The following is a 144,179-nucleotide window of genomic DNA, read 5'->3' on the forward strand; positions in this document are numbered from 1 at the left end:
TCGGCTCTGTTCCCAGATGCCATTTTGGACAGAAGCAAGGGAGAAGGGAGGAAATCCAGAAGATGGAGAATTTATTACAAAGAGACTAGATCATCTAAAAAGAGACCGAACTGGAAGGCAAATGTGATTCCATAAATTAATATATTTAAAGTTTGTTTTTCTCTTCCCTGCTACCCAGTGGGGTAGACCTTTGCAAGGGAGATTAAGGAGTTGTAGGTAATAAAGACAAGGCAGGTTCTTCACATCTCATGTGGTGTGGACAATATGTGACCCTGATGCTCCTCTCTATCTTTTCTGCAGATGTCACTATCTATGCCATCAAAAAGTAAAATAAATGAATGCTATCATCATTAATTGGGTTTGAGACTATCGGCAGGTAATGTTCTTGCAATTAGGCCATAAAATGAACGTGGGCAATAACTCTAATGTTCTAAGGGTGGAGGGATGTGTGGCTGTGCCTGGAAATTGGAGCTGGGAAAGCGGTAACTCACAAGGCAGCCTAGTGAGCAGGGTCCTGGGTAAAGCCCTGTATCTTGTTGGAGGAAAATGGTGAGAGGGAGATGGAGTCACTTCATGTTCTCCCAAGTCTGCTAAAGTGGAACTTTCAGTTTCTTTACTGAAGTAAAGTGAATTTTAAAAGGTAGGATGGCACTGACTTTCTTCAAATTTAAATTTTAATAGTCGATTACCTGTAATTTTTAAAAGTTTTTTTATTCTGAAAATGAATTTTCCACAATAATGCAATTAGTTCCAAAAAATGAGCTCATTTATCTCACTTTTCTACAAAGGACAATTGAAACATTTAAGGCAAGATTCACTTATTCATCTCCATTTTAATATGGAAAGAAAGTAGCAGACTTCAGATATTGGTTGAGGTTAACAAAATATGGGAAAGCTCCTTTTCTTTTTTTTCTTTTGGTCGCTTCCTGTATAAGAGCTTTACATTACTATGGATATTTTATAGTAAGACACTTTTGTTTCTGACTTTCTTTATAAGCCCATTTTAAAATTTAAAGGCACACAATAAAGCTTTATCCATTTATTAAAATATACACATTTTGGTAAATTTAGAATTTTTCCCTTAGTATCTTGATAAATCAATATATTGTCAACATCACAGTCATTTGAAAATAAAACACACTTCATAACATATCTGGATATTATTTCTTTCTTCATAACACTACACACCCCATTGTACAGTGCACCAATGGGAATTAGAAACCACAAAACGAACAAACTTTAACAAACACAGAAGTTCATACCAGGAAAAAAAAAAAGCAGAGAACACCACCAGAAGTTACCATCTGCAGAAAGCAAGTTGTACTTCTTAAGGATCAAACAAAAATGAAACATGTTAGTAAAATTTACAAGCTGTATTTATAACTTTGGATATGAATTAAACAGTAACATTTCTTTTCCACAGTGAGAAAAGCTAGAATGTGAGTCCTGGATAGATGGTGTGCCAACATGGAATGAGGACTGTAGCTGCTCTTTAAAAGACCTGCAGCCCCTTCTATTAGCCCAGACAGATGAGGTATTTATACACCATCATAGCATTAACCGTGCTTTTGCTTTGGAAAGTAGAGGTTTATGATTTCCAGGGTAGATTCTAGCTTTTGTGAGCATGAGTGAGTGAAGCAAAGTATCTGCAACTGCAAAGACCAATCAGTAGGAGATGTACAAGGAACAGCGTCCTCATCCCAGTACCAGAATGAACTCAGTCCTTCATAGTCTGCACTTTCTGGGGGACTCACATGACCCACAGTTCCCATTAGCCAATGTCACCAATGCCAATGTCAGAAAAATGGGGGGAAAATCACAGAGTCTATATGAAAAAATCCACAGGCTGCCCCTGTTTCCTAGTTCTAATACCAAGCCATTTTCTTTCCTTATTGTATCAAAATGCACTACATGTTCTTATAGAATATGGAATTATAGTTGCCTGGTTTCAGAAGATTTCAAGCCCAAAGCTGTTGTGCATTTTATTAACTCCATTCAGGCAGTATACTGTTTAATGACGTCTAACACTATTTTAGTTGATACTACAGAACATATGTTCACTTTCGATGGCCTTCAAAATGTCCACTAATCCTTTTTGGGCTTTAAGTTCTAAAAAAAGAAGAGAAGGTTTTCCTAGAGAAGGAGTTTTGGCAAAAGGCAAGTGCCTAGGTATTTCAAAAGGATGCGTGAGTTACTCAAACCAAGCAAAAATAGGAAAGCTTTTTAGGAACGAACTTGCTCCTGAGCGGGAAGAAAGTTACAACAGTCTCTCCTCTAAAATCTTTGAGACAATGAAAGTAGATACAGGACTATCGTACACGATAGGGGTTTCTTGCTATCCATCATCATTCCAGCTGAGAAATAAAAATGCCTTGGGAAAACAGCATCCGGATTTCCGGTCGCGGCTGAGGCCTGCTGGCTGGGACGCTGTCCTGCGCGCGCGTTGTTCATTTACACATTTCTGGCTCTTTCACTGCGGCAGCATTGCTGCGTACAGGTTGGCGCCCATCTTTCCGAGGGACTCTAGAGGCCTCTGTAGACAAAGGGGTCCTTAGAGTCTGGGAGGTGCATGCATATGGGAGAAACCGAGGCTCCGCGAAAATTTGGGATAGAAAAACGCTCCTGAACAAGTTATATTCTGAAACAGCGAGAAAATGGAGTGCAAATTCCACGTGGCGCATTTGGAGGGTGTGTTTCCTTGGCTCCGTTCTCTCCACTAGCATAAGATACTAAGGCCAGCTTCGGAGTGCTGACTAACCCGAGGGCTTTAGTCCAAGAGTGGACTGCTGATTGCCTCCTGGACTCGGTGAGTTGACCCCCAGCTGTGGCTTCAGACACGTCTTCCGATTTCTGACATCTCCACCCAACAAGGCAGTCTAATCGGAGACGCAAAATCAGTAAACCTGTGGCTGACCCTCAGTTGGCTTTCACTGACATCTCAGCCCTGCTAAAACCTGGTGAAAAAGTGGACAGCAATTTCCTCTAGTCTTTTAGGCTGATTCTCAGACTCTTGGAGTTTCTCTTTATGTTGCCGTGAAGAGTTCTAGCCCCTTGTAAAGTTGATTTCCAACAAGTGGGGTGTAAAGGAGTTCAGGTTCATCAACTCTTTTCAGAATGGGAGAAGACATTTCTTTGAAGGAGTTTGTGTTTTATTTAACCAGTATTACTAGGTTTATATCCTGAACAACCCATAGGTTTTAGAGAAAGAAAGATCATTAAATTCAGTAGTTTTCTCCCCCTGTTTATTAAACAGGCTCATCATAACCATTATGTTGATATTTGATTGCTGTTAGTTTGTTACTAAGAAGTAGAACTGGATTCTTGACCTAATTCTGTCATTCTTTTCCTTTCACTAGTTCAAAGTGGCTTTGTACTCAGGTTTGAGTAAAATCGTGAGCTGCAGTTTTAACGTTTAGGTTAGATAGATATAAAATGTTGTTAGCTTTGTTGTTTAAACGTATTACTGAAAATTTTAATGTGGCTGGAAATAACTGTGTTGTCTGTCTACATGTTAAATGAACAAACTTCTCCTCAGCTAATGATGAAATCAGACAGGATTTCAAAGGAAGTATCATATGTTGTTTTAAGAATGGATATTTTTCTCCTTTAATATGTGAAATCAACTTGGAGTGTGTATGTGATTTATTAGCTCCTTGCCTGGGCAGAGGAAGCCACTGCTCCAGTTTCTTAAAGTCCAGCCTTCACTGATTCATACTTTCATCATTTTCTCAGTGCCTCCCCACCCAAGGAGAGCTGCCGAGCTCAGTTCAACATTCATGTCTATCTGTGCATGAGCCCTGACCTGCCTTCTCAGCATTATTTCCTACAGTTCAAAATATAAATCATGTCTTCTTGTTAAACTAGCTTCTTGCTTTCCCTTGAAGGAGACACAGTACAAGTTATTAGTCAAGAGATAGTTATCAGCCACAGTCTATACCTTACTCATGCTGATCCTGCACTTGGCAGGCATCGATTTCGTTTCTACCTGGCAAAATTTTGCCCATCCCACAAGGCTCAACACAAGGGCTGTGTTCTCTTTGATCTTTCCATTGGAGGAAGGTCTTTTCCATATTTGAATCTCTACAGCACATAATATGCTCTCCACAAATATTGTTGAATAAGTATTTCATTTTCCTTTCATTCATCTACCCATCCATCAGATTATCAGGTATTTATTGAACATCCACTATAAGCCAGGCACATGTAGTTGGTAAAATCTAGCCCTGAAGCTTTTCTGTGGGTGTCAGTGGTCTCTGCTGTTACAATTCTTCGCCCTCCTGAGGAAAGATTTAGTCTTATCATGCTGAAATACTTCTTGCTGTCATTATCAACAATTTCATCATTTCTTAAGTTGCTCCCTCATTGGCAAATTTAGCAATGCATATCAAGGTTCTCCATTTGTGCACTAAATACACTTCTAGCTTTGTCTTATCCTTTCTTTTCTATTTTTATTTGCCTCACATTCCTCATTTCTTTTTTTTTTTTTTTTTTTGGTATTATATGTATTTTAATAACCACTTGAAATCCTCTTGAAGTGAAGGAGAGTACTAATAAGTAGCATACATTTAAAAAGCCAAATAATTAGCTCCAAGCCATAAATCCATATTATGAGATCTCACCGAAAGAGCTCTTGCTACAGAGGATTCAGTAACACATAGGTCTTCCTAGGATGTTGTTCAAGGGGCTAAGTGTCTGAGGTAATTATAGGGTGATCTTACTTTTAGTGTGGTCCTACAAATATAGTCTTAAGAAAATGAATTAGGAGATGCTAATATCATTCTAGTGATTAATGATATTTGAAAACTGCACTGTGAAATCTGAGTCTATTTCACAGAGGCTGGGAACCATGAGAGAAAAACATGTCTATTTATCTTGAAAAACTTTCTATTATATTGACTAATTTTTAAAAAAAACCAAGGTCACTGGTGAAATGACTAACCAATTTAGAGCAATAAAGAGAGCAAAGCTTAAAAAAAATATAGAGATACTATTTGAGAGAAATGACTCCTGGAATGAGGGTGATTTTGAGAGGGTTTTTATGAAATCAAAAAGATCTCCTAGGAGGTTCACAGCCCAGGGAAAGGGCAGCACCTTTCCGGTGCTCCTCCTAGGGCAGATGTTACATTTCTTTTTATTCCTATTGTTTAGGATTTGGTGCATTTTTGGTCATTGTTAGTTTCACATAAAAATGTGCTTTAGCTTGATCCAAATTGTGCCTTCACATACATGTGTACACGTCTCAAGGTACTGTATGAATCCCTATAGCCCAAGACTAGAATGCACAGACCATGTGTTTTTTTCTTGTTGCAAATGTCCTCTTCTAGTTTGTTTCTGAGAAAATAATCTTTAAGAGTCCCTCTTAAGTTGCTTCAGTCATGTCTGACTCTTTGTGACCCCATGGACTGTAGCCACTAGCCTTCCCTATTCATGAGGATTCTCCAGGCAAGAATACTGGAGTGGGTTGCCTTGCCCTTCTCCAGGGTTTAGACCTTATCAGGTAGATTTTTTCCTCTGGGCTTTAGTGAAACTACTTTGGGAAATAACAGGAAAAATCCATGTCTGAAAGTGAGCTACTCCAGAGGAGTAGGGTTCAGAATGAAATGTGATCTCATGGAATGTGATTACCTAAGTAGCTATGCTTCAGTATTTTTTGTTTTCAGATTAGCACCCACCAATCAAGTGGCTGCATATCACAAAAAACTTCAGAATTTATAATTTTAGAAATCTGAAATAGAGTTTGCAATGTGATCTCAGTGGCTGGGTCACTTCTCCTTGTAAAGCTTTTTTATCTGATCATAAAACAAATAGCCTACTTCTTCAAGGCATATTAGTGCCATGAAATCATGCTCCACTTTGCCTTCTTTCATCATGTCAGCAGGAGCTTAGAGTCTGGTATAAGAGAAGGCATGACATGACAGAGAGTTAATTTTTGCCAGTGCCCTTCTGGCTTTCACTGCAAGAGATGGTTATTCAGGGTTTTTTTTTTTTCCTCCTGGGCATTTAAGTAGAGTTTTGATGGTGCTTCTTACCTTATTATTGGGTCTGACTGTCTTACAGTGAGTCTGAGATCTTTGGGATCATGGTTTCAGAGTTCCTGACCTTTGCTGCATCCTAAAGTTCTAGTTTGGAGACTGTGAGAACCTTGGCGAAGGAAAAAGAAGTATGCATCACCATGAATTTGTTTTTGTGAGATTTCAGAACAAAATGTTGCTTTCTGAGAAAGTGCCAAGTGCCACGTGGCCTCGAGGAGTGGCTCTCAGCCTAGCGTTCTAACAGGGCTTTGCCCTTGAGATCTCAGGTGGTTGAAATGCTGCGTTCTGCCCAACCCCACCTGCTTTGGCACATCTCCAGGGGTTTCACTCCCTGCATCTTGGGGCCTTAGTAAGAAGCAAAAAGATTCAACCAGCAAAGCAAAGGCCTGGGAGACACTGCCATCAGCTCTGATGGTTGCACCTGATAGAATTTCTCATAGCTTTTAGTTTAGTTTTTTGTTTGTTTTTGCAAGGGGACTAGTTATGGGACCCGGGTGAAGCCCTTCCACAGAACTGTCATGAAGAGCAGAGGTGGCCAATGACAGGCTATGACTGGGGACTGACTTTGGGGAAGGCTGGAGTTTTGAAATGAGAGCCAAAGAAGTTTCCACCTTCTAGCCCACGGGTGAAGTTACTGAAAAGAAATCACCACCACGTCTGCACATTTCTGGTGTGTGTGCTCCTACTCTGGAGAGTAATCTAACTCATCGTTTGCAATCAGGGCCTCTGAGTTCTGTTTGTGTTTGCTTTTGCTCTTCGCCTTGCTACTCGTCCGGGTGTTGGGCTGCGTATCTGACATCTGCTGGTAATAGAAGCCTTTGTCCTCGGCCGGCCCGCCCCAGTTCTCCTGGCTCTCGCCCTCAGTGGCGTAGGAGAAGCCCTCCTCCACTGAGAAGGGGTCGTCCACGTCGTACCGCTGGTAGGTGCTCTGGTGCAGGGCTTCTTCTCGGGCGCTGATTTCCAGGGTGCTATTCCAGATGCCGTACCCAAAATAAATGAGCATACCTGCAGGGGGTGGGGTGAGTGGGAGGAAGCACAGGTGAATAAGCTGTTGTTTGGGGATCCACGCGTCAAGCAGGGGGCTTACTCTCAATGATGAGAGCAGACCTGGTGGTGGATGTGTTTTCTTTGGTCTGCACAGTGTTTTGAAAAGATTTGACTTAGATGCCATTTAAAAGTGGTAAATCTTTAAACAACCAATACTTAGAACCGAAGGACTGACAATGCTGTACCCACATTCCTACATGGAAACTTCTGGCTGGAGGTGAGAACTGGCCATCTCTTTGGTTAGGATATGGCGCACTTGAGGTCCCCTCAGTCCCCACTCCCCTGTTGGACATCTAGCTCACTATACTCGTGTAGGTGCCAGCCAGGAATTTGCCTTTTCTTGTTTAAATAGTTACGGATCTCCCACAGTGTACTCCCAGCCTTCTCATAGCATTTTACTATCCCAGATTTCCACTTATGGGCTCATTCTTTTATTTCACCACATGTGTGGGTACTAAGTTGGTTTGGTCGTGTCTGACTCTTTGCAACTCTATGGACTATATAGCCCACCAGGTCCCTCTGTCCATGGGATTCTCCAGGCAAGAATACTGGGATAGATTGCCATTTCCTTCTCTGGGTGATCTCCTCAGCCTGGGATCGAACCCACGTCTCTTCTGTCTCCTACGTTGGCGAACGGGTTCTTTACCGCTAGTGCCACCTGGGAAGCCCCATTTTACCACGTAGCAACATGCATGTATGAGCCTATGATTTACTTTGCCCCTTTTCACTCGCCAGAGTCATAATACTTTCCTGTCACTCAGCTGTCCACTTTCGTTTGTGGACTCAGTGCCTGTGGACTCTCATGCCACTGTTAGGACCTTAGGATATCTGTTGTGTGATTATCTGTACAGGGTGGCTCTAGTTTATAGACTGTAGAAAACTGCCACTTAATGTTTGTTGAAGGGATGAATGAGAACTCCCAATGAGCATGAAATGTTCGGTGCAACCTCCTTGTTTTGATGTCATTCCAAGCAAAGGAAAGAAGCCTGCCTTCCTAGTTAACCTGTAGCATTATATGGGCTAATGTCTCATTTCTGTAAGAATTTTTAGGAAAAAAATATATGAAAATAGTTTGAGAAAAGCCCATGGAAGCTCAGGGCCTGGAATGCTGAGAAGCATAGCATTGGAGGCCAAGGAGCATGATGGTTAAGAAGGTGAGGTCTGAGTACAAATCCTGCCTGCATTACTGTGTAACCCTGGACCAGTTACTGGGCCTCATTGTGCCTCAGCTTTCTCTTGTATGAAATCTCGAGAGTACTGTACCAATACAGGGAGCTGCTATGAGGAGGAAACGACATAAGCAGTGATTCTCAACCCTGGCTGCACCTGGCAGGTCACCTGGGGAGTTCCTGCACAATCCTGATACCTCATCCCTTGGCGATTCTGATTTAATTGGTCTTCATCGTGACTCAGGTATAGGTGTTTTTAGAGCTTCACAGGTGATTCCAGTGGTCAGCCAAAGCTGAGAACCCCTGAGATAAGGAACCTTAAAGCTCCTGAGGCAGGAATTCCCTTGCAGTCCAATAGTCAGGATTTACCATTTCATCGCCCTGGGCCCAGTTCAATCCCTGGTTGGGGAACTAAGATCCCGCCAGCTGCACAGCTTGGCGGAAAAAAACAATGTTGGGGGTTGGGGCTTCAGCATGAATTTGGGAGGGACACAATTCAGTCCGTAATATTAATATAGACTAACAAAGGAGATAAAATGGACTCACAAAACACCACTGCAAGCCTTGTGATGTCGCCAAAAAAAACCCCAAAAAACAAAAACCTCCTGATGCGTGTGCTCCACTGCCAACTTCGGCCGTTTGGTGGCCTGGCCACTGCCGTCCCCTCGGTTTTGCAACTCCTTCCAGGTACCAACACACTCTTCTGGGTGGCACTAGTCTCTCTGACTTTGCTAACCCTGCGGGCATCTGCTGGGCTGTTTGCTTAGAACCACAAGGTGAAGCCTGCTTTCCGCTCTGGTCCCCGAGGTATTCTGCTTCCTTTTGAATTTGAAGTGTGTCTTTTTAAGCTTGGATTTCTCCCTCCTTGTCTCAAATGACTCTCCCTGCCACCACCACTCCTCCCTGCCATTTTCCTGTGAAATCAACTTTCCAGGAGCCAAAGTAAGCAGAGATTTATCGTCCTAATTGGTAATAAATCCTGGAGTTAATCATTGGCAGATGTGGCTGTTCTCAAATAGCAATTTCATTTTTTCTGAGCGTGGATCTTACTCTTTCTTGGCTGGGGCTGGGGGTGGGGTGGGCATGGGGGATAGTTCTTATCGTTGTGGAGAACAAGGCACCAAATCGAGGCCTCTTTTAAAAGGGCTAGCAGTTTGCTGCTTGGAGAATACCTCTGTTGGAAACACATTTGAAATGAGAGAGTAAATTTCAGGAGACTGAGTTTATTGTCAGGCACACACCTCCTTTTGCCCAGTTTTTCTTTCTTGCTATCTTTTCTCCTAGGCATCCAAGTAGGTGGCAAAGCTTGCCTCCTCTGTCTGCTTGGTATCTGTTATGTCAGTTCTTTCCTTTTTATCCCGTTCTCAGATCCTGTTTGTAAGTGTGTTGTTTCCCTACTAAACTTAATAAAATTTTTTCTTTTCCCCTTGCCCCTGGCTTCTCTTCTCTGTACTGCAGAGGTCATCAAGCACTGGTTTGACATCTATTCTGACAGACCTTCCCCTAACCCCACCAAGTATTGAGATGTTTTGTCTGATAGACTATGAAATGAGTGTGAAAGTGTTAGTCGTTCAGTTGTGTCCGACTCTTTGTGACTCCATAGACTGTAGCCCGCCAGGCTTCTCTGTCCACGGAATTCTCCAGGCAAGAATACTGGAGTAGGTAGCCAGTCCCTTCTCCAGGGGATCTTCCTGACCCAGGGATTGAACTTCCATCTCCTGCATTGGAGGTGGATTCTTTACTGTCTGAACCCCCAGGGAAGCCCATCAGCTAGATTGGTTTATGGTAATTCTCTAAGAACTTTGGTGTGATTCCTTATAGAATCATAGAGATTTAGAGCTGGAAAAGAGTCTGTGTCATTTATCTGTTTGAACACCTTCATTTTACAGATGGAGAAATGGAGACTGGGAAAGACTGAGTCACTTGCCTGGGCGTTTGATAGGCAGCACCAGCAGTCCATGAGAGAGAGAAGGCTCTAGCTTATCCAGCCCTTCACATCCCCTCCCTTGCTGGGTTAGAGACTGCCTAGTGCAGAAATAGTCAGTACGAGCTTAGGTTTTGTTTTGGGAGTGGTTGGCTTGGAAGGAACATGAGTATGTATACGTGTGTGTGTGTATGTGTGTGTATGTATGTGTCAGTACGCAAATGTGTCAACTATGATTACTTTGGGAAAGCAATCCATGGAAACTTGCCACATAAATATTTATGGGCCTTTTAATGTTTGCTCTGAGCCCCCTACAGTTTCTAAGGCGTGTCACTCTATCTTCAAAAGTACATTTCTTTTTTTTTTTTTAGTTTAGGAAATAATCTTTTTCCCAGGATGTAACTAAGGTCTGCAGTGATGTGAAAAGCACATTTCAAATATGAGGACTGTGAACCCAGAAGCGACTGGGTGCATTGGCCTGACAGCATGAATAGACAGTTTGGGCAAATGTGTTCTCCTAGGGCTTGGTGTTCTGTCTGCCCTTATCTTACTTGCTGGCCCTAGAGTCAGTTCAGGAAAAGTGGTGTGAGGCAGAGAAGGACTGGAGAAAAGGAAGAATGGAGAGGGACAAAGAAACAGAGGGGAGCAAATGAAAGGGGAGCAGAGAGAGAGAGAGAGGGCGGGAGGAGAGAAACATGTATTACCATCTGTCACACATAAACAAGGGCTTTGTGTTGGAGGAGTAAACAGAGCTGCTAAAAGCCTCCTGTGTAGAAGCAGGGTGTTTTGTTTCTGCTCCTTTTTTCAGTTGGCTTTGAGAATGAAGCATGAGGTAGTTTCTGAAAAATCTGTGGGGATTCTGGGAATCCTGAACCATCTGAACAACACTTCACCCAGTGCCCCTGGGTGCTGAGGTCCTCCAGTGATGTGGCCTTTCTCCCAAGGAACTAAAAATACTCTACAAGTGTTATCTTGTTTAGATTCCTCCTGAGAATTGTGTGTGTGTGTGTGTGTGTGTGTGTGTAGGTTATGATTATGGCATTTCACAGAAGACTGTGGCACAAGACCAAATACAGGATTTTCTACAGCTGCACAGTCAGTGTTTAGACTGTGCAGATGGCAGTTCCTGCCAGGTCCTTCCATGTCCTGATCCTGGCTGCTTGCAATTGTTATTTCTCCCACCTACCAGGGGGTGGTTGGGAGGTATACGCTAAATTGGAAATGATTTTGCTGAACTTGACTTTTTATAACATTTATTATTTTATTATTTGTTTATTTGGCTGTGCCGGCTCTTAGTTGTGGCATGCAGGATCTTATAGATGCAGCAAGTGCACTCCAGTTCCCTGACCAGGGATTGAACTGGTCCCTTTGCATGGAGAATGCAGAGTCTTAGCCACTGGACTGCGAGGGGAGTCCCTGAACTTTACTTTTGAAGAATATGAAACATACAGAAGTGGAGAGAACAACATAAAAAGGCCCATATAGTCATCACTAGCTCTGTCTCTCCTGACACCCACTCACCTACCCCTTTCTCTTTAGATTACTTTGAAACAAATTCCTTTCATCCTGTTTCCTCTGTACATGCTCTAGTAGGTATCTATAAAATAGACTCCTCTAAAAAACTTAGTCCCATTATCACGTCTAAAAACTAATAATTCCTTAAATCATCTGATATCCAGAAGCATAAAAATTTCCCTGAATTATTTGTTTGGATAGACTCTTCACTTTTTAAAGCTATACACTTATTCCAATAATGCTGTCTTTGCTTGAAATAGGTTTTGGGTCCTATTATTCAGGTTGTCAGTGAGATTGGGTTTATTCTTTTGTAAATCCTTGTAGATGGCAAAGTTTTATCTTTTAACAGTGGATTAGCTTTTAGCATAAGCCAGAAGTCATTTGGAATAAAGTCTCAAAAATAAGGTGGCTAACTGATAAGTAATATTATTTATTCTATTTGTGGATTTAATTCTCCAGTTCCATAAAAACGTAGATCCACTGCTTTGTAGTTACCTATCTGATATCTGAATAAATGAAAGGCAGGTAAAAAATCAGAAGGCAGCCAGCTTTTGTGCTGCAGAGGGTCTTGGAGGCCTCCCTGGTAGGCTGGAATTATTTTTTTATGTGATGGATTGTAGATGGGGTATTCAAGGCAGCAACTAGTTAGCAGAAGGCACAGAAGTGTTCCAATATTTTCACAGCAAACATGGCTGTACTGGGCACCCAGTAATGGCAGTGAGTCCCCTGGGAAGCTGTTTATATGGAAGGTAAGTATTGAAATGGAGGCTCTGGCTTCTTTTCCAGACAGTTCTGTGCCTGTGAGAGGTTTGGGCTGGACAAGGTGAAGGATCATGCCTTCAGCCATTGAATGGGCTTTATTTATGTAACAGGACACCTTGTGATTGGAAAGCCCTTTATACAAATCTACTTTCTCGCACATCACCCCAGAGGAGTTAAGACCTGTGCAACATGCAGGGATTGAAATGGCATCAGAACTCACATCTCTTGATTCTGCATGGAGGGCTGCCTACTGGGGGCCTACAGGGAGGTTTGGGATGCCACGTTGCTTTTACAAGCCTGGGGCACCTCAGTATCAGCTAGCAAAACACCTATTTATTCCACTTGTTTTGGCCCTGTGCAAAGCCCTGTGTCATTCTGTGCAAACTAAACAAATGACCTCAAATGTACAAATGAGAAGGGTAGGGGGTCCTCTGGATCATGTGGGAGAAATCCTAGGACAAAAACTCAAAAAAATGGGCCAAAGAACTAAATAGACATTTCTCCAAAGAAGACATACAGATGGCTAACAAACACATGAAAAGATGCTCAACATCACTCATTATCAGAGAAATGCAAATCAAAACCACTATGAGGTACCATTTCACGCCAGTCAGAATGGCTGCGATCCAAAAGTCTACAAGCAATAAATGCTGGAGAGGGTGTGGAGAAAAGGGAACCCTCTTACACTGTTGGTGGGAATGCAAACTAGTACAGCCACTATGGTGAACAGTGTGGAGATTCCTTAAAAAACTGGAAATAGAACTGCCTTATGATCCAGCAATCCCACTGCTGGGCACACACACTGAGGAAACCAGAAGGGAAAGAGACACGTGTACCCCAATGTTCATCGCAGCACTGTTTATAATAGCCAGGACATGCAAGCAACCTAGATTCCATCAGCAGATGAATGGATAAGAAAGCAGTGGTACATATACACAATGGAGTATTACTCAGCCATTAAAAAGAATACATTTGAATCAGTTCTAATGAGGTGGATGAAACTGGAGCCTATTATACAGAGTGAAGTAAGCCAGAAAGAAAAACACCAATACAATATACTAACGCATATATATGGAATTTAGAAAGAGAGACAGCAAAAGAGACACTGATGTATAGAACAGTCTTATGGACTCTGTGGGAGAGGGAGAGGGTGGGATGATTTGGGAGAATGGCATTGAAACATGTATAATATCATGTATGAAATGAGTCGCCAGTCCAAGTTCGATGCACGATACTGGATGCTTGGGGCTGGTGCGCTGGGACGACCCAGAGGGATGGTATGGGGAGGGAGGAGGGAGGAGAGTTCAGGATGGGGAACACATGTATACCTGTTTGGTATTTGGCAAAACTAATACATTATTGTAAAGTTTAAAAATAAAATAAAAAAAAAAAGAAGGAAGACTGGCAATTTAAATAAAAAGTGATATTTAAATAAATAAAGAAAAAAAACCCTCAGCTCTGAAAAGAGGCTAGGTGACCCAGAGCTAGACAGATTCCCAGCCTCGCAGGTTCTAGCTCAGGTCACGAAGCAGGTTCCTGCTCTCTAGAGCCCCCAGGAGCTTCCTGTGCCCTGCACATGGCTCCACACTCAGTGCCAGGGGGGTGGGCCACCTGACCGCAGGCTGGGTGGAGCTGTCTCTTTCTGGGGCGCCCGTTCAGGCAGGAAGCCCTGCCCGCTGCAGATAACTGAGGCACTTTGTTATGCCCAGAGTCTTTTTTATTTTTTCTAGTCTGGGATCAACTTTCCAAAACAGACACTTGCTGGTGCAGAAATGAAGATAGTAATGAGAAGGTGCCCTCCCATCCAGCACAGTCCCCACCAGCTCCCACTTTGCTGGTTATTTTTTAAATACCCACAAGCCCTGTTGATTGTAACAACAGTTAGGTTTGTTTAATATGGTGTGGCCAGGAAGAGCAAGGCTCAGGATGAAGTGGGGACCAGAGGAGCTTCTCTTCTGGGCCTGCAGTTGATCTAACATAATGTCAGGTTCTTTATGCTTCAGTTTCCCAGCTGCAGAATGGAGCTGGGGGCCCTTATTTTATTCGAGGAATATAATGGCTATGAGACCAAAGGCAGCCTTCTTAAAGAACATGAAAAACTCCAGCAGTTCCACCTCTAACTCAGCAGAAACCCAACCAAAACACAAACCCTGTGTATCCATCGAAATCATGTATAAGAATGTTCGTAGCAGCTGCCATGCTGAATGCCCATGGATACAAGAATGGATAAATACATTGTCGTATATCAACACTGTGGGATGCTAGACAGCAAGGAGAATGAACAAACTAAAACTGCAAGCACAAGGTTGGGATGACCTCGCACCTGTACTGCTGAGGGAAAGAGCCCATCACTCACAGCACTGCCTGTTCCAGGGCCTTCCACTGCGTGGTCTCCTGGCCCTTCAGTCTCAGCTGCCCCCTCCTCCCGAGGCATCTCCCTGGCCAGCCCAGCGCCTCCACCAGCAGGCAGCCTCAGGGTTTACCTGCCCCCTCCTTCCCTCTTGGAATCAGCTTGGCTTTGTTGCCATCCTCATCCTGGCCTCTGTGATTTTTCTTGCTCTTCTGAGCATAATTTTGATGTTGAAGCTGCCAATTGTTTTCTCACTTCCTACAAGGAGAATTTCGAACTGATTGATGGGACATATCATCAGGAATTTGTTTATCTTGGTGCCCTCTCAGGTCGAATTCATGGCCCCCTTCTCTCCCTTCTCTTCCCTTCATCACAGTGGCTGCTTTGAGTCAGTTTCCAGTAGGGTTTCAGATGAGAGCTCAGGCGAAAACCGTGAAGTGTGTCTTCTCTTTGGGATGTTGATGGTTTAGTCCAGGATTTATGAGGTCCGTTGCCCAAATCACACGTCCTGTTTGTTCTCTACAGCTGTGTGTGTGCTAAGTTGCTTCAGTTGTGGCCAACTCTCTGCAACCTGACGGACTGTAGCCTGCCAGGATCCTCTGTGGGATTCTCTAGGCAAGAATACTGGAGGGTTGCTGGGCCCTCCTCCAGGGGAGCTTCCCAACCCAGGGATGCAACCTGCATTTCTTTAGTCTCCTGTATTGGCCAGCAGGTTCTTTACTACTAGAGCCACCTGGTTTTCCTCAGAGGGACTGAAAAAATTCCAAATGAAATCTTGACAACACCTAGAGTAAGGCTTATGGTCCATGGGGTCACAAAGAGTCAGACACGACTGGAGCAACTTGGCATGCAGGGTAAGGGTACCCGTGAGCTGGTCTAACGATGATTAATTTACAATAAAGGCCCACAGGGACAAGTTGACTGACACATGCCTGGAGAATACCATCATACAGTGTTCTTACTGGTCTCTGCTGGTTTCTGGGACTCTGCCCAACTCCTTGAGGTATTCTTTTACAAAACTGCATCATTTAAGAGAAAGGGTAAATGAAGGCTGGCTTTGTGTTCATTTTGTTGGGAATTATGAAACTTTTGCTATGTGTGTTATTTCTCTTGTCAGAAGGAAAAGAAACAAGTGCTGGGTATCTATTAAGAACTGCTTTGTTTCTCGCTATGAGTTGGGCTCTTCCGAAGGACAAAAGCTTAGCTAAATATTGTTACAAAAATGCTGTAATTAAGATTCATTTAGAGAAATTTGGGTAAAAAATGTGTTTGAGAAGATTATCAAGTTATGACTCAGCCCAACCATGTAAATCTTTTTAAAGAGTAGAGGATGTTTCATAATAAGCTCCATTTAGAAATCTCTCTACTGTTCTCCTTGGGAAACTTATATTATGAATAGAGAGATGAAGAAGAAAAATCTGACATTTTGGAGACTCAGATGTTTAGAGATGGGAAATTTATTCTATAAGATCGTTAAAGATTTTATAAGCCAATTTGTGGTTGTGGGATGGATATATTTTATATAGCAAAAAACAGGGAGTTTTGTAATTAAATTATCTGCCTACCTGCTAATTATTGTCTTATTCTTCTCTCTAGATCAGTGGATCTCATATTTGAGCACACATCAGAATTACCTGGTGGACTTGTTAAAATCTATATTGCCCTCAGAGATTCTGATTCTATCTGTAGGTCTGGGCTGGGGTGTGAAATTGCATTTTTCACTAGTTTCCACGTAATACTGATGTGGCAGGTCTGGGATCTTACTTTGAGAACCACTGTTCTAGATCATTGTAAACCTGGTTATACAACAGAATCACCCAGGGAAGCTTTAAGAATACCGTGGTTGGTTGTACCAGATCAATTGAATCAGAACATCTCTGTGGGGGGATTCTGGGCGTAGAGTGTTTCAGAAGCAACTCACATGATTCTGTTGTGTAGTCTGAGTTGAGAATCTTTGTTCTGGGCGAAACTTACTTATCTATGAGCCTTCAGAGATAATGATACCAAAGCAGTTAGTAGCCAGCAGCTGGGTGCTTCTTAAACTACAGCCTCCAGTGCCCTCTGTCTGGCCCACTCAGGCTGCAGGGTGGCACCCTCCCATGCCAGGGAGTATCAGTTTCTGGAGCCAGCTTGAAGTTTGTGTTATCAGCAAGATTACAAAAGGTTCTCTGGGAACTTTCTTCTGCCTGATAATTGGGAAGGCAGCCTGAGTCAGAACAGGTTCACGTTGTACTCTTGCATGTGACAGCTAGTCTGGGAGACAATGAATCATTTCAGCTTTTTACAAGAAAGGCAGGAAAGAAATAGTTCTTACTGCTTTCCCTGCTGTTTTCTTGTTTAAGCCCCAAACTGCAACTAGATCAAGTCTAGTAGAATCATCTGCATTTTTACAGATGAGTAAACTGAGGCCCAAAGGAATTAAATGAATTTCCCGAGGTCACAAGGAAATGGCAGAGTTTTGATTTGGACTTGGGGCTGTCTGACTCCAAAGGCAATAGGCCATTGCATCATTTTTGCAAAATTCCTCTGGTGTTCCAGAAACATAGATATTAGGTAGGACTGACTACATAATTTATAGGTCCCAGTGCAAAATGAAACCATGGAGCCTCTTGTTAAAACATTGTTAAGAATTCAAGAAGACAGCACCAGAGCATTAAGCCAAGCACGAGGCCCTGTGTGACTGTACAGATCATCCACCCATGAAGCCAGCCCTCTGTTAATCTGCACAGACTACATCTCAAACATTCTGGGCAGATACGAAGGTCTGCTCAGAAGCACTGTGGTGGGGAGGTAGGAGGCCCCCATTGAACATGGAGATTCTGGATTGTGGTAATAGCTCTGTGAATAATTTCCTGTTATTTTTGCTGACCTTGAGCATGTTATTGAACCTTTTGGAGGTTCAGTTTACTTAACTGTATAGTTGAGATAGGGAGAAATGGGGAGTGTTTCAATGTTTCTCAAAATTTATTTACATTTTATTTATATACTACATTTTTAATGTAGTGACTATGATTGTGGACTCTGGAATTATACCACCTGAGTTCTAATTTGGCTTTGGTATATCCCTAGTGGCTCAGAGGTTAAAGCGTCTGCCTGCAATGCGGGAGACCTAGGTTTGATCCCTGGGTCGGGATCCAGGGAAGATCCTGGAAGACCTGGGGAAGATCCCCTGGAGAAGGAAATGGCAACCCACTCCAGTATTCTTGCCTGGAGAATCCCATGGACGGAGGAGCCTGGTGGGCTACAGTCCACGGGGTCGCAAAGAGTCGGACACAACTGAGCAACTTCACTTTGTCACTTTATATTCTATGTGACCTCAGTCAAGTGCCTTAGTTTCCTCATCTGTAAAATGGATCTGGTTGTGTGGATTAAATAAGTTAATAGAAGTGAAGCCTTTGGAATGATGGCTGATATGTGGTAAGTGCCATATAAGTGTTATTTATCGCTTTGAATCATATGGCACATGTACTAATGTTTTTTCTTCTGTTTAACTCACTTTTGAAATTTAAAAATAATTGGGCTTTCCTGGTGGTACCATGGATGAGAATCTGCCTGCCAGTGCAGGGGACACGGGTTTGATCCCTGGTCTGGGAAGATCCTACATGCCTTGGAGCAACCAGGCCTGTGTGCCACATCTACTGAGTCCTCGTGCTGCAAGTATTGAACCCTCGTGCCACAACTGCTGAAGCCTGTGCGCCTGGAGGCTGTGCTCCGCAACAAAAGACACCACGGCAATGAGAAGCCCAAGCACTGAAATGAGAGCGTAGCTTCCGCTCGCAGCAACTAGAGAAAGCCTGGGAAATCTTGAGTGCAGCAATGAAGACCCAGTACAGTCAAAATTAAAATAAATAAATTATTAAAAAAGCAATGATTTGAATATGTCTGTTTTTGTAGTGTTTGTGAAAGTAACAACCATACGATATTTTGAAAAGTTCATATACTCTCTAAAATCAGTCCAAATATCTATAGTGGAATGGTTACTACACTGTGGGTAACATTGCACTAGATATTGAAGGCTATATCTAGCTTGGATAGTCCAGGAAAAGATGAATACATTCTTGGGTATTTGTGTCTGTGCCTTTATAAATTTGACAAATACAGATTCTAATATTTCTACACACTTCAGTCATTTCTACCCATAGTATCATCTTTCCATTGGTTTGCTTCTTATTCCAGTGGCAAAATGTTTAAACAGAAGCAAGAGATTGTGAATAAATCATGTGAGTGCTTAGAACTTTGACAAGTCAGTGGGATCCTTTCAAGAGATCCCTTAAAGTCTAACAAGGGATGAGGCTTAGGTAGTGGAAAATTGGTACGAAATCCTTACAGGAAGGTGCAGGATGACCTTCAGAGGTGAGGAATCTTCTGGAATATATATACTCTTGCCTTTGATTACTGTGTTCCCCCCTGCCAACTTCCCTCTCTCTAAAACCTATCTTGTTGTCCAGTTCAAATTCTGCCTCCTTAAAGTCCTTCCCAACTATTCTGACTGAAAGTTTCCTTTTTCTTATTTGAAGAGTGCTTTATAATCACAGATAAGTATTTATTAAGCATGAACAACAATATGGTTTGGGAACAGAGGTCACCACGTTGAACATGCATATTCCTCATCTCAAGGAGTGGTTGGGCTACAACTCCACGAGTCTTTTTGTTGCCTTGCCCAGGCTGATTGATTCACACGTATTTATTTTGCCTCCCTTATTCTTTACTTTCCTATTCCTCAAAGCACCTAAGGACCCTCCTTAGCTAAGTATTTGTTGCCAGAGACCCCAGGGGTACCAAATTATATAGGAAATATAAAAATAATAAATAAGGAACCTTAAAATAAGCGTTCACTTAAACATCTCTCTTAAGTTATCATGAGCACCTATCCCAAGCCATTTCATCAGGAATGGTCAAATATGTTAAACAGGTAAACTGATTCCAAAGGAAAATTAGAAATCTTGGGGAAGATACAGGATTGTCTGGGGCAGTTGCTTACCCACAAAGCACCAGACTGCAAACCGGATCCACGTGATGGTGGAGAGCTTTAGCATGAGATAGATGTTCACCAGCATGGCGAAGGCAGGCACAAAGGGGAGGCAGGGAGCCATGTAGGGCAGCTTCTTGGGGTTCTCTGGTTGCTGCAGGATCACAAACACCAGGGCGCTGATCAGCAGCACCATCAGAACGACTAGAAGGAGGGCCCACCAGCTCTGCTCTGAGATGTAGTCAGAACCAAAGATGATGAAGGAGCAGAAGACGAACATGAGAATGAAGAGCAGGAGCACGCAGATGGTCACCGTGTGCCCTGTAGCGGCTGTGGGCCGGTCCATTTTGCCCGGAAGGCCCAGCTGGATCCTCATGGTGTAGTAACGGGGCCCAATCAGCTTCTTCAACTTGATGAGATAGATGTTTTCAGATTCATCGGCTTCTATGCCTGTGGTCATGTCCACGGTGCCGTAGTTTGGGTGGTTGACGTTGTAGGTTGACTTGTCTGATTTCCCTATGAGCATCTCATTGTCTCCCAAGGATGGCAGGTTCTTGGCCCCACATGTGTTGGTGGCTGGGCCGGAGAACTCTTCCCCTTCACTCACAGGAGAGCAGACTTCCTTCTCGCAGTCAGCCAGAATGCCCTCCTTCTTCTTCGTGTGCTCCTCAGACAGGAATTTGACAAAGCCGTCAATGTCACTCTCGGGCTGGTATCGAAGGAGCAAGACACAGACGGAGACCAAGGTGTAGGCGAGGAGGGTGCCGATGGACATCATCTCAATCAGGTCTCTCAAGCTGACTAATAGGGAGAGGAGAGCTGCCAGGAACCCCGAAACAATGCAGGCCACCACGGGGGTCTCTGTGTAGGAGCTCACGTGAGCCAGGAATCTGGAGGAGGGGCAAGCAGAGGGTTAACGGTGATTGACTCAACATGGTTTAACACCTCCTGGTCACTGCTTTAAATACTGTTGCTGTTCCTACTCCAGGATTTAGTTTCTGAAATATAATTTAAACAGAATCTATTTTAATTCCTTGGGTATGAGGCAAACTGCTCTATTAAAGTGCCTACTTCATTATGTGATGTGGTGGGTTGATTGAATCTAGGAGGTCCTCAGGAATCTAAATGGAAGCCCAGACTTTGCTATGAAGAGGGGATAGTTAAAGTCACATACCTGCCTGGTGGTCCTCTCCACCTGTGTTACCCAAAGTATGGTCCATGGATCAGCAGCGTTAGCAACACCTTGGAACTTGTTCGAAATATGTATTTTCAGGTTTCACCTACTATGTCAGATTCTCTGGGAGTGGGGCCCAACAAACTATACACTTTAAAAAACCTCTAGAGGATTCTGATTTATGCCAAAGCCTGAGAAGCTTGCTCCACAATGAAAGTACAGGGATTTGGTTGCAAAATAGCACAGTCATTAAGAACATGTGCTCGTGGATGAAAGCTAAATCTGGCCAGTTACTCACTGGAGAAGATAGAGAAGACCATCAAGGGTGACTGAATGACAGGGGCTTGTTTAGCAGTTCCTTAGACTTAGGTAGGCTCCCACCTTCCGCCTTCCTCTCCTCCTGGCCCTCATTCTCGCTGCTCTTCCAGTCCTCTCTTATTTCCGTGATTCACACAAGACTATAAACTGCTCAGAGGCCTAGCATCTCTTGGTTTTCTTTGACAGCAGAAAGACCTTTTGGATGTGTGAAGTTGTCACATCTCCACCGCAATCAGCCTCCAGCTCCCCCACGGTCTCAGCTCTGACCCAGTGGTGACCTCAGAGGGTATGCACAGGAACTGCTGCAGAAGGTGACAGCTAATGGCGGAGGTAAGGTTTCTGAGCTGGGCCCCTCTGAATGCCTGAGACCTCCTTGGAAGTTTGCTCCTTGTTCGGTGCACTTGAAGAATGCTTTACCTGCAAGTTCCTCACACAGGAGGCATGAGGCATCAAGAGATGGGGCCACATGCCCTGTGTACCGTGGGCAGATAGGCTACTTCCTGGCCAGATTAGGGGGCTGGAAGTGTCAGTGTCTTGATGTAGTTAAAAATCTGGTCATTGTGGTCAAACAGTCCTGGGTTCAAATCCTGACCGCCCCCCCGCCCCCCAGCAACTGGGGGATTCGGGGCAAGTTTTTGTTTTTACCTCTCTGAGTTTTCATCTAGTACACTGTTCTGTTAAATAGAGTTATTGTGATGACTAATGGGATACCATATACCTGGGATACACAGATGGTCAATAAAAGTGGTAGTCATTGCTACTATTACTAGGTTCTGCTCAGAGGGTCTTATCCTCTCTTTGATTGTAACTTTGAACTTTTTTCAACTTCAGAGGGGCAGTTGTCAGGGCTCAATGTGAGGGCAAGCCTAAGATGCCCCTGGGATGGGTCCTTCCTTCCAGAGGCCACCCATGTAGCATTTTGGCACCCACCATCTTTATGAAGGAGCCGACAGTGTCAAATAAAAGGGGAGGGGCAGTTGGGGGAACAAACCAGTTTGTGGCTAGATTGAGGGACCCAGAGTCAAACTGAGGGGCTGTTTTAGGACCTAAATTATTTTCACTCAAACTCTTTGCCAAGATATATGACAAATTCCATGGTCCATGTGACAGGGAAGATGGGTGACAGTCTCCCTGGACAGGCATGGAAGAGTGAAATAAATGCCACGAGCATAGCCCTTACCTGAAGAGGAGCCCATCGCCGGCCATGGCATAGATGACCCTCGGCATTGGGAAGAGGGAGCCCAGCAAGCTGACCGTCAGTCCTGCAACCGACCCAATGGCCACGACGAACTTTGCCGCATAGAACCCACGAGCCACAAACATCTCCATGAGTGGGGACTCTGTGTCAATGGTGTCATATGGCACCATCAGAGTTAGGATCATGCTCACCTGTTAAAACAAGATGAAACGTGGTTGGAGGTAGAGGGATCAGTCTGATGCATGGGTGGGTGTCCCATAGCAGAGGAAAGAGACCTGGTCCTGCATGGGAGCCTGCATCTGCCACTTCCTGGTGTGTGCCTTTACTTTAGACCAGTTATCTGGCCTCTGGAGCTCTTGGTCTCAGGATTTCCTCTGAAAATCTCTCTGTGGTCCTTTCGTATCTGAGGAATAAGTCTGCTGGTATTTCAGCTCCTGAAAGTGGAGCTACCTGGATAGTTCAATGAAGAGCAGGTATTATCTGATGGCAGGAGCTGTAGCCAGAGGCCCTGGAGCCAGGGCACTGTGCCCTCATGGACAAGACTCATTTCTTTTGTACTTAAGACCACTATGGCTTTGCTTAACCAGGACCTGTTTCTCCTCACATGTCATAGATCTACCAAGACATCCCTCCCCTATAATTGGCCCCAGGCAATGGAGACGCCAGTCATAAGGCCAGGAGACCCCTGGGCTGTGAAGGCCAATCCTGGCATCATTGAGGGAGTTCAGAGCCTGAAAAGGAGAGAGTGGTTCATTTCTAGATCACTTTTTCGCCTTATGTCTCAGGAGCCAAGATCCCCCAGTGAAACAAAGTGGCCACCGGGGAGGCTGGCAAGATGTGTGACCACAGCTCAGCAGTGTGGCTCTTCTCCTGGCGGTAGAGTGCGCCTGGTGACCAACACAAGACCAAACAACTCTTGAGGCGTGGTTAGGGCCCACACATTCTAAAAGGGAATCTGTCCCAGTAACATCATCACTTGCAACATTCTCTTTGGGGATGTGGTGGGGTAGACTGGAGGAGAGTGGGGTGGATTCTTACAGCAATTCTCGGTGGGTCTCCTGCCCATGTTCGATTAGGGCAATATGTGGTAGACTTACTCTGTAGCCTATAAAGCACTATCCTAAGGAAGGAACTGTGATTAACTTTATTGTGTGTGCTGCAAGGGTTGACTCCTGGAGGAGGGGAAGGTATGAGGTGGTACAGGAGGGGGAATACACAGCAGAGTGTCTCTGTTGCTCCCCCTGCTGCCCCTCCCCCCACACTGTTCCTGAACATTCTGTCTACAGGGATAATCAGGGCTGGGTAAGGTAAGTTGCATGCATGTTGCATAAGCTCTGTGCTCAGTTGTGTCTGACTCTTTGTGACCCCATGGACTGTAGCCCTTCAGGCTCCTCTGTCTGTGGGATTTTCCCTGCAAGAATACTGGAGTGGGTTGACATGCCCTTTTCCAGGGAATCTTCTGCATCCAGGGATCCAACCCATGTCTCCTGTATTGGCAGGTGGGTTCTTTACCACTAACACCGCCTGAGAAGCCATGTGCATAGGGGAAATGATAATTGACTATCCATGAAGAGAAACGTTTTGGTGGGCAAACCATATCCAGTGCTGCTCCCATGTTTTCCTTTGGCTTCCAGGATGATCCTGTTTTCTCCTTCCCCACTCTAGGGGAGCCTTGCCTCTTTGCTGCTGGGAAGCTCCCAGAAGACAGAAGAGCATTGAGGAGGGTGCACAGAGGCCTACAATGCCTCTGCTTGCTCGCACACCCACCCGTTACTGCCAGCCTATGATCTGAACTCCTTGGACGGCAGCCCACTCCCTGCATGCTCCCCCCACCACCCCCACTCCCGGCACCGGATGCCGGGATGCCGAGAGCCTGTGCATGGGGCGGAGCAGGGATGTGAGCCACGGCCCAAGTGAGGGCCTGGGGCTTCTCCTGTGTCCAGCTTGGAACCCTGATTTTCTCCCTGTCATCAGTGGGTGGGGTGAGCTTGAGCCCGTGTTAAAAGAGGGAGCAACATGAACATATGCGTACAAACACCACGAATGCACAAGTGAAGGATTACTTCCTGACAGAAGGAAACCCAGTCTCAGAGCCACGTTTAAGGTCAAATATGAAAAGTCCATGTGGAAGGTGCCATAATAAGCCTTTGTTACTTACGGATACATATGCTGTCAGGCAGATGACTAGGGAGGCGGTGATAGCATAAGGGATGGATGTGTTGGGATTCTTGGCTTCCTCTCCAGTGGTGGCGATGATGTCAAAGCCAATGAAAGCATAGAAACATGTGGCTGCTCCTTGCAGCACCTATAGAGATGAAAACATTTGAAATATTTAGAGTGTCAGTGGATCACCAGTGCCTGACACGTGGGCCCCTTAATTGCCCGATGGTCAGCAGATTACTGACTATGGGGTCGCTTAGAGTCGGACACGATTGAAGTGACTTAGCAGCAGCAGAGAGGGTAACATGGTGGAACTTGTGCTAAAGGCTTGAGTTCTGACTTCTACTAGCTGTGTGACACTGGGAAATTTCTTCATGTATAAGATGAAGATAAGAAGAATTATGCCCAAATAAAAATTAGGTTCATTCAACACATTGAAATCATTTTTGGAAGTAAGTGGGCTTATAAGTAAATCAGTAAGTTGGCTGCCCCTATATCTTGGGGGAACTCATTAATTTCTTTGTTCTTTATTTTCATTTAGTGGTTCTCAACCATAACCAGGGGCTGTGTGATAACCACTAGGAAATGTTTGGAAATGTGGGGAGGTACTTGTGACTGACACAGAGACATGGAGTGTGCGCTTCTGGCATTTAGTAGGGGTCTCAGATGCAGTTGCACAAATTCTCCTGCTCAAATCACTGCTAGTGATCCTGGTAGATCATTTTCAGGGTATCTTCCAGATGTTAAATGATATAAAGGATTTATAGATTTTTCAGGTAGACTCTTGTCTTCCATGGAAAGAAAGGGAGAGCTGATTTTGGGGGTTTGAGCAGCCTAGTTGGGCTACATGGCTGGGGAAGGGATGAAGAGTGAGGCAGAGTGAAGCTGGGGAGGTGGTATCCAGTGACATCTGCTGGATGTCTGTCTGATAGGAGCCTATGTGATTCCAAAGATGGTTGTAATTTGATGGGTCAAGATGTCAGTGAAAATCCTCCATTGAGGAGCATGTAACTTTCTTCCAAAGAATTTTTCAAAGTTTAAATTCTGTTTTCCCAGCTTAGCATTCTCATTACCAGCTGAAAGTAAGAAATGTTTGGGGATATCCTTTCAGGGGAAGATGAAAGAGATTTTTCTGGATTTTCTGTGTATGGGGTGAAGGCATTTGACACCATGCAAAATGGCAACCCACTCGAGTGTTCTTGCCTGGAGAATCCCAGGGACGGGGGAGCCTGGTGGGCTGCTGTCTATGGGATTGCACAGAGTCGGACACGACTGAAGCGACTTAGCAGCAGCAGCAGCAGCAAACTCTAGCTAGGAGTCCAGGAGTGTGGCTCATTGTAGACTGGGCCAGTTTTTCCTTTTTGTCCATATTTGGTTTATAAAGGATGAAATTCTAAAAATGTGCCAAGCAGATACCTGTCCCTAAATTTTCACTCTTACCTTTCTGACTGACTTCTCAATAAGTAAAAGGCATAATACAAAGAACTAGAACCTACAAAGTACATCACAAAATGGAAGATCGTCTCAAACTTTCAAAAGCAACATTTGCTCATCTGTAAAATGAGTTAGTCTCTTCTCTAGTCTCTCCCATTCGGGCTCTAATGCTTCAGTTCTCTAATTGGGGGCTCTTATTCTGGGGTCCATGCAATTCAGGAGAGTCTGAGAATTTTGATGAGAAAAATAAATCTTTATTTTCCTTACCCTTCTATTGAATGTTATCATTTCTTTTGATTATGAGCATAGATGACTAACAGTATTGTGATATTTGTCACCAATCAGATATTTTCCCAATCATATTAGTTGTTGCAGAGATCTTGAAATACCATTTGTGCTCATTGCTACTTCCAATTTATGTTAGTTATTAGACAGATATTAATATTTAAAACACTAGTAAAGAAGCCCATGGTTATATCACAATTTAAAAATATTTTTGTAACTGTATTTCAATTTACAGTTGACTCTTGAACAATGTGGGGGTTAGGGATGCTGACCCCAGCACAGTTGAAAATTCGAGTATAACTTATCCTGGCCCTCTGTGTCCGTGGTTCCTTGTGTACTTGATTCCTCCATATCTGTGGTTCCATGTCCACAGATTCAGCCAACCACTCACTGATGTAGTACCATAGTATTTACTTTTGAAAAAAAAATGTAACAGCCTGATTCAAACTGCTGCTGTTCGTAGGTTAACTGTAATTGGTTTCTTTCGAACTTCTATGTAATTAGGTTATTCATTTATAAACACAGTTTATATACAATATAAATACAATCCCAAAGGTGTTCATCTGCTTCACCAGACTGCCAAGGAGTCTACTACACACACAAAAGTCTAAGAACTCCTGATCTATTCTAGTAGAAAGAACTTCCATACAAGCAGTTGTCACCAGGGGGCTACTATCTGGGAGAGGAGATAACTCCCACTTTCACTCCAGCAGAGTCCTGCATTTCAGGGTGTGGAAAGTGTCTTGCCTCCAGACAAGGAGATCAAAGAGATCTCACCTCATGGTACATGGAGGTTCACAGGTTTGGAAAGGTACTTGTTTTCACTTGTCTAAAAAATGTTTCTGGTGTTCAAGGATGGATGGATGCTGCAATTTCAGGCTCACCAAGCTGCCCCAATCCAGGAAGGCCTTGCTTTAAGACAGCTTCCAGAAAAACAGATCCTGCTTTCTCTTCCTTTAACATCTTTCTTTCCATACATACACACACACACACACACACACCTCTTATAAATCATACAGTGACATTTTATGACAATCAGTCTGATGATGCCATCAATTCCAATTAGGATGTCCCAGGGCTACAGTGCCATACCACTTGGAGTGATCAGTGCTGGATGGTCTTAGATACTGGAAGAGCTCCCTGCTGAGGATGGGAGGGTGGGAAGGTCCTAAGTAAGAATTCAGGGCCAAGCTACCCTGGAAAAAGTTAAAAGAGACATGTGTACCCCAGTGTTCATTGCAGCAATGTTTACAATAGCTAGGACATGGAAGCAACCTAGATGTCCATTGGCAGATGAATGGATAAGAAAGCTATTGTGTTCATATACACAATAGAATATTACTCAGCTATTAAAAAGAATGCATTTGAATCAGTCCTAACGAGGTGGATGAAACTGGAACCTATTATACAGAGTGAAGTAAGTCAGAAAGAAAAACACCAATACAGTATAATAACGCATACATGTGGAATTTAGAAAGATGGTAACGATGACCCTATATGCGAGACAGCAAAAGAGACACAGATGTAAAGAACAGACTTTTGGACTCTGTGGGAGAAGACGAGGGTGGGATGATTTGAGAGATTAGCATTGAAACATGTATATTACCATATGTGAAATAGATCACCAGCCAGGTTTGATGCATGAGACAGGGTGCTCAGGGCTGGTGCACTGGGACAACCCTGAGGGATGGGATGGGGAGGGAGGTGGGAGAGGGGTTCAGGATGGGGGACACACGTACACCCATGGTCGATTCATGTGATATATGGCAAAAACCGCTACAATATTGTAAAGTAATTAGCCTCCAATTAAAATAAATAAATTTACCAAAAAAAAAATAAAATAAAATAAAATAAGGTGAGAGGTCTAAACCATGCCGTAAGAAGATTAACTGAGGACACAGGGAGGCCCAACTGAAAGAGAAGGCTCAGTGGGAGATGCCTCCAAGACACAGGTATCTTGGAGCAACACCTTCCAATTTTGAAGTATGACTCATAGTTGTTGGAGGAGAGGTGCACTGTAGGCTCCAGGGGGAATCTCAGAGCTGTGTGTATGGGTGGATAGGACTTTGTTAGGAGTGCAGATTCTATAGCCTGTCAGACCTTGATTGGTTCTGCCAAGAACTAGCTTGGTGACATAGAACAAGTTCCTAACCCCATGGGGCTTCATTTTCTTTATCACTTAAATGGAAATAAAAATAGTATTTAGCTCATTGGATTGTTACAAGGATTAAATGAGATAGTCCACCACGGTTGTAGAATATATGCTCAGTTACTCAGTCATGTCTGACTCTCTGTGTGGCCTCATGGAGTGTAGCCTGCCAGGCTCCTCTGTCCATGAGATTCTACAGGCAAGAATGCTGGAGTGGGTTGCCATTTCCTTCTCCAGGGTATCTTCCCAACCCAGGGATCAAACCCGAGTCTTATGTATTTCCTGCTTTGGCAGGAGGATTCTTTACCACTAGCACCACCTGGGTAGGTGCTTAATAAATACTGCTTTTATCAGTAATATTTTTATTACTATTGTAAGTTTTTCTAGAACAGATGAAACCAAGGACACAAACAAATTCCTCCTCTTCTTCCTCCTTATTTTTCTTTTAGAACTTGATGCCTATTTTATTAACTGCTCCCATGAACCAGGAACTGTGCTTAGTGATATGGATACAGTCATGTGCAAAAAGTACTCTGAGCATGACCTCCTGGGGTTAGGACCCTAGAGGACACTGCAAGACCAGAAATGCTACCTTGATTGTGATGACAAATTGATCAAGATTAGCAAATACCTACATTATTACAAAGCAGAGACATCATTTTACCAACAAGGGTCCATATAGTCAAAGCTATGGTTTTTCCAGTAGTCATGTATGTATGTGAGAGTTGGACTATAAAGAAAGCTGAGTGCTGAAGAATTGATGCTTTTCAACTGTGGTGTTGGAGATGACTCTTGAGAGTCCCTTGGACAGCAAGGAGATACAACCAGTCCATCCTAAAGAAAAGCAGTCCTGAATATTCACTGGAAGGACGGATGCTAAAGCTGAAGCTCCAATAATTTGTTCACCTGATGTGAAGAACTGACTCATTGGAAAAGACCCTAATGCTGGGAAAGATTGAAGGCAGGAGAAGAAGGGGATGAACAGAGGATGAAATGGTTGGATGGCATCACCAACTTGATGGACATGAGTTTGAGCAAGCTCCGGGAGTTGGTATGAACAGGGAAGCCTGGTGTGCTGCAGTCCATGGGGTCACTGAGTTGGACACAACTGAGCAACTGAACTGAACATTATTTGTAAAACACAGATGCTATTTCCCAAATGAGTGAAAGCACGAATGGCAATTACTGATAATGATTAGATACCAGAAAATTAACTATGGGAACTAGGTTAGTTGGGAAGAGAGAGAATAAGTTTGCAAAGAGAATGTCTGTTAGCCCCAATTTGCACGTAGATGCAAATTGCAAATGCATGTTAGCCCCAATTTGTAGAACTAGAAAGCAGTTATGATTGAAGAAAGACTAAACAGATCAAAAGTAGACCATCTGGAGGTTCTACTGTGATGGGAAGGCCATGAAATTTAACTCAAATGGTTCAAATGGAATGATTTCAATGAAGGGACTCTAGGGGTCAAGGCTGAGAGGAAGTGAGGAAGAAGTACCCTGGCCTGTTCTCTTCTCCCCTTCTGATCTCCTGATTGATATCTCCCATTGGCTAACCCTAACAGGAAGCCACCAGCAGGGGGTCTTCTGGAGCACAGACCAGAGCAGGAGGAGTAGAGAGGTGATCTGAGGGAGTGTGGGCAAATGGAAGAAAAGCAGCACACCTGCCAGGATGGAACAGACTCTGGCCTAGAAGATAGAGATTAAATAAACAGATTATTTAAGAAAAGATAATACCTTAACAAATTGGGTCACCTTTTTACATGAGTTAATTTCATTGAGTTTTGTGTGTGTGTGTGTGTGTGTGTCCTTCAAGCAAATAATCCGTGGTTGGTAAATACGATAAAGCCATGAAATGAAACCGCATGGGTGTGTCTCTACCCCCAAACCGCTAAATCTGCTCTCTACTTCACTCTACCCAGATTTCAGATCGAGCCTCTGGTATTTATAATTAGGATACACTTCCATGCTTGAAAGAATGTGTTTAGTACCAGGGGTGAGCATCTGTGAATTAAATTAGTGGGTGAAGCGTGTGTGTGTGTGTGTGTGTGTGTGTGTGTGTGTGTATACATGTTTCTGCCTTCATCAGTACTTATCCTAACTTTGCTTTAATGTCTTACATAAATAAAAACCAGTATTGACTTTTCACTTTGATGACATCACTGGAAATTATTTTCCAAGGTCAACCTGGTAAAGCTGCTCAGCCAGACGATGCAGGTCAGTCTTTCCCTCTATAGAGCTTTGTGGGGCAGCAGTACCTGCCTCAGTTGCTGGAGGACTGTTGCTTAATTCGTTGACAAAAGAATGTCATTGCCGGCCTGCCACTCAACTTCAGGGATCCCTAAAAGCTGGGATCCCTGTGCCTTGCTGATATTTGAGAGGCATTAGGATGAGGCGGCTCTCCACATTCTACCTTAGATATGCCCACGAGATAATTAGGCACCTTTGTGTAATTTACTCTCAAGGTAACAAGACAAAACTCCAACTTCAGCAGCATTTCCTACCACCCTCTTGCTCCAGACCTGTTAGCGGCCTGTCCACAGCAACAGTGGAATGTGCTAATAGGTTCCAGCAAGTGGATTCAAATGTGGAGACATGGAAAACAGCTTTTCCTCTTTTTGGAGACTGTCAGCATTCCCCACAAATACTTGCTCTGAACCATTTTCCTGGGAGCTATTTGTGCTGATAGAATGTTTTATTTGGTCAAAGAGAAACCATAAGATAGCATCAAGAACAAATAACATACAGTGAATACGCATCCAACAATGTTCAGGGGCTGAGGAATTGCAGATGGAAGTGGGGTTCAGCTGAGGGCCAGCAGTTACTTGATATAGGGAAAAAATGTTTGTTGTTCTTAAGCTCTTCAAGACCAAAGAAGCATTTGACCCAGAACCCGTAAGTGAGTAAACCATTCGTTATGCTATTTTCTTTGGAAGGAAGTGTTTGGAACAGGAAAGACTAGGCTTCTGACGGGTCTGTGGCCAGAGGATGGATTGCTCATTAACCCTTTAGAAGTCCTTGAGAGTTGTGTTTTAAGTCACGTAACAGTATCCGTATAAACCATTCCCTCCACAATGGTGTCCTCCATCCCGTCTTACCTATTGGGATTGAAGAAGAAAGTGGGTTGGTACTCTGAACTTGTCAGTCCCCTTGTCAGAGGTGGGCTTCCCTTGTGGCTCAGATGGTAAAGAATCTGCCTGCTGTGCAGGAGACTCAGGTTCAATCCCTGGGTTGGGAAGATCCCCTGGAGAAGGAAATAGCAACCCATTCCAGTAAACTTGCCTGGAAAATTCTATGGACAGAGGAGCCTGGCCAGGCTACAGTCCATGGAGTTGCAAAGAGTTGGATATGCCTGAGTGACTAACAAATTTCATCAGATTTTTTTTTTTTTTTTGGTCCGAGTTGGGGGTCAGATTTTCCCTAAGGAGTGAGGAAGTTCATGCAGTTGGCAAGTAGGCAACTTGATTTTGCTGACAGTTGTTAGAGAACAGAGTAGGGAGTGTGTTTATTCACTTGGTGGATGATATGCTCATGAGAAAGTGTGAGATCTCAAAAAATACCATGTATATTCAGAGTGGCCTTGCTGGACTGGAAAAGTGACCTAAAACCAAAGTCAAGAAAGAACAGGTCCAGGCAGAGGGCTGGGGAGGAGATGTGCGATGGAGAAATCTGAGGCCAGGCAGAGAGGATGAGTCAGCACCATCTTCATGCTGGGCTGTCCTTTGTGCTCAGATGATGTTTTTAGGGACAGCCACTAGGACACAGATTTGAATTTCCTGCAGGGAAAGAGGACTCACAAGGAAAAATCCAAAATCCCAGCCAGGTTTATATGGTACCAACGACCAGCCTACTCCAGGTAGTAGGTTTGGGTTGGAGTGAGGTCAGTGGCCAAAGGTGCAAAAAAAAGACAGTTGGTCCCATGCGTGAGGTCCTGGGACCCGTGGAGTAAATAAGGACTTTGACTCCTCCAGGACCGGAGTTGAATTTCATTCTATTATGGTCTAAACCTGTGATCTTAACTTTTCTTGTGCTCAGTTGCTCAGTCAGGTCTGACTCTTTGTGACCCCACAGACTGTAGCCTGCCAGGTTCCTCTGTCCATTGGATTCTCCAGACAAGAATACTGGAGTGGGTTACATGCCCCTCTCCAGGGGATCTTCCTGACCCAGGGATCGAACTCGTGTCTCCTATGTCTCCTGCCTTGGCAGGAGGGTTCTTTACCACTAGCACCACCTGGGAAACCCAGACTTAACTATCCTCCCATCTTAATGCTCCTCCCAGCTCCAAGACTCCAAGTCTTTGTGAAGCTTAAAGGCAGTGTTGCTGCTAAGTCGCTTCAGTCGTGTCCGACTCTGTGCGACCCCATAGACAGCAGCCTACCAGGCTCTCCGCCCATGGGATTTTCCAGGCAAGAGTACTGGAGTGGGGTGCCATTGTCTTCCCCGAAAGGAAGTGTTAAGAAGACTCAGAAGGCAGGGGTCATCATACACAAGGTACTCGAGATAGTGGAGGGGGCTTTGGAGCCATACACCTGAGCGGGGATTTCAGTCCTGGCACTGACTAGCTAAGTGACTTCTGGCAAGTTACCAGCTTCTCCGAGCCTTGAGTTCTCTATCTGTAAGTTGCGGATAGCAGCACCTACTTCAAAGTTTTGTTGTAAGAGTGAGATAATATCCATAGAGCATGTGCCCACCCAGAAGGTAGTGGGTAAATTCTAGCTCCTTCCTCCATCATGATCATTGTTGCTAATTATACAATGTGGACTTAAAAATGTCTAAGGTTTTATTATCTTTTTGGAAACATTTGGTGCAATTAGTTTAACCACCTGATAGATGAGAAAACTGGAAAGCAGAGAAGTTAATTGTTGGCCAAAGCCTTACAGTAAGTCCCTGACCCAGTAATTTCTTACATTGTTAAGAAAAGGGTGAGAACATTTTCATGTGCTCTGATGAAAATGCAGTGGAGTTCTGGGAAAACATTCTTTCTTTGTCACGATTATCATTTGTTGTTTTCTTATATGATAGGAAGGGAACAATTTGTATCATAAGAAAACATAGACTTGGGGATCCAGAATGGGGTCAACAGTGTTTCTTTGTCTCTTCTTCTGGTTTTAACCAGTTTGAGGATTTACTCACCTCAAGGAGGAGGGATGGACTCTGTGATTCTGCAGAATTCTTACTGATAAGCAGAAGACTAGAAACGTTTGCTTTTAAACTGTTTCTTGCTTATTTCTCTTCACTGAACAGCATGGCATGGTTTAGAATACACAGAAGTTATTTTGAGTGTTCTCCAAGAGCAATTTCTGGTCCCTGGAAAGCCAGTGTAAGCAAAGACTGCAAAAGCAAATGTGGTGGAATCCTGGCTGTCTGTCACTGATGCTGGGTGGGCTTGTCTTCTGGCCTCGGTTTCTTTATCTGTTAAGTGAGGGGGTGGGACCAGGGGGCCTCTAAGATCCCTTCTAGCTCGAACTTCTCTGATTTCTGTTCTACAGTTTGAGAAAAAGAAGAATGGGCGAGCGAATTTTACCAGTAAATCCGCAAACGTGGCATTTTTAGTCATATAGAGGAAGAATTCAGGTGTGACTTAGAACTAGCACTTGTCAGTATAAAGAATTTGCTGCTTGGACCTTTCCACCTTTCTTTAGCATAAACCACACCATCAGATCACCGGGATGAGATCTGAAGATTTTGGTCCAGCCCACTCTTTTGTCAATCCCCAGACCACACCAGTGGGCTTCTCTGCTCTCAGACCCCAACAGGACTCTCCACCTTGGATCAAACATTGAGTTTAGATTTGAGAACTGTTCCTTTCTTAGTTCCATACTGAAGCAATGCTCACCCCTTCCTTGCCTGCTCACTGTTTGGGCCTCTTTTACTGCTTGTCTATTACCAGCTGTCTGAACTGAGCAGTCCTATAGAGAGATTCTATAGGGCTGAGCTGTTCATGTGCAGGCTTTGGAATCAGACAGTCCTGTCTTTGGCTCCTAACTTGGGCACTTATGCTATGTGCTTAGTAGCAAGTCATTTGACCCCTCTGAGTATTGAGTTTTTTCATCTGTAAGACTAGAATGTAAATATCCTCCTTGCAAGGTTATTGAATGAATGTTAGTCTCTTAGTCATGTGACTCTTTGTGACCCCATGGACTGTTGCCAGGCTCCTCTGTCCCTGGAATTCTCCAGGAAAGAATACTGGAGTGGGTAACCATTTCCTTCTCCAGGGAATCTTCCCGACCCAGAGATAGAATCCCAGTCTCCTGAATTGCAGGAAGATTAAATGAGATATTATATGCAGAATTAGGCATAATTGCAAGTGATCAAAACTTCAAATCTATTATCATTTTCCATATAACATAGGAGCTCAAGAAATGTTTGTGAAACAGCTAAATAAAGAAGAACCATTTCTTCAGAACATTCTGATGAAATTTGGATAAAAGGTGATGAAGAGAGTGCCATGAAGGTTATGGGACAAGCAGCATTTCCTTTAACTCATGTCTCAAACAGGTCATAGGGTAGTAGGCAGAGCGTGCAGCAGGTACACCCACAGGGATTTAGGAATGAACTTACCCCTGACCAGCCATAGGGCAAGAATTGGCCCTCAGCCCAGTATTTCCCATTGATGAAGAAGAAGCCTGCAATCATGATGAACACCCACACGGCCAGGTTCAGCACATTGAGTACATTGTTGAAGCCCACAGAATTCTTCACCCCCAGCGCGACGATGATGGTGACGATGATTGCGATCACCAAAGCCAGAAGGTCTGGGTATGATTGTTCTCCTTTCCCTAGAGGGATAAGATGTGAATTAATAATATTGTCCAGGCCCACCCAGTGCATCTGCACTCAGCTTGGAGAAGGGTGGTCAGTGTGTCGTGGAAGGAGAAGGGACTGTGTGTGTGTGGTCCACAGGTGTCTAGTTGCAAATGGGAAGGTTTTGGTATATAGGTGAGATGACCTGATATCCCGGACCAAAAATTGGGATTCATAATATGACAACTACAGCAGTTCCTCTGGAGCCATAGCATGGGACATCCGAAGTCAGGGCTATCCAAGGACATTCAAATGTATACACGGATCTACCATGTTATTTGAACGATTTTATCTTCATTGTCGTTTACTTTATAGCCCATAAATATTCCATTTCATTCCAGCAATCTCTTTATTAGGAAAATTTAAAATGTGTGTCTTTGACGATTACTGGAAGAAGGGTGTACTTTCCACTTGTGTGATTGCAAAGAAGATGGCTGGGGAACTCTCTCGCCTGTTTGGTCTTGTCTGTTGGCCAGTGGACTCCTGCCCTCTATAGAGGGAAAGTGGCACTGCTTCAGCAGGCAGGCTCCTGGATTTCAGCTCAACTCTGACCTGTAACCAGCTGTGTGGTCGTGGGCAAATGTCTCCTTTCTCTGAACCTCATCTGTAAAGTGAAAAACTGGGGCTACCTGATTTTGGAGGACCCTTTCGGGCCTAAACTTTATGAAATCAGTATCCTGAGAAGATGTTTTCTTCATATTTTTAAATTTTCTCATGGTATCTAGGTGCTCAGCATTTTGGTCAGCTCTTCTGAGACAGGGGCACCAATGACTTGTATGCAGCCACTGAGTTAGTCCCTGGATGTTTTGGGGCAAGACTTCCAAAGTCTCCTCCACTACAGTTTAGCTTCCCTTGATTGTGAAGGGATAGTCAGATGACAGAATGGAAGGTGGGGCTCAGAAGCTGAAATCTCAAGGTATTTGTTACATGAGCTTCTGGTTATTTAGTATTCACTCATTTTGTTATACCCATTCATTTTGTTTCTTTTAAATATATTCCCTTATTTAAAAATTAATGCATGCTGATTTAGGAAAAATTTTTAAAAATCTTCTTAAGAATCCATCAGAGAAGTTCCTCATAGTTTTCTATTTCTTTTTCCAAATTACTCATATTTTTATATAGTTATTAACGTGATACATATACAGTTTGTGTCCTTTGTCATACAGAATTACATTAAAAACATTCCATGCTCTTACAACAGACTTCCTGGTCATCCTTTTAATTGCTAGCTATGTTATACACTGCCATAGTTTACTTAATCAGTTGCTCCAATGTAGAATCCTTAAACAGTTTCTAATTGTTTTGTTATTATAAACAAGGCTGTGATGAACATTTTTTCATATAAAACTTTTATGGAAATTAGAATAGTTTCCTTAGGACAGATTCATTCATCCATTACTTGGCAAAAAAAAAGACATATTAAGGCCCTTAGTACTTTTTGCCAAATTGCATCCTGAAAGAGGAGCCCCTTTATTTGGCTTAGTGAGTTTGCATGTTGGAGTTAGAGGCTGTGGCAGTCTCACCCAGGCCGTTGAGGGTTCCCACGCTGTCCACCATCCAGCGGCTGATGGTGTGGTTGGCCAGCGAGTCAAACATGCTGCTCAGAGCGCTGGCGCCGGCCGCGGTGCCAATCAAGTACTCCAGGATCAGGTTCCAGCCAATGAAAAATGCCACAAACTCCCCGACAGTGACGTAGCTATAGGTGTAGGCTGACCCTGTGGTCTTGGGGACGCGAACTCCAAACTCTGCATAGCAGACACCTGCATGGGACACACACATGAAAGGTGGATTTCAGGAGATGAGCTAACCTTTTGGTGGCTAACCATCTGGGATAGATAATCCTGGACATCTCTGGGGTCTTAGAACAAGTACGCAACGTTTTATGTAAATGAATCAATTCAAAGCCAGTTCTGATGTCTTCCAACTTTACTTCTGTAAAAAGTCTAAACCCGAATGCCAGACCAAATTCTAAGGAACGATTAGAAACTGATCTTATTAGAAAAACTCCCATTTATTGTATGTGTCTCTGTTGTTGTTCCTTAAGTGTCAGATATCCTGAGTGAACTTGGGTCTAATTCATTATGACTATACAATTGATGTCACCAAGGTTAGATTATGTTAGCATTCTTCTCTTTTCATTTTTATTTGTTACAAAATGTGTTCCTCATTTAAGGGTGATACCTGGAGCAATCTTTGAAAATCCTGTACTATATGGGATGGGGGGTTAATTAACAATGCAAATATAAATAAATGACTAGTTATTAACTAGGAAATTTGCACATGCAAAAGATAATCTAATGAACACCTTTAGAGTATCTCCTATGTGCTTGGCAAGATACCAAATGCTGGGAATAGAAAAAAGACAAATGAGGCAGGGCCTTGCCTTCAAGTGGAACTATGCCAGGAAATCCCCACACTTTATAGGCTGTAGGAGCTCAGTAATGCAGAAACGTATAGGAACACAGAGAGCAGAGATGAGACGTGTGCATCAGCTGGTTTTGAGGTATATGGAGGAATTAATTGGACTCAGAAGGTGGACTATGAGGCAAAGGCATGGTGGGGAGAGACTGTATGAAGTTTTGGGTGGAAGGGGATGTGCATTGGGGGACTGGGAGGAGACGAGGCTGGAGAGGCAGGCAGAAGTCACATGTTTTCCAAAGTGGGTCTGCTGGGACACTTCTACCAGAGTCATCTATTACACTTGATCTTAGCCAGAAGGCCAAGAAGTGATCAGAGTCATCTATTGAGTTGTGATTTCAGGAGATGGGGACCAGGAATATGCATTTTAATAAGCTTGCCACTTATATTTGAGAAACACTGGTGTATAGCTCATTTTTTGTTTTATAGCATTAGAAATTAAATTAGAAAGGGGCTGGGAGTATATAAAACTTCTGGAAGTTGGGAGAATATTCTACATTGTACTAAAAACTCTAGATTTTGGGCCAGTGGGTGGGGTACTGAGTGGGAGGACAGAGCAACAGCTTGGAGGAGACACACCAGGATGGGAGATAGAGGTAGAGGGGAACGCGAAGTAAACATTACTGTCTGTGCCAATTTTGTTCAGGGCCAGCCCTGCGGTTCTCATCACAAATCAGGGAAATATCGTTCATTCTTTTGTGACTGAAGAGAGCAAGTTTCTTCTCCTTTGGAAGAGAGTAAAAATCAATGCACGGATGCAAAAGCAGAGATGTCAGAAGCTGTGACACAATGCGTGACTACAAGTGAGGCGGCCTCTCTTCCTTCCCCTCGGGCGTCAGTGTCGGCGCCTCCATATGGAAGGAGCCCTGGACAGCTGGGTTGCCGTCTTGTCTCAACTCTGCCTCGAACCTGTGCACCGCGTTATGTGTTTCTTTCCTTGTAAGGTTGGAGAAGGAAATGGCAACCCACTCCAGTATTCTTGCCTGGAAAATCCCATGGACGGCGGAGCCTGGTGGGCTGCAGTCCATGGGGTCGCTGAGAGTTGGACACGACTGAGCGACTTCACTTTCACTTTCCTTGTAAGGTAAAGGAATTAGGCCGGGATGCTCTCTTTAGGATCTTCCTACTCTTTCAACCTGGGATTCTATTGTTATATGGAATTCTGCTACAAAATATATTAAGCATCGTTTCCTTTCACATTAGTTACTCAAGGCCAGCAAAGCTGTTCGTCCCTACCTTGAATGGCCTAAGCTGTTATTATTTTGAGTTTCGGTGTCAGCCCCCTTCCCTCCACTTTGTAAAATAGTTTTCCATCTCCTTGGAGGTCAGACTGTCAGTCATTTCTTCTTGTTACTGTTGTGGGGCTTACCTGGAGTGGTCTGACCTCCTCCTGTTCTAAATTGCTGCTTCTAACACCTGATGTTTAAATTGTTGGAGTGAGTCTAAAATTAAGAGGAAGTGGTCTCAGAAGGAAAGCCTGAGGAACTCTAGGAGGAAAGTATACAGTGTGAGGGCCTGATGATATTTCCTTGGTTGCTGGGGGAACTGGTATAAATTACGTATTCTCATCTCCTGAATGGAATTGAGTTTGCATGTTGAGTAGGTGTCTCTTTAAGTGCAGTGTAAGGATTTGGGAGGTAAATGATTTATTCCTATACTCTGTGAGCTTCTTTTCTTCATCCTTCTTCACCACCTAATAATGTACAAGGCTTATAAGTAGGATTTTTTCCAAGTGGCACTTTTGAAATGGACGTCAGTTTGATTGCAGATTTAACTTGGAGAGCCAATATTGTGCAGTTTGACCAATCAAACATTTTCTCCTTAATATTTGATCTGCCAAATTAAGTTAGAAAACACTCAAGTCACTGGCCAAGGGTGATTAGCAAAGAGTCAAGTCAAGTCTTCCTTAGGTCTTGTGAAGGGACCTGCCAGTCCCTTGCTCTCTTGGGTCAGAGGAATGGGCCCTGTGCTGTGCGCGGTGTAGGAGCATATAGAATCTTACTTATTTCCCCCAAACATGCTTGGATCTTGATGACTGGGGTTTGGGGAGAACAGTGGGAAAATCAATTAGCCACTAATCATGTGGGATAGTTTCTGCTCGCGGAAATCATTCTTTGGGACACACTCTCATTTTGAACATGTTGTAAAGGATTTTATTTTTGAAACCTTCTGATTTATTTGCATGCAGGAATCCAAGCTTTTAGTGGGTGCTAGAGGGTTTCACTGGTGGCTCAGTGGTAAAGAACCCACCTACCAATGCAAGAGATGTGGATTCTATCCCTGGGTCAGGAAGATTCCCCTGGAGGAGGGCATGGAAACCCACTCTAGTATTCTTGCCTGGAGAATTCCATGGACAGAGGAGCCTGGTGGGCTATAGTCCATAGGGTCGCAGAGTCAGACATAACTGAGCACACATTGTATATAGAGTGTATCTAGGGCAACTCAGTGATGAGGAGTGAATGATTTCAACTCCAGTATCCTGGGGAAAAAACTGGAAAATGTTGTCAATCATTCTACTACCTCCACACTCCCGCCCCAACTATCTCATGTGTAAGAGACACATTCAAGGATGTCTTTCTAATTTCAATAAGAAATAAAAACCATGAAAAAGGATGCCATTTCTTAAAAAAATTTTTTATCCTAGATTAGGTGGTCACTGAGTATTCAAAGGCAAGTTACTTATCTCATGTGGGTAAAACTAGAGGGCCAGTTAGAGGAGCTTCATGCTCCCTTCTAGTACTTTCGTTCTTTGGTTTTAGACCTAGAATCAACTCTTAATCATTTGTGTTAATGGGGGAAGCCCTGTAGGAAATACTGCAAGCCAGTACTCTTGCAAGTTTGTACTGCCTCCTAGGGGGAGTTTTGGTATGCTATGAGGGTGTCTATGGTGCACACGATTATTGTGGGCCCTTGTGGCATTAAATGGGCAAAAGCCTGGGCTGTTAGACATTTTGTAGTGTGTGGGACCATCCCACAGGATGATGCATTGTTCTCTTACTTGATTCCAAAGGTCTCAGTGGACATTCATGTAAGACACAACGTGTTTGTAATTTCTGAGCTTAAATCTATCTTCATTGCACAAAGCATTTTTTTTTGCATGGTCTTACATACTCTGAATTATTCAGGGATGTAACAATTGGGTAAATTAAGGGCCAGTTGTAATTTGTTTGGTTTGAAATTTACCAGGAGCTGGTTGTCATTTGGAAAAGCCACATCAGCAGCAGCTCGAGACTCATGGTCTTTGAGCGCCAGACGGCACATGTATGTGAGCGTGCGTTTGTAGCAGCTGCATTCACGGTGGTTATGCCCCAGCATCCGTATGCTGAAATATTATTTTTATGAGAAATTGCTTTTCTTTCCTTTGTCTTCCATACAGAGGTGATTTTTTTTTTAAGTTAGTGCATAGGAAGGTAACATTATCTCTAGTTTGCATTGCAGAATAGTAGAAAAAGAATTGCAGAATATTTATCACCTAAAATTGATTTGGTGAACCAAGATGCAGACTCACTATTCTAAATGAGAGATAAGTTTATAAATAATCTCTACTCAATTTAGCAACTCATTTCAAAAATTTATTGCCCCAGAGTTACCCTCCTAATCATATTTGCCTTATGCTGTTATCAAAGTGACTTTGCATTCCTTGGCTATTCATCAAGTGGCTGGAGAGGGAGAGGCATATTGATTCCGAAAGTATAACCGTGTAGCTGGAGAAAATCAACACGGAGTACAATGTCAGGGTGCAGATGGCCATCGAGTGAGTGTGTGCTGCAGACATGCTGGAAGTGTTCCCTTTAGAGCTGTTCAGAGAGGCAAGTCCTTGAGCAATACAGTGGCTTCATTTCAGTGGGACTAAAGAGAAGAGGAGTGATTTATTCCTCACACCCTGCAACTCTGATACCCTTTTTGGTTATCTGCCTTTTAAGTATATTGTAAACATTCGTTGTTGTCATTTAGTTTCTTAGTTGTATCTGACTCTTGGCGACCGCATGGACTGTAGCCCTCTAGGCTCCTCTGTCTATGGGATTTCCAGGCAAGAATACTGGAGTGGGTTGCCATTTCCTTCTCCAGGAGAACTTCCTGACCCAGGGATAGAACCTGTGTCTCCTGCATTGCAGGCAGATTCTTTACCACTACGCCTCCTGGGAAGCCCCTCCTCCTGTTCTTATTTTGGAGTATCCCTAGTGTTCTGATTTATTTCTATATCTAGAACTATATTTGGTTAAATTGACTAACTACCAGCCTGAAACCCAGGGAAAATTAGGACTTACACATTGAAAAGAGGCTTGGGACAAGATACCAGAAGCTTTCATTTTTGAAACATTCACTGTCAATCCTTTTGTGTATACCTCAAGTCATATGTGATTTGAGATTCAGAAAAATTTGGTTCCTTTCAATGTGAATTTCTTTTGAGCTCTTGCCTGGAAAATCCCATGGACGGAGGAGCCTGGTAGCTGCAGTCCATGGGGTCATGAAGAGTCAGACATGACTGAGTGACTTCACTTTCACTTTTTACTTTCATGCATTGGAGAAGGAAATGGCAACCCACTCCAGTGTTCTTGCCTGGAGAATCCCAGGGACGGGGGAACCTAATGGGCTGCCATCTATGGGGTTGCACAGAGTCGGACACGACTGAAGCGACTTAGCAGCAGACTTAGCAGCATGACATATATAGGTGTAACAGACCAACCTTCAATTAGATGCTCCCAGAGAGTCTACAAACAATATTGAACTTTTAAACTTGTGCCGAAGACAGCACTACCCAAGACAATCACTACATGTTCCTCCCCATATAGTGTCATCCTGTCACTTAAAACCTGTACTGGTTCTCTAGTTCCAGGAGGCATAGAGCCAGGAGGCAAAGATTCTCCACCCTAGGAGGGTGTAAAGGAGAGAGATCCAACTGACAGTAGGTAAAAGTTAGAGAACACGTTCTCCACTCAAGAAATATGTTTCCCTCTTCCTTTCACCAAAGAGAGCCATCAGACAAATAAGTCCTTTTTAAAAGTGTACTTGCTCCTAGAAAGATTAAATCTAGTGATTATTTACACTTAAATGCCAATTACTCTACTCAGATAAACAGAGGTTTTCCCATTACTGTGTAGTTAAACTTATTGACTAATTCACTAACCTACTTATCAGTGAACTTACTAATTTCCTGAATAACTTCAGACTTCCTAATTTCCTTCCTTTAGTGCCTACTAAATCAGGCACTGTGGTGATATCATATCAGAGACTTAAATGGTAAGGCAGCTCTCCTGACCTTGAAGTGTCTATATTCTAGTCAGGAAAGGGTTTAATAAACAGATGATTCCACACAGCTGGTGTTTAATGCTGTAGAGTATATATGAGGTGCTCTGGGAGCTCAGTGGGGGGAGTGTGGTTCTTGGGGAGCATGGTCCTTTGGTGGCTGGGGAAGTGGAGACAAAGTGAGGAGGCTTTTGAACTGCATCTTGAAGGGTGAACTGGGCTTTCTCAGGCAGAAGAAAATGGGAAAGGATGGTCTCAGGCGGATGAAAGGGCACAGCTGGAATGATCTATGGGCAACTCTGGGGACTGAGGGTGATGAGTCTGCAGAGGGGGACTGGGACCAAGTGTTGAGGGAAAGAACCTGGTTATTAGGTTGGGGGAATCTAGCAGAAAAGGGCTGTACCGTTATCTACTATAGTTGTAAAGTTTTGTCTTGGTTGTAAAACCCACTCTGCACACAAAGTCTTATTTGAGAGCCTAATTCATAAGTAAGTGAAAGCAGGGTGGCTCTGTCTGAGGAGGGAGTGGGAGGCCTGCTCAGGACCTCCCTCATCCCATGCCTCCCCAAAGCCTGTGAGTATACTCTGTGGACCCACAGGCTGTAATGAACATGGCATGGGGAGGGGTATTGGCTTCTCATCGGGGTGGTTTTCTTACTTGACAGACGATGCAGCTGAACCCCAGACATGAAGCTGAGTATTCAGTTAATGACAGAGCTGGGATCCAAACGGAAGTTCCCAGATACCCAGTTCTAGGCACTTTCCAATTCATTCTTTCATCATCTGAAATATTTATACGGCACCATCTTGATGCATCTATGTGAGATTTTAGGAACTTAAAGGTGAATAGGAAGAATATAGTTCTTCTTTTTGTGGGTCTGACAGTCTAGTGGAGAATACAGACCAGAAAAACAACAAGTTTAAGAAAACAAGAAAGGAGATATTAGTTGCAGGGGCTGGGGGAACACATGGGCTGATTTAAAGAGATGCAACATTGAGTTCTGAAGTGAGGTCTTCAGAGAGCCGGAAGATCTACCCATAGGGAAAGAGGGTGTCAGGAGATATGAGAAGGAGTGGAGAGAAGTGTTCATGGAAACAGTTAACCAGCCCTGCAGTTTCACTCAGGTCTCTGGGATTGGTCCCGGCCTGCGTGTTGATCAGAGCTTCTGTCTGGGGTAACTGGCCATAGGTTGCAGATACCCAGCCTGGTTGGTTGTTTTGAACATGTTTTATCTGTCACCAGTCCTCCTGAGTGCCACTTATCCTCTGTCTTCCAGACTCAGGGAGGAATCAGTTGTTGGGCGACACCATAGCAACTCACCACTTAAACCCAAACATGTCTTTAAGGACATCCTCACCAAAGATGGCATTTTGCTGAGATAATTGTTATCCATTTCCTTCCCATTTTCTTAGTCTTCTTAAAACGTCTCTGTTCCATTTATAAATTCACAGCAAGGCTACAGATGTTGTATATACAGTGAGTCCCCTACATATGAACCTTCAGGTTGCAAACTTTCAAAGATGTAAACATGCATTCACATGTCCAATCACATAAGTTAGTGCCTGTGTCCAGCGTACATTGTCACATAGAGGTGTAAACCCTCTATGAGTGGTTGTGCTTTTGTGTACTTTACTGTACATTACTGTGTAGAGTACAGTATCTATATTTCAAGCCCAGGATGTCTAGAAGCAGCATAAAAGCAGCAGTGATGTAGCTGGTTCTACTGTACTTTTCGAGGTACTGAACTGTAAGATTAAAAATGTTTTCTTTATTTTTTGTGTTTGTTTTTTATGTATTATTTATGTGAAAAGTATTATAAACTTATTACAGTACAGGACTGTATAGCCAAATGTGTTAGGTACCTAGGCTAACTCTGTTGGATTTTTGAATGAACTGGACTTGCAGGCTCTTGGAATGGAACTTACTCGTATGTAGGGGACTTCCTGTTTTACTGTGGATGGTAGTACTGCTTACATGTGGCTTTCGAGTGGGGTGTAAGGAGAAATCACAGGACCCTAGAGAGAAATAATGTGTGAATTCTCTGGGAAACATTTGTTTTCTCAGCAGCACTGAATTCCAGGAGGTGGTACTGAAGTATCCCCATCATTTGGTCCCTTGAGAAGCATATTGTTGGGATCTAAGAAACATCTATTCAGCCCCCTGTCAAGTGTGGTGAACCCCTACGACCCTGCCCCAACGTCCTGTTCCTATGCTCTTCGTCAGCCAAGAAACTGTGGGGTTTCTTTTTCAGGGGGTAATCCATCAGGCACTCTCTCCTTCTCACCTCAGCTGTCTCTTCTACCTGAGTAACCTTGGTTACTTCATCACTTGTCAGTGAAGCTTGGGCCAATTTTTACAAATGTGTCTGGAAGAAAAATAATTTGTCTTGGAACTCCTGTTTCTTTGTGTCTGAGAAGAGACTTATAACTTTTCTGCCAAAGTGGGCCTCAGGTGGACAATAAGAGCTTGTGTTTAGGGGATGGGTAGCACCTTCAATCAGGGGGGTGCGACACTATTACTTACGGAATCTGACAGGACTCCAATTACAGTTGGGAGGAAACAGAACTGAAAAGTTCCCAGCCCACAGCACCAGCATATCAACATACAGACAGGAAGGAAAGAAGCTGACCTCAAGGTCAGAGAAGTGACCCCCAGAATAGGTCAAGGAAGTTTAATAATTTACTGATTAAGTGTGATCAGACTGTTTACTCTCTTGCCTTGATCTCCCCTTTGAAAATATTTTAAAGTTTATTAGAGGTATAGTTTTCATAATATGATGAATTCCAGTAATATTATTCCATAATATGATGAATTATACAATCTAGTCATGCTGTTGTTAATATCATCATTAGTGTACATTGGTTAGTTTTTAGTACATTATCAAGGTATGAGGATGGTAATAATAATAATGATCATGTGGCTGCTTTCAACTAAAGAATCCACAGGGTTAGTTGTTTCTGAGTCTGTCTTCTGGCCCAGATTGATCCCTCTTCATTGCTAAGGTGGCAGGTGGTCTCAAACTGCCTTTTTCTGCTCCTAACAATTTCATGTTGGTGACCTTGGGTAAACCTCAAAGGCAGCCTCAGAGGGCAAAAGATGTTACAAAAGGGAAAGATATGTTTGGGGGCATCTACGTCTGTTAGGCCCATTGTATGCAGTTACCCATCAGGTATGCAGTACCCATACAGGTGAGCTGTGAGGTAATGCTAGAGTCTCCATCAACGGCCCCTCTTTGCTTTAGGAGAAGCTGTGTGGTATCATAGGAGTCACACAGCCTCTGGAGGGAGACAGAGAGTACTTATGACAGTTAAATAAGATAACGCACACAGATCACGTTGCCTAGTGTCTAGCACACTATAAGTGCTTGATAAATGGCAACTAGAAGTTTTGCTAACTGTGGCCTTGAATAAGTCACCCAATTCACTGAGCCTTAGTTTCTCCATCTGGAAATTGGCAATGGTGATGCCTACCAGGCAAGCTGTCATGGGTCTTGGCATTTAGCAGGCACCCCTCCAGTGGCATCTATGGCTGTAATTATAGTTGAGGAAAAGGAATCTGAGAACTTTACTTAGAAGTAGCTTCTGGAGTGTTTATGTGGGAGCCTTGGCCTCGTAGGTGGAATAAAAGAGATTAGAAGCGAGTATTGTTGGCTGATAGTGTTAGAGAGTCAGCATTGGCAGAGGTATCAGAAGTAATGTAGCATTCAGATCAAGCCCTGTGTGTGCTTGGTTCACTTCTAAATCTGAACCTGGAAAAATTTCTTTCTGGTTCCTAATCTTTAGTATAGTAATAACTGTTCTGTTCCACAAATTCAGTTAGAAATTGTGAGGATGAAAAGAGAGTTCCCATTTTCTTGTTCAGCCTTTCTTTATGTGGAGAAGGCAATGGCAACCCACTCCAGTACTCTTGCCTGGAAAATCCCATGGATGGAGGAGCCTGGTAGGCTGCAGTCCATGGGGTCGCGCTGCCCCTCATCCAGATGACTCTGATGACTGGACCAAAATGGCTTTGTGCAGAAAGGCAAGGAGAGCAGGCATGGAAGTAACAGCTTGTTGAAGATTTTCCAGCTCATTTCTCTCCAAAATTGGGCAATCCCCCTATTCCTGAAGCATAGGAATGTGGCACCGACAGAGAAGACTTCTAAGAAGTGAGGGGACCAGACCACCACCCCCTTGTCCTGAGAATTTAATGGGCAGGATTAAAAGTGACTGCTAAGAGAACACACTTGAGCACTTGTGTGGCCTCCTCAGCCCACCTGATGAGCAGGTAGGACCAGGTTCTGCTGGGACAGGCTGTGTTCTCGGCAGATGCCTGGGTGGGTGAGTCTTTCGCGGGCCTGGGTCTGCTGTCAGTGGAGGATATTCCTGGAGAAACCCCCTGAAGAGACAGACACCATCTTGACTTTTTTCCAAAGTGGCCACATGCAGGGAGGGCAGAGCAGAGCCAGAGAGAGGCTCAAGATTTGGGAGGCGGTTAGAGAGAACTTTCTGGGTGTGGGGACCTGGTGGCAGCTCCTGCTTCTCTAATTGTCCCCCCTCCCAGGATATGAACGCCTAACACTTTCAACCTCCCTTCCTTTCCAGCCCTGTTTCTGCTCTCTAGCCCACAAACTCTAGAAGAGTTTGGTCTTCCATAGGGCATAAGTCTGAAGTTTGTATTTTAGGAGTGAGTGTTGCTGCCTACTGGTCCATGAGGTAGGAAGGATAGTGTGTGTATCAAACAGTACTGGGCACAGCTGACCAGGATCCAGGGGTTACTGCTCTTGCCAGATTCTCATCTAAGTGGTCCTGATGGGTTTTTTTCCAACTAGACATCCCCTACTGAATGCAGTAACAGTGGTGGGATTTTAGCTGACTCTTGTGTAAGACCACTCCAGTGAATGGAGCAGTGAATCCCTTGGATATGTCGGTGGCTTCTTGACAGAGGCATTCCCTCCAAGGGGAACGTAGAGTGCTTTTGGCCTGATGTATCATGTCAAGTGCTCTCATAATTAAAACACGCTTAGATGTGTTTGCAAAGGAGCAGGCATTTGTATCCATGTTTTATACGTAAGAGAAACTTACTGCATTGTTTATTTTCCTTAAAATGGGTAGGAAATTATAAACTGGGGTATTTATAAATAAAATCTCAAGATAAATAGCAAGGAGTGGGAGGCAGGTTCAAGAGGGAGGCAATATATGCTTACTTATGGCTGATTCACGTTGTTGTATGGCAGAAACCAACACAACATTGTAAGGCGATTATTCTCTGATTTAAAAAAAAGATGAATAGCAAAGGACTATTATTTTTTTTAAGCTTTTTATTTTGTATTGGGGTAGAGCCAATTAACAATGTTGTGGTAGTTTCAAGTGAACAGTGAAGGGATTCAGCCATACATATACAAGTATCCTTTCTCCTCCAAACCCCCTCCCATCCAGCCAGGCTGGCATAGAACACTGAGCAGTGTTCCCTGTACTACACAGCAGGTTGCGAAGGGCTATTATTGAATTCATTCCAGAATAGGAAATTCCTGAAGCACTGATAGGATATAAAGATATATTTGTGTGTGTATGTGTATACATACATAATTATGTAAATGTATATTTCTATATACATTTTTCTATATACAAAATATTTCTATATTTTCAACTACTTTGCATGGAATTTTGGGACCCAAGTCTATGTCTAGTAGTTGCGTATGGATGTGAGAGTTGGACTATAAAGAAAGCTGAGCACTGAAGAATTGATGCTTTTGAACTGTGGTGTTGGAGACGACTCTTGAGAGTCCCTTGGACTGCAAGGAGATCCAACCAGTCCATCCTAAAGGAGATCAGTCCTGGGTGTTCACTGGAAGGACTGATGTTGAAGCTGAAACTCCAATACTTTGGCCACCTGATGTGAAGAACTGACTCATTTGAAAAGACTCTGATGCTGAGAGGGATTGGGGGCAGGAGGAGAAGGGGATGACAGAGGATGAGATGGCTGGATGGCATCACTGACTCGATGGACATGAGTTTGAGTGAACTCTGGGAGTTGGTGATGGACAGGGAGGCCTGGCATGCTGTGGTCCATGGAGTCGCAAAGAGTCGGACACGACTGAGCGACTGAACTGAACTGAAGTCTATGTCAACGGCCATGGTGAAGTAGAGCATGAAACATGTGTGATGCTTGCTTTTCACACACATACAGGCACCCACGGACATGCAGTAAAGCCCAGGCTGTGTCCAGGATGAATGCATTCCCTGGGTTGTTAAATCAAAGGTTCACTTTATTGCTTGCTGTTCTCTTTTTCATGCCACCTCTACCCTTTGTCTTACAGCGTTTGTCTATGCTGTACCCCAGAAGCGGCCCGCTCCAGTGTGTAGGCAGTCCACTGGAAAGGCCGTTCATCAGTGTCCCTGTGGCTCGGGATGTCAGCACTTATGCATTCTTCACTTCCTTGTGTAAGAATCTATTCTTCCTTCAGTTTCATTCCTACTCCTCTGCCTACATTTTTCTTTCTCCACTGTTGCTTCCTATTTCTCCATCTCCATCTGACTGTGGCCATTTAACAAAGTCCTGCCCTTAGTTCTTTTCTCTTCATACCCCCTCTGCTTTGGTGACCTCACCTCTTTGCCAGGGCTTGGGGAGTTTGCAGGGCCCTCCCTGATTCACTTGGGTGGCCCTGGCCCCTTAATCCAGCCTTTGTGACCAGGCAGCATGAGGAGGGACACTTGAGTGGGACAGGGTGTTTAGAGCAGGTGCCTGGCACGAGCAATCCCTGAGCTGCTGTGGTCGGCCACAGTGTCTGCCTTTACCAGGCCTCCAAGGGTGAGAGCTGGTGCCTGGCACAACTGCTCTTCATGGTTTCCGTCTGCACTCCTGCATCAGGTGGTTATCCTTGGCTGTTTTGCCTGACTCATCTCTAGCCCCTATTTCAGTGCACAGAATGGAGGCTGCTTAAATACCATTTGTTCCGAGAGAGAGAGTACTTTGCCATGGTACCCTGTTTAATTTCCACGGAGCATTTACTACAGTTTGGAATTTTTCTATATATTTATTTACTTGTCTTCTGAGGAACAGTCTTCTTGTATGTTTTGAAGCACAGCTTGTTTGAAGGGACTGTCCCTGTAGAGACAGAGTTCCTCTTTGGCAAATACCTTCAGAAGCAAAAGCAAGCTCTTCGCCCAAGGTTTATCTGGAGAAAGGGTGGGTAGGAGGTGGGTCTGAGTCTTCTGCTAGGTGTGTGTGGAGGGACTTCCGAATCTGAACCACAGATGGCTCATTTGCACCAGGAACGAGCCTGGCCTTGGTAGGTTGGAGACCTGGCAAGCAGTAGTGATAGTCATAAAAATAATAGCGAACATTACTAAACATTGACTACACGCACAGCTCTGGTTAGTGCTTTCCATACATGATCTGAACCTCACAAGGTCATAATGGTGCTGAGGCTATCATTATCCCATTTATAGAAATTGAGGTCAAGATCTAGGTAGGTTCTCCAGACTCCCTGATCTTTTCCGCTTGACAGAATACACCTAGACAATGACGCTTGTATGAATGTGGTCAGGAGGTCCTGTGTAAAGGGACGAGGCTGTTCACAGGTACAAGTGACAAGCCTGGTCACCTCCTGTGGCCCTGAGGGCTAAGGGAGCAATACCTTGGCACATCTGTCATTTCTGGCAACCTGCTTGGGGAGCCCTAGGTTAAGTGCATTCTTTAAGTCTCACAAGTAGTAAATGGCTGATCAGGGCTTGAAGTGAGGTATGTCAGCTCTGGGACTGATCCCTCCCATGCTATGTGGTGCTGGGGTGTGTGTAGGGGGTGGAATTGAGGCACTGGACCTTTCTTTACAAATCTTTCCCCTCCCTGGGTTCTCTTTTTCACCCTAACTCATATGGGCAAGCCTCTCTGGTAGCTCAGATGGTAAAGAATCCACCTGTAATGCAGGAGACCCAGGTTTGATCCCTGGGTCCAGAAGATCCCCTGGAGAAAGGAAAGGCAACCCACTCTAGTATTCTTGCCTGGCAAATTCCATGGACAGAGGAGCCTGGTGGGATACAGTCCATGGGGTCACAAAGAGTTGGACGTGACTGAAGCGACTAACACTTTCGCTTTCAATCTAAACTCTTCATTTTGCAGAGGAGGAAACTGAGGGCACAAGATGTAAATGACTTGTTCCAGGGTCCCAAGCTGCTGGGGGACAGGGTTGGACCAGATCCCGGGTGTCCCAGGCCCTTTGTCTCCTGCAGTGCCCACGACTATTTCATGTGTGCCTGTCTTGTTTCTTTGCGTCCATGCCAAGCCCCTTGTCTCGGAGTTCTTTCCTGTCTTCTGCAACATCTCTGCGGTGCCAAGCTGGTGGCCAGTCCCTCCCACAGCCACGCTGGGTGCTCTCAGTATGCCCTGTCCACCCCAGCCAGTGCTGGAAAGATGTAAAAGAAGCCCAGCCTCTCCTGGATTTCCTGGAGGAAGCTCATTTTCACATTAAGTGATCTGAGAAACTTGCATATTTCTATTAGATTGTGCTCACCTTTCCTGAACTGGTAACTGACAGCCTTCCTACAGGGCTGTCAATCCAGCCCCCTGTGGAAGAGCTGTCTGCACTTCAGAACACCCTTCTCACTGCCGACAGGTGACGGAAAGACACTGAACTTTGAAGTCACTTTCATGACCCAGGTTACAGAAGTTTTGATCTAGAAAAGTACTCATTTAATCAATAGAACAGAGTGAGCTACAGTCTCTTCTAAAACCCCAATAAGAATGAAGCTTTAGTTCAAAAAAAAAGAATGAGGGTTTCCTTGATTCACTCAGTTTTCTCTGGTGAGTTTTTAAATTTTGGGGGTGTGTGTCTGCATGAAGCAATATGGGGGTAACAGCCTCTGGAGAAGGCAGAATCAAATGTAGACTTGCCTTTTTTGCCTCTGACTACTTTGTTGTCCTGGACAAGTCACCCAACCTCCCTGAGCCTCAGTTTTGTCATCTGCAAGGTGAATCTGACAGTGGTACTTATTTTGTAGGATTTGTTGGGAGGATTGTGCAGCTGGTGTTCAGCTGGTGCCAGGCATGTTATCAGTGCCCAGTGGTTTAGCTATTATGGTGAGCTATACAACAGGAAAGTATTCTCGCCCAGCAGGGAGGCCGAGAGGATTAAATGAAGTAGTATATGTGTGGTGCCTAAAGCACAGTATTCACTTAAGAATAATAATAACAACAGTAATAATAGTAGTGGCTAACATTTATCAAGTGTTTACTAACTGATGTCTTACACACTTTACAAACATCAGGGGCAGCCGCTATCATTATTAAGATTTCCAATTTACAGCTGTGTATTTGGACAGTATGTTGGAGAGCTAGTCTTCAAGAAGCTTGAAGGCTGCCCCGAATCTGTTCATCTTTGCATTTCTTCTCTATCCTCTCAATGTTTCTGCCTCTCCCACTCCCCCTAGTGATTAAGAGCAGTTCTCAAGTATGTTTGGAGGAACTAGTAAATGCAAGTTTGTGGAATGAATGAACGATCTACGTCACTGAAAACAGGTTGCAGAAGGGGCAACCCTTCTGGTGGTCACCTCTCACCTGTGCTTCAGTTTGAGGAGGAGAAGCTCACCAGACTATCTAAATAGACCCTAAGTCTTTAGAGATCTCTTTGGCCATGAAAATCAACCGGAGATGAACACCGGAACGAGGAGGCCCAGCTTAAACTTTGTGAAGATCTGCAGAACCGGCGCAGGGAGGAGATTGGGAGCCTCGTCTGTGGGAAAGAGTTCTGCTCCCCTTACCGCCTCCCCGGGGATTCAGTTACCAGGGCTCACCTGATGATGGATGAGAAGATGCGAAAGAGTGAGTGAGAGTCTTTCACATGATCAACACAAAATAATCAACCCTAGTGCTGAACCGTAAACTGAGTGCCAAGTGGTCACTGGAGTCAGACTGTTCATGCTGTTCCTTGTTCTGTCACCTCTTAAGCAAGAACCTTAAACCAATTGCCAAACTGTTCAGAAGCCTCCTTTTTTTCTCATCTGTAATATGAGGACAGTACCACATAGGGTTGTTTTGAAGACTGAGTACAATAGTGTGTAAATCACTTAGAACTCTTTTGGTTCACAGGAAGTGCTCAAATCAGCTGCTTCTGCTGCCAATAATATTATTATTGCTGTAATTACTTATCAGGTTTAGTGTTTATCTCCAACAGTGGAGATGAACCCAATAAGTGATTGGCCCTTTAGGGTAGAGACAATTTCTTATTTATTTCTGCTATTGCCCTAAGACTGGCATATAGTGGGTACCCAATACAGCTTTCCCAAACTGTATCTTATTAGATTTTTGCTACTGTTTTTCATGAGCAGATAAAAATTATCAGTATTGTGTACCAGCCAGGGGACTGAGGTTGTGAATGCTTACTGTCATTTAATCCTTACAATGCCCCCCGACCCCGAGATGTGGGCTCAAAGAGTTATTATAGACAGTGCATGATCTTAGGAGTCATTCAGACCTATATTCTGTTTGAGGTTCAGTTTTATTAATATTAAAAGGACTGAAAATAAACAAGTTTGATTTCCCAACTCACGTCCACAGGAGCCTCTTGGGGCAGGTTGCATTGAATGGCCAGGTGTCGCTGGCATGGAGACCTTGCTTTGTGTTTCATCCCAAGCCAGCTGAACTAGAGAAACTCTGAAAACTATCCTGCTTTCATCCCTCATCTCTTCATAAAGCTGTCAGTGGCAACCAGAGAGAAAACTACTTCCCCTATCTGGTTTATACAATCTGGTATACACAAAGGGTTTCTAAGGTTTGGCACAGGCATGGGGTCTGGATGTGCACTGCTGAGCTATTCGAGAGTAGATAAGACCTTTTGGATGAAGGGTAAAGGTTACAGCACAAGCTGCTTCCTCTGATAAATTTTCTCCTACCTGTGATAGGCTGTGGGCAGCTCTGGTGTTGGGGCAGGAACGGTAGGAGGAGCCTGGGAAGTTATTGTAGCTTTGAATCTTGTCCAGTTATAGAGAAAGTGGCTCCCTCTCTTAGTTGAATTTGTTCCGTATCATAAACTGGTTTGCATGGCATGGAGGATGATGCCACAGGGGCAAAATTCTCTTAAGAATCTGCTGGCCAAAGAGTTTCTATCTTAGTATATGTTTCCTTTTCTTGTAGGTCATGGCTATTCCATAGGTAAGTCCCGGTTCCTATAATGGAGTAATTCTTAACCTGGACTGCACATTAGAATTCCCCAGGGAATTAAAAAAAAAAGCCATTGATCCTTGGGCTGTACCCTGATCCAACTGAATTGGATTAGAATCTCTAGGGGGTAGAGCCTGGGCAGCAGTATCTTAAAAAAGAAAACAAAATGAAAAGAAAATTTAAAAATGAGCCACAAGCTGAGAGAAAATGTTTGTAAAACCACACATCTAATAAAAGCCTTGTATACAAACTATATAAAGGAGTTTAAAAAGTTGATTTAAAAAAACCCTGAAGACTCCAATTAAATAATGGGAAAAAGATTTGAACAAATACTTTACCAGAGTATATATGCATGGCAAATAAATGCAAAAAGATGTTCAAATATTCATAATTAGGGAAATGCGAATTGAAACCATTCTGCTTAAGGCCAGAGTAGAAAGGGACCATGTATTAAAAAGCCTGAGGGTAGACAGGAGCTTGATTACTGTGATACGGAGAAGTGGTGGGGAACTGGGTCCAGCGGGAGGTACTACTGAGGTCACGATGCGGGAGTGGAAGGAACGCGGTGGAGGGGGGCTTTCCTTAGTTTAGTGACCGAGGATCATAGAGTGAGAGGCCTGCATGAAGAAACCTAATGTAAAACTGCCAACTTTGGCACAGTTATTTTGGTCCTGGCCCTGGCTGGGAGCTCAGGGAAGGTTCTGGTTGGCCTCAGTGAGGAGGTGTCTGTTACGAAGGGTAGAGCAGGATTATGGCTGAGACCAGGTGCAGAGAGGAGTGTCCCTAATGGGGGAGAAGCAGGACTTTCTCTTGGTGCCTGGTGGAGTTACTGGATAGTACTGGGGCCTTCTGAGAAGCTAGGCCAGTGATGTGCTGGTTAATGGATAACAACTCACTCTCTGAAAACAACAAACAAATGCTGATTTGTAGTGTTTGCCAATATCTGTGGTGTCAATACTCCCTCCAGAGCCCTGGGCTAGGTTACACATGAGCATGGTGAGAGGGGGAGAGGCTCCCAGAATGTGACTGGGCCTGGTTCTAATTTCTAAATGCAAGCTAGCACCATGAAGGATAAGCTGTGGGGATTCACTTGTGGGAACTATTGTGGGTTTGGGGGACTGGGGCACAATAGCATGGGACATAGAGGAGACTGTGGGGCTTCCACGATGGCTCAGCAGGTAAAGAATCTACCTGCCAATGCAGGGGATGTGGGTTGGATCCCTAGGTTGGGAAGATCCATTGGAGAAGGAAATGGTAACTCACTCCAGCATTCTTGCCTGAAAAATTCCATGGACAGAGTGGCTGGAGGGTTACAGTCCATAGGGCCACAAAGAGTTGGACACAAATGAGCGACTGAGCAGAGAGCAAGTGGTCTGCATTGACCAGGCAGGACCTTAGCCATCTCCCCTATGCCCTCTGTAGGACCTGTGGTTACATGCCTGCCTTTTGTCTTACCATTGCTATTCTGTTCTGTATGCTGACATTTTCAGATTTATAAATTTATGGTGAGTAAGAATCTGGCATCTCCCCCAGATAATTTCTTTGCCAAACAAGTTTGAAAATGATTGCAATCAGGTTAATAGAATTTCAAGCATCCACAGGATTCATTCATGTGAATAAAATTTATTTTCATCTATAAGGAAAAAAATCCTCTTTTCTGCAGGAATCTCAGTTATTAGGATATTCATGCATATTAGAGAATGACTTAAGGAAAAGATAGTGGTAAAACCAACAAGGATATAAGCCATGGCAGGAGGTAAATTTTCAGATCAGTCTGGAATTACTTTTCTCATCACAATAAAAAGATGACAAATGTAAACCAGTGTACTTTGTGGTTGCATGTCCCTGGTCTGTGCATCCCATATGTGTGCATGCGTGGATGTATGCTCAGTTGTGTCTGTTTGTGACCCCATGGACTGTGTAGCCCATCAGGCTCTTCTGTCCATGGAATTTTCCAGGCAAGATTACTGGAGTGGGTTGCCATTTCCTACTCCAAGGGAACCTTCCCAACCTAGTGGGAAGATGTCTCTTGCTTCTTCTGCATTGGCAGGTGGGTTCTTTACCACTAATGCCACCCGGGAAGCCCGTGCATCCCATAAAGATGAAGACTATTTAGCCTGGATGTGTGATACTAGTGTGGAACTCTCCTTGTGGTCGTATTCATTAGTACACAGAACTCCCAGTATAAGTAAGCACCTTTACTGCTCCAGAAACAGTTGAAGAGGCCACAGCATTCATTGCCAAGACATGAGTTGACCCACGTGATTTGCCACCCTCAAGTCCACCTTGAGCTTTTGGAGTATAAGCATCAAGAGCAAGACGTTTCCCTTCTTTTTCAGAGTTTCCACTGACCCATCCCTGGCATTCTGGGAAAATACTGTGGACCCCAACTCAAGAGGAAGAAAGAGGAAAAAGAAATAGCGCTGTTTCATAAACTATCAGTATGTAAGCCCTGGTGCCTTATTTAAAAAAACAAACAAATGAGCTTTATGATTTTTTCTCAAGGAGAGAGAAGGTGCTTGCTGGGCTACCACTGCAGAATATCAAGCTGTTGAAACGCTTGCAGCAGGTGGTGCTTTGTGGTTCTCACAATGGCCTTATATTTCCTAGCTTGGTTTCCTCCTCCTTGGTGATCACAATGCCAGTTTGAGGCTCATCAAGTCCCAATCACATCAGGTTTACTGACGTGTCATTTTGCTATCTGCCTATCCATTATTTATTATTTATATCTTGGCTATATCCCGCCCCCACCCCCACCACACACACAAAGGGAACTGACCTACCTTCCCATGAAAGGAGACTTAGAATAAAAATAGAGCCACTGGGACGTGACAGGGAATGAGACATTGCGCAGTAGATAGGCACCAGGTAATTATTTGGATGGAGAAACCAAAGGAAAAGGAAGCTACTCCAATGAGCCAAACCTAGTGAACTCCCTGTTAGTCAAAGCAAAAAGGTCTACCATTTCACTCCTCTCACTACTGAATACTCCAGAAGAGTGGGAGGAACGGTAACAGGCTGGTGAGTGCGGCCTTCGCCTTCACCGAGATGCTTACCTGACAATATGGACGCAACGGCTGCAATGATGAAGGACACAATGACACCGGGTCCTGCCATCTCCTTGGCCACCAGCCCAGACACCACGTACATCCCTGTGCCCACGCAGCTGCCGACGCCGAGCGAGATGAGGTCCATGGTGGTGAGCACTTGGGCTAGCTTGGTGCCATGTGCCGTGGTGGCCCCAGTTCCCTCTAGCATGGACTCCACCGGTTTGGTGCGCAGGATCCGAGAGTGCATGGCATACCAGGCGGCCCCCCACTGCACCCGCCGGGGGTCGAGGGAGGTGAGGAAGCCACTCATCCTGAGAGACAGGCAGTGGTGAAGGTCAGCTGACAGAGGTGGGCTGCAGAAACCTCAGTGGATGCTTCTGGAACTCATCTAGTGAATGGGGATCTCCCTTTCAGGAAAGGTCCAGAGGGACCTGCAGCAGCCTTCTCCTGGGCATGAATGTCTGCAGGAAACACACAAGAAGGAGGAAGGTGAGACCAAGGGGGAACAAACCATGACTTGGAGACATAGCTAGAGGTCAGTGCACTGAACTGGTGGAACTGATCTGTTGGGTGTATTCATAATGCAGAGGGTTGATTTTCTCACTTTGTGTCCCTTCCAGTCCTAAATGAGTAGTTTGCCCTATGTTGCATGGTCATTTTGAAGAGGGTGGTCTGAGTTAGGGCTCTGCCACTGGACCTGCAGTAAGTTATGTCATCTCTTTGTATTTCAGTTTCAACTGTACCATGGGGATGGTCAAGCCTCCTGCCTTGTGTTGATGTAAGAATTAAATAAGTGTTTGTCTAAAAAGATCTTAGGGGTTTCCCTGGTAGCTCAGATGGTAAAGAATCTGCCTGTAATACGGGAGACCCAGGTTTTATCACTAGGTCAGGAAGATCCCCTGGAGAAGGAAATGGCAACCCACTTAAGTATTCTTGCCTGGAGAATTCCGTGGACAGAGATGCCTGGCAGGCTACAGTCCATGGGTTCACAAAGAGTTGGATACACATATACAGAAAGATCTTAAGACAATGCCTGGCAGGTGGAAGGTGCTCTTCTGTCAACCCGCAAGTGCTTCTTACCTGGCTCTGCTAAGACTTGGTCTGTGATTCTTGAGCATATTCTTTGGGGACACAAATCCTCATTTTTTAATATAAAGATGTAAAGTCAGATCTCAAGAGGGGCAGAGCCACCCCATGGGATTATCTTGGAATTTTGTTCTCTAATGAAATGGAAAGTTTTGAGAATTTTTTGCTCTCAGAGATTGGGGTAGGGGCAGTGCCCATGGCATTTGGTGGGGCCCAAAGATGCTAAATGTGTTGGGTGGTGTCATACTACCTTCAGATGTCTCATTGGATATTCTTGTAGGTGAAGAATCTGGTTATGATTCTTCACCTACAAGAACTGAAACCTATCCCTGTTTAACATATAAGCACATGAGACTATTTTGGATGTTTTTAGTAGACCAGTCTCTTGGCTTTTCCAGGAAGGCAATTATAGAATGTATTGAAGGAAGATTGTAAATTCTTTAATTTGGAACTTGAAAGGAGTTCATCACCATTTTGGAAAACCAAGACCCCCTTTCAGTGCAACCCATGGTACTGCATCGCCCATTCAGTACACCTATAACAGTCTGCAAAGGTGCCATTTGAAACTGGCATGTTGACAGTGATTTTTCATACAGTGCCATCATCTTATGACAATATTTGTACTTGCCTGAGTGTTTATATACTGAAATATGTTATATACAGGCAGGTTACTCATGAATTTTGCTTTAGGACATTAAAGAAGGGTGTGTCAAAACATTTATTATAAAAAAGAGATGCTTGGTCTGATAGATTTGAGAATTGTTGTAATAGATGATTTATAAAATTTTGTCAAGTAGTTACAGAAAATGCAAAGATTTTATGAAGCTACTTTCTTTGGAAGTCAGTGTTAAAGTGTCAGTCACTAAGTCATGTCTGACTCTTTGTGACTCCATGGACTGTAGCCCACCTGGCTCCTCTGTCCATGGAATTCTCCAGGCAAGAATACTGGAGTGGGTTGCCATTCCCTTCTCCAGGGGCTCTTCCTGACCCAGGGATTCAACCCGGGTCTCCTGCCTTGCAGGCTGATTCTTTACCATCTGAGTTACCAGGGAAGACTTGGAAGTCAGAGGCTTTATAAAACTCTATGAAGAATTTTTAAAGTACAGCTAGAACATTGATCCCAGGTACTATACTGATAGGCTTAGAACCTTTACATTTACAGCAAGTACCAACTGGTGTAATCTACCAATATTATTAATTAATACTACTTAGCACTTGATGTAACACTTGTCTGCTTCTAAAGACATTGCAAACACAACCTAATTAGAAGAATTAGGTGAAATGTCGCAGTTTAGTTCACAGGGATTGGGTGATGGACCTACTGGTTTAATTTCCTCCTAGATTTGACAGCATTGCTTCATGCTGTGTGTTAATTCTTGACAACATCTAAGATATCAGAATAGTTGAATTGTGCCACTGTATATGGCAGCGTCATTCAAAAGCTTGGAGTGCTAACATTATTAAGATTTCCAGATTTTTGAGAAAAGGTATATCTGGAAGGCTGCAAGAACAGTGCTCTACTTGAGCTCTTGAGCTCCTGTGGGGAAATCAGTGTACATATCTGTTTAATCCAACCCAGCCAGTATGTACTGAGCATCTGTTATGAGCAGGCATGGTGTTAAGCTCAGGGATGCAAAGACACTGTCCCTGTTCTCATGGAGTTTCCAGTCTAGAACTGGAGATGATAGTCACCCAAATCACAGTGCAAGGGAGAAGGTTCATTTTTGTTTTTTTTCTGAAAGGCTTATATTTTATTGTTTTTTTGTGTGTGACAAAGGCATAGCATGGCCATTGCAGAACAATCAGGCAATATAAGCAATGACATTCAGTGAGGAGAGACAAGATAATTCAATACACAGATAGAAAAATAAAACCAGATCATTCTAGAGAGGGATGAAGGTATGTTATGGCTTGAACAGCATCCCCTCCCCCCAAATTTACATGTTGAAGTCTTAACCCTCAGTGCCTGAGAAAGTGACCTCAACTGGAAACAGTTTCTGCAGCAGTAACTAAGATGAAGCCATACTGGAGTAGGATGGGACCCTAATCCAACATGACTGGTGTTCTTATAAAAAGAGGCAATTTAGACACAGAGCCACACACACAGGGAGCATGGGATGTGAAGATGTAGGCAGACGTCATGGTGATGCATCTACCACCCAGAGGACACCAGGGGCTGCCAGCCAGCCACCAGAACCTAGGAGAGAGCCCTGCAACAGAGTTTTACTCAAAGCCCTCAGAAGAAACCCACACTTCTGAACCTTGATCTCAGACTTGCAGCCTCCAGAACTGTGAGACAATGCATTTCTGTTGTTTAAGTCATGCAGTTTGTGATACTTTGTTATAGCAGCCCTGGTGAATGAATACAGGCTATAAAGAAAATAAAACAGGGCAGTGAAGGGGTGAGAGGGTCTCTGTAGTCATAGCATTGGCTCCCGAGTGGTGGAAAGTTATGCCAGGTGTCAGGGAGAGTGTCCTGCAGAGCTGGGTCAGAGGGGGGACAGGATGACTGCTTTGGGGACTGAGTGACACTGGGTCAGAGTGACGAGGAGGAATCAGGTGCCATGTTAGAGTGTTATGCGTGTCAACTAATCAAATCCTAGGCAAACCTGCATTGACACATGAGGCAGAGAAGGCTGGGGGTCCAGTAACTCCTCTGAAGTCATGAAGCACATTAGGGCAGAGCTGGCCCTTGGCCCTGCTTTCAGAGTGTTAGTCTCAGCTCTCCTGCCTGAGGGTTTTCCTGGTGGCTCAGTCGGTAAAGAATCCACTTGCAATGAGGGAGAACCGGGTCCCATCCCTGGGTCGGAAAGATCGCCTGCAGAAGGAAATGGCAACCACTCCAGTATTCTTGCCTGGGAAATTCCTGGACATTCCTTGAAATTCCTTGCCTGGACAGAGGAGCTGGGTGGGCTGCAGTCCAGTTCAGCTCAGTTGCTCAGTCGTGACCCCACGGACTGCAGCATGTCAGGCTTCCCTGTCCATCATCAACTCCCGGAGCTTGCTCAAACTTAGGTCCATTGAATCAGTGATGCCATCCAACCATCTCATCCTCTGTTGTCCCCTTCTCCTCCTACCTTCAATCTTTCCAAGCAACAGGATCTTTTCCAGTGAGTCAGTTCTTCACATCAGGAGGCCAAAGTATTGGAGTTTCAGCTTCAGCATCGGTCCTTCCAATGAATATTCAGGACTGATTTCCTTTAGGATGGACTGGTTTGATCTCTTTGCAGTCCAAGGGACTCTCAAGAGTCTTCTCCAACACCACAATTCAAAAACATCATTTCTTTGGCACTCAGGTTTCTTTATGGTCCAACTCTCACATCCATACATGACTACTGGAAAAACCATAGCTTAGACTAGGACTTTTGTTGGCAAAGTAATGTCTCTGCTTTTCAATATGCTATCTAAGTTGGTCATAGCTTTTCTTCCAAGGAGCAAGTGTCTTTTAATTTCATGGCTGCAGCCACCATTTGCAGTAATTTTTCAGCCCCCAAAAATAAAGTCTCTTACTGTTTCCATTGTTTCCCCCATCTATTTGCCATGAAGTGATGGGACCGGATGCCATAATCTTCTTTTTTTGAATGTTGAATTTTAAGCCAACTTTTTCACTCTCCTCTTTCACTTTCATCATGAGGCTCTTTCGTTCTTCTTCACTTTCTGCCATAAAGGTGGTGTCATTTGCATATCTGAGGTTATTGATATTTCTCCCTGCAATCTTGATTCCAGCTTGTGTTTTATACTCTGGAGAAGGGAATGGCAAGCCACTTCAGTATTCTTGCCTTGAAAACCCCATAAACGGTATGAAAAGGGCTACAGCCCATGGGTGGCAAAGAGTCAGACATGAGTGAGCAACTAACACTTTTCCCTTCGGGAGGATTTTATTAAGGTGAGCAACACAATGTGATTTACATTATTAAAAAGATCATTGTTGGTGCAGCGAGGTTCAATGAAGGCTCATGCTGTCTGATGTGTCAATCCCAGGACCAGCGTACAAAGGGGAGTGAGGTGTGGGCCTGCTGCCGATGGCCGCCCTGGTTCTCCAACTTGGCTACACTGGGGAATTACCTGGGGATCTTTCAGGAACACTGGTGCTTGGCCTCAACCCCAGGGACCCCAGTTTAATTGGTCTGAGCTGTGGCATCAACATAGAGATTCCTTAGAGTTCCCTTGCTCATTCTTGCATTGCAGGGTGGGGGTCCACTGCCCTGTTAATAATGACTGCAGTGCTGGTGTAGAAAACCAGATACTGCCTGGGATGGTTAATTTTATGTGTCAAGCTGACTGGTAACTATTAATACTTCTGGATATGTCTGTAAGGGTGCTTCTGGAAGAGATTAGGACGAAACAGCATAGGTGGACATCGTCTGATCCACTGAGGGCCTGATAGAACAAAAAGGCAGAAGAGGGGTGAATTCACTGATTCCGCTTGAGCCAAGACATTCATCTTCTCCTTTTCTTGTACATTGGTGATCTTGGTTCTTTTAAAAAGTCATTTATTTATTGGCTGCTCCATGTAACATGTGGGATCTTAGTTTCCTGACCAGGGACCAATCCTGTGCCCCTGGCATTGGAAACAGAGTCTTAATCATTGGACCACTAGGGAAGTCTTGTGGTTCCTGAGCTTTCAGACGTAGACCAAGACTCACACCACCGGCCCCTCCCAAATTTTCAGGCCTTTGGTATCAGACTGACTGACACCACCAGCTTTCTTGGTTCTCCAGCCTGCAGATAGCTGATCATGGGACTTCTTAGCCTCTATAATATGTGAGCCAATTCCTGTAAGGAACCCTCCTCATACACATCAGATCAGATCAGATCAGATCAGTCGCTCAGTTGTGTCCGACTCTTTGCAACCCCATGAATCGCAGCACGCCAGGCCTCCCTGTCCATCACCAACTCTCGGAGTTCACCCAGACTCACGTCCATCGAGTCAGTGATGCCATCCAGCCGTCTCATCCTCTGTCGTCCCCTTCTCCTCTTGCCCCCAATCCCTCCCAGCATCAGAGTCTTTTCCAATGAGTCAACTCTTGGCATGAGGTGGCCAAAGTACTGGAGTTTCAGCTTTAGCATCATTCCTTCCAAAGAAATCCCAGGGCTGATCTCCTTCAGGATGGACTGGTTGGATCTCCTTGCAGTCCAAGGCATTCTCAAGAGTCTTCTCCAACACCACAGTTCAAAAGCATCAATTCTTCGGCGCTCAGCCTTCTTCATAGTCCAACTCTCACATCCATACCTGACCACAGGAAAAACCATAGCCTTGACTAGACGGACCTTTGTTGGCAAAGTAATGTCTCTGCTTTTGAATATGTTATCTAGGTTGGTCATAACTTTCCTTCCAAGGCACAAGCGTCTTTTAATTTCATGGCTGCAGTCACCATCTGCAGTGATTTTGGAGCCCAGAAAAATAAAGTCTGACACTGTTTCCACTGTTTCCCCATCTATTTCTCATGAAGTGATGTCCTCATATACATAGTCTCTCTATAAGTACTCTTGGTTCTCTTTCTCTGGAGAAACCCTGACTGACCCATTGCCATTTTCCACATGAGGTCCCAAGGCCCACAGGTACTTCCTCTTTCTCTTCCTAGGCAGGTACCTGTGCCTCTCAGCAGCTGTCTTTTTCAGGTGGTGACTATGGATGCTGTGCTATCTGGAGATACCATTCGGGATATTTGTTCTGATCAGCCCTTCATCAGAAACTGTCATAAGGACACTGAAAAAAGAACCAGATGGGTTAGGGAACTGAGAGTTTCTATTTGATAATCAGAAATCATGGTGAAAACACTGAAAATCAACTAGAAGAAAGGTTGAAGGTGGTGAGAGTTCCTTCCTGGCTCTATTCTCCCCATGTAATTCCTCTGAGTGCTAGCTTTATTGATGCAGGCAGGGACTTGGGGCATTTCCTTCCTTGGTTGGAAATTTACTGGAGAGAACAAAATGTGCAAAAGAAAACATGCTTCTAAGTGACTATTGACAATATCCATATTCATTACCCCCAGATTATGCTAATCAAAAGGAGTTCTGGAAGCTTATTGCTGTTGTCTTTCCAAGATGAGCAATAAATGTGTGTTGTGCTTTCTCTAGCACTTTAATTCAGGTTTCTCAAAATACTTCACAGCTATAACTAAGGAAGGCTTGCGGGGCCCTTGGGAGGAGGGAGGCATCCTTGTGGTGCTGGCCTGCATGCTTGAGGGTTCAGTGGGTTCCAAGGATAATGATGGTAAGAGCAGGTTTGTGTGAGGATGAGAATATTATGGCTTGGAAGTTTACCGGCTAGGTAGGATTATCGAATTAGGTTGGAGCCTGCCTTTGGAGGTGAGGAGAGGGAGTAAATGAAGGCAAACAAAACAGTAACCAGCTTCAAATCTTTCCTGACTGATTTTGCAAATACACGAAGGGATTACAGAAATCCCTTCCTGACTCTCCCCGGGAGCAGGCCTTTGTTGGAACATCTGGAGCAGCAGGAAGCGGTGGCTGATGGGAGCTGCCCCTCATGTGGCTGGACAGTTAGGATTGCAGCAAAATCCTTCTCATCTTTTTTTTTTTTCATTCTGTACCTTGCTTGCATGCAGGCCTGCTCAGTTGCGTCCTACTCTTTATGACCCCACGGACTGTAGCCCTCCAGGCTTCTCTGTCCAAGGGATTTTTCAGGCAAGAATACTGGAGTGAGTTGCCATTTCCTTCTCCAGGGGATCTCCCTGACCCAGAGATTGAACCTGCGTCTCCTGTGTCTCCTGTATTGCAGGCGGATTCTTTACCCAGACAAATGGAAGTTGCAGTTGAAGGTGCCAGGTTTGAAGAGCCCCTCCTTGGAACCGCAGGATGTGAGGAAGCCGTCGGAGACCCCTCCCTACTCCTGTACCCAGGTCATGTGCTAGCCCCTCCACCCTTGCCCCCAGCTTCACTGCTTATCCTCTGCCCTGAGCTCCTGGCTTCTGGTTCAGGACCTAATTCAGAAGCCATATTTCCTGGGTTCAAAGTCTGACTCTGCCTTTCCTAGCTATGAGCCTCTCTCTGCCTGGCTGGTGCCGTCTATAAAATGGGATAAGAAGGGCACTAACTAGCTCATGAAAAAGCAAGAGAGTTCCAGAAAAACATCTATTTCTGCTTTATTGACTATGCCAAAACCTTTGACCATGTGGATCACAACAAACTGTGGGAAATTCTGAAAGAGATGGGAATACCAGACCACCTGACCTGCCTCTTGAGAAACCTGTATGCAGGTCAGGAAGCAAAAGTTAGAACTGGACATGGAACAACAGACCAGTTCCAAATAGGAAAAGGAGTACATCAAGGCTGTATTTTGTCACCTTGCTTATTTAACTTCTATGCAGAGTACATCATGAGAAGTGCTGGGCTGGAGGAAGCACAAGCTGGAATCAAGATTGCTGGGAGAAATATCAATAACCTCAGATATGCAGATGACACCACCCTTATGGCAGAATGTGAAGAGGAACTAAAAAGCCCCTTGATGAAAGTGAAAGTGGAGAGTGAAAAAGTTGGCTTAAAGTTCAACATTCAGAAAACTAAGATCGTGGCATCTGTTCCCATCAATTCATGGGAAATAGATGGGGAAACAATGGAAACAGTGTCAGACTTTATTTTTTGGGGCTCCAAAATCACTGCAGATGGTGATTGTGCAGCCATGAAATTAAAAGACGCTTACTCTTTGGAAGGAAAGTTATGACCAACCTAGACAGCATATTAAAAAGCAGAGACATCACTTTGCCAACAAAGGTCCATCTAGTCAAGGCTATGGTTTTTCCAGTGGTCATGTATGGATCTGAGAGTTGGACTATAAGGAAAGCTGAGTGCTGAAGAATTGATGCTTTTGAACTGTGGTGTTGGAGAAGACTCTTGAGAGTCCCTTGGACTGCAAGGAGATCCAACCAGTCCATTCTGAAGGAGATCAGTCCTGGGTGTTCATTGGAAGGACCGATGCTGAAGCTGAAACTCCAATACTTTGGCCACCTCATGTGAAGAGTTGACTCATTGGAAAAGACTCTGATGCTGGGAGGGATTGGGGGCAGGAGGAGAAGGGGGCAACAGAGGATGAGATGGCTGGATGGCATCACCAACAGAATGGACCTGAGTTTGGGTAAACTCTGGGAGTTGGTGATGGATAGGAAGGCCTGGCGTGCTGCGATTCATGGGCTCGCAAAGAGTTGGCCACGACTGAGCAACTGAACTGAACTGAACTAGCTCACAGGGCTGTGGGGAGGATCAGAGTTAACGTGTATGGAGCTTTTAGCACAGGGCCTGGCGTGCATGGAAGCCAGGGAACAGCCGCCTGCTAGCATCACCCAGCTCTGGTGGATGACCAGGTCTTTCTGTCCCCTACTGCTGACATGCCCTCCCACCCCCACTAGGCAGCTCTCAGAGGGCCCTTGGCCTGCTGCCCAGCCCTCACCCACAACTCTTCTCTACTGAAACCTCCTGGATCCTCTGGCTGCAGATTGTACACCTTGGTATTGCAATCCTAGGTGCTCATGTTTGCCTTTCTCAAGCTTTTAGAGAAAGGCTTTCTCCTTTCCTGTCTTTTATTATCTAAAGACAGTCCTTGGCAGATTTGCCTGGAGCTTTGAATGTTACATCTGCTCTCATACTCTTACACCCTTGACTTTTCTGCCCCAGACGCATACACATGCTGGTGGTTAGGGCATGGTGGGTTCATCTATAGTCACCACCCTATCTCTGAAAGCCTGACCTCCTTGCCTGCATGCGTGCTAAGTCATTTCAGTCTTGTCCAACTCTTTGTGACCCTATGGACTGCAGTCCTCCAGGCTCCTCTGTCCATGGGATTTTTCAGGCAAGAATACTGGAGTGGGTTGCCATGCCCTCCTTCAGGGGATCTTCCAGACCCAGGGATTGAACCCATGTCTCTTATGTCTCCTGATTGTCAGGAGAATTCTTTACCATTAGCGTCATCTGGGAAGCCCTGGACCATCATATGTGTGGCTTACTGTGGCTTACTTGGCCAGAGTCTTTGGTGGCAGGTTCTCTGCTGAGGTCCTGGCTTCTGTTGCTCTTCTGTTTCTTCCAAGCTTGTCAATTACAGCTCTGTGTTTGTATCTCAACTGTGGAGTCACTTGTCTGTCAGTCACTGTGGTTTTACAGGGGTGGCCAGATACAGGTCAGATATATGTGAATCCCAGGGTCTGTGCCATCTGAACAGAACACCTAGTAAATTGAATTGAGATGGATGTCCTGGTAGATTTCTCTTGTTGTCCCCTGTTTTGCTGTCTCTATCTGTTCAGATTAGGGCTAATCTGTTTATGGGAACATCTTCAAGTCTTTGAAGGCAGCTAACATGTCTCTTGGAGTCTTATCTTCCCTAGACTAAACATCTTCAGTTTCTTCAGTGATCAGCAATGTCTCATGTGGTACAGCTTCCAGATCTTTCACTTTCTGATTTGTACTTCCTGGGCAGGCTGCAGTTTATCATGGTGACAGTTTTGGACCAGAGTGTTAGGGGAGATGTTTTTGATCTGTCTGGCTGTGCTTGTGTATACATGTATCTCCTAAATCATGCAATACTAGTGCCTGATAGACTCACTCAGATGTACAATTGGCTTTAAAACCAGGGTTCCTGATTTTCAGATTGTTAATCTTCCCAACAATGTCTTTGCTAAGTGTTTGATTGATCAAGCCTACCTCTGTTATTTCTTGATCACCTACCATGTTACTTACCAAATGCTAGCCCATTTATGTTGTATATGAGATCTCAGACACAGCTGACTTTGTTTTGCTTGGAAGATTTTTAAAGGAGAGTTTGAATCTATGACATCTGAATAGCTATGCAAAAGAGGTGGTATCATTTCAGCTTCCTTTACAAAGTGTGCTATTTCTTTTTCTGTTTCTAAAAAGTTATTGACTCCATTAATAAGCTTTTGCTGCAGTAACAAGCAATATGTTAAATTTCAATATGTTAAAACAATCACATCTATCTTTTTTCTTTTTTCTGATAAATTTTTAAAAAAATACTAATTTTTATTGACTTATAATATGTTAGTTTTGGTGTACAGCAAAGTGATTCAGTTACACACACACATATTTGTTGTTGCTTTAGTTGCTCAGTCGTGTCTGACTCTTTGGAGACCCCATGGACTGTAATCCACCAGGCTCCTCTGTCCATGAGGTTCTTCAGGTAAGGATACTGGAACGGGTTGCCATTTCCTGGGATTTCTGACCCAGGGGTTGAACCCGTACCTCCTGCAGGGAAGCCCTTTCTCCTCCAGTACCAGGTCAGGGAGGATATCCCCACCTGACATCATCTTCCTCTCCTTCTTCCCCCTCCCCTCTTCCTACCGCTCCATATTTAAGACAGTGGACAGAGCTGCCTGTATTTTTTCTGTATGAAATTATTGTCGTGCCAGGCTTGGAATGATCCCTGCCTAGGTGGTAATGTTCCTTTAGAGGAGCTGAGGGTGTTTAATGTTCCTCAGGAGTTTTCCTAGTGACTCAGCCTCAGTGGGAATTTCTTCATCTAATTTGGAGAAGCACGAGTCTTTCAGGGATTTAATAAATGCTTTTCCTTATTAACCAGCTGGTTTCCTCAGCACTGCTCAGGAGAATCCTTCAGTGGATACATCTGTGCAGCTTCTCTCCCTGGAAATGCTGAACAGAACTGCCGATGTGAGAAGCTCCCTCACGCACTCATGACTGCAGTTAGTATGATGTTGTGCCTTGGGTTTGGAGCTTATGTCTGAAACTTGTTTTGTGTTCCCTTGTCACTGTGTCAACACATACCCAGACCCCTTTGTACTTTGATCCAGTTATTCTGGATATTCCTGGCTCTGTGTTTCCTTCCAAGGCCCCCAAAGGAAATTTCTACTCTTCAAAGAGTCTATATTTTAAGTCAGATAATTTCAAGCAGGTCCTTCACATTTTGAAAATGGCCATTTCTATGTGATACAATAATCAACAGACAAGTGGATGGAATATAAATTTGACGGATGTAGGTTATTATACATGCTTCATGAACTTTCAGTTCTCAACAAAGCCTGATGCCACATTCCCCTCCCCTCTCTCCTCTGGGTGTGTACTGTTTTCAGTACACACCATCTGCTTTAATGGGTTCAGAGCATCGTGTGTGCAAGATGCAGAAACAGAAAGAAGAAGATGGCTTCCTTGCTCTTGGAGCCCCCACACTGGCCGGGAAGACAGGCATGATGATGACGTAACCATCCGGTGTGACACAGCAGGTCTCCCTGATGGTTACAGTGATTTTACTTTTTAGCTGTTCTTCTTGCTATTTTCCCCCACCTTCGCCTCCCCAAAGCTATCCACATTTTCATGTTCTTTTGGCACATAGCTCATAGCCCACCTGTCATTAAGTGTGTGCTAATGACTTGGGCCACTTCTTCTCTGATTCCCCCCAACTCAGCATATATTAATTTGTGCCTTGACACAGATTGATATACACCTGAAGGCTTGTATCTCCTTAAAACCCTGCAAATGGTTGTATCTTGGAAAGAGTAAAATCCCAAGTTCCTTATAATGGTCTGGGTGTGTGCTCAGTCGCGTTAGTCACGTCTGACTCTTTGCAATGCTATGGACTGTAGCCCACCAGGCTCCTCTGTCCATGGGGTTCTTCAGGCAAGAATACTGGAGTGGGTTGCCATGGCCTTCTCCAGGGGATCTTCCTGACCTAGGGATTGAACCCGCATCTCTTATGTCTCCTGCACAGATGGACTCTTGACCACAAGCACCACCTGAGAAGCCCTTTACAATGGCCTGAAGAGCACTAAGTGGCCTGGTATCTGCTTCATCTCAGAGGTCATTGCCTGCCACCCTCCCTTTTGGCCCAGCCACACTGATCTCTCTGTTCTTGGAACACACACTCTTTAGACTATAAACTCCCTGAAGGTATGGATTTGTCTGTCTCATTTTTTGCTGAATCTTCAGGGACCACATTAGGGACTGGCAAGCCATAGGTAATCAACAAATGTTTGTAGAATGAAGGTTTTTCCACAGTGCTAAAAAGAATATTCTGCATAAATATTTCTTTATGAAAGATGTCTTTGACAATAGCAGTTTGTAATAATCCCTGTTCTCTGTTACAACGGAGGAGGAGTTCCTTTGTTGAGTACCCTGTGTGCATAAAATCAAAGAGCACAAAACCTCAGAAATCATTTAATCCAAGTCTCAGATTTTACAAATGATTAAACTCTATTTTCCTTGGCTGCCTTCACAAATCCCTTTGAGAAACCAAATTATCTATATTACATAGTTATAAATAAATGATCTTTCTATGTTTTTGATCCTTTAATATTCAGTCAAGGGAAGACAGTTAAAAATTCACACTATTATAATATTAAAAATATTTAACATTAAAATATTAACATCCAGTTAGGGTTAGAGTTGTATTTTTTGATGTTGATGATTCATGTAGCTCCTTGGAGACCTCAAAAAGTATTTCACCTCATCAGAGCAGTAAACGTCTCATAAATCATAGAGTATCCACCATAGCAGAGAGGGTTTAAGTTTTAGTTTGCGTCATTTTTTTTTTCAATCTGTGTAGAATATAGTTGAGGACTTTGACAACCTGGAATTCAATATTTTTTTTGAAAAATGGAGATCACTTTGCCTTGTGGGTACATGTTCATTTCAGCTTCTGGGCTTCCTTGGAAGATAGCACCCACTCAGGATTCATGGGTCTGAGGCCCTTGGGGTGCACTCTGGATACATAGCCAGAGAACTCCCTGGAGGTAGGTTCCTTTCCTGACAATCAGCATGTCTTTTCATTAGGAAATCTGAAAATTCAGAGAGCATATTTCAATGTCAATGGTGAGAAATGCCAGATTTCATTTGGGGACTTTTAAATGAACTTCCAGACTACAAGCTATTTGACTGAAAAGAGCTTGCTTCCATGCTGTTGAGTTAATATTTTTGCAAACTGCAAGTTCTTGAGTTTGAATGTATTCCTCATAGAGCCCTTTAAGGAGCAATTGTTAATGCAAACAAATATTAAATAATATGGATCAAAGAAATGATACTTCCATACTTTGATGGTGGGAGAGTGGGCTGACATAAGTGTGTTTGGAATATAAATCTATCACGTGAAAATAATCAGGTACAAAAAAAGGTTTTTTTCCCCCAATGGTTGTTGCAATATCATTTATAGTGGTGAAAATTGGGGACGATCTGAATGTCCAAAAATAAGGGCAGAGTTAAATGGATTTAAGGGATTCAAAATATAAAAATTTAAGCAACCAACAAAATATTGTTCAGAAATAATATTTAATAACATAGTAACAAATTATTCAGAATATATTAAATTTAAAAACTAACAATAAAAGATATAAACTGTATAGCATATGATCCGATTGCATTCTCTTCTGGAAGCAGAGGGCTAAAATGTTAAAGGGGCTTCCCTGGTGCCTCAGATGGTTAAGAATCTGCCTGAAATGCTGGAGACCTGGGCTCAGTCCCTAGGTCGGGAAGATCCCCTGGAGAAGAGAATGGCAACCCACTCCAGGAATCTTGGCTGGAGAATTTCATAGACAGAGGAGACTGGTGGGCTACAGTCCAAGGAGTTGCAAAGAGCAGACACGACAAGCAACTAACACAAAAAATGTTAAAAGGAGGGATCAATGGGTGATTGACTTAGAAATTATTTCTGTTTTCTTCTTTTCTGTGGTCGGCATGTATTTTTTAAAAATCAGGGGAAAATATTTAGTTGAAAATCAGAAAAAAACATAGAAGATCCCAGAATAATGAGCCTGTTCCTGTTCCTGGTCATGAAGACTTATCCTTGGGTTTTGTTAGCATCTGTTTCCCCCATGGAATTAGATTACCAATGTTATCACTGTCACTCTCTTCACTTTGGAGATAGAATTTTCAGGGAATTTCCAGGGAATGCTCTGACTTGGTTAACGAATCAGCCTTACACAGCAGATATGAGTTACCTGGAACCCGGAGGCAGGATTCTCCCAGATGCTACACAAAGCTCAGGCCAATATAGGAAGATAGAATCTGCCCCTGAAGCAAGTATCTAGTCCTGTGACCTTGGCTTCTCTTAATATTTAATTTATTTATTTGGCTGCACCTGGTCTTAGCTGTGGCATGTGGGATCTAGCCTTCTAACCAGGGATCGAACTCAGGCCCCCAGAATTTGGAGTGCAGAGTCCCAGCCACTGGACCACCAGGGAAGTCCCCTTGGCTTCTCTTAGATTGGCTTTCTTTCATTCCATATTGATTATCCTCCATCCCCCAAAGGCAACTAATTCTGATGATTTCTTGGACTTTTCTAAGAATTTGAATTATTCTTAACAGGTTTATTTTACAAGGCTTTCCCTGGTGGCTCAGACGGTAAAGCGTCTGTTTGTAATGCAGGAGACCTGGGTTCAACCCCTGGGTTGGGAAGATCCCCTGGAGAAGGAAATGGCAGCCCATTCCAGTATTCTTTCCTGGAAAATCCCATGGACTGCAGAGCCTGGTAGGTTACCGTCCATGGGGTCGCAAAGAGTCGGACACGACTGAGTGACTTCACTTTCACTTTATTTTACAAAACAAACAATTAAAAACAGCCCCCCTCCCCCAAACTGCCATTCCCTCTTTAGGTATTGCCACATTTTAGCTATTGTCATCCTGGCTGTCTCCACTTCTTCGTATATTGTCAGTCATTGGCCTTCTTTATTCTGCCTTCTGTATTTTCCTTGCCACCAAAACTGCATTGCTGAAGTTATCAGTGACTTCTGTGTTGCTAAATCCAATGGACATATCTTAGTTCTCATCTCCCTCCCTTCACCCATCAGAGGCATTCAACTTAGCTGTTCACACCCTCCTTCTCAGACACTCTTAATTTCATCTGACAGCAGTGAGAGCTAGAAGTTGTGTGTATGTAATGCACAAGCTTGATGGTGACCTCCTATTAGGAATAAGCTATTGTGATTTTCTTCCTCAGTGTAATGCAATTTTGAAAGGAAGGATGCATCCTCTAGAAGATCCTCACTCCTGGTACATTTTTAGTCCTTGATATGGTGTCTACTATTAAATGGAATCATAGGATGATATTTACAAGTAACCAGTATTAGTCAGTGTGAGTCAACATCAAGAAACCGTCATGCCGTGATACTGGAATGTCTGCCAAATGATCTGGAAAGGGAAAGGACACCCTTTCATTCAACATGAAAAAGAAATGGAAGAACTTACTTACACAATTAAAGCTAGAATAAAAGTATTCCTTGAGGTGAAGAATTAGATGGTTTACAAACTTTCAAGTCCATCTGGACTGTGGGTCACCTGTGCACACTGACGCATACTTGGAGCTGACCTTTCTGAGGCTGTTGCCGTCTCTGAGATCTGAAGCTTGGTAGAAAGTGTAAAGCCCCTTTGCCAGGCTAGGCTGGTGGACCTGCTGCCCTGGAGCCTTTGACCTCCTCTTTCTCCCCAGAAGACACCAGCCCAGATGTGACCTAGTCTTCTCTGTCTCCCTTAGAAGAGAAGGCTGGCGTGTCTGGTACTTAGAACCAGCGCCAGAAGACTCATTTCACTATGTTCTGCATCAGTGGGATACATAAGAAGTGTAATCTCTAGTACCAAGCGGGCTGGGCTGGGAAAAGTGAAGTGAAGTCGCTCAGTCATGTCCAACTCTGTGACCCCATGGATGGACGCTCCTCCATCCATGGGATTTTCCAGGCAAGAGTACTGGAGTGGGTTGCCATGAAAAGGGTGGGTCAAACTGTGTCATATTTTTGACAACTGATGAGTATCCCAACAAGTGAGCATCTGTGTTCAGAACCTGGCATTGAGAACACTTAATTGGCTCCACCTGCCATAGGCAGATGCTGAGAGTGTAATTCTTTCCTGTCTGTGGTTTAGATGTGACTAGGACCCCAATTCGGAGAAGGCAATGGCAACCCACTCCAGTACTCTTGCCTGGAAAATCCCATGGGTAGAGGAGCCTGGTAGGCTGCAGTCCACGAGATTGCTAGGAGTCGGACATGACTGAGCGACTTCACTTTCTCTTTTCACTTTCATGCATTGGAGAAGGAAATGGCAACCCACTCCAGTGTTCTTGCCTGGAGAATCCCAGGGACGGGAAGCCTGGTGGGCTGCCGTCTTTGGGGTCAGACACGACTGAAGCGACTTAGCAGCAGCAGCAGCAGGACCCCAATTCCACTTAGTGAACATCCCTAAGTGTATAAAGGGGTGTGCACCCCTTGGACAAATAAGAGGATTAAAACTGCCCCCTTCTTATTTTGAACTCTGAGTCTCATTCTGTTGGAAGTGGATGAGGATAAAATAGACAAAAAAGAGAGTCCCTTATTGTGAGGCTAAAAAAATGGGGAGCTTACATGGTTATATATCTAAAATGTAAGTCATAGTGCTTTAAAAAAGGTCCTCCCTCTCTGTGTTTTTTGTCTATGCACCTTGGGTAGAAATATTCGCTCATCTCATTCTATGTGCCAGACGCGGCCTTGTCCTCTCCTGGGTAACCTTCACTTCTAGAATAGCTTATAACCACTTATATGAGGCTTACTATGTATCAGGCACAACTTTAACTGATTTATATATATATATATATATAATAAATATAATATATAAATATATATATATATATATTATTCTTTTGGAGAAGGAAATGGCAACCCACTCCAGTATTCTTGTCTAGGAAATCCCATGGACAAAGTCTGAGCTTGGTGGGCGACAGTCCATGGGGTCGCAAGGAGTCAGACATGACTTAGCAACTGAGCATATATTGTTCTTACAACAGCCCTATGAGGGAGATTTATTTTTAACCATCTCCAAACTGAGGTACAGAAGAGTTAAGGCATTTTTTCAAAGTGACATAGCTATGAAGTGGCAGAGCTGGGATTTGAACCTACGAAGTGAATCTCCAGGGCAGTGGCCCATCTAGAGCAGCAGTGTCCAGCTGAGTCCTGTGATGATGAAGTGTTCTTTGTGAAGTCTGTTATGGTAGCCATAACCATAGGTGGCTATTGGGCACTTGGCTAGTGTAGCTGAAAAACTGGATTTAAAATTTTATTTAATTTTAAATGGCCACATGTGGTTAGTCGCTATGATACTGGGCCACATAGCTGTAGAGTCTAATAACTTTCAAAATAGCATCAGAAAGGTGGTGATATCCTTTAGAAAAGAGGACAGTGAGTGTCAGTGAAACTGGGGGGACTTATTCAAGGTTCTGAAGCTGGAATGTGGAAGAGCCAGGATGCCACATGCTGAAATCACAAGCTCTGGTCACCAGAGATGCAACCCCCAGCCCCCATCCACTCTCCTGGCTCTTCATCTCTTTCCAAACAGGATCGGAAAGCATCTTTCTTCCTTCACCCTTATCAAAGAGTCTCTTTTTCCCCTCCTCCATTATTAACGCCGTAACAGTAGAACAGTGCTTTGTGACAGGACATCACGCTCTATGTTCGGGGGACGTGGCATGGTCCTGTATCGTTTAATGGAGTAGACTGGAACAGCTTAACTTGGTAGTGAGTAGTGTGCTCACTCTTACCATTCTTAAGGGCTTATCTCAAACATTATTCTGTTGTCTCTTTCTTCTTGGTTATCCTTCCTTCCAATCCACTCCAATTCTTTTACCATTGGTAACAAAATGTATGGGCTTCCCAAGTGGCTCAGTGGTAAAGAATCCACCTGCCAATGCAGGAGACATGGGTTTGATCCTTGGGTCAGAAAGATCCAGTGGAGAAGGAAATGGCAACCCACTCCAGTATTCTTGCCTGGAGAATCCCATGGACAGAGGAGCCCGGTGGGCTGCAGTCCACGGGGTAGTGGAAGAGTTGGACACACGCTGGAGACTAAACAACAACAAAACAATAACAAAATATATGCTCCCAAATCAAAACAGCCTTTAGTTAAAAGCACTGAATTTATGTCTACCTCAAGCTTTGTTCTTTAATTTGAACCCACCTCCCACCAAAACACCCAGAAACTAACAAAACAAAACCTTTTATTCAATTAGGTTCCCCTTAGCTAGTAGTATTATTAAAGAAAAGATACACAATCATGTATGGTTTGGGAGACCGTCAGTTTTCTTAAGCATAGTTTTGAATAAGCCAACCTCATGTTACCCACTGTGAACCACGCTCAGTATCTTGTACCCAGTAACCTCTCAACAACTATTAATATTAACATTTCATTGATTTGCCTGCCTCTACATCCCTTTAGAGACTTAGGACTTATGTGAATAGGAAACCCTACTTTAACTCTTGGGCATGGACAGAGAAAACAGAACTCTATTAAGCAAAGAAAGCCCTGATTCTTACTGGTGTACCCAGGCTTTGGGTACTGGGTACTGCTGCCTGGGAGGCCAGTCCTTTCTGGCATCACAAGAAAAGAAATGCTGTGACTTCTTCAGGTAGCGGTTCTGCCCATCTGATCACCAAACGCGATTGCTGTCTTGTCTGGAGACAAGACTCATCCAACTCACAGTCAGGAGGGAGAATCTAATGTTTCCTATTGAGGAGGAGCACACAAGTATTTCCAGTGACCTGGAAAGTAGTTCATTGGAAAGCAGCTTGAGAGACTGACGAGGACTCTTCTAGGCCATTGAATGGTGGGGAGGAAAGGCATCTGTGTTTGAATCTCCTTGATGCTTCCAATTCCCCTGTGACAAACCCTGGACTTAGCGGCTCTCAAATGATGACTGAGTTATGCAACTACAGCCAACCTGATGGTACTTAAAAATTCAGAGCACTGACGTAGATTAGTGTTCTCATTTCCACTGACTCATTTAGAGGGAACAAATTCACGTGGTAGTACAAATAGAGAAGGAGAAAGGGGTAAGAAGGCACTTTATAATTTCTCAAGGGATGAAGTCTAGCATTGTACTTTCAAACAGAAGCTCTTTCTATTCCCAGTCAGGCCTCCAAGCCACCTCCTGGAGCAATTCTACTGTTTCCTGATGTGCCCACCAATAAAGCAGTTGGGTGGACCCTCACACTGATGCTCAGCTGATCTAGAAGCTGATTTGGTTCAGCCTTTCACTTGTCATATCCTTTTTCTCTCCCTGAAAACTGGACTTGAACTAGTGTCATTGGTGAAAGTTGTAGCACCATGAATATTGGATGAGACATAGATGTCCTTGGTCTTTCATATTAGATCCCCAGGGATTCTCAGCCTTTGAACTTTTTAGAACAATTTGAGTCATTTGGGGAGCTTCTAAAAGTAACAGGGACCAGTCCCACTCCCAAAAGACTTATATTTAATTGGTCTGAGTTGGGAACCTAGCATCAGTGATGTGTGGGAACCCCAGGTGATTCCAATGCAGTGAGACCCTGGATGGAGCAACTAGCAACCTCAGGACATCAGAACCTCGTCCTGCTCCTCCTCCTCCCCTTCCTCCTCCCTGTCTCCTGCAGCGACTCAAAAAGCCAAATAGAGTCTGTTCTACTTTCTGAAGTACGGGGTTTTCTTTTCTTTTATGAGCATGACAATGTTTTCCATTGCCTGTAAACAAAACAATATATGAGCTGTCTGTGTGTGCTGTGCTAAGTTGCTTCAATCGTGTCTGATTCTTTGCGACCCTATAGAGGATAGTCTCCCAGGCTCCTCTGTCCATGGCATTCTCCAAGCAAGAATACTGGAATGCGTTGCTATACTCTTCTCCAGGGGATCTTCCTGACCCAAGGATTGAACCCGTGTCTCTCAATTCTCCTGCACTGGCAGATAGTTCTTTACCACTAGCGCCACCTAGGAAGCCTAAAACAATATATACCTCTTGCAAATAATTTCAGACGATTTAGAGGTATCTAAAAAAAAATGTTAAACTACTACTATTTCTTTTTAACCACACACACATATGCACACACACACTATACATATATTTACAGAATTGAAACACTATTTTATGATCTTCTTTCACTTACTGTATCAGAGATATTGAGACCATACACATGGATGTACATCATTTTAAAGAGTTACCATATTTGGTCTTTTTATGTATATAGACCTTCCCCAACGTACAGTGGCTTGACTTACGATGGTGTGAAAGCAATCCATGTTCAGTAGAAACTGTATTTCAAATTTTGATCTTTTTTCAGGTTAGCGATATATGGTATGATATTGTCTTGTGATGCTGGGCAATCAGCTGCTGTGTAAATGACTGATACAATTACAACCATTCTGAACCCACACAACTATTTTATTTTTCACTTTTGAAGAAGGGAGTGACAGAGGATGAGATGGTTGATTGTATCACTGATTCAATGGACATGAGTTTAAGCAAACTCTGGGAGATAGTGAAGGACAGGGAAGCCTGGCATGCTGCAGTCCATGGGGTCACAAAGAGTTTGACATGACTGAACAATAACAATGAGATTCAATACATTACATGATATATTCAACACTTTATTACAAAAGAGGCTTTGTGTTAGATGATTTTTGCCCAACTGTAGGCTAATGTAAATGTTCTGAGCACATTTAAGGTACCCTAGGCTGAGCTGTTGTTTCTTTTGACTTCTGATGGGTTTCTTGGGATGTAATTCCATCACAAGTAGAGGAAGATCAGTATACAACAATTAATCTTCTTTTAATGAAAATTGAAGCTCTTCTCATTATTTTCCTCTCACAAACAATGCCATGGTGGAGGTATTTTTTGCAGACATTTCCATATCTTACCCCAGGTTCCTAGAAGTGGAGCTCCCAAGTGAACAGGTAGACACCTTTCATGTTTAGGTGTCTTTTCCAGATTGGCCTTTCAAAAGATTGTGCCACTTTACACACTCCTCAGTATAATGTGCCTGTATCCATTTCCTGTCAGTCTCACAGCTTCTGAAATGGACAGTTCCCATAAAATAAAAATTTTCACCTGTAAAACTTGATTCAGGCTGCATTTACAGAGTGCCTGATATGTGTTGGGTGCTAAGAATATCAAGACATATAAGCCAGAGTTCTTGCCTTTTTCTACCCAATACTCCTGGGTGCTTTCATATACATACATATATCCTGGGCATTTTATTAAAATGTAGTTTCTGCTATAAAACTCCTAGAGGAGAACATAGGCAAAACACTCTCTGACATACATCACAGCAGGATCCTCTATGACCCACCTCCCAGAATATTGGAAATAAAAGCAAAAATAAACAAATGGGACCTAACTAAACTTAAAAGCTTCTGCACAACAAAGGAAACTATAAGCAAGGTGAAAAGACAGCCTTCAGAATGGGAGAAAATAATAGCAAATGAAGCAACTGACAAACAACTAATCTCAAAAATATACAAGCAACTCCTACAGCTCAATTCCAGAAAAATAAATGACCCAATCAAAAAATGGGCCAAAGAACTAAATAGACATTTCTCCAAAGAAGACATACAGATGGCTAACAAACACATGAAAAGATGCTCAACATCACTCATTATCAGAGAAATGCAAATCAAAACCACTATGAGGTACCATTTCACGCCAGTCAGAATGGCTGCGATCCAAAAGTCTGCAAGCAATAAGTGCTGGAGAGGGTGTGGAGAAAAGGGAACCCTCTTACACTGTTGGTGGGAATGCAAAATAGTACAGCCACTATGGAGAACAGTGTGGAGATTCCTTAAAAAACTGGGAATAGAACTGCCTTATGATTCAGCAATCCCACTGCTGGGCATACACACTGAGGAAACCAGAATTGAAAGAGACACGTGTACCCCAATGTTCATCGCAGCACTGTTTATAATAGCCAGGACATGGAAGCAACCTAGATGTCCATCAGCAGATGAATGGATAAGAAAGCAGTGGTACATATACACAATGGAGTATTACTCAGCCATTAAAAAGAATACATTTGAATCAGTTCTAATGAGGTGGACGAAACTGGAGCCTATTATACAGAGTGAAGTAAGCCAGAAAGAAAAACACCAATACAGTATACTAACGCATATATATGGAATTTAGAAAGATGGTAACAATAACCCTGTATACGAGACAGCAAAAGAGACACTGATGTATAGAACAGTCTTTTGGACTCTGTGGGAGAGGGCGAGGGTGGGATGATTTGGGAGAATGGCACTGCAACATGTATAATATCATATATGAAACGAGTCACCAGTCCAGGTTTGATGCATGATACTGGATGCTTGGGGCTGGTGCACTGGGACGACCCAGAGGGATGGTATGGGGAAGGAGGTGGGAGAAGGGTTCAGGATGGGGAACACATGTATACCTGTGGCGGATTCATTTTGATATATGGCAAAACCAATACAATATTGTAAAGTTAAAAAATAAATTAATATTGACAAAAAAAATAAAAGCAAACTAGAAAATGTAAAAAAAAATAAAAAATAAAATGTAGTTTCTGCCTCGGTGAGTCTGAGATGGGATCTCAGATTCTGCATTCCTAAGAACCTTCAAGAAGATGCAGTGCCTGTGCAGTTGTTCTGCATCTGGCAGCAAGACTCAGTCCCACCTCTGGGCCTTCACAGTGGCTTGCTCTCTTTAACCTGCTTAATCTTCCCTACTCTTAGCTCAGGTCAGTTGTTCCCACTTCTGGCTGCACATGAGATATCACCCAGGAAACTCAAAAAACCAAAAGCACAAACTCAGCTCTTCAGGCTTTTCCACATCTCTGGGAGTGAGGTATAAGAATCTGTGTTTTAAACAAAATCACAGATCAGACTCTTGGAATTGCTGGTTAGGTTGCTCTTAGCAACCCCAGGCTTCACCCGAGCATCATTTCTGATATATGAACGAGTTTGGCCCTATCCCGCCTCTGTAAGCTGTTAAAGCACCCCATACTTCTCCTTTGGAGCCCTCCATGGAATCAGTGAACTAATTTTGTCATTATTGATTAGAGTCTGTGTCCCTTTTAGTCCCTGAATTCCCATGAAGGCAGAGCTGTGTCTGTCTTGGGCATTGTAGTGTCCCCAGCACCAAGCAAGGGCCTTCTGGCAGGAAGGTGATACTCAGAACATAGGAATGAATAAATGAGTCTATACTTTATAAAACACTTTGTAAATATTTTCACATTAAATTGTCATAAGTCTGTAAGGCAGGAAGCATAGGCATTAATATCCATAACCTACAAATGAAGAAGAGAAGTTTGGAGACAGAAAGTGACTCATTAATGATGACACAGCTTAGGTCTAGACTTGGACATTGGATTTCTGTCCCTTCTCTGCCTCTCCTGGCAGTTCCTCTATATCTTTTTATACTCAGCCAGAGATGAGGAAATTTGTTTAAATGTCCTCAATGTGACACTTTGTTATGATCTCAGATATTAAGAATGCTAACAGTTATCCCCACCTGACATCCTACAGAGAGGCACTTGGCTTGAACACTGACATGAAGATTGCATCCTTTGAGAATAAATAATGGTTCCTGTAGTCCCTTCCACATTATACTTTAAAACATAGCAGGGGAGAAAACATACATAGATCAATCAGCAAAATCGCCTTGCCCCCAAACCATGGAGATGTGGGGAGTCTGAACATTCCCAAAGACAGAAAAGCAATTTAAGCTTTTTACAGGAAATTTTTGTAATTGCAGAGGAAGAGACCTAATTTGTGCAGGCTTCCATGTAAGGAAATACTGAAGCTGGGCTGCTATGGTTTCACCTGTCTGGGGTTTTACGTACAGAGAAGAAATGAGGAAGATCTTGGGCTATAATTAAATGATGTGATTCGGCACGTGTGTAATGAGGGGTTGATCTGAAAATAGATCAAGAGCCCTCAATTCTATTAGCCTCAGTGCCAGCTTTTTTATAGCACATAATACATTATTAATGTGATGGGGAATCACACTCATTCCTAAACTGACATGAAATTTATAGATAATATACTTGACCCACAGACATTATTTAAGAAAAATCAATACAGTGCACTCATAATATGAAGAACTAGAAGGCAATTAATTTATAATAAAAATGCTTTCAAACTGTAAATGCTCAAGCACAATATAATGAAGTATTCAAACTTGCATCTTTGCCCAGAGTGATCTCAACAGCCACAAGTAATAAAGTTGTGGGGTGTTGGTAATGCAAATACTGCTGATGAGGGCTTGTGGGTGAAGTGATTTTCCAGAAACTTTCAAATTAAACCTAATATCACTTTTCCTTGATTTATATGTTAGTTGCCTTCCTGAAAATTAAGTACATGTAAATTTTAAAAATTGAAGTGTAACTCATCTGCCATAAAATTCGTTTCTTAAATGCATGATTCAATTGTTTTTAATTGCATATCCATCACAGTTACCCAATTTCAGAACATTTTATGACCCCCAAAGAAACCCATACCCATGAGCAGCCCTTCCCCTAAACTTCTGGAAACCACTAATCTACCTTCTGTCTCCATGGATTTGCCTTTTTCAAGTATTTCATATAAATGTAATAGTATTTGTGGCCTTTTGTGTCTGGCTTCTTGCATTTATAATGTTTTCAAAGTTGACCCCTGTTGTTTCACATATCAGAGCTTCATTTCTTTTTATAGTTGAATAATATTCTGTGGTGTGGATACAGCACGTTTTGTTTATCCTTTCATTGGTTGATGTCATTTTGGGTGTTTACACTATTTGGCTATTATGAATAATGTTGCTGTGAACATTTATGCACAAATTTTTGTCTGGACGTATGCTTTCAAGTCCATTGTGCATATATGAGGGGTGAAATTGCTGTATATGTCAACTCTATGTTTAACATTTTAAGGAAATGCTAGGCTGTGTTCCAAGGCAGCAGCAGTATTTTACTTTCCCACCAGCACATGTAAAGTCACCGATTTCTCCACATCTTCATCAACACTTGTTACTGTCCATTTTTTTTTTTTTACTATCACTGTCCTAGTGAGTATCATTTAGTATCTCATTGTGGTTTTGATTTGAATTTCTTTAATAACTAGTGAACATCTTTTCATGTGCTCATTATCCATTTGTATATCTCCTTGAGAGAAATGTCTATTGAAATCCCTTGTGTGTGTGTTAGTTGCTCAGTCGTGTCCGACTCTTTGTGACCCTGGGACTGTAGCTCACCAGGCTCCTCTGTCCATGGGATTTCCCAGGCAAGAATACTGGAGTGGGTTGCCGTTCCCTTCTCCAGAGGATCTTCCCTACCCAGGGATTGAACCTGGGTCTCCTGCATTGCAGGCAGATTCTTTACCATCTGAGCCACCAGGGAAGCCCTTGAAATCCTTTGCCATCTTTAAATTGAATATTCATCTTTTTATAATTGACCCCTAAGAGTTCTTTATATATTCTGGATACTAGATCTTTATCAGATACATAATTTGCTAACACTTTCTCCCATCCTGTGGACTGTCTTTTTACTTTCTTGATGGAGTCATTTGCATGCAAAAGTTTTTGGTTTTGATTTAGTCTAATTTATGTTTTCTTTTATTGCTTGCTTTTGGTGTCATATCTAAGAAACTTGCTTACTCCAAGGTCATGAAGACTTATGCTTATGTTTTCTTTTAAGACTTTCATGGTTTTAACTCTTACACTTAGGTCTTTGATCACTATGAGTTAATTTTTGTGTATGGTTTGAGATAAGAGTCTTTCGTGTATGGATATCCAGCTACCCCGGCACCATTTGTTGAAAAGACTGTACTTTCCTCATTGAATTATCTTGATACCCTTGTCAAAATCAATTGCCCGTAAGTGTAAGGATTTTATTTGGAGCTCTCAATTCTATTTCATTGATCTATATGCCTGTCTTTATGGCATATATAAAATGTATGCACACTATTTACATATAAAATGGAATTATGTTCTGGGCTCAGACAATTGTCAACAGGTTTTTCACCTGTTAACTGTCTAGTGGGACATTTGAACATCATGTGAGCGGCAAGGCCATTCTTCCTCCTGTGAGACTATGCTACCCATTGCAGTATAACTAGCATCATTAGTCCCTGCCAATTAAATGCCAGTGTGCCCTCCAGTCACTGTGACAGTTAAGATGTCTCATAAATCTTTAGAATATCCCTCAAGAAGCAGTATTCCCTTTAAGAACCACTTCTGTAAAGGTACCTTCTGCACCCTTCAACTTACTTCCTTCTCTGCCTTTCCAGTACATCTCTCATGGCTAAACTATGAGTATTTCCAGGTTATTCCTTTTGCTGAAAGGCTTGTAATAGTTCCCTATGCTCCGTGAAATGAAGGACAAGCTTTCCTACATCGCCCATCAGCTTAATTACCCTTCAAATCAGGGTACCCTGCACACCACCTGGCCTAGGAACTGGCCTTGTTGCCCCTCCATTGGGTACACTGACAGCTCTTTGGAAATCACATTCGTTTTTCAGAACCAGGTCCATCAGCCCCTCTGGAAGCCTTGGGGTTCTCCTCTCCAACCGGTGATGCCCTTCCTTTAGTTCCCTGTGTGCTGGGACTTTGTTCATCTTGTCATCTGTAGTTTCACCTCAGTCCCAAACACACTGTCTGGCACTGTTAGGATCAATGAATTTTGTTGAAAGGATGAATCCTCAGGGCTCCTTTAAGTTCTTATTCCTTCAGGAAACTAACTACTCTCTTTCTCCTGATGCATTGATTTACCTTGCAACACATAAAGATTTATTATCACTTATTTATATAACACATACACATTTATTTGAGAAGATAGACAAGGGACTATATGTTTAATTCCAGAGAGTAAGGAAAGGAAGCTTCCAGGTCAAAACATCAACTTTGATATTTGGCAGAAAAACAACAAAATCCTGTAAAGCGATTATCCTTCAACTAAAAAATAAATTAATTAAACCCCTCAACTTCATCATCATCAACGTCATTGAGAACAATGATAGAAAGTCTTCCAAATGTTAGAAGTTCTCTGATGGGACAAAGCCTTTTTGTTCCATGAGGAAAGAGGTGATTTAAAACCCAAATGCCCCAAGTGAGATATTCAAGGAAAGTGGAAATGTCTGGTGGAAAATAAGCAGAGGTTATGGAGAGATTCGGAGAAGGCAATGGCACCCCACTCCAGTACTCTTGCTTGGAAAATCCCATGGACAGAGGAGCCTGGTAGGCTGCAGTCCATGGGGTCGATAAGAGTCGGACACGACTGAGCGATTTCACTTTCACTTTTCACTTTCATGCATTGTAGAAGGCAATGGCAACTCACTCCAGTGTTCTTGCCTGGAGAATCCCAGGGACAGGGGAGCCTGGTGGGCTGCCATCTATGGGGTCGCACAGAGTCGGACATGACTGAAGCGACTTAGCAGCAGTAGCAGCAGCATGGAGAGATTAGGAAGCCTGAGGGACCTAAAAGCAGCAAGAATATAGGGAACAGTTGGAAGAATACATTTGTCTGAGGTGGCAGGTGCTGTGTTTAAATTACTTGTTTGCAAACATTGACACTGGAGTTGACCTTGGACACCAATCCTTCTGCTAGGACTCTGATGTCCAAGCCATTGTTAAAATTTTTTATTTTCATGATTTGACATTTTAATATGACTTTTTTCATTCCAAAATTACTACATGTTAGTTAGACAAATATGAAGAAATATGATTAAATAAAAAGAGACAACATCCATCGCCATGAATTCCACTGCCTACAGATGGCACTGTGAATATTCTGGTGCACATGTTTCCAGTCACTTTCTCTCCATATTTTTAACCCCTCCTCGGTTTGTTTTTGATAGTTAGTCATTGGGTAAAACTGCCAGTTTCAGGGTTACAAAAGAAAAAATGGGACAAGAGCAAAAAGAGGGTAAACAAGAAGTGGTGAGGAGTTTGCCGGCTCTTCTCCTCTGTCCAAGGACTGTGCTGGGCATGGCTCTGAGTGATTAGGGTATTGATTCTATTATATCTTGCACTGCACAGCTGTGACGTCAGTAACACAATTCAGAATGACCAGAATGAAATTAACCATGAGTCAGATGGCAGCTCCTGGCTTTTTAAGCCAAGGAAGAATGATTTTGGTCAGGGTTTTTTGATTCAATATTTTCTCTCCTATGGCTTTTGTTTCATTTTTTGTGTTTCCTTTTGGACTTCACGTCAAGTCCAAAGGGTGAGGTTGAAACTGCATTCTAACTGATGTTCAGCATTTTCTTCTCCCCAAATGGCCAACACTAAGCCTATGCAGTGTCTCTGGCAAGGCTCCCCTCCTTCTTCCCACAGTCCGCATGCACTTCATCCTTCATGAACTAGGACTGCCCTGACTGCTTCTGACAGCCCTTAAGATTCTGCTTTCAATTCCTTCCTCCTCATCCTCTGCCCCACAGCAGACGCAGCTTCTAAAGCCCAGCCCTAGTTAGTACCTTTTTGCTCAGAAACCTTTAACAGGTCCCTGATGTAAAAGGAATTAAGTTCAGCCCTTAGTAGGTTGTTTACCCCAGTCTGCCTCTCCTGTCTACTATTCTGTTATTCTCAAATGGCTCCAGTGGAAAGGAATCTTGGAAGAGACTGCCAAGCACTTTGAAAAATATTTGCTTGTTTAGCTAATTATGAAAGTTACACACGTCCATCGTAGACAACTTTGAAAACACAGAGAATGTAAAGAAGAAATTAATAATCGCTCATATCCCACTGCCTAGAGTTAGCCACTGTTAATATTTTGGGTCCAAATGTTTCAAATTACACTCAAACTATACATAAAATATTGTATTCTGATGTTTTCAGTTCTTATTATGTTATGGACGTTTGCTCAGATCATTAAATATTCTCATAAAATGTGATTTGGGTGGTTGTTCAATGTTTCATGACATAGTTGGGCCATAATTAGTGTAATCATTCAACTATTGTTGGGACTGTTAGACATTTAGGTTTCTTTTTCCCTTTTTTGGCCATGTCATGCTGCATGCAGAATCTCAGTTCCTCGACCGGGGATGGAAGCAGTGTCCCTTGAAGTGGAAGTGTGTCCTTAACGACTGGACCTCCAGGGAATGCCCCAGACATTTAGGGTTCTATCAAGGTTTTACTATTATAAATAATGCAAAATGAACTTGCTTGCATATACTTTTTTACAACATTTTTTATATTTGGTTAGAAGAGATTTCTAGAGGATGGCACTTTATAATACTTCTGCCTACTATATTTTAATAAATGGTGTATTTGTTTTATTTCCATTACTAAGCAAGTAACATACACTGTGTACACTGAACTGGCAGAAGGTTTTGCCCGAAGTAGGTGTACTCTAAATGTTGGTTGAGTTAGAAGACAATTCACCTCCCCAGATCTCAGATTCTTTCTTTGCAAAACGGAAGCATTGAATTATAATACCTTTTAAGCCATGACATTTCAAATTTTTTGTACCTTCAGACTTTAGCTAACACTGTATATTTAAGATACGATATTCATAAATAGTTGGAACCACAGCCCATTTCTCATATAGATAGCTAATGTCCGTGAGGCTCAGGATGGCCTGCAGCCTGTGTAAGGACTGGTGGTAGATGCTGGGAGGTGGGATGGCAACTTGGGCAGTCCACAGGATTGCATTCCCTTAGCCCTGGCTTCCATTTCCCCTCTTTGTGACCTTCGATAAAGCACCTTTGCCTCTCTGGATTTCAGATCTTTTGTAAACACTATCAATCATGCCTACTTTAATGGGAGGACTACAAGAAATAATCTATGTAGGGCTCCTTGTAAGGGTGGGTTTTAATTGTCATGCTATTTTTGTAATGCACATTTTAGTCAATCACTTAGGCATCCTGTGCCCTGAATGATGACACACAAGTTTGATTTAACAGGGTTGCTCTTCAAGGAAGGCATTAATTCTCTTTTTCAACATCAGCACATTAAATGGTGAGTCACCACATAAGCCTATTTTCTGTATAGGCCTTTAATATTTTTAATATTGTGTTTTTAATAGCAGAATCTAGACACAGGGGCTGTTTAAACATTCCTCATGAAATCTAGAGAAACTAGGTATTGATTTTGTCCTACCATAGGCGTACACAGACCCAGAAAATGAAATCAATTCATTGATTTTTCAGGTAAATTATTAAATATTTCGAGATCAGCATTTCACGTGTGCGTGCTAAGTCACTTCAGTTGTGTCCGACTCTTTGCGACCCTACGGACTGTAGCCTGCCAGGCTCCTGTGTCCATGGGATTCTCGACGCAAGAATACTGGAGTGGGTTGCCATGCCCTCCTCTGGGGAGTCTTCCCTACCCAGGGGTCGAACCCATGTCTCTTACATTTCCTACACTGGCAGGCAGTTTCTTTACCACTAGCGCCAAGGTCTACATTATCCTTGCTAAAATATAGCCTACCAGGCTCTCCCCCACTCCCATCACAACCTTGTAACAAAAGTAATTTTAAGGCCACTAAGGTACTAAGGCCGGAAAACAAGAGGAGGGTCCTAGAAGAGGCCAGAGGAATAAATAAATTTTTTAAAACAGTGATAAAAGCAAAATTAAAAAAATAGTGTTTATGAGGCCTCTCTGGTGCCTCAAGGAATTCGTCTTTTTTCACCTGTCTCTCAGTCCTGATGAGAGAGTAGATCAGGCTTCAAGTGCATTCTCACCCCCTGCTTTTCCAGTGGTTTCCAGGTGGGTTATGGAACACAGTTCTCCTGTTTAGTGTATTTCTGTGCTAGCTTCTGCCTTTAGGGAATGAACTGGCTGGTCTTCTTACTGGGTGAAGGCTGTCTAGGACTTTATCATGAGATGTGCTGTGGGGTTCACTGGAAGCTCATCCTTTGGAATTTGGAGCCCACTTTCGCAGAAGCCACATAATGATGGGTGGTTCTATTGCCCAGTTGAGCCTGAATCCACAGAATGGGGAGATGTAGACACCTCATCAGAGACAGACTAGTTGAACTGGGTCCTGTAAAGGAAAGAGGTGTGGCTAAGGAGGGATGGGCAGGTAATAAACAAGATAAGTGCTTGCTGCCTGGGCACTGCCCAGATCCTTGCTGTCTGTGTCTCAGAGAAAGGGGCAGAACTCTGTTCTCTAGAGGGTGATTGGCCTGGCCTCCCTGCTGAGTTGGCACTACCCTCCTGCCTTTCTCCTTCTAGCTGCTGGGGCCCAAGAATATTCTGTACAGCTGAAGTGGGTGGTGGGGGTGGGGAGTCTTCAACATGAATATTTATGTTAACAAGCTGATGAAAAGATTTTGGGAAAAATAGTATAAATGGCTGGGTTAACACTCATTTCATATTTATAGTAGAAAAGTGCAGAGTTTGGAATGAAACATTTCTGTATGAAAAGTCTGTCTCCACCCTGTACTGGTGCATGGCCTTGGGCAAGCTACTCCACCAGGGTAAACTGGGGATAATCACAGACATATGTTACAGGATTTCTGCGAGCAGTTCTATACAGTGATGTATGTGAAGTGCTTAGTACAGTCTAGGCACATTGAAAGTGCTAAGGAAACAAACCCAACAAACCCTCAAGCCAAACTTTTTATGATTTAAAATGTCTTGGCTTCAGGCCAGGAAGTTTTCAATCAGCCTTAGTTTGTCACTATCCTTGAGTTATGTAATTCAATATTGATTTTAAGAACAGTGCATCTGGAGTTGCCTATATGTGTTACATGGAGAAGTTCAACCCCTTTTATCAAACTAAGTGACGAGTCTGTGTCAGACACTGCTGGGTGCTAAGGCCAGAGATGAAGGAATGCGACCCCTTGAGCCTGTGTAGTGGAAATGGCACTGGAGTGGGAGACAGATGGGAAGGAAGAAGGAAGACATAGTGGATGAGAGTGGAGGTCTGGCATCCGACTACCTCTTTCAAATCCCAGCTCTATCAGTGATGGCCTTGTGACCTTGTAACTTGAGCTCTCCACATCTCAGTTTTTCCTTTTGTGAAGTGAAAGTGTTAGTTGCTCAGTCGTGTCCAACTCTTTGAGACCCCATGGACTGTAGCCCGCCAGGCTCCTCTGTCCTTGGGATTCTCCAGGCAAGAATACTGGAGTCGGGTGCCATTCCCTTCTCCTGGGGATCTTCCTGACCCAGGGATTTGAACCCATGTCTCATGCATTGCAGGCAAGCTCTTTACCATCTGAGCCACCAGTGAAGCCCTTCCTTTTGTAAAATGGGGGTAATAATAGCATATTTCCTAAAAGTGCTATTGCAGGGATTTTTTTTCTAATTTTAACCACATTAAAAACATTTTTTAAATTGGAGTATACTTGCTTTACAATGTTGTGTTAGTTTCTGCTGTACAGCAAAGTGAATCAGCTATGCATATACATATATCTCCTCTTTTTTAGATTCCCTTACCATTTAGGTCACCACGGATCCCTGAATAGAGTTCTCTGTTCTATACAGTAGGTTCTCATTAGTTATCTGTTTTAAACATAGTAGTATATACGTCAATGCCAATCTCCCAATTCACCACTCCCCCACCCCCACCTTCTCCCCTTGGTAACCATAAGTTTGTTCTTTACCTCTGTGACTCTATTTCTGCTCTGCTAATAAGTTCACCTGTACCAGTTTTCTAGGTTCCACATATAAGCAATATTATGCAGTATTTGTTTTTCTTATTGTAGGGATTAAATGAGATGCTCCATGCATCTTGCTTAAGAACATGCAGGGCTGAAGGTAAGCACCAGTAAATGTTGTTTAATTACTGTCTTGTGAGAACAAGAGTGAATTCTAAATTCTAGTCTTCTCTTTCCCACTGAATAGTTTTGTAATCTTGGGCAAGGCTCATGTCTCTGAATCAAAAAGGAAGGAAGGAAGGAAGGGGGTTACTGTGTGGGCCAGTTGGTTCTGACTGTCAAGGAAGGCTCAGACGGTAAAGCGTCTGTCTACAATGCGGGAGACCTGGGTTCGATCCCTGGGTCGGGAAGATCCCCTGGAGAAGGAAATGGCAATCCACTCCAGAACTGTTGCCTGGAAAATCCCAAGGACAGAGGAGCCTGGTAGGCTACAGTCCATGAGGTCGCAAAGAGTGGGACATGACTGAGTGACTTCACTTTCCTTTCCTTACACAGTGGGGGCAGGCTTCCCAGGTGGCTCAGTGGATAAAGAATCTGCCTGCAATGCAGGAAATGCGGGTTCGATGCCTGGGTCAGGAAGATCCCCAGGAGGAGGACATAGCAACCCACTTCAGTATTCTTGTCTGGAGAATCCCATGGACAGAGGAGCCTTGTGGGCTACAGTCCATAGTGTCTCAAGGAATCAGGCACAGACTGAAGAGGCTGAGCACACACGCACACACTGGGGGCAAGAAGGATTAGTCTGGAATATAGCATCTTATACTGCTTGTCCTGTGTTCAAGTCACTGGGAAACGGCACCAAGACAATTCAGACAAGACTGCTTGGAGGCTTGGTATTCTCAATTTAGAAAATAAAAAGGCAGGGTTGGGGGAATTAACTACTTACATTACCTTTCAGATTTATAATTCTCAAGTTCTAAATCCCCATTCTACTTCTAACTTATTGTGTTTTGTACACTGAGGTATCTGGGCAAATAGCCAGTTTTATTTTCCGATCACAGTGGTAGATGTGAGTAGCTCAGTAATAAGACTGTGGCTGAAATTCAAATAGGAAACACACCCACGTGGTATGAAAAATGTCAAATGACAGAGTTAAACATGATGTTTTCCCTACAGTGGCATTCTGAATGGAGAATTACAAAGTTGGATTTCAATGACTGGCCTTTTTCACTGGCTATAAATACAAGGTTATAGGATACGAATGGCTTGTTTAAGTTTCTCCTTACACCTAAGCAGAAGGGGTGGCAATTCCTTCCTGTTATAACAGTGCTTAGCCTAGTATAAATAGTTCTCCCTGAGTGTGACCCTGTTCAGATAAAGGATGTGACCTGCTGATTTTCATGCTAGTAACTGCCTGGCTGAATGACTGTCCTGGGAGGTTTATATAGGAGTCCAATTCCATGAAAGTCTATTTTGTAAAACCCACAAATGGCATACAGTGCTTTCAAAACCTGGACCTCACAAAATTACTAATTAATGTGTTCCTGCCAGTTGCTAGTATTAATGCTGATAAAGGGCCTATTCAAATAGAACATTAGTGATTTCAAAGGGTTGTTTCAATTTTTAAATTTGTTGAGGGGGAGAAGATAGAATATAGTTCTTTTCTCTTTTAGAAAGGTGGAATATCATTAATTAAAACTTATTTCTTAACCAACTGTAAGATTCTCTTCTAGGTACCAGAAAAGATCTATTTCTCTCAATCAGTAGAACTAATTGATTTCAGAAATACAGTGTTACTCCTTTTTCTTAAAAATTCTGTTACTATAAAAAAGTGATAACTAACATAAAAAAATTTAGGCAGGAGGAAGACTATAGTCTGTCACTTTAACATGCCTACTGTTATATCAGTTTACAAATTATTTTCATGTAAGAGATGTAGCATTCAGAACATATTTTTTGTTCCTTTCTTTTTCTCTAGAAAAAATTTTTTCACCCATGAACACTCATTAGTTTGCTTGAATCAAGAATGGGATATTTATTAAGTCCTGTTTTAAGTGAATGCCATAGATTAAAAAAAAAAAACTACTAATTCTAATACCTAGGTTATAAAACAAGCAAATAGATTCAACTAATAACATGCAGAGTTCCTCTCCACCCACCCCTCTTTCGAATTTGGGAGGCCACACTATGGTTGGCTTTATTAGGTGGGACTTCAGTCTCGCACAGTGTATAATTAACAACCAAATCAAACTGGCATTGCAGAGGTAAGAAGCACCAGCTCAGTCTTTGCCAACCCTCTGGCCAGGCTGAATTGTCCACTGGGACTAGGAACTTCCTTCCAAGACAAAGCGCCTGTGGCTATAGCTGCTGAGGTCTCCAGTCTCTGAATAAACAAGCCTTGATCCAACTGGGCTGGTAGGGGTGTGTGAGAGCCCTGCCTGGTGTACCTTATGGTCTCATTCCTTGTCTCTCTCCATGGGACCATGACCTCTAAATTCTACTCTCTCTCAGTAATGGTTAGGAAAACTTTTCTCAGTCCCTGCCAACCTCACTGAGGCCATCTTGCTCTCTGATATGGGGCTAGGCACAGTGCGTCAACTTTTAAAATAAAACATTAAAAAATTTACATTATGAAATATTTCAGACATAGGCAAAAGTGTAGAGAGCAGAGGCTTCCCTAGTGGCTCTGTGGTAAAGAATCAGCCTGCCAATGATCCCTGATCTGGGAAGATCCCACATGCCAGTGGAGCAACTAAGCCCCATGTGCCACAACTGTTGAGCCTGTGCTCTAGAGCCCAGGAGCCACAAGAAAAGCCACCACAATGGGAAGCCCATGCACCGCAATTAGAGAGTAGCCCCCACTCACCACAGCTACAGAAAAGCCCGTGCAGCAATGAAGAACCGGCACAGCCAGAAATAAATAAGTAAAACTACTTTTTAAAAAAAGTTTAGAAAGCAAAATGATAACTGCTCCTATTTAACAGATTTTTACCAATTTTGCTATAGATCTTTCTTTCTGGAAATAAATAAAAGGTACCAATCAATAGCTAAGACTCTTCTATTTCCTTGCTTCCTTCTTTCTCTGTAGAGGTAACTACTATCCTGGAGATGATATTCATCATCCCCACAGATGTTTTAAACATTTTTTAAATCACATAAGTTGTATCCTTATAGATTGTTTTGTATGTGTTTAAAATGTTTAAAAATAGTATCAACTAACGTTTTCACTCAGAGTTTTAATTTTGAAGTTAATCTGTCTCTAGGTCTAGATAATCTATTATAACTCAGGTGTAATCTCTTACTGAACTGTTGCTGTTCAACTGCTAAGCTGTGTCCAACTTTGTGACCCCATGTACTACAGTACACCAGGCTTTCCTGTCCTTCACCATCTCCCAGAATTTGCTCAAACTCATGTCCATTGAGTCAGTGATCTATCCAACCATCTCATCCTCTGTCACTCCCTTCTTCTCTGGCTCTCAATCTTTCCCAGCATCAGAGTCTTTTCCAATGAGTCTGCTCTTTGCACCAGGTGGCCGAAGTATTGGAGGTTCAGCTTCAGCATCAAGTCCTTCCAGTGAGTATTCAGGGTTTATTTCCTTCAGGATCTCCTTGCAGTCCAAGGGACTCTTAAGGGTCTTCTCTAGCACCACAGTTTGAAAGTATCAATTCTTTGGCACTCAGCCTTCTTTTTAGTCCAACTCTCACATCCATACATGACCACTGGAAAAACCATAGCTTTCACTATATGAATCTTTGTTGGCAAAGTACGTCTCCTTACACATGTGTGCTTGGAGTTACTGGGGTGTAAAGTAACTTTAACTTACAATATATTGCTAAATTTCTTTCTGAAGTGGTTGCAGAAATTTGTTCTTCCATCAGACATATGTAAGACTTCTTGTTTCTGCACATCATCACCAACACCTGGTGTTATGAGACTTTAAAATTGTTGCTTAAACGATAGGTTTAGAAAGACTTCAGTGGGTTTACTTTAAGTATTTCTCTGATTATTCAATTTGTTAAGTAGGTCTTTTTTTTTCTTTACCTTTTCTGTGAATTGCTTGTTTCTAATCTTTGCCCGTTTTCTATTGTGTTGTTTCTTTTTTTTATTCATCTGTAGGAATTTTAAAATACATGTGATTTATACTAATCCTTTGTTAGTTAGATACAGTGAATGTATCTTTTCTAGATCTGTGGCTTTTCTTTCTTTCTTTTCTTTTTTAAAGTTCATTTTATCATGGTGTCATGGAGACCTACAGCTATTGAACTTATTTGGCCAACAGAATCTTCAAAATAAAGAGGGATGGTTTTCAGAACCTGAAATGGAAAACGCTAAAATATCATGGCAAATGTAGACCTCCCATGCTGTTTCTCTCCACTTCTGATAGCTAATGTAAAATTTGCTTCAAAAGAGAATTTAATTGGAGTAATGCTCAGGTTCTTGGGATAATCTCCAGTTCTTTGTGTTACCCATTCTGACTCGTTGGAGAATATTTCTTTATATGTTTTTAAATTTTTGGTTGTGAGCAAACTTCAGTGGAGTTTATTTTGTCTGGGATATCCCATCTGGCCTGGGTGGTCAGAGTATCCTTTCAGAGTTTTTTGCATTTTTCTTCTGCAAGGTTCTCGTTGTTTACTTGCTCAGTTGTGTCTGACTCTTTGTGACCCCATGGACTGTAGCCCAACAGAGTCCTCTGTCCATGGGATTCTCCAGACAAGAATACTGGAGTGGGTTGACATTTCCTCCTCCAAGGGATCTTCCTGACCCAAAGGTCAAATCCATGTCTCCTTTGTCTCCAGCATTGGCAGGCAGATTCTTTACCACTGGGCCACCTGGGAAGCCTTTGTGAAAGGTGCCTTATGGGTATTTGTGGCCCAGTCTTTATGTTAAATTCTTAGCCTTGGAATTCTCATACTGAGTGAGTACTGTGAATCTAGACTCCACCCTTTTGTGGAAAGGCTAAGGCTTTGGTTTCTCATGCAAGCCTTTTTTGTTTTGTATTCAGAACTCTGGGCAGAGACCAGCTCCCTTGACGATCTCTGATGGGTGAGTAGGATTTTTCTTGTGTTTCCTTTCACTGACCATGAGGTCCTTTGAAAGTCCTAGATCTGTGTGGGTATCTCAGTTCCAACTCCCCTCTTCCAGGGGGCCTAAATCTACTGTCCCTCCTGTGTGGGCCTTCATGTCCTTAAGCAGTAGTGCCCCGTCCTGGGTACTAACCCTTCTTCCCCTCTTTCTCCCATTTCCCCTTCTGATTCACCTCTTCATTCTCTGAGGCTTAACTGATGCTAATACTACTTTTGATAATACATCTTGTGGTTTCAAGTCCCTTCACAGTCTAGGCCTCACAGCTATCAGCTCCCTGAGGACATGGCTCATGTTTTAGTCTTCTTCAGTGTTAATATACGATCGAGCAGACTTCTTGCAACAAATATTTGTTTACTGATTCACAAACTTCCCAGTGTGGGAAATTGCTGTGTCTGTATCTTCACACAAAACATATGAGCTGCCTTCCACGTAAGCCTATGAAAGAGAGTACTCCAAGCCTCAGATCCTACTGGGGTATTGTGGAGAGAGCAATGGACTAAGAGTCAGAACTCCAGGGTTTTAGATTAACCTGTTACAGAAAAAGTGTATGTCTTTAAACAAATCCGTCTACCTTTCTGAACCTGTTTCTTTGTCTTCAAAACAAAGATAATATATTGGCTCTGCTTACCCTGAAGAGTTGTGAAGAGGATTAAATAAGAAATGCCACATGAAAAGGGGGTATAAACTTTAAAAGGCGATCCACAGTGTGTTGTTGGTAATGTTTGGTTGTTTGTGGGTCAGGACATGGTAAACCACAAAGGCAGTAATGAGATTTCCGATTCCTCCTGGGGGACGTTGTTTATGCTAGCATTGTCTGATTGCCGGCCTTGCTACAAGAAATATTGCTTTTGCTTGTCAAACTCTCTTTAATGGTTAACATACTGACCGAAGAAGCCCTATTGATATTCTAGATGGCTTAGACGAAGTTTCATTTTTGGTTGTTTAACTCAAAGAATTGCACCATATATCATCCTCTTTTCTAGCAACATCCATTTTTATTTTAAGTCAATACAATTTTTTACTGCCATGATGCCTTTCTAAGCAGAAATGAGGCTCCCTCACATCTCGCCTCCACCTCTCTTTCTCCCTCCCTCACCTGTGTGCATCCAGCCCCTCTGTGTAGATTTGTACCTAGAGGGCTCCTGCCATACCAAAGGGACACTCACATCCGTTCAGCAAACACTGGTTCCTAACACTTATGTGTAAAGCAAACCTTTGTAAACAGGATATCTTATTTTCAATTTAAATAACACATGTTCTCACTTTGGTTTTGATCTGCATTCAGTCACCATTGGTTTAGTGTCTATCTCTCCATCAAGTTCAGTCTCTGCAGACTATAAACATACACTATTTAGGAATCCTGGTGACTCCTTTTATTAAATGAAGACTCTTTGCTGGTAAATAACCCCAGCCCTCCCTGCCATTAACATGTTCTTGTCATGGGTTCTCACATAAGAGGAATGTGTGGGTTGTAATATTGATTTTTTTACCCTGTTTCATTTTTGAGTCACTATCTGCTTTAAACACATGTATTTAAAAAAACTGAGCACAGCTCCTGTCTCCAGTGTTGTCAGAGTGCCATGGAATGGAATGCTGAATGTTACCTAGGCCCTGACCGGTGGGATAATCACAGTCGTATAAATTATAGGTTCTCTTTGGAGAACAGAATGATTTTCTGAGTCATTTCCAGAGCCTCTGAAGTGGCATTTCCTGTTGTTAGAGATCTGTGGTGCTGAGCTAAGATTTTAGCTGTTGGCTCCTGTGGCTGAGACATGCAGGGACTATAAGCTCACTCCCAGGTGCTGGGTTGGAAGAAATGATTGGATCCCAAACTTGTATTTCATAGACAAGAAAGTGTGACCTAAAGGATGTGCCCAGGGTCACACTGCTGTTCCCTGGACCCAAAAGGTCTGCCTCCAGTACACTGGCTTTGGTTTTATTTTACCAAGTTTAAGTTTCAGCAGTTTATTTTTTGCAGAAGTAATCATCTCTAGTCTCTGAAGTTAGACAGATCTGTGTTAGAGTTATGGTCTTTCTAAGCCTGGTTTCTTTATCTAAAGTATTAGTCTGCTCAGTTTTGTCTGACTCTCTGGGAACCCATGGACTATATCCCTCCAGGCTTCTCTGTCAATGGGATTCTCCAGGCAAGAATACTGGAATTCGTTGCCATTCCCTTCTCCAGGGGATCTTCCTGACTGAGGGATCAAACCCGGGTCTCCTGCATTGCAGGCAGATTCTTTACCATCTGAGCCACCAGGGAAGAGCTTTTCTTTTTAAAAAAAAAAGAGCATAAAAATGCCCACCTTATTAGGATTTTTGTGCTAATTCATGTTAATGTATATGAAGTGTGTGGTATGTACTAGATTAAAATACAGATATTATTGTTATTGTTCTAGGAGATGGGGCTGGATCAACTGCTCCCTCTAATTTTAATAATAATTTACATTTTCTATAATACTTTTTTGGTAGTCTTTCCTCATCTCTCCAGCTTTGGGCTCCATGTACATCCACGTAGGCCTCTCTTGGGTGTTGAGTGTTTTATTTTTGAAGTATTTCTAGCTACCCAATAACCTGGTTCTCATCGCAGAATCCTGGATTGTTAGGAGAAAATCTTTAGCCTCCTTAGGCTGTGAGCACTGGAAGAAATAGATTCTCGCTTCCTCTGCTGGCCTGTTTCTCTTTCTTTAGAAGTTGTGCTTAGAATATTAACTAGGCTGGTGTAGGAAGTGAGATACTGAGTCGGGGGTTGAAAGCCTTAGGCTGGGGTTGGGGGTGGGGTGGGGCAGTAAAATAGGGGAGACCCTAGCTGAGCTCAGCTTCAACTGAGATGAGCAAGACAAGTATTTGATAGTTCTCAAATGGAATAGTAGCTCAAGGGACTAAAAGACAGGTGACTAATTCAGGGTTCAGTTGTTTCCTTGGGAGTGAGGCCTCCATGGCCCTGCTCTCTGGTTAGAGTTGAGTAGGCCAAGGTTAAACAGATGCAGTTGCATTCAAGAGGCTGGGCTGTGTGTGTACATATGCACATGCGTATTAATTATTGTCAAGTTAAACTACAGCAAGACAGTATAAATAGCCTCCTTCTTTATTTGTTTTCCTAGGGAAAAGTGGGTAACAGCAATCATCTTGCTTGACCTGTAGGCAGTGAGGGAGAGTTGCCTAGAACATCTGGAAGCCTGCAGCTTGGTGGAGAAAGCAGTGATTAAAAAATAAAAGTCAGAAGGGAGGTTGAGTTCAACTTCCTCTTCCTGCTGGTACAGGACTACGGGACATCAGCAGAATGATGTGCAAAAGAGCTGGCGGGCTAGTCCCTTGTCCTGTCAATAAACAGATGATCCCAGTGTCTTGTCTTATGGAAACAGCCCCCTCCCTGCTACCACTGGAAAATGGAGAAAAAAAAAAAAAGGAACGGGGGAAAAATACTGTATCTGAAAAATAATGGAAAAATACAAGAAATGGAGTGGTGGGGAATAAAAGGAGGAAATCAAACCCTTTGGCATTTTGCACAGTGTCCGCCCTGGAATTGAACTGAATTGAATATGGTCCATGAAATGCATCTTTAAATTAATAATCACTGCTGATTTTATAAATTCTCAAGCTGGAAAGAACCATGGCAATCATCCACAGTAGCCTTTCTGTTCGAAGGTTGGGGCATCTCAGGCCCAGAAAAGCAAAGTAACCTGTGCGAGGTGAGGCACACACTGCTAGAGAGGCTGGCCTGAAACCACCACCCCTGCTTTGCTTCCCTGTGCTGCCTTCTTGGCACCGTCTTGGTTCCAGGCAGGCAAAGCTCCTCTGGTTTACCTCTCTCTGCACTCCAGCCCATCCCCACCAACCCTTTCACCATGAGTGGAGAGGGGTTCCAGTCAGCTGACAGAAAGGAGGGGGAGGGCGTGGGTCAGGTGTGAAGTCAAGGAGAGGGCGCTCTTGAGCCCTAGTCCTGGGAGCTGTGCTCATCTCCAGATCCAGGCAACATGATTTAACACCAGCCAAGAAATAACAATGGCCCCTGATTCTGCGGCTATGAAATCCTCTTTCTTTTGAATGTTTTTGACAATCTCCTGACTTGACTTTTCTGTTCCCCTCCTCTCTCTGTCTCCCTCAGCTATCCCACTCACTGTTGCCAGAACCTTCTGTTACTCTTCTGGTCATAACTTTCACCATACTAAAACCTTTGGTGGCTCCCAGCACTTGTGGCTTAAAGCTTAATCCCCTTAGCTCAGCATTCAAGGTCCAGGAGAGATGAGTTTTACTAATCTTATAGCCATCGAGCTTGTAATGAAACACTTCTCCAAAAAACTGCAAGCAGCTGAGCAGCAAATAAATTCCAATAAGGACCTCCTTATAGTTCATTAAAAAACAAACAAAAAAAGCCAACACTGAGAACTTTGCTTTGATATTTAAAGCTAAGTTAAAATGGATCACCTTGAGTGATATGACACAGTCCAGTCATAAATCACATTTTAACATTCTGTTTACAACTCTTATTATCCTACTTTTTGACTAGAAACTGGCCTTGCAAACAAGCTAAGCTGTGAGATTAGGCTGGCAAATTTCCTTCATTTTCTAATGCCAGTGCTTCCCCCTTGATTTTTTGAGTCTTTGTTTGTTTTGTTTTTATGCCAAGAAAGGCTTGATGCCCCTTTTCTTAACAGGAGAAAATTACTTTAAAAGTCCAAATAGTTTCCTGTGTATAAATTAGGCTTCTAGGCTTGGTGAATTTGCAATCATTAGTTAATGGCTTCATGATGATGCCTTTTGCCAAGTGACTTCTGAAAACTGGGGACAAATTGGATGATTCAGAACTGAAGAAAGAGCCATCTGCTTATTTATGTGTGCGATGTCTCTTACTCTCAAGCCTGGGACACGGTAAAGTCTTTGATTGAGGGGAAGGAAACACATCTCACTTCTCACCGCCCAGCAAACGCCTCTGCACCTCCCACTTCAACTCTTCCTTTCTAGGGAAAGTGCTTTAGGAAGAATGCCATCTCTTCCCCCTCCTTTTTGTGGGTTGACTTCAGCTGAAGCTCCAGTACTTGGACCACCTGATGTGAAGAGTCATCAGAAAAGACCCTGATGCTGGGAAGGATCGAGGGCAGGAGGAGAAAAGGGGCGGCAGGGGATGAGATGGTTGGATGGCATCACTGACTCAATGGATATGAGTTTGAGCAAACTCCGGGAGATAGTGAAGGACAGGGAAGCCTGAAGCGCTACAATCAATGGGGTCACAAATAGTCAGACAGGACTTAGCAACTGAACAGCAAGTTTTCTTTTTTATTCTCTCATTCAGTGTTTTCTTAACATTCACTAGTTCCAGCAAGATTAAACTTAAGAATTTTCTTAAACTGAACAAAATGGCCTTTCAAAATGGCCTTACTTCCCTTTATTTCAAATTGCCCATTCTGTTTGCTTAATAGATATCTCTTTTGCCATTATAGATTATTAGTCTTCCTGTACTGTGTTCTTGCTTTGGGTAATCACGTGATCTCAGCCTTCACTGAAAGAAATGAGTTCCTTAGGCAAATAAAAAGGCACTTTGAAGTTCTGTAATAATTTAAGTCTAAAGATGTATTGTTCATCGCTTAGGACAAATTTGTCTTCAGAAACCATTCACAGGAACCTTGAGGATCCAGGCTATTGTTTTTCATAAGTAACAACTTGCATTATGTTGGTCAGTTGGGCCTGTAGTTTTATTTGACAGATACATGAGAAGATTTCAAACTGCTTTGCTGATTAAGAAACTAACCCAAAACAATCTTGAATGCAGTCTTCCACATACCCTAGGCCATTGGCACTTAGTATTATCTTTATTTTAGCAACAATAATCTGAACAGGGGTTCCTATTTTTATTAACAACTCTTAAACTGTGTTTTTTTCCACTGTCACTTCAGTTTTTAGAATATTTGTTGAATGAGTGAATAACTAAAGAGCCACTATTATTTATCTTTCGTAGATGGAATGACTGAGGCCTAGAAAAAGTATGACTTTTTCACGGTTCCACGTGAAAGCTTTGGACCTCTGGGTCTAACTCCTCTGATAAGGCCACGAAGGTAAGTGCACTTGCGGAGCCATTCTTGTCATCCGTATACTCATGTAAGATACATTAGGATCAGTCTGTCTCAGAGAGACTTTTAAAATTGTGGATAAGTTACACAAAAATAAACTGAAAATGGATTAAAGATCTAAATGTGAGACCAGAAACTATTAAACTCTGAGAGGAAAAGAGAGGCAGAACACTCTCTGACATAAATCACAGCAAGATCCTCTATGACCCACCTCCCAGAGTAATGGAAAAAAAAACAAAACACAAAAATAAACAAATGGGATCTAATTAAACTTAAAAACTTTTGCACAATGAAGGAAACTATTAGCAAAGTGAAAAGACAGCCTTCAGAATGGGAGAGAATAGCAAACAAAACAACTGACAAAGAATTAATCTCCAAAATATATAAGCAGCTCATGCAGCTCAATACCAGAAAAATAAATGACCCAATCAAAAAGTGGGCCAAAGAACTAAACAGACATTTCTCCAAAGAAGACATTCAGATGGCTGACAAATACATGAAATGTTGCTCAACATCACTCATTATTAGAGAAATGCAAATCAAAACCACAATGAGGTTTCATTTCACACTGGTCAGAATGGCTGCCATCAAAAAGTCTACAAACCGTAAATGCTGGAGAGGGTGTGGAGAAAGGGGAACCCTTTTATACTGCTGGAGGGAATGCAGACTGGTGTAGCCACTATGGAGAACAATGTGGAGATTCCTTAAAAACTGGAAATAGAACTGCCATATGATTCAGCAATTCCACTGCTGGGCATACACACCAAAGAAAGCAGAATTGAAAGAGACACATGTACCCCAATGTTCACTGTAGCACTGTTTACAATAGCTAGGACATAGAAGCAACCTAGATGTCTATCAGTACATGAATGGATAAGGAAGTTTTGGTACATATACACAATGGAATACTACTTAGCTATAAAAAAGAACGCATTTGAGTCAGTTCTGAAGAGGTAGATGAAACTGGAGCCTATTATACAGAGTGAAGTAAGTCAGAATGGGAAATACCAATACAGTATATTAATGTATATATATGGAATTTAGAAAGACAATAACGATGACCCTATATGCAAGACAGCAAAAGAGACGCAAATGTAAAGAACAGACTTTTGGACTATGTGGGAGAAGATGAGGGTGGGATGATTTGAGAGAATAGCATTGAAACATGTATGTTACCATATTTAAAATAGATGACCAGTGCAGGTTCAATGTGTGAAGCAGGGTACTCAAAGTCGGTGTTCTGGGAGAACCCAGAGGGATGGGGTGGGGAGTGGGGTGGGAGGAGGGTTCAGGATTGGGGGACACATGTGCACCTGTGGCTAATTCATGTTGATGTATGGCAAAACCCATCACAATATTGTAAAGTAATTATCCTCCAATTAAAATAAACTAATTAAGAAAACTGTGGATGAGTAGTATGAATGGGGAGGATTTTGGTGTCAGGTAGCACAGATCTGAATCTGGCTCTAAGACCTTGGGCATGTCATTTAAAATTGATAATTCTCATATGAAGAATTGGGATAAATATACCTACTCCTCGGATTAAATGAGTACATGTGAAAATCACTGCAGATGGTGACTGCAGCCATGAAATTAAAAGACGCTTACTCTTTGGAAGGAAAGTTATGACCAACCTAGATAACATATTCAAAAGCAGAGACGTTACTTTGCCAACAAAGGTCCGTCTAGTCAAGGCTGTGGTTTTTCCAGTGGTCACGTATGGATGTGAGGGTTGGACTGTGAAGAAGGCTGAGCGCCGAAGAATTGATGCTTTTGAACTGTGGTGTTGGAGAAGACTCTTGAGAGTGCCTTGGACTGCAAGGAGATCCAACCAGTCCATTCTGAAGGAGATCAGCCCTGGGATTTCTTTGGAAGGAATGATGCTAAAGTGGAAACTCCAGTACTTTGGCCACCTCATGTGAAGAGTTGACTCATTGGAAAAGACTCTGATGCTGGGAGGGATTGGGGGCAGGAGGAGAAGGGGACAACAGAGGATGAGATGGCTGGATGGCATCACCGACTCAATGGACGTGAGTCTGAGTGAACTCCGGGAGTTGATGATGGACAGGGAGGCTTGGTGTGCTGTGATTCATGGGTTTGCAAAGAGTCGGACATGACTGAGTGACTGAACTGAACTGAACTGAGCTGTTGTGACTATTGTCAGAAGTATTATGATGTAGCTATGTAATTATCCCTGACTTCAGTAACTTGCCATATTGGAATCACGTGTGTAAAGAGACGACATCACAAAGCTCAACTGAAGGTTCTCCCCAGATACCCAGTATTACTGTGTTGGCACCATAATATTTATTTACAACTGGTTTGGAATAGACTTGGGGGCAGAAAAGAAGAACACAGGCTAGTCACTAAGACAGTATTGAAATGGAGAAGTCTTGTTTCTGTTTTGACAGTTAAGTTCTATGGTGGCATGTTTTAGTTGTCTATATTAGGAACTTATTTCTGGCACAACAGTCTATACTCATTCAGATATTTTCCTCCTCTATGTTCTGATGCTGGAATAGAAAGTGTGTCAAAAGTCTGTGTGACTAGGAAAGAACTTAAGATGAATCCCAGACCGTCTGTTGCAGTTTATGCTTGCTTGGAACTAGGATAACTAGCCTGCTCAAGGGGAGAATAAAAATAGTTAAATGATTGTTTGACCTCTGTCAGAGGTAACAATGGTGTCTGATTTTTTTTAAAAAAACCTTTTGAGAGTTGATTCCTTTGGCATTTTTGTGGATGAGTCATAGTCACCCCATGAATATTTTCTGTGTTGAGAGTGACTAATGAAAACAGTTTCAAATGTCAGGGTCCACACATGAAGATTACTGACAAGTATACACCAGACCCAGTGCTCTCAGAGCGAGGTCAGATCATGGCACCCTCTGAGAAGTGGAATAAATAGAATATGTGCAAAATACAAGAGATTTGCCCCTTAGAAAGAACCCAGCCACTAGGGTGACTTATTCATGACTGGTGGTTAAACTGGGGCATCTACCAAAACTCCCTAAAGGAGACTAGAATGTAACTAAATATAAGACAAGCTATGAGTTAAGAAGTTATAACATGTATGAAATAATATCCTAACAGAAGATGAGGGATGCACAGAAGCTAAAGTCTACCTTCTACTGAAATAATTTTCCAAAGTTTCTCTAACACTAGAGAAAGGGGAAACAAGATCCTCCACTTGGAGGGCCCAATATTCCAGTAATCTGAAAGGTGTTCTTGGTGGAATTTGGAAGAATTCTCTAGTCCCTGTTTCAGGGTGGATGGTAGATTTCCTGAGACTGCTTCTCCAACTCCACTGATCCTGATCTTGTGCTCTCAAGTCATCTTCTATGACTTGTTCGGTTTTCTTACTATCCTAATACCAGGATGGGAATGACCTGGGCAATACTTGAAAGCATCCTACATTAGAAGTGACTGTATTGGCATCTAGTTATCAGGTCATTCTCTTGGGATTTGGGGAGCATGGCTTGGCTCTGCAGAGCTAGAAGACTTTTGATAGAACTGATAAAATCAGGTTTCTAAACCTAATAAGCCTGGTCAGACGATGAGACAATCATGACGGTGTGAAACCCTGCCTGAGAAGCTGGTTCTTAGATTTCTTCACCAATTCTCTTTTCAGTGCAATTTTTGCTGAAACACCACCTGTTTTTGTTTTTAAATGATTCTTCAGAATGAATTTAAATAGAAAATGTTTCATTGATTTTCTAAAAAAAAGAAAAACCCTATTATTGTAAGCCTTGTGTACATTAAATTAAATGTACCATGCTAATCAATTCCCTGGAGAAGGAAATGGCAACCCACTCCAGTATTCTTGCCTGGAGAATCCCATGGACAGCAGCCTGGTGGGCTACAGTACATTGGGTCGCAAAGAGTTGGACACGACTAAAGCAACTTAGCATGAACACATGCTGATCAATTCAGGAAAAACACCTTGCTCCTAAAGCAGACATGGTTTAGGAGTTGTCTTTTTTAACTTTCTTACTCTTTTCAGCCTACCCATTTACCCGGTTATCTGCTTTCTGGGATTATGAATCCAATGACCTGCCATTTACAGTGAATGCAGGATGAACTTTGCTCCATTATCAAGTGATGGGAGCCATGGATCATGCCCTCTTTTTTCTCGAGCACAGTTTTGTGGTGATCTCTGCCTTGATGATATTGATTATATATACCCTCTGGACTAGAAAGTGTCCTCTATAACCAGCTTCTTAATATGATAGATGGATCAATACAAAGTGAGAGATACTAAGTTGTGGATATTCTAAATAAGGTCCTGGAATAAGCATCAGAGCACAGTGCAGTTAGTCATTTCCATCCATCCTTATGGGGTTGGTCAATGAATGGGAGGTGTGTGGGGAGTGGGAAGATGCTCTTTTACCTACCCTTGGAAAGTCGCAGCTTGGTGTGGAGGGAAAAGCATGGGGGTGGGAGTCAGAGAATCTAACCTTGAACTGGCAGCTTTGCCTCTCTGGCTTTCAGAGATAGAGTTTCATCTCTTGTAAATTGAGTGGATTGGTTTAGATGATCTCTATTGGATGTATATTGGATGAGAGGTAGAAGAACGGTGGCCAGAGAATGAAAAGTAGGAAATAAGCAATTTGAGAATCTAAATATGCACAAACTAACTTGACTGTGAGGTGAAATTTAAGACCATAAGCCTGGATAAATAATTAGGAATGTGCAGATGGGTGAAAAATTTAACCCTGCTACAAAGAGAGCTGGTGCTTGGAATCTGAAAATCCTCTCTCTGACATGCTCTGTGTGCAGGCAACTTCATCTTTCTGAAGTCTCCCTCATCTGGAAAGTAGAGAGGCTGTGATCATTTATATGCAAGCATGAACAGCATATTATTTACAGAATCACCGGAGATTAAGATGCCTTCTGTTCAGGCTGTGCCTCTATAATCTCTGGCAGTTTGAAACGAGGAGGCAGGGGAGGGTGTGTGAGGCGGGGGAAGAATGGCTGTGCCCATGTGTTGGGTATGCTGCTTATCTATTTCTAAGAAGAATGCTCTTGTATAGACGTAGCCCAGGATCTGATATCTTACCTGGTTGTTATGAAGGAACCATATCTCAATAGTGAGCAGTGGAAAACTTGGAGCTTCATAAATACTTAATAATCACACTGTGTGTTACACTGGATTGTGCTCCAAGGATGAATAAAATTCCTGAAGGCAGTACAGAGCAGGGCAAAATGCTATCAACAAAGAGGATGGACTGCACTCTAGTCTTGGTCCTGTCACTAATTTGCTGGCTGACCTTAGGCAAGTCACTTAACATTTCTGGGTTTCAATTACTTCATCTTTAAAACATAGGGAAGGGAGAAGGCTGGTTGGGGTGATTTCTGAGGTTTCTTGTAGCTGTGACAATAGACTTCATGATTCAGGGCATGAACCAGCCCTGAATTCAATAAAATTACTGAAATCCCAGTAATGCATCTGAGCTGCTGTAGACTTCACATTGGTTGCATTCCATCTGGGGAAGGATACTAAAGTAAATTCTCTGTATCAATTGGGGAATTAGGAAGCTGGAACAGCATCTCACTTTGAGCATGATTTCTCAGTGCAGGAGGAGTGCTATTGGCATTTCAGGTGGGATTTTTTTTTTTTTTTTAATTGTGCAGGGTTGTCCTGCTGATGCAGGATATTTAGCATCCCTGATCCCAGGCTGCCAAAGCCAGTGATAATACCTCCCCCTACCCCCAGTGTTTGTAAGAATAAAAAAAAAAAAAAAAACCCTTTAGTGAGATAGCACCTGAGTTTGAGAACTATTGATTTTAGAAGGAACCAGGAAGCCTCCCTTATTGTTAATAAGCATTTTCTAGACGTGCAAGCTTAGGTCTAAGATCTTAACCCTAAAGACTTTGATATAGCTGTGAAGTCAGGTTCAGGACTGGAGCTATTTTTTGAAGAGAAGAGCTATTTTTGAAAAGAACAGAAAGGACAGAAAATCCATCCTTTCCTTTGTAAAGACTTTATGGTTCACAAGGAGTATCTCATTGGCCCTTTTTGTGATATGAGGAGCAGATTTAATATACGTTAAAACCCACAGTGAGGTAGATAGATACTGTCATGTATTCTATTTGACTAATTTGGTATTAAGATAGGGTTAATGAGAAGAATGGAGAAGGCAATGGCACCCCACTCCAGTATTCTTGCCTGGAAAATCCCATGGACGGAGAAGCCTGGTAGGCTGCAGTCCATGGGGTCGCTAAGAGTTGGACATGCCTGAGCAACTTCACTTTCACTTTTCACTTTCATGCATTGGAGAAGGAAATGGCAACCCACTCCAGTGTTCTTGTCTGGAGGATCCCAGGGACAGGGGAGCCTGGTGGGCTGCCGTCTATGGGGTCGCACAGAGTCAGACACGACTGAAGTGACTTAGCAGCAATGAGAAGAAAATGAATTCTACACATGATTTTGAAAATTTTAGTCTTATTTTTGATAGAAGCCCATCACTAGGAAATGACACTCTGGAAGCTCTCCTTCTCTTCCTTAAAAGCTGTCTAGATTGTCACTCTGAGTAAAAAACCTGGAGGTAAACACCAGAAAACTCTACTGAACAGTGAAGATGTGGTAGGCTGACATTTGTAGCGTTAAAAGGTGATGGATCCTGCACCAGCATTCATTCATTTCTGGCAGTACAGGCAGTTCATGTACTCTGGGAAAAGCAGCATGGTGCAAAGCAACAACATTCGGTACTGAACTACGGAAACAATTGATCAGTGGCGTAACTTACAGAAGGACAAGAGCCATCTTGCAGAAAGACAATACAGATCCCTATGTAACTTCATCAGAACCAGAAACCTGGAATTCTATTCACCTTGTGATTGCTATTCTAGCCAGAAAATGTAGGTAAAGTGAAAATTCCCCAGAGAAGGGGCTTGTATGTTGTGGCCTAAAAATGATTCACATCAGTTATCTGAGAGACTAGTGGTTTTCAAAGAGGAAGTGTCAGACTTCCCTGGTGGCCCAGTGGTTAAGAATCCGCCTGCCAACACAGGGGACATGGGTTCTATCCCTGGTCTGGGAAGATTCCACATGCCACAAGGCAACTAAATCCGTGCACCACAATTACTGGAGCCTGCACGCCCTAGAACCCATGCTCCACAACAAAAGAAGCCACTGCAATGAGAAGTCTGAGTATTGCAGCTAGAGAGCAGCCCCCAATCTCCACAACTAGAGAAAGCCCATGTGTAGCAGTGAAGATCCAGCATAGCCATGAAGAAATAAGAATTGGGGCAGGTTATTTAAGTACTCTAGGATCCAGTTCTTCATCTGTAAAAAAGGGATAATAACATTACCAACATTTAGGGTCAGAGTAAGGGTATTCACTATCATGATCATTATCATTATCATTATTGCTGTAACTAGGTGAAATACTAGCATGACATGTCATGACATGTCAGAGCTTCCAATAAATAATGATGTAAAAATAGGAATCCTTCATTTATTTTTGATTCTTTGGGCTCAGTGAGACAGCATATTCAAGTCTTTAGCCTCATTTCATAGAACCATGGAATATTACAGCTTGTGGGACCTGAAACACTATTTAATCCAAATTTCTTGGTTTAAAGATGAAGGTAATGAAGGTGAGAGAAGTAAAATCCTTGTTCAAATTCTTGGCAACAAAGATTCTGAAGTTTTGAATGCTTTTCTTCTGCCTTATAATACCAGCCATGAAATTTCTACCTGTTGACTATCCTTGACTAGTAGTTCACACCAGGATACAAGGGAAATAATCTGAAATCCAGATACATTCATTTTCCTACTCTTAGCATCTCTGGTAAAGTTTTGGTGGCTAAAGTCATTGATAAAAATTTTAATGACTAATGAAAAGATGCATGATGTTAAAAGATGCAAGGAGCAGTGAATTGTGAAAGAAGACTCAAGTCTTGCTTCTGCCTCTGTTATTAACTTGAGTGACCACTCTCAGCCTCAGTTTTTCTGTTTGCAAAGTAAGAGAGTTAGGTTATTCAACTGTTACAAAATATTGGCACAATAATATATTGTATAAAGATTTTCTCTAATAAACAATTAAATCTTTACAATTATGTGAAACATTTTGTCATCAAAATGTTCAAACACCTGGATGCAATTGTTTTTTTTAAATTTGCTGATTATTTTTAAAACAAACAAAGGAAAACAATTTTTCAAATGAACAGATGATGGAGATCAGCTTGCTCATTTGTAGGACAGTTTATTGGGTTGGAATATTTTGCCTTTGGCAAGTGAGAATCAGCTAATTCCAGGCATTTGCTTAATGACTTGCTAGAATAGAAAGATGTTTTTCTTTCATTTTTGTCAGTAATCACCAGTTAAAACTTTTAAAGGAAAGCCCAATTATTCCTGGAAAAGGATAATATTATATGACCAATCAAACTGTGATGTTGTCAGCTCTCCTCTTATTATTATATGTGTTTTCATTTTGAGCTAAGCCCCTTCTGAACTTAGGAATAATAGTAGTTGCCTGCAACAATCATGAAGGCCAATCATTTATTTCTTAAGGAAATAAATGTCTCTTTAAGGTAAAAGTGAAAAGTATCATACAATTCCATTTAAGTATTGTTTGTGAAATTGCCTCATCATAAAGAAATGAAACACTCTTGGACTGATGTGTTCCTTGTTCCCTGGAGGAGAACAGCAAGACACAGTTCTCAGTGGTGGTCTGTCTTGGCCATCACTACCTATGCCCCCAGAGGGGTTAGGAGGGTGGTTATCAGGGTAAGATTTGATGTTCTGTGTCTGTCTCCTGTTTTATTTGATAAGGGAAAATGCCACGGGGAGTACTCATTTCTTGGCTAGATGAGTTTGTGGCATGAAGTGACCTGGAACAATGGTATGAATTCAGCAAATATCTTTTGAGCACCCATGTGCTAGGCTATAGGCGTTCCAAACACCTGTGACCACAGCCTTTCTGTGCAAATATATGACACTCCTCAACTACTTTATTGATTAAGTGAATGATTGTATGCTACCAGCATGAGTTTCAAAGCTACACGGTCAGTTCTATTTATTTCTTGAGATACAAAATCAGTTAAATCCCTCAAGCTGAAGACAGTGAAAATTAAACTCTTTTCAGCTCCAAGGCAATGTATTTCTCTCTTCCAAAATCCAGGCCTCTCTAAGAGATAAAGAGTTCCCATGAAATGAATAAACCATGATTCCCCCCAAAGTGGTATTTATTATTAAAGCCAGCATGATCTGCCGGAGACCGGAGTAGACAGTTTCTCTAAGCTCTCCTTTAGCAATAAGATTCTGTATGTAACAATTGCCTGAGAATGGCATCCTTGACCAACATCAGGCTGAGAGTATATCTCAGCTCTTTTTCTGAAAGAGTATCTTTCAAGTTACCATCCATTCTTTTGTTAAGATCTGTTTATCTATCTTAAGATAAAAAAAAATATATATATATATATATAAGATATTTATATAAAGTATATATAAATTTGAAATCTGAATAAGAACAGCTATGTTATTTCTAAGTTGGAACTCAGGAAACCAGTAAGACAGTAAAATAGAGCATTTGACTTTATGGTAAAAAGGAATCTATGTGTAATTAAACTCCAGAAGGCATCGGCTCCTTCAGTGAGATACATGTTTTTCCTTCCTAGCCTTATTGTCTTGAGCATCTTTGGGCTTTGGGGGATGTTCTCAGCACAGGTGGATTTTTCTCTTCTCTTGGAAAAAGTTTCAAAGCAGAGTCCCAAGTCCTTATTCCCAGTTTCATATTCTCAGTTGCTGTGATGTTTTTAGCACTTCCTATAGAAATGTTGTCCAATAGAACTTTCTGCAATGCTGGAAATTTTCTGTATCTGCATTGTCCAATAAGGCAGTCAGTGGCCACATATGGTTTTATTAAGCAGCTGAAATATGGCTAGTGTAATTAAGGAGCTGAATTTTTAACATTTAAATTTTAGCTAATTAAAATGGTAAATAACTACATATGGCTAGTGACTACCATATTGGATAGAGTGGTTCTAGACAGTGTAAGCTTATGGTACCTGGGACTGAGTAACCCAGCAACATCATCCTTGCAGAATCACCCAGTGATGATATAATAGAAGTTATGTATTTAATTATGAGTTATGCCTTAATTGCTTCTGGAGCAGGTTTGAAGCAGAATGTCAGTAATAGCATTAGGAAGGCATAAGGGGATCTTTAAGTAAAGAATAATAAATGGGAGGAATATGTTATGGTAAATATTAAGAGATGAAACAGTGGAATGGTGCCATTTGAACTGAATTTGAATCTCTAAATTCTACATTTTGGAGCAGGATAGAACTGTCCAATTTAATATAAAAATTTCATCTTGCCAAGTGTGATTACTAGGGCTACAAAAATCTAATTAATGAAAGTGAGATTTTACTATGGGCTAGAAGAGAAGCAAGCAAAAATGAATAGAGTATCAAGTCTGTTGTATGTTAGAGTGGACTAGAACTCTAGGACCATGTCTAATGAAATTGTCTATTTGACAGAATTGTGAAAATTCAATGACTTATGAAAGGACTTAGCATACTGCCTAGCATTGATAAATATCAGGACTTAGGATGATCACTTATTTCTGCCTAAATCTTTTTGAGGCCTCTGCCAAGTAAGTACCTGTGAGAACACAGGAAGATGCTAAGGGTAATTGATTTTGGAAAAATTATTTTGTTGAGAATAGATCATAGAAGAGGAAATATAGACAGCATCAAGGCAAGTAAAGAAATGCCATACCACCATCCCGATTTGCAAATTGTTGGTATAGGGAAAACAGTTGTTGAGGAATGTGGGTCAGGTATCTCAGTTATATTCGGTCAGCCAGCACTGGAACAGTGAGACCAGAGAGGGAAGAACAGGAAGGAAAATTAGGTAGGAGGACTACTTGTATTTTGAGTGTTTGTGCCTCTCAGGTGGCTCAGTGGTAAAAGAATCTGCCTGCCAAGGAGGTGATGCAGGTTCAACCCATGAATTGGGAGGATCCTCTGAAGAAGGAGATGGCAACTCACTCCAGTATTCTTGCCTGGAGAATTCCATGGACAGAGGAGCCTGGTGAACTACTGTTCATAGGGTGGCAAAGAGTCAAATACAACTCAGCAACTAAATGACAACAACAAAAACAACAAATTACTGAATATAGTTCAGTCCTGCTGATATTCTTGTCAAAGATAATCAGAGAAGGCATGGAAGAATATTTGAGGCATCATGGGAGTAGTGGAAAGGGCACTGGCCTTGGAGTCAGGTCAACTGGATTCCAGTCCTAACTTTTCAGTCATGTGCGTTAGACTAATAAGCATCTTTTGGTTCCCAAATTCTCTTTTTTGTAAAACAATGATGCTTAATGATCTTGAAGGTTTTTCCAGCCCTATAACTCAAGGGTGTAATTCTAAATATGAAAGCACGAGTGAGATCTAGTTCTCCAGACTCCCCGAAGCCTTGCTGTTCTTCAGGAAAGCCTGCCGTTCATTCCTCTGTCATGTTTCTGTTATCCTGAAGCTCAAGTGTGTGAACAGTGGTATCTCAAGCAGCATGCACAAAAGCAGTTGGTATGGTGGGAGTTAGTGACAGTGGGTGGGTGAACAGATTAAAGAGGAAAGGGTTGGAAGAGAGAGTAGTGTCTGTGAAAAGCAAAGCTGGTCCTCTACCTTTGACAGATTCTTGCTATAGTCTCCAGTAACCACTGCCCAAAGTCAATGCCAAAATAAGGGCATGGAAATATCTTGGACTTCAGAGTTAAGCAGACTTGAATTTGAATCCAAGTTCTGGATTCGAGATACATAACTTCAGTTTTCTAAACTTTGTGATACATTTGGTTAGCAGCTATTGTGAAGCTTAAATGAGATGATATGGCCCAGCATATAGTAGGTTTTTTTTTTTTTTTAATAAATAATCTCTTAACTTGGCCTCCTGAAATTGGCTTAGTTCATTCCTCATCTAGCCCATAATGTAAAAGACTCTCAAAGAAACATACAAGACTGCTTAGAGATCTATATCTAGAGGATGCAAAATTTACATTGTAGATAACGCGTGGTGGAGAGAGAAGGGTACTGAAGAGAGGAAAAACCTCAGCCAGGAATAGAAAGCCTAGTTAGTCTCTCCGTTAATGAAGCCTCTTCCTTTGTGCAGCCTCACAGTTCTCTGGTTCTTGAAAGCCACAGTAGCGTTTATCAGAACAACACCGTGTTTCCAACACTTCACCAACAGGAAGATTCACAGCGCAGGCAGAGAAAACAGAATGAGGCACCACGTTCGTTCCCATTCAAGTAAGCAAAGCTGGATCCTAGAGTGACACCCGCTCCTTGCTCCTCAACCCAGCATTGGGGAAAACCTGCTTCCAAGTGGAATCCAGGGGTGGGGGAGGGGGAGGGGAAGGGGAAGGCAGAGAAACGGGGAATGCATAGCACCTTTACCCCTCTCTTTAGGTCACTTGATCCACTTGACTTCCTTTACGAGGGTTCTAACACAGTTTCTGCTTTGGAGAAAAATGTTGGCAAGCAGTGAGCCTCCAGTCCCTTGGCGGTGTTATCTCGCCGCCTTGGAGAACTTTCAGCACCGCGGACAGCTCCCGCCGTCCTCTCTGTGGCCCACTCTCTGGACTGGCATTCTCCCGAACCCCTTCCTGGAGGGGGCTCCGGTCGTAGTGGGGTTGGGAGAGGGGAGGGTGGGTTATCATTCTGTGTTTCTCGGTCAACTTTGGCCAGTGACCGGCCCTGCCACTACGGTGAGAATACCTCCCAAGAGCCGATTCCTTTTCTCCTCTCGGTTGAAGACCCCCAAGAACCGAAGTCAGCATAGGTGGTGGGGTGGGGAGTGCTAAAATATAGCCCGGTGAGGGCTCTATTTTTCCAGCATTCCTGCACCTTTTCTCCACCTTTCACTTCACTTCTAGCCATTCGGCGACTTCTGTCTTACTTTTCAATCACAATACAAAATACATGTGTGTGTGTAGGTGCGGCGGGGGGCGGGGGGCGCGGAGAGGAGGGTGCTGACTCAAGAGCTAGAAGGAGGTTGTGGCTACGTCCGGCGAGGCTACACTGCCCTACTCTGGCCCTTTGGATTCTTAGGACACTGATGTGCTTTGGGATGGGGAAGTGGGGCGGGCTCTGACTTAGGTGTAAGTGTGAGAGTCCTCTCCCCGGGGTTGCCCCCTCTGTTCAGGGAGCTTCCCTGACACCTCACCCATCACGTCCTCCTTGTCGCCCCCGGTGTGTCACCGGTCTCTGGGGACAGATGCTCCTGCGAGCGCATGGCCTTGTCAGGTCACCTGGCTCAGATAGAGTCCCTTTGAAGAGTTTGCTCTCATGTAAAAGGGCAGACATTGTTCCCGTCCGTCCTTCGGGCTTCGGCTGGAAAAGCATCTCTCTCGTTGGACTCTTTCAGACGCCGAGAAAACCGAGCGGCGCGAGCCAAGGTGCGTGCCAAGGCACTGGGGGGACAGGACGGGCCCGGCGTCTGTGGAGACCTGGGCGGCCCGAACGCTGCTGGCGGCTCTCTCCTCCGCCTCTAGCTCCCGCGGGCCAGACCTGCCTGGCAGCCCCGCAGCTGGAGCCCGGCGTCCCCCAACCCTGGATGCTATCCAGGCCCCATTCCGGGCCAGAGCCGGAGAGACCCCGACCCGGCTTCATCCTTCCTTCTAGGAGACCCCTTCCCGGAGGGCGCCCTCAGCCTCCGCGCCATGTTCCTGCTTACCCGCTCCGGGTGGCTCCGGCTCCCTGGTTCATTCAACAAGAGGTGATCATCCCATTTTCCAGCTGGGATGCAGGGGCCACGGAGGGGGACAGACTACAGCGACAGGGGGACGTTCACTCACCGGAGGGCTGGAGGTGATGAACTGGCTACCGGGGCTGATGGCTGGCGGTCCTCACTTACAGCTCGGGGTTTGTCTCTTCTCCCGTGATGCGGGGTGCTGGCGGCAAAGGAAAGCAGGAGGCAGCCGCCGCTGCCGAACGGCTCCTCAATTATTCAGATTGCCCCTCTATCTGCACCCTCCCCGCGGCCTCTCAGCCCTCCCTCCAGCTAGCCTGTCTCCGCCTTCCTGGAGTCACGTGGGCTGCCCAACCCCTTACATTACCGAGCAGAAGCCTCTCACCAGACGCCCCCCCACCCCCACCCCCAGTACACACACACACACACACACACACACACACACACACACACACACTGCTATCTGCCGCTCTCAACTCCTCCCCGGCCTATTAAGCCTCCAGGTGCTGCTTCCAGTACCTCATGGTATGTGAGGCTGAGGGAAAAGGATGCGGGCAGCTCTCCGTCCTGGGAGAGTACCAGGCAGGACTCTGCAGTGTTGATGTGTTGCGAATGCACAGCCTCTGCGAGAAGCTCCACCTCTGCTGGACTTGACATTGGACAAAGCTGGCTACCCAGACCTGGTTCCTGCCCTCTGGAAGCTTCCCCCTTCTTCACCAAGCTCTTGCTGCTCTTAAATTTCTTCCACCTCCCTCAGCATTGCTGAAAGGAAAGGATGGGGGAGATTGATTTCCCCTCCCCTCCTAAAAAAGACAAGATCTTCCTCTTTCTCCAATAGACCAAGTTTATCTTTTGATAAACATCTTATTAGTAGAAAAGATTGAGGCTTTGAGATTTGAAGATTGAGGAGGAATTTTGGTCCATACCAAAAATAGATACCCTTGGGAGTATTTAACTTCTGTTAGCCTTTCTTCTCTCATCTGTGAAATGACCCCTTCACAGAACTATTATGAGAATTAAAAATGGTAATATTCTTAAAATTGCCTAACATATTTAGAACTCAATAAATGGGAATCCTTCCCCAGTCTCTGTTAAAATAAATCTCAGAAACAAGGAGACTGTGATTTGCACCAGTAGAATGGAAGTATTTTTTGTAAACTTAGAAAGGGGTGTCTGTGCATTCAGGCTTGACAGATAATATATGAAAGGAGAAAAGCAATTTACTGGGCTTATATTTTTTCATTGGTTTTGTTGAGAACTATGTTATGTCTCAAAAGGATGAGGACTATGTAGTACAAACCGAGGCATGTTTGGCCTCATCAGAGAATTAATTATTTAATATTCATTGAAAAGACTGCTTTAGATGGACAGTACCTACATAATCTTGTATCTTTGGTCCAGGCCTTCAAAATATATGGGAGCTAATGAGATGTAACGCCCCATCCTTGGAAACACATTCAGTGGACTTCTGATTGAGAAGAATGTTGGCTGTCTGACACTTCTTTCCTAGCATGGAGCAGTCAAATGTACCTTTAGATTGTGAGTTCTAGCTAGAGGACCTGGGTGACAGTCTGGGAAAGTCTACCTAGCTTAAATTTATTACTGCCTTGGACCAGCATCCAGGTCTTAAGTATTGAGATATCTCCTTCATTTGAGCTTATGCAGGGTATATCAGATCTTCTAGGATACCCAAGAAGCTGTGGAACTTTGCAGGAAAGGCATAGAGTTAAAGAATCAGAAGTTTGGCATCTTAATACAGGCTCTGGTGGTGGTGGTTTAGTCACTAAGTCATGTCTGACTCTTGCGACCCCAGAGGACAGTAGGCTCCTCTGACTATGGGATTCTCCAGGCAAGAATACTGGAGTGGGTTGCTGTTTCCTTCTCCAAATACAGGCTCTGCCAGTTACTTATTATATGATCTTTGGCAAATCACTCAAGCTCTTCGAGTTTCAGCTTTTCAATGGGAATAGAATGTTTGTCTGCCTTTTCCATGAGCTGGTTCAAATGGAGGATAATGTATGACAAGCCATACCATTAAATGTCCAGAGTGAATAAATGTGAATTATTGACATTACAGACTGAAGAAAACCCTGAATTTAGCCTGGTCCAGATGCATTATGGGCATGAAGGGGTAGGAAGTTGGGATTTATCATGGAATGTGCAACAACTAAACTGTCAGTATTTTTCTGTAAGTCTGTGTGTGTGCATGTAATTTAAGGGGTGTAGTGTTTTGAGCATTATATTTTCATTTTCAGTGTCTTCTGTGATGAATTTCTGGATTAAATTTAATTTTTTTCCTGCCTTTTAATTTTTAGAACAACACCAGCCACAGTCACAGTGGTTATGAGTATTTCATAACTGAGATAAGTTTGCACTTATATTTCAGGACAGCAGCTTTACACTCTTCTGCCTTTCCCAGGTAAAACTGATTTGGGTTAGAAATTCAAAATGAGTTTGATTTCAAAGCAAGAATATTCAGTATCCAGGAGCAATTTCTGGTTAACCATCAGCTCCTTGAGTGATATGAGTCTCCAGTTCACTGCCTATGAACCCAATGACATCTTTACACAAACCAGGAACTCCTGAGGAGTTTTCCCATTTGTAAGCAAATTCTAGTCCACTTTGCTGATTTTCTTTTTAAAAATATTCTTCAGGAAGCGTCAGTTTGGACCTCTTTATGTTTAGGGGCACCAAAAGACCAGAAGGTGCCAACTCATGCTCCTATATATATATATCATTTAAAAAAAAATTGTCCAGGCTAGGTAAAATGCTACCTCTGTCTCCTACCTACTTCTGTGTTGTCATGAGGAAGCATAAGGAATGGAAGAATTAGCATGAAATAATATAATTTTGCCTCAAAAATGGTACCATTATGAACAGTTACTTGGATGAGTATAAATTTCAGAAAAATTTGGACAGTTTTACCAGAAATTGCTCTGGGACTCTGAATAATTTTTCCAAACAACTTTTCAATGTTCAAGTCACCTTTCACAGCATAGGACAGAAAAAGGAAGCTTGGGGGACAAATCTTGCATTGATTGTAATTGAAAGTTACACCTTAACAATGATTTCCTGATAAGGTTTCCCTTGGGTCCTACTCCTTTACTTACAAGGTCTTATCTTTTACCTGTTGATTGTTGCCTTTATGAGTCACTGCAGACACTTTCCAGCTGTAGACCAAGCATTAATGAATCAATGAATAGAAATGCGGTAGATAAAAGTGTAGCAGAGCATTTAGAGCCACACACAGCAGGAACAATTGATGCATATCTTAGTTCCAGGGTTAAGCAATGATACTGCAAATTGACTGCTAATTACATCTTGAAAGTACACATTCTATTTTTCTTTTTCTAACAATTGGAATATGGGACTGTTGATTGATTTATTCAGTGTGTTCTAGACACTTGAGATATAGCCATGAACTGCACAGAAATGGCTCCTGTTCTCCTTGAGCTTACAGTCTAGTAGAGGGAGTCAGACCCTAATCAAGTAAACAAAGAGGTGAAGATAAGAACCATGATTAAAAAAAAATAAAATAGAGTGATATACAAGGAGTGAGGACACCACTTTAGTTGAGGGGTGGAGAACTGACAAAAGCAAATGCAGGGGCCTAGACATACAACTTACTACTTTCCAAGGAAAGGGCAGTGCCCTCTTTGTTGTTCAGTTGCTCAGTCATGTCTGACTCTTTGCAGCCCCATGGACTGCAGCACATCAGGCTTCCCTGTCCTTCACCATCTCCCAGAGCTTGCTCAAGCTCATGTCCATTGAGTTGGTGATGCCATCCAACAATCTCATCCTCTGTCGTCCCGTTCTCCTCCTGCCTCAGTCTTTCCCAGCATTAAGGTCTCTTCCAATAAGTTGACTCTTTGCATCAGGTGGCCAAAGTATTGGAGTTTCAGCTTCAGCATCAGTCATTCTAGTGAATATTCAGGATTTATTTCCTTTAGGATTGACTGGTTTAATCTCCTTGCAGTCCAAGGAATTCTCACTCTCAAATGAGTCTTCTTCAACACCACAGTTCAAAAGCATCAATTCTTTGGCATTCAGCCTTATTTGTGGCCCACTTCTCGTACACTTACATGACTACTGGCAAAACCATAGCTTTGACTATATGAACCTTTGTTGGCAAAGTAATGTCTCTGCTTTTTAATATGCTGTCTAAGTTTGTCATAGCTTTTCTTCCAAGGAGCAAGTGTCTTTTAATTTCATGGTTGCAGTCACCATCTGCAGTGATTTTGGAGCCCAAGAAAATAGTCTGTCATGTTTCCATTGTTTCCCCATCTATTTGCCATGAAGTGATGGGACCAGATGCCATGATCTTCATTTTTTCAATGCTGAGTCTTAAGCCAGCTTTTTCACTCTCCTCTTTCATCTTCATCAAAAGGCTCTTTAGTTCCTCTTCACTTTCTGCCATAAGGGTGGTGTCACCTGCATGTCTGAGCTTGCTGATACTTCTTCCAGCAATCTTGATTCCATCTTGTGCTTCATCCAGCCTGACATTTTGGATGATGTACTCTGCATATAAGTTAAATAAGCAGGGTGACAATATACAGCCTTGACTACTCCTTTCCCAATTTTGACCTAGTCTGTTGTTCCATGTCTGGTTCTAAATGTTGCTTCTTGACCTGCATACAGGTTTCTCAGGAGGCAGGTGGGGTGGCCTGGTATTCCCATCTCTTGAAGAATTTTCCACAATTTGTTGTGATCCACATAGTCAAAGACCTTAACATAGTCAATGATGCAGAAGTAGATGCTTTTCTGGAAATCTCTTGTTTTTTCAATGATCCAACAGATGTTGACAATTTAATCTCTGATTCCTTTGCCTTTTCTAAATCCATCTTGTACATCTGGAAGTCTTTGGTTCATGTACTGTTAAAGCCTAGCTTTGAGGATTTTGAGCATTACTTTGCTAGCATGTGAAATGAGTGCAATTGTGTGGTATTTTGAACATTCTTTGGCATTGCCCTTCTTTGGAATTGGGATGAAAATGTACATTTTCCAGTGCCCTCTTACCCGGGGCCTTTTGCCAAAAGTCTACATCATTAGCAGGGTAATCACTAAAACCTTTGCAATTGACCCACATGGATGGATTATGATTAGGCCACCAGGGGATTGACCAGATGCCTTAACAACCATTACCTGTTTTTGTCTCATGCTTCATGGTGATGAATAGTTGATGCTTTCTTCTAAAAGGAACACAAACTCATCAATGCCCCCCTGACTTCTTCCTTTAAGAGATTCAGAGCCTGAGAAATCAAAAGCACTGTGACAGCCTGGCCAGAGGCTGGTCAAGAAACTTCTGAATGGAGAGGTTGCTTACTGTGCAGAAAAAGAAGAAAAGATAGACCCAGAACCCAACTACCACAGGCACACAATAAATATATACTAAACAAATAACTTGCTGCTAGTATTCTACCAATCAGACTGGGAATTTATCAGCAGTTATCTGTGAGTAACTATCCTCTGTGTATCTAAATTCCAAGAGGAAGAAGGGGGATGCTGACTTGAACACGTTCATTTTATTCCTCCCAAATTTACAGTGAGGTACAGCAACTCTTCCCGTCCCACCCCATGCAGTGTGAATAAAGTTCCTTAATGATGAAGCTGTGGAAAGAAGTCAGAAATGCCAAAACAGTGGAAGTCCTTGACATGGAAGGAAATATTAAAGGAAACACTTCTTCACATTTATTATATGTTTTCTTTAAATACATTCACTTTTACACTTAATTTATTTTAAAGAGGTTTCTATCACTAGTTTAAGTAGAAAATGGGTATCTGTTGCCATCTGTACAAGATAATTATTTAAATAAGCACAGTGAAAATAAAATGATGCTATTATAAGTCAAGCTAAATACTATTGCCTGCCCAGGAATCTGAGGTTTGCTTTCTCATTATTAAAAAAAGAAAGAAACTGTTAAAGAGGTGTTAAAGACATATTGGCATCAAACTGAGACTTTCTCCATGAAGTAATCAGAAACATTGAAGGACAAATGGAAAAGAATAATTTTCTCACTGTGTGATGATAGGTGATTTAGTACTGAGCCTTGCATGTGTGCTGTGTCTCTTCAGATGTGTCTGATTCTTTGAGACCCTATGGACCATAGCCCACCAGTCTCCTCTGTCCATGGGATTCTCCAGGCAAGATCACTAGAGTGGGTTCCCATGCCCTCCTCCAGGGGATCTTTCTGATCCAGGGATCGAATCCATGTCTCTTATGTCTCCTGCACTGGCAGGTAGGTTCTTTACCACTATCACCACCTGGGAAGCCCTATTTAAATCAGCATTTCTCCCAATTTTAACATGCATAGGAATCAAATGGAGAGCTTGTTAAAAATGCTGAACTGAATTCAGTAGTTCTGGGGTGGAACCCAAGGACTTGCATTTCTAACACAATATCAGTGACACTGGTGCTTCTTGTTGTTGGATCACTCTGTGAGTGGCAAGGATCCAAGTACCAGTGATGGTATGTGTCCTACATTTTGGGAGATGGCAACTTTTATTTTGTAGATGAGAAAAGTAAGGAGTTGGAGGTTGTAAATAACCTAAGGTCCAATGGTTAGTTAGTAGATGAACCAGGTCTAAAACTCCTTTTCACAGGCTTCCAGTTTCTCAGTCCAGTGTTCTTTCCCAAAAGATCTGTATGGTCACTGACTTGCTGCTAGAGCCCACCAGAACCGTTTTTCAAGGGGCTATGGCATGAAAGTCAAGGTTTGGATTGCTGTGTTTTATAGGTTATTCTGTGGTAACAGACATGCACAAACTCTCAGTAGCTTAAAATAGCAATTGTTGACATTATGTCTCATTAAGTCACATTATTATTGTTCACATTGTCTCTGTTTTGGATTACTATGGGTCCTGCTCCACATAAGTCACTTTATACCATGTTTTGATGCCCCATCTCAACAAGATAATTCAGAGCTGACCTTGGCAGGTAGAACCAAAGCTGGAGGACCTTGCACCAGCAACTAAATGCTCTGGCTTGAAAGCGATGCATGTCACTATTGCCCACAAGCCAATTAGCTGGCACATGGACCCACTCAACTGCAATTGCAAGCCAGGAGTGGAGAAGAAGAAGACTTCCATCTTCTTGGAATAAGAGTACAATCAGATAGAGGAAACACTGAAAGTCTCCATCAAATAAATAGTTCTTCTATCACTAACAATCCTTCATTTCATTATCTCAGTCTTTTCTCTTTTCTCAGGATCTCACATATCCAATGTTCCCAGGCCAGTAGGGCCACTGTTAGCCGCCTCCCCACCCCTGCCCCACCCTCAAGTCCTTCTGTATCATACAGAAAGAATAGGCAATATAATGGTGGAGGGAATTCAGGATGCCAGAAACTGTGGTGATAGTAGGAGCATCAAAAGAGACAGACCAAGTCAAGGAAAATGGCCATGGTGACTGGGAGAGAGAGGGGTAGAGAAAAAGAAGTCAGGGGAAGGAGAGGAAACAATCATTTCTTCAGGGCCTATGAAAGGGTAGGCCCTATGCTAGCATATTTACATGATTTTGCCCTTAGAACATTCAGGGTGTTATTGGCTTGTTTCACACTCAAGGAAACAGAGTCTCAGAGGGCTTATATAACTTGTCAAGGTCAATGCAGAGGGTAAACCAGGATCGATGCCAGACTGTAAGCCTAGAATCTCTCCCAGGAAGTCTAAGAAAGTCACTCTCACAAAGCAAGGCAGAATTGGTCCTGAAGAATAGACTCCTTGTTCACACTGACATTGGAGTTCCTTGGCTCTAGTAGGCATGTGTAGACAAACAACTGAGATGTCCTGATTTTATACTGGTTACGACATGAGGTTTTGCCGTATGCCTGGAGAGACCAAGCCTCTTCTAAAGGCCCCAAAGGGAGGGTGTAATAGTTAAGGTCAGTGTGAGTGTTGGGAAGTCATGTTCTGGAAGCCTGAGAGTGATGAGGGCTAGAATTGTCACGTGTACTATTCAGGTCAAGGTGGGAAGGGACAGGGACTCTGGAGTCAGACAGACCTAGGTTTGTATCCAGACTTAACCACTTATAAATGATGTGGTGTTTGGCAAATTGTTCAAGTTCTCTGAGACTCAGTATTCCAACCTGTAAAAGGGGATAGTAATGCCTAACTTCAGAGTTGTGGTGAAGACTGGAAATAACATACATAAAGAGCCCAGAACACATAGTTCCTCAATGTCAATGGCTAGTCTTAGTGTTATTTGCAGTAAGAAGATGCCTTTACCTACCTGAGTTCATCCTTAGAGGTGTCTTGTTCTGAGCCTCTATTTGTTCTTCAGAAAATTGAGGGGATGGGAGCAGATTTCCTCTAATAGCTCTTCCATGGACTCAAGTTAGTACACCAGGAGTCATGAGCTTCTCCTGGGGACAGCTGGAGAATGGGCCTGGTGAGCAGCCATATTCAGTGCAGCATTGACAAGGGTTGAATAGCTTCTGCTGAATTAAGAGTACCTGGGCCCACCAGTAGGGCTCCTGAGCCCAACAGTAACAAGCTTATTTCTGTTGCCATTGCCACCAACCATTGACTCTCTGCAACAATAGGCAATGTAGGGATGGCTGTGGGTCCAGGGGTGGTCTTTGCAGTCACTTTTGCATATAGGAAAAGTCATGCTGCTAACAGAAGCAGTGCCTGCCAAGGCAGCAACCACAAGCCGCAGCTTTGAATACAGAACAAAAATGTCAATAAGCACCAGAGAGAATTGGAGGGAGAGTAACAATGCTTGCACTAATGGGATTGTTAGCTTACTCCAGTCTCAGCAGCTCATGCTATTGCTGCCAAGCGGAGAATAGATTATACTGGTAGTGGGTCAATTAAGTCCACAGCAGATTCCCTTCATGAGATGGACAGGCAAATCAGTACCCTCTGAGTAAGCATCCATCATGTAAAACAGTGATTATTTTATTGTCAGCCTTTTGAAGGTATGTATTCACCTGCTGTGTATAAGCTTTCTCCTGTTTAATTCAATGACTTTTAGAAAATGAGAATATTTCATGCCATTTACTCATTTCTTAAAGCTCTTAAGAAGACCAAAGTCTCTATAAAGCCTTCTAGTACATTAGATGAAAGTGATAAGACAATTTAGAGAAGGGAATGAAGCTGTAGTCTCTGTCTTTTCCCAGTCCCAGCTAGAGAAGGCCTCAACCCTCAACCACAGAGGTCTGTTTTCAGAACCCCAGGGAGGGGAGAGTTCATTGGCTGCTTCTACAAAGTGTTCGTGTTTAATTGTCCTTGCATTAAGGTTTTTGTCTCAGTGTCTGTGTCAGGTACCAGGAGTGCCTTCAAGATGATTCAAGGCAAGAATTAGTATGTCCTGCTTGGAGGATTCAGTCATCCCGTCCCTGCAGTCCTCTGTCTTCAGGTTGGCCAATCACTCTGGGCACTGGCTGTCAGCTCTGTGTCCAACTTGGTTTGGGACACCTTCTCCAAGGGGTTTGGAGCAACTGCCAGTGAACATCCAGCTCTTGAAACATGACTTGGCCTCTTGGATCAAGTCCTGAACCGGACACTAGTTCATGGTTTCTAGGTTCTGAGCCTGCAGGCCCCACTTTTAATTATCTAGCCAAGCCTTATGTAATTGCACACAAGATACACTGAGGATTTTTCTTCATTTAATCTATGTTTATATGCATGCTAAGTTGTTCAGTCATGTCTGACTCTTTGCAACCCTATGGACTGTAGCCTTCCAGGCTCCTCTGTCCATGGGATTTCCCAGGCAAGAATACTGGAGTGGGTTGCCATGCCCTCCTCCAGGGGATCTTCCCAATCCAGGGATTGAACCCGTGTCTCCTGCAGCTCCTGCATTGCAGGCAGAGTCTTTACCACTGAGCCACCGGGGAAGCCCATATGTTTATATATCCATGTTCAGTAGAGGCTTGAGCATCTATTAAAATGGTGATCAAAAGGAGGTCCTGATCTAATGTATAAAAATGCTGTTGTGAGAAATAAGGATGGCTCCCTTTATCCTTAACCTGTCCTGATGAGGGACATGAGTTTGCTTCATTCATGAGGTGTGTTTCCAGTCTTGTGCTTTTCCTTCTATTCTTTGGCTTTCCACTTACTGAGGTGGTGACATGGTGATACAGATGAAGATGGTGATGCAGTAACAGGGCCGACATCTTCCCACCCCATTCTTCAAACCTCAAGCCCCCTACCCTGGCTGAATCAGCTGCTGCCCTTTCCACTACGCTTAGCCTAGGAGGCATTTGTACCAATTAATGTATCATCAGAAGAAGTAGTTTAAACTATAATGGGAAATGAGGCAAACTTAATCCCATCTCACAATAGCTTCAAGACTTCAATTGTTTTGTCCAGAACAGATGCTAACAATGGCTGGTATAACAAGTAACTGCCCATCTCCTGTGAATTCTGTAAGTGGTTTTAACTCCCGGATTCTTTACTAAAAGAATTCTGCATAAAACTTGGGCTGCCTCACACATGCCAATGTATTTGGTTGCTTAGGAATCTTCATAAAAGAAGAGTCAATGTGAAGGACAGCAAAGATAAAATGTTTGCCCTACTCAGGATGGGAAAAGTCTGTTTGTAGTCAAGGGAATATCATGAAACTTTTCAAGAATTAGGTCTTCCAAGTCAGGTAAGCGAATTACAAGATAAAGAAATCCCAAGTTGAATGTATTGTGTTTATGCCAGGGGAGGGGGTGTGGAGTGTAAAATAACCTTAGTGATGTGAGATGTGGAAATGATTGTTATTCCCTGAGGCCTTCTGTGATGAGACTTGGGTGGGTTTAGGACAGTTGTTGGTGGAGCTGTTTATTTTAACAAAATGGGGAAGATGCAAGTGAAAAAAAAAAAAGCATTTTTTTGGGAGGGGAGGAAGGGTGATTTCAACCTGGCCAAGAAAGCCAGAAAATGTTTAAAAGTTAAAATTATAATGACTAACATTCATAGGGAGCTGATTAGATAGGGCTCAAGAAGGTCATAGATATTAGTCATTCATTGACTGAGTCAAATAAACTCTGACCAAATTAGTGGTAGAATCTGATGTATGAGTTTTCAAAGAGAATTTCAGAATACCTGCCTTGTGGAAAGTTCACTAAATGAACATCGTGTATTAATGGATATTTCTCAAGAGCTGACTGCTTGCATGGTGACCAAGTAGGGCCTTTGTGATAAAGGAAAAGAGGAAAAACAGAACTGCCTACAACCAAGTTGCTGAGTAAAACTAATTTTTTAAAAAATATATAGAGCCCAATATGGTATGTGTATATGAAGAATAGGTAGGGGTGAGACGAAATTGGTGTCCAGCAGTTTAGCTAGCTTGCTGGGCGATACGGAGAATGTGACTGTGGCCTGGCCTTTTCAGGCTTCCCTGTGCATGACCTTCTAAATGAAGTTAGGGGCTTCAGGCACAGCTGGGTCCCGGTGCTGAGAGAACATCAAGAGGTGTCTGTCATCCTTTCTCAGTTCTGTTTGTTTCAGAGTTAGCTTCCTCCTCAGCCAAGCTCTCTACTCAAGGGCGGCAGACAGCTGCCAGGGGCCACATAATCACTTTTTAAATTTTTTTAAACCAGGTTGACAATCCAAATAGAAGGAGAGGATCTCTTTTCTAATCCTTCCTACACAAGTCCCAGGGCTGACTCTCATTGAGCTGACAGAGGTCATTTGCTCATTCATCAGTTAATAACTAAGTTCAGGGAAATGGTATGTAATAATCGGCTGATCTAGGCCCTGTGTTCACTATAGTTCTGGGAAATGAGGTTAGGACCACATAAGCCACATGGACTAGCAGGGGGGATAAGATACTGTTATTAGGAGAAAGAAATACATTCTAGACAGGTGAAAACAATGAGCATTTCCCAAAATTTATCGCTCAAAGAATAATTTTTTTTCTTGAAGTTACTATTCAGTAGAACATATTTGGGGAAATGCAGTCTTCAGTTTCTCATAATATTCATTGTCTTGTGCCTAGAAATTCTTATCTGACCCATTAATGTTGTTTTTAAACAAAGATGAAAATGCATTACCTGAGTTTTTATACCCTTGTGCTTGTGCGTGCTAAGTCGCTTCAGTCGCGTCCAACTCTCTGCAACCCTATTGTAGCCTGACAGACTACAGTCCACAGGGTTGCAAAGAGTCAGACGTGACTGAAGCTACTTAGCACAAGCCATAGCCCCCAGTCTCCTCTGTCCATGGGATTCTCCAGGCAAGAATACTGGAGTGGGTTGCTGTGCCCTCCTCCAAGGGATCTTCCCAACCCAGGGATCGGACCTGCATCTCTGAGGTCTTCTGCATTGGCAGGTGGGTTTTTTTTTACCACTAGCGCCACCTGGGAAGCCCTTTGATACCCTTAGGAACTGCCATATTCACAATGATAATGGTGATTAAATTTGTTCTTGAGAGTGAAGTAAAAGTCGCTCAGTCGTGTCTGACTCTTGGTGACCCCATAAACTATACAGTCCATGGAATTCTCTAGGCCAGAATACTGGAGTGGGTAGCCTTTCAATTCTCCAGGGGATCTTCCCAACCCAGGGATCAAACCCAGGTCTCCCACATTGCAGACGGATTCTTTACCAGCTGAGCCACCAGGGAAGCCCAAGAATACTGGAGTTGGTAGCCTATCACTTCTCCAGGGGATCTTCCTGGCCCAGGAATCAAACTGGGGTCTCCTGCATTGCAGGTGGATTCTTTACCAATTGAGCTATCAGGGAAGCCCATTCTTAAGACTATCTCTCTGCATTTGTTCAGTGCTTTACATGTTTTCAAAATTTTCCCCCAAATACCATTTCATTAGCTCTAAGATGCTATCAACTGTAGGTAATTACTCAACGACTTCAGTTACCAGACATCAGTCTTCTTGTCACTAATTGTCAAAATATCATACCTGATTCCCAGCTCCCTTCAGCTCCACCTGTCTCTTTGCTGGACTCAAAAACTCTTAATGAAGGTATTAAATGTGCTAATTAACTTTGCCTTGGTGAAAATGTCTTTTATTTTAGTGTGATAAGAAATTAGCAGAGGAAAGAGCTGCTTAAAGGAAGAAGACACAAATTACTTCCAGCTGTCAAACTGAAAAGTGACAGAAGGCCGTGGTCCAGGCTCCAAGTTATTTGTTTTCAAAAGCGGTGGCATTGAGACAGTTTATGTGGAGCTTTCACTGAGCACTGGGGACTTCATTTTTACCCAGGAGTGTATAAATGTATGTGTGCATGTATCAGTGAGGATGCATTTGGTTGCAGGTAACGGAAAGTCCAATTCCAACTGACTTGAAAATAAAGGGAATTTATGGCTCTTATAACCCTATGTCTACCTTAGATCATTTTAGGACAAGAATGGATAGATAGATAGCTCGATTGGTCAATCATATCATATGTATGATAGAGTTCAAGATTTGTTTGATTTAGTAGCTTAACACAATCATCAGAAAAGGGTTCTTTTTATGGTGTCAAAATGGCTGCAATGGTTCTAGCCTCCACATCTGCACAATATGCCATCCAGGAGGAGAGAGAACAAGCCTTTCTTTCCTATAAACTCTTTCATATTCCCTCTTCTGATCAAAAGCTCTAACTGGATGTTTGCTTTATGCCAATTTGTATTCTGCCTCTGAAGCCAGACTTGAAATTATTTTCCCTTTAGTCCTATGGGGTCAAGTGAACTGGGTGGTTACCAAGGAATGGGAGCTGGATATGGGGGAGGCAACTTCAATGCCCATTGGAGTAGGACTATCATATTATATTCCCTCTCTACTTCTCTCTCCTTTAAAATATTATGTATTTAGCCTCATTCTACAAAGGATTTCAGGCAGACACAGGCTGTCTATAGAAGGGATTTGGGGATAACAGAAAGAGCACTGGATTTGGAATTCAGTGATGCCATGTTCTATCTCTATGACCTTGGGCAAGTCCCCATATCTCATATCTAAAATTCAACCTTTTTCACTGGATAAATGAGAATAATATTTACCTATTCACCTCACAAGGTTGTTGTGATCAAGAAAAGGATCATGAATTTAGTAGCATTTTCTAATTTACAATTCAAATGCAAATTATTACTATTTTTTTTTTATGGGTGGCTTCATTTAGTGAAGAATAGAGATTTCAGATCAATCACTCAGAGAAATGGATTTACTTTGGAAAATGTTCTATCCCAAACATCCAGTTGCAGAAAAAAAGCAGCAGCAGTGGCTTTTTGATATATGGTGCTGAGCACAGAAAACAATGACTTTGGAATAGCTGGAGAAAGACCAGATGGAGGCCTGTATGATCAAAGGGGTTATTTTTAGCAACATGTTCAGTATCCTAGGACAGTGTCATGTGGGAAGAAATTATGCTCCACAGTATAAAGTACTATACAAGTATAGTACTTGTATATACCTTTGGATTACCTTTGTATATACCTTTTTTATTACCTTTGGAATATCCAGAGGTAAAAAATACATGAGTTTTGAAACAAACAGATACCTAATTATCATGTAACCTTGGGCCAATCATTAACCTCTTTGATTTTCAGCTTTCTCATATGATGAAGTTGAAAATAACACTGACCTTATAGTATTTGGGGGATGGTTATACAAGTGGTGACATACAGTGCCAAATGGTGCCTGGCACATAGTAGCTACTTATTAAATAACGCCTCTGGCTGCCTACAGTAATCAATAAATGTATTAGTAGATAATAATAGGAGAACTTTATCTCTGATAGAGAAGGAAATGACAACCCACTCCAGTATTCTTGCCTGGAGAATTCCATGGACAGAAGAGCCTGGCGAGCTCCATAGGGGAAAGTTAAGTCCATGGGGTAGCAAAGAGTTGGACACGACTGAGCGACTAAATACACACACACACACACACACACACACTTTTATCTCTGAAGCTTTCTTCTCTAAGTCACAGAAGTCCATAAACATTTTGAATAGAATTCTTTATATACTTATTCCCAGGAAAAATGATTTAGAGATGACACTAAGATATTTAAAATCAGACAGTGATTTCTGAATTTCTTAAAATGTCTTAGCATGATTGGCTCTGTGTTTCCTAGTCAATTTCTATTACCAGAGTGATTTGGATATAAAGTACAAACAGGTAGCCATTCATTTAGTTATTTACATGTCAATTTATTGACTTAATTCTTAACCTTTTGGAAAGTTTATAGGATTTCTTTATAGAAGATAGCTATTCTTCTTTTTCAAAATTCAAGAATATTTAATGGTTCTTGGAAATTTGGAAAATCAATTTTAGCCTTTATATACTGGAAATTTCTGCTGGCCAATACAACTATGAATTAATATTTACTTCAGTGTTGGTTAATATTTGTAATGATGACTTTTAGGATATTGCTAGTACCTCTGAATTATCGTATATGAAGTGAGTAACATTCAAAATAGACTTAGTGTTAAATGCATTTTGTTCTATTTGAATTCTCTGAAATTTGTATTCATGGCACAAATTCTATCTTGCTACTGGTAGACATTTTTATAGGTTGAACTTTAGAAGTTTGTTTCTGAACCTGGAACTAATACAGAAATCTCAATCCAACTGGAAATTCCAGGTAGACTTTGTACTCTAATAAAAACTGTGGTTATGATGAAGGAAATAGAAGTTTGTGGTTAAAGATGATTGTTAACACTAATGGGCTTCCCAGGTGGTGGTGCGAGTGGTCAACAGCCTGCCTGCCAATGTAGGAGACACAAGAGATGTGGTTCGATCCCTGGGTCAGGAAGATCCCCTGGAGGAGGAAAGAGCAACCTACTTCAGTATCTTTGCCTGGAGAATACCATGGACAGAGGAGCCTAGCAGGCTACAGTCAATGGGGTTCCAGAGAGTCGGACATGACTGAAGTGACTTAGCACGCATGCATGCAGGTGGCACTATTGGTAAATAACTTGCCTGGCAATGCAGGAGATAAAAGAGACACAGGTTTGATCACTGAGTTGGGAAGATCCCCTGAAGGAGGGCATGGGAACCCATTCCAGTATTCTTGCCTGGAGAATCCCATGACCAGAGGAGCCTGGCAGGCTACAGTCTATGGGGTTACACAGAGTCATACATGACTGAAGTGACTTAGCATGCATGCACATAAACATTTACAAGCAGTAATAATCACCAGTACTGTGGGCTAATGGGAGGATCACAGGCTAAGAATTAGGAGCTATAGGTTCTAAACCATAAGTATTTTCATAACCTTGAGCAACTCAACCTCCCTGGTTTCAACTTTGTAAATAAGGGAGTTGTACTAGATGATTGGTTTTCCCTGGTGGCTTTACCACTGATGCTTTTAGTGGTAAAGCATCCACCTGCAATTCAGGAGACCATCTATAATGCAGGAGACACAGGTCTGTTCCCTGGCTCAGGAAGATCCCCTGGAAGAGGAAATGGCAACCCACTCCAGTATTTTTGCCTGGAAGATCCCATGGACAGAGGAGCCTGATGGGCTATAGTCTATGGGGTTGCAAGAGTTGGACACAACTAAGCGACTAAATCACCACTGCCATGACATGTTACCTTTATAAAGACAATCACTGTTTAAAACAATTGAGTAAGGACAAACTTCAGGGAACAAACCCCAAATGTATACATCATTAGTATTTTTGAGATGGAAGTACCTTATTTTGGATAGACAGTTAAGATATATTTATCATTATAGCTTGTTATATTGATATGAGAATAGTTCTATGCATATAGGTCTATTCACATTCATTGAAATGTGAATAGATCTATGTTTTGAGCAAATTTTCTGTCTTCCCTTATTAACAAATATTATATCATTACCTTCTTCAAATCTTGATATAAATGAATAACTTCATTTATAGACACATCTATTTACATATATACTGTTACAGCAAATGTCTATCAACTGGCTAAAATTCATTCAGTTCAGTTCAGTCACTCAGTCATGTCCGACTCTTTGTGACCCCATGAATCACAGCATGCCAGGCCTCCCTGTCCATCACCAACTCCCAGAGTTCACTCAAACTCATGTCCATCAAGTCGGTGATGCCATCCAGCCATCTCATCCTCTGTTGCCCCCTTCTCCTCCTACCCCCAATCCCTCCCAGCATCAGGGTCTTTCCCAATGAGTCAACTCTTTGCATGAGGTGCCAAAGTATTGGAGTTTCAGCTTTAGCATCATTCCTTCCAATGAACACCCAGGACTGATCTCCTTTAGGATGGACTGGTTGGATCTCCTTGCAGTCCAAGGGATTCTCAAGAGTCTTCTCCAACACCACAGTTCAAAAGCATCAATTCTTCGGTGCTCAGCTTTCTTCACAGTCCAACTCTCACATCCATACATGACCACTGGAAAAACTATAGCCTTGACTAGACGGACCTTTGTTGGCAAAGTAATGTCTCTGCTTTTCAATATACTATCTAGGTTAATAATCCTCAAATCAATATTTATGCATTTGTTGACATTTTTTCTTACATTCTCTAATGATCTGTTTCTTATTTAAGTATTAATCATAAAAAATACTTAGCACAACAAAAAAGCTTTAAAATTCCCAATTGTGATAAGCACTAGGATCAACAAACATGGCTGGATATATAAACAAGCCATCAGTAAAGATGACTTGTGTGTACTTCTGAAAAGCTGGCATTGATCAATGTTAACTTGTTAGTGGACTTTGGTCATGGCATGTTCACTCCAGCTGCCATAGTATTTGTGATGGAAACTCACCCAGAAGCAAATGTAGCAGCATCAATTTCAGCTGATTAGATTGTTGCCTTAAATATGCACCAGCAAGAGCTGGAGAGCAATGTATTCAGACTTAAGCAATGGGAAGTCAAGAGATGCATGATCTGTGTCATATGGCAAAACTGATGTGATTGTTGAGGTAGAGAAGACATACTGTGACCCTTACCATGACACCAGGCTTTAGAGGAGAATGCATCATGGCTTTCTCTGAAAGCAGAAAAATGAAGCCTTAATTATAGTTACTGTAGTGAGTAACTAAATGTGAAAATATCACTCAGTTCAGTTCAGGCACTCAGTCGTGTCCGACTCTTTGTGACCCTATGAACCGCAGCACGCCAGGCCTCCCTGTCTACCATCACCAATGCCTGGAGTCCACCCAAACCCATGTCCATTGAGTAGGTGATACCATCCAACCATCTCATCCTCTGTCGTCCCCTTTTCCTCCTGCCTTCAAACTTTCCTAGCATCAGGGTCTTTTCCAATGAGTCAGCTCTTCCCATCAGGTGGCCAAAGTATTGGAGTTTCAGCTTCAAATCAGTCCTTCCAATGAACACCCAGGACTGATCTCCTTTAGGATGGACTGGTTGGATCTCCTTGCAGTCCAAGGGATTCTCAAGAGTCTTCTCCAACACCACAGTTCAAAAGCATCAATTCTTCAGCGCTCAGATCTCTTTATAGTCCAACTCTCACATCCATACATGACCACTGGAAAAACCATAGCCTTGACCAGACAGACCGTTGTTGACAAAGTAATGTCTCTGCTTTTTAATATGCTGTCTAGGTTGGTCATAACTTACTTCTGGAAAGTTAAGTTTCCAGAAGTAAGCATCTTTTAATTTCATGGCTGCAATCACCATCTGCGGTGATTTTGGAGCCCAGAAAAATATAGTCAGCCACTGTTTCCACTGTGTCCCCATCTATTTGCCATGAAGTGATGGGGCCAGATGCCATGATCTTAGTTTTCTGAATGTTGAGCTTTAAACCAACTTTTTAACTCTTCTCTTTCACTTTCATCAAGAGGCTCTTTAGTTCTTCTTCACGTTCTGCCATCAGGGCGGTGTCATCTGCCTATCTGAGGTTATTGATATTTCTCCTGGCAATCTTGATTCCAGCTTGTGCTTCCTCCAGCCCAGCATTTCTCATGATGTACTCTGCATAGAAGTTAAATAAGCAGGGTGACAATGTACAGCCTTGATGTACTCCTTTTCCTATTTGGAACCAGTCTGTTGTTCCATGTCCAGTTCTAACTGTTGTGTCCTGACCTGCATACGAGTTTCTCAAGAGGCAGGTCAAGTGGTCTGGTATTCCCATCTCTTTCAGAATTTTCCATAGTTTATTGTGATCCACACAGTTAAAGGCTTTGGCATAGTCAATATCACTAGGTTAGCCTAAATTCAAGGAAATACATATTATTACCCATTTGACCTTTTGTATGTTATTTTCAAAGTACTGTCAGGCCCTAAGATGTTAATAGTATGGCTCTCCTTATAGAAAAAGAGTCTTTTAGGATGGTGCAGGCAAACAAGTAAAAGTCAGTGCCAAACCAGGGGTGTCTGACAAACTGACAAGAACTACCAAACTCAAAGCATGGTAAAGAATAAGGAAATTTATCTACAATCTAGAGGTAGGTACAATCTATGTTAACTTAATCCATTCACTTTTTTTTTTTTTTTTTGGCTTTTATCTTAGTTCTTCTCTCCTGCAGGGTAGCTTCATACTGGTATTGAGGGGTTATCCTAGAATTATATATCTCATGTCTACTAATGAGGTCTAAAAGGGAGAAAAAGTATGAAAGGGAGAAAAAGCTGGTGACCTCTAGAAGACCAGACCAAGAAATAACTTTTCAGGAAACCATTAGGAAATTTCTTTCTGCTTTAGTAGACCCGGTTGACCTCATGGACTAATATGGTCCAATTATAGCAAGGAAGATGGGCTGCCCTTTAACAAATCAAGCTCACTTCTGGGGCTAAATATGGAGACAGCTTCTGTCAATACAAGGGCACCATGTGTGGGGGGAATAGATACCTGAAGAAAATCAGGGTTCTGTTAAGAGGAAGAAGAAAGAAACGAATGGATGCCCAGAACCTAGTCTAGAATCTGTCCTTATCAGCTGTGTGATATTGGGCAAGCAAGATAGCTACTTTGAGCTCTATTTTCCTTAACCAAATAACAGAGGCTTCTCATGTACTTGGTAGGCACTTTCTCTTTTCTTAATAACAGTACCTCCTTTATTTTCTGGTTGGAAAATTGCCAGCTAAAGTCTCTACTTAGTCTACTCTGCCACAAGGCCTTTGAAAAAAATCTCTTTGAAAAGTATGCTGATAGTGCTTATGTGACTTTCTTGTCTTTCTCCCTACCTTGAATCAGGAACCCAGGTTGCCATTTTGGACCAGGAGGTGGTCTTGAGAAGAGACCATGTGTTGAGATGGTAGGGCAGAAAGAGAGGAGGACCTTTATGACTATAAAATTGCCTGTTCAGCCCCAGGCTCCTACCTAGAGCCCTCTTTTATGTGAAGGAAAAATTAACATATAAATCTTTTAAACTACCCTTCTGTGAAATGTTTGTTACACATAGTAGAATGTATTACTCAAAGGATCATCTTCAATCATCAGTGTATAATAATTTGTTAGTAAAGTTGATATCACTATGGCAAGCTATGGCCACTCAAATGAATGACCTGTCAAAGCTTCCATATGTCCATGCAAATGTTTTTTTCTATTCCAATGGAGATTTTTCATGAAATAAAATTCTACTAAATTAAATGATCATACTTTCTGTTTATTTTCACAGAGGAATAGTTGAAAAATCAGAGCATTCATTAGAGACTGTGAGTTTGCAGGAAAAATGAGTGGAATTTCTTTTCCATATTGCTTTATTCTAAAACAGTCTGTATCAGAGTTCATGATTCATTTAACACTTCAGTACAAATTTTTCATGGAAAAGTACATCATTTTAAAGGGGAGCACTTCTGTGCTATTGCAAAACTAAGTGAACAATTCTTAAAATATCTTAAGTCATATTGAAGTTGAATTGCTGTTAAAGTACGTGTGCAGCTATTAAGTGATGGCAGAAATGCCTAAGTGCTTTGATTAGAAATTGCCTGTGTTTATGCCAGGAGTTATTTGTGAATATTTTTTCTGAAAAAATTACATTAAGACAGAGAATGAATTTACGGTTACCAGGGAGCAAGGGTCAAGGGGGGAATTAGATTGGGAGTTTGGGATTGACATGCACACACAGCTATATATAAAATACAATGCCTTTCAATGAAAAAGACATACTTTCATTGTTTCTCTTAAATTATCTAGATAGATGGCATCCACAAATAGAGTGTGTGACTTGTACTCTCCTTTATGCCTCCATGTTCAAAGATAATGACATTCACTCATGTTTGCTCTTGCTTCCATCTAACTAACTTTAAATCTGTACTCTGTACTCTGACTTCAGTGCCTTTGGCTTTGGACAGTCTCCTGGCATTTTTACTGAGAACTCTTGTATGTGTCTTCTTTTATTATTATTCATATGGTTTCTTTCCTGATTTTGGGAGTTGACATTACCTTGAGTGAAATCATTCCCCTTTACCACCTGGTCCACTGAGTTTCTCTTTCACTGTCTTTTCAGCCATGCTTAATTCCTAGATCACATTTTTGAGTAGATAAAAATAATTGTTTTATGAGTCTTCTTTCAGTTTAAGATGGTGGCTTGATTGAATGAGATGGGGAAGGCTTGGTGTTGGGGAGGAAGTAAAAAAGGATCAAGGAAGTGATTGTGGAATGTAGCCCTTGATTTTAGTTTTAAAACCTGTGCATCCTCTGGGTGTTTACTTAGACTCATCATCAAGCTCTGAATCTCATTTATTTAAGCAGCCACTTATAGGTTCTACATACCCAGTGACACACTATTTACTAGGAATAAGGAGGTACAAGATACAATGTCTGCTTTCCAGGAGCTTATTCTAATGGAGTAGATGGAGAAGTACACTGAAAATTACAGTTCACTATGGTGGGTGTTATTGGAAAGCTCCAAAAGAATCATGGATTATCTAAAGCAATAGTTAGTGTTTATGGCTTTCATTTCATGAGATGGCCTGGAAATAAAGTAAGGTTGGTTAGTTAGGCAGAAAAGATCAAACACTATTCCAGACAGTATTTGTAAGTCCCTTTCACCTCCTGAAGACATTTTCCTTAAACTTTGTGTGGTTCTTAGAATGGCAGGACATTGCGCCTATGAAACCGACTGTTGCTGTCCTTGGTGCTGTTAAGTGCTAAGTCTGTGTAGGTGAAACAGATCTTATAAACAGTGCTGGTTTCTAAAACTAGGGGCAAGAATGAAGCTATTTATTTAGATAGAGGTCAAGCTGGGCAGAAGGTGGGTGAACTTCATTTTGACTAATAGAGAAAGAAGTGTTCATACACAGTCATCATTGAGAGACAGCACAGTTCCTTGATAGTACAGCTCCTTTTATGATTCACTGGATCCAAGGAAGACTTACCATACTAGTGTGAAAGTGAAAGTCACTCAGTTGTGTCCAACTCTTTGCGACCCCCATGGACTATACAGTCTCTGGAATTCTCTAGGCCAGAATACTGGAGTGGGTAGCCTTTCACTTCTCCAGGGGATCTTCCCAACCCAGGGATCAAACCCAGGTCTCTCACATTGCAGGTGGATTCTTTACCAGCTGAGCCACCAGGGAAGCCCAAGAATACTGGAGTGGGTAGCCTATCCCTTCTCCAGCGGATCTTCCCAGCCCAGGAATCGAACTGGGTCTCCTGCATTGCAGGCAGATTCTTTACCAACTGAGCTACCAGGGAATCCCTAGTACTGTGGGGGAAGTACAATGAGTGGAGGTGTTCTCTGTCCCCACGTCCTGATACAGAAAATGCCATCGATGTGTGTAGGCAGATGGGGGGTGAGTGTCTGGAAAAACAGTACAGAAGCTATTCCTGGTTCCACTTTCCCAGCAGCTGTTGTCAGAGTTGTGGTCAAGACTGTCTATTTAAATGTGCCAATTCTGGGGACACACTTTTTTTAAAAATATGTTTAAACATGGCAATGCTTTCCATCCCTTAGTCATATGATGTCTAGATATTTTGTCCCTAAGGGCTTGTATCTGTTTCTTAAGACCACTGTAGAGGCAACACAGTCAGTTTCAGATAGACTCGGAAGCTCAGTTTATTTGTTTGCCAGCTTTATGCTTTGGGGGGCAATTAATTCTCTAAGCACTGATTTGTGAATATATGAAATGGAATAAGAAACTCAACTTGCAGCATTGTAGTAAGACTTTACAGGCATAACACATGGAAACTGGTAGTACAGTTCCTGACAAACAGTAGGTGCCTCATAAATGGTAGTTATTAAACTTAAGTATTACTGTTCTCAGTAAGGTGTTTTTTTTCTTCTTGGGGAGGGAGTGTGGGCAGAGAAGCTGAATATATTATTTTTTTTGATAGGAGCCAATGCATTCTCATTGCAGGTAGGCCTGGGGCACTTTATTTCTTTTATTCTTACTGGGAAAGGAGCTGACTAGTAGGTACACAGCAGAATCATAGGAAGTCAAGAATGAACCCCTTTATGGCGTTGGCACTAAATTTCCTACCCAGGCAGAATCAAAATGGGTTATCCACTGTTCTTGGATTTCTTTTTCTTCCCTTGCATTTTGGAGTACAGAACTGAGTTCATCATACTTACTCCTAAGTTGATGCCTCATTCTCATCATTGAAATTTTCATGAAATATTCAGGAATTTCAGAAAATATTCATTTTATCTCATCAGAGAAAATCTTTCTTTTGTTTATATTTCATTTAAATATTTTCTTCTCTCTTTCTATAACACTGACCCTTCTTTCTTCCTTCATTCAAAAACAGTTCAGTCATTCAGTCGTGTCTGACTTTTTGCGACCCCGTGGACTGCAGCACACCAGACTTCCCTGTCCATCACCAACTCCCAGAGCTTGATCAGACTCATGTCCATCAAGTTGGTGATGCCATCCAAACATCTCATCCTCTGTCATCCCCTTCTCCTCCTGCCTTCAATCTTGCCCATCATCAGGGGCTTTTCCAAGGAGTCAGTTCTTCGCATCAGGTGGCCAAAGTATTGGAGTTTCAGCTTCAGCATCAGTCCTTCCAATGAATATTCAGAACTAATTTCCTTTAGGATGGACTGGTTTGATCTCCTTGCAGTCCAAGGGACTCTCTACAGTCTTCTCAAACACCACGGTTCAAAAGCATCAATTCTTTGGCACTCAGCTTTCTTTATAGTCCAATTTTCACATTCATACATGACTAATGGAAAAACCATAGCTTTGGCTAGATGGACCTATGTTGGCAAAGCAATGTCTTTGCTTTTTAATATGCTGTCTAGGTTGGTCGTAGCTTTTCTTCCAAGGAGCAAGGGTCTTTTAATTTCATGACTGCAGTCACCATCTGCAGTGATTTTGGGGTTCCCCCAAAATAAAGTTTCTCACTGTTTCCATTGTTTCCCCAACTATTTGCCATGAAGTGTGGGGACCGGATGCTGTGATCTTAGTTTTTTGAATACTGAGTTTTAAACCAACATTTTCACTCACCTCTTTCACTTTCATTAAGAGGCTCTTTCATTCTTCTTTGCTTTCTGCCATAAGGGTGGTGTCATCTGTGTATCTGAGGTTATTAATATTTCTTCTGGCAATCTTGATTCAAAGACATTCACTCTTATATGGATACATGTATATGTATGGCTGAGTCTCTTTACTGTCCATCTGAAACTATCACAACATTGTTAATTGTTTATACTTCAATACAAAATAAAAAGTTCTTTTTAAAAAGGACACTCACTCTTGCTTAATTTATGAATATCTTTCTATTTTACTACTCATATGTCTATTTACACAAATGTCTATAAATAAAAATGCATGGTATTTTATCTATGTTTTCAATGTACAGAAATGGCATTTCATCAGAAATGTCATTTGTTCCTCATTTGAAAGTTTAGAATTATGTTTTGAGCTTCATTTCCATTGCAGACTACAGATCTATTTTATTCTATCAGATACCTGTATAGATTTCTTTCTTGTGCATCTGCTGCATTTTATTTAAGAAATCCATGGTGTTTGACTCTTACTGTTTCATATCACACTTCAATTAATACTCACTTACATGTTTCCTTGTGCACTCGTATGGGACTTTCTGTGAGTATACATCTAGGAGTACAATTACAGAGTTGTCAAGTACAAGCATATTCTATAGGCTTGACTGCTTTAAAATGGCTACTTAGTTTGAATTTCCAATAATAGTGCATCAGAGGGTTTCTGTTCTTGTATGTTCTCATCAGTACTTAATATTACCTGCTTTTCTATTTTTGCCCATCTGATGTGTGTAAAGTGACATCTTTCTATTGTTTTATTTGAATTTCTTGATTGCTGGTGAAGTTGAACATTTCTTTACATAGTTATTAAGTAATTGTATTTCCTTTACTGTGAATTATTGTTGTTATTTGACCATTTTCCTATTTGTATTGAAGAATTCTTTGTTTACTTTAGGTATTAATCTATTGTTCATTGTGGACATTATAAACATCTTCCAGTCACCTGGAATTTTGTTAATTTTGTCTGTAGTATCTTTTTAATGACATTATAAAAGATCTTTTGAATCAAAAAATTGAATTTACAAAAAAATTTAGGTTGAGTTATAATTAGAATATAAAGTTATAAAAATTTGCCCAAATCATAAGTGCACAGCTTATTGATTTCTCAGAGTACTCCTATGTTAATCTTTCAAAATAAGAAATAAAACTTTATGAATGTCTTCCTTTTGCTCCCTTTCTTCTTTTTTTCAATTTTTTAATTGAAGTGTAGTTGATTTATAACATTGTGCCAATCTCTGCTGTACAACAAAGTGACTCAATTATGCATATATACATTCTTTTTTAATATTCTTTTCCACTATGGTTTATCACAGAATATTGAATATAGTTCCCTGTGCTATACTTTAAGACCTGTTGTTTGTCCATTCTAAATGTAGTATTAGGTTGGTGCAAAAGTAATTGCGGTTTTGCATTATTGCACTTTGCCATTTGATATTGGAATACATTTTTTAATAAATGTGGTTATGTTATGCATCATTTTAATGCACAGTTCTCACTTTTTTTTTTGCTAATGACTTATTACTTGCTGTTTATTTTATATTTATTTTAGACTATAGAAATGATGTTAGACACAAAGTAAATTCGAGTGGTTTTTTTTTCAAGTTCAAACGGGTCGTAAAGCAGTGGAGACAACTTGCAACATCAGCAATGCATTTGGCCCAGGAACTGCTAACGAACATACAGTGCAGTGGTGGTTCAAGAAGTTTTGCAAAGGAGATGAGAGCCTTGAGGATGAGGAGGGTAGTGGCCGGCCTTCAGAAGTTGACAACAACCAATTGAGTGTTATCACTGAAGCTGATCCTCTCACAGCTACATGAGAAGTTGCCTAGGAACTCAATGTTGACCATTCTACAGTCATTTGGCATTTGAAACAAATTGGAAAGGTGAAAAACTCAATAAGTAGGTTCCTCATGAGCTGACTACAAATCAAAAACGTTGTAGTTTCGAAGAGTCATCTTTTATTTTGTACAACAACAACAAACCATTTCTTGATTGGATTGTGACATACTACAAAAAGTTGATTTTATCCAGCACCTGGCAATGTCCAACTTAGTGGCTGAACCAAGAAGAAGCTCCAAAGCACTTCCCAAAGCCAAACGCACCAAAAAAGGTCATGGTTACTGGTGGTCTGCTGTCCTCCTAATGCACTACAACTTTCTGAATCCCAGAGAAAGCATTTCATCTGAGAAGTATGTTCAGCAAATCAATGAGATGCACTGAAAACTACAGCGCTTGCAGCTAGTATTGTTCAACAGAAGGGGCCTAATTCTTCTCCATGACAATACCCGAATGTATGTGGCACAACCACATGTTGCGTAAACAATGCTTCAAAAGTTGAATGAATGGGGTTATGAAGTTTTGCTTCATCTGCTATATTCACCTGACCTCTCACCAACTGACTACCACTTCTTCAGGCATCTCAACAACTTTTTGCAGGGAAAACACTTCCACAGGCAGCAGGAGGCTGAAAATGCTTTCTAAGAGTTCATTGACTCCTGAAGCACAGGATATGCTACAGGAATAAACAAACTTATTTCTCATTGGCAAAATGAGTTGATTGTAATGGTTCTTATTTTGATTAATAAAGATGTATTTGAGCCTAGTTATAATGATTTAAAATTCACAGTCTGAAACTTCAATTACATTTGTACCAAAAGCTAGTGGAGGTGATGGAATTCAAGTTGAGCTATTTCAAATCCTGAAAGATGATGCTGTGAAAGTGCTGCACTCAATATGCCAGCAAATTTGGAAAACTCAGCAGTGATCACAGGACTGGAAAAGGTCAGTTTTCATTCCAATCCCAAAGAAAGGCAATGCCAAAGAATGCTCAAACTACCACACAATTGCACTCATCTCACATGCTAGTAAAGTAATGCTCAAAATTCTCCAAGCCAGGCTTCAACAATACATGAACCATGAACTTCCAGATGTTCAAGCTGGTTTTAGAAAAGGCAGAGGAACCAGAGATCAAATTGCCAACATCTGCTGGATCATGGAAAAAGCAAGAGAGTTCCAGAAAAACATCTAATTCTGCTTTATTGACTATGTCAAAGCCTTTGACTGTGTGGATCACAAGAAACTGTGGAAAATTCTGAAAGAGATGGGAATACCAGACCACCTGAGCTGCCTCTTGAGAAACCTGTATGCAGGTCAGGAAACAACAGTCAGAACTGGATGTGAAACAACAGACTGGTTCCAAATAGGAAAAGGAGTTCGTCAAGGCTGTATATTGTCACCCTGCTTATTTAACTTCTATGCAAGTACATCATGAGAAATGCTGGGCTGGAAGAAGCACAAGCTGGAATCAAGATTGCCGGGAGAAACATCAATAACCTCAGATATGCAGATCACACCACCCTTATGGCAGGACGTGAAGAACTAAAAAGCCTCTTGATGAAAGTGAAAGTGGAGAGTGAAAAAGTTGGCTTAAAGCTCAACATTCAGAAAACTAAGATCATGGCATCTGGTCCCATCACTTCATGGCAAATAGATGGGGAAACAGTGGAAACAGTGACTGACTTTATTTTTCTGGGCTCCAAAATCACTGCAGATGGTGATTGCAGCCGTGAAATTAAAAGATGCTTACTTCTTGGGAGGAAAGTTATGACCAATTTAGACAGCATATTGAAAAGCGGAGACATTACTTTGTCAACAAAGGTCTGTCTAGTCAAGGCTATGGTTTTTCCAGTGGTCATATATGGATGTGAGAGTTGAGGACTATAAAGAAAAATGAGTGCAGAAGAATTGATGCTTTTGAACTGTGGTGTTAGAGAATACTCTTGAGAGTCCCTTGGACTGCAAGGAGATCCAACCAGTCCATCCTAAAGGAGATCAGTCCTGGGTGTTCATTGGTAGGACTGATTTGAAGCTGAAACTCCAATACTTTGGCCACCTGATGCAAAGAGCTGACTCATTGGAAAAGACCCTGATGCTGGGAAAGATTGAGGGCAGGAGGAGAAGGGGATAACAGAAGATAAGATGGCTGGATGGCATCAGCAACTCAATGGACATGGGTTTGGGTGAACTCCGGGAGTTGGTGATAGACAGGGAGACCTGGTGTGCTGCTGTTCATGGGGTTGCAAAGAGTCGGATACGACTGAGCGACTGAACTGAACTGAATCTTCTGTTTAATTTCTGGATAGTATTCTATTATGTAAATATATGACAGTTGATTTATTCATGAATATGGGTTGATCCTAGTTTGGTGCTATTATAAATCATAGTGCATGAATGTTCTTGGACATAACCTTTAGTGCACATATATGTGTATTTCTGATAGTTATGTATTTTGGAGTCAATTGCTGGATCATAGAATATGCAGCCTTATGTACTTAGCATTAGTAAATAATGCTGAGCATTTTCCATAGTGGTTGTATTGATTTACATTTTCACCAGCAGTATATGAGTTTTGGTTGCTCCACATTTTTGTTAGCACTAAGTGTGGTCAGTCTGTTAAGTTTTAGTCATCTAGGAAATGTATTGCAGCATCTCATTTTAGTTTTAATTTGTATTTTCTGATGACTAATGAGATTGAGATCCTTTTAATCTCATTGACCATTTGGATAACTTCTCTTGTAAATTGTCTCTTGAAGTCTCTTGCCGACTTTTCTACTGAGTTACCTTTTTTTTAAAATTGATTTAT

At 42.5% G+C, this 144,179-nt stretch overlaps 1 protein-coding gene and 1 long non-coding RNA gene across 2 annotated transcripts; one reads left to right on the forward strand and one right to left on the reverse strand.

Annotated features, from left to right (window-relative positions):
* Positions 1 to 6,161: 6,161 nt before the first annotated feature.
* Positions 6,162 to 115,533, reverse strand: SLC7A14 (solute carrier family 7 member 14). Its single transcript, XM_086394084.1, has 8 exons — positions 115,380 to 115,533; positions 57,148 to 57,602; positions 36,814 to 37,050; positions 35,048 to 35,265; positions 24,617 to 24,763; positions 22,441 to 22,649; positions 19,781 to 20,658; positions 6,162 to 7,037 (listed from the first exon to the last, which is right to left on the reverse strand). Exons 2-8 carry the CDS (start codon positions 57,449 to 57,451, stop codon positions 6,715 to 6,717), a joined length of 2,316 nt encoding a protein of 771 aa, XP_086250210.1. The 5' UTR covers positions 57,452 to 57,602; positions 115,380 to 115,533; the 3' UTR covers positions 6,162 to 6,714.
* On the forward strand, positions 6,815 to 18,667 carry LOC147379522 (uncharacterized). The gene is made up of 4 exons (XR_015161418.1): positions 6,815 to 6,951; positions 12,371 to 12,436; positions 15,702 to 15,802; positions 16,396 to 18,667. It is a non-coding gene; the product is annotated as an uncharacterized LOC147379522 (long non-coding RNA).
* Positions 115,534 to 144,179: the final 28,646 nt, after the last annotated feature.

This window comes from Bos grunniens, chromosome 1, assembly GCF_055505025.1.
Source record: "Bos grunniens cultivar Pamir isolate PY7600 chromosome 1, Bosgru_T2T1.0, whole genome shotgun sequence".
Lineage (NCBI taxonomy): Eukaryota > Metazoa > Chordata > Mammalia > Artiodactyla > Bovidae > Bos > Bos grunniens.

Excerpts from the sequence above, each read along its gene's own strand:
- SLC7A14 (XM_086394084.1), bottom strand. The coding sequence starts at position 57,451 with ATGAGTGGCTTCCTCACCTCCCTCGACCCCCGGCGGGTGCAGTGGGGG. Across the intron at positions 35,266-36,813 it reads GGGAACCCTCAACGGCCTGG|GGAAAGGAGAACAATCATAC; the intron begins GTGAGACTGCCA and ends TTATCCCTCTAG. Across the intron at positions 24,764-35,047 it reads TGCCCTATGGCTGGTCAGGG|GTGCTGCAAGGAGCAGCCAC; the intron begins GTAAGTTCATTC and ends TCATCTCTATAG.